Source organism: Xyrauchen texanus, chromosome 14 (assembly GCF_025860055.1).
Source record: "Xyrauchen texanus isolate HMW12.3.18 chromosome 14, RBS_HiC_50CHRs, whole genome shotgun sequence".
NCBI lineage: Eukaryota > Metazoa > Chordata > Actinopteri > Cypriniformes > Catostomidae > Xyrauchen > Xyrauchen texanus.
Window position 1 is genome coordinate 45,070,705 of NC_068289.1, and position 124,164 is coordinate 45,194,868.

The following is a 124,164-nucleotide window of genomic DNA, read 5'->3' on the forward strand; positions in this document are numbered from 1 at the left end:
AACAATCCCACAATCCTCTTCTCCATTTCCATCTTATTTACACAGATGAGATTTGTCTGATACAGGAATCCAATGATAAGACGGGTGCATGTTTGCGGATTCGTTCTCCAGAGAAAACCATTCACTGGCTCTCCGAGTGTGTGCCTTCCTTATCAACCATTTTGTACTTCACAAACAATCATGACATTTCTATCAGTGCGCTGCGTCTTGCAGCTACATTGGAATGAGAGGATTAGAGCGCAATGAAACCAGGCTGTCGAGCGCATGATGCAGGCGCGCAGGTTAATTTTATTAGCACGCCAACCTGGGACAAGAAGCAAGGAGCTATTTAGTCACCCAATACGCATCACTAAAGGGATGCCGAGGAGAAAGACTTAACTTTGCAATGGCATCAACCATTGCTTTCTCTAAACAAGGACGTTTTCTTAAAGCGGACATGTGCTGTTGGATGGCAGGTAATTCTTGGCCCCTGCTGGGCAGTGTAATGATGCTGGCAAGAATGTGATTGTGTCTGCTCTCTCTCCCTTTCGGAGAGCTGCTTTTCTGCATCTGGAGCGAAGAGGAGGGGGGGAGCAGCTGGGAAACCAACGATCTGCCTGCGTTGTTCCATCTGCAGCCTGCGGATTCCATCCAAAGGGTGAAACTTGTGATGCACACAGGTACCCGTTGCTTTCAAGTGGCGGTCGTGAAGGTGTGTGTATGTGTATTCAAAGAGGTTTAAATACCTACCTCCTGCGCGAGATTCAAAATGTGAAGAGGAGACGGTACTGCCTACATCACAGATTGATTGAAAGGCTGAGAATAGAGAGAGAATAAGAGGGTGAATGGATGAGTATGTACACAATTTAAGCAGTGAGGGAGAGAATGAGGTAGTTGGAATATGTTCAGATTCCTTTCAGAACGAGAGTGAGAGAGAAAGAGAGAGAGAGAGATTTGTGTGACGTGTGTGACCGCGTTCTCTCAGTTCGAAGCAGAGAGACAGGTCTGTGTGCTGACACTCACTCTAGCGGGCTGATGCACTCTGGAGGTGAGCGCAGGACCCTCTGGGAGACGTGTACAGCTCGAGCTGCCAGAGATGATTTGAAAACCTGGAGATTTGCACTACACATGCTGAACTGCATACCTGCATATTCCTCTGCGTCTTAGAGCACTCCACACACACGTGCAGACATGCAAACCATGGATTCTCTGGTCAACGATACGGATGGATTGGAGAACTCCTTGAAGAACTCAAAGTGTGAGCAGACGGAGAAGATGTGGATAAGGTTTAAAGGAATGTAAGTGATTCTTGTTTCATACTCTTTCATCAGCACTGAGGTTGACTGGTGGCAAGGGAGGGATACATTTAAATGCGATACAGTTGTGTTCACTGTACGAGTGGTTTAATCTTGACTTGTGGGTCAGCAAGTTTGTGAATGTAATACTAATGAGACTGTCAAGCCTAATAAAGGGATGTGCGTGATGATGAATTTGGTCAATGAATTCAAAACAGTCTTGCAGTGTTTTGGTTTGGCTGTTTGGATTTTGTAATTTTATATTGATTTCTAGTCTAGTAAATCTTGCAATAACAATTCAAACATCCTTGGAGATTTTTGTTTATTGTTGATATTGTACAATGTATAAAATTAGGACTTATTCAGTAAAACACGACTAGTATTACACATACTGTATGAGGTAGCTTGAATATATTTGGCAAATGTAAAGTTACTGTAATGTGTACCTTTCCCACAGCTGAGTCTGGTTCCTCCCAAGGTTTTTCTCACCTAAAAGTTTTTTGTTTGTTTGTTTGTTTGTTTTTTGCCTTTGTCACCTTTGGTTTGCACATTGGTTTGTATTGTGAAGTGATATAGTAAGGCTGGGAATTGCCACAGACCTCCTGATTCGATATTACAACAATATTTAGTCACTGATTAAATATATATAGTGCAGTTATGTAAGTATTGCTATTTTATGTTATATTTACCTGTGTTAACCCCCCTTTTTTAGAATGTTTCTTTTAATTGAAGAACACTTGTGTCCGACATGACAATTCTTTCACTCTGTTATACAGAAATTGCAGGTAAAAGGTAGGGATGTTCAAAACTACGTGCGTAGTCTTAGCGATTCATTGATAATTAAAGGAACCCATGTTTAATTACACTGCAAACATTTTTTTTTTATACAAATTAAACAATATATTTCGCAGTAGGCAGAGCATTGTTATGGACCACAATGGTAAACATATCAAAAAATATCTTTACAGTAAACATATCTAAACATAAAACAAATTATGTTTGCTTGACAAGCAAAATGGCATAATATATTTAGTCTTGTTTTTAAGATAAATCTGACAAAATTATGCTTATGCTTGAAAAAATCTTCTAATGGTTTAAAAGGGAAAGTTTACCCAAAAATGAAAATCCTCTCATCATTTACTCACCCTCATGCAATCTCAGATGTGTATTACTTTTTTCTTCAGCTTATTTAGAAGAATATCTCAGCTCTGTATGTCCATACAATGCAAGTAAATGGTGGCTAGAAATTTGAAGTTTCAAAAAGTAGCCTAAATGACTCAAGTGGTCATTATTAAGTACTTTTTTACTATAAATTCTCCTACTTGGCAGGGAGAATAAATCGTGAATGTGAATTGCCTAAAACAAAAGAAGAAGAATGTGAAAGTGGAGGTTTATAGTAAAAAAGGACTTAAATACGGAACTATTCTCACACACACCTGTCATATTCCTTCTGAATATATGGATGTGGAGCCACTGGAGTCACCATTCACTTGCATTGCATGGACCTACAAAGCTGAGAGATTCTTCTAAAAACCTTAATTTGTGTTCTGTAGAAATAAAACGTCATACACATCTGGGATGGCATGATAGTGAGTAAATTATGAGAGCATTTTAATTTTGGGGGTAAACTATCACTTTAAGAAAATTTAACATGCTTTTCCTTTGAATTAATTTGATTTACCTTGACCCCTTGTAGTTTTTTCTTGTTTTAAGCATAAACTTTGTTAGATCTAAAATTTGTTAGATTTCTCCCAAAAGAATGCTTAATGTCTTAAGCCATTTTGCTTGTCAAGTAAATATATCTTGTTTTAAGAATGTTTAGATACTTTTTCCGGGTAACAAGACAAAATATTAAGTAAGAAAAGTAGAATTTTTTTGCAGTGCCTGCATTATGTCCATATGACCCGATGTCCCGATCAGATGTGTTTCATAGTAATATATGGATAAGCACAGCCCTTTTTAAAGGGTAACTAATGTATATTCATCAAATCAATAGGCTTAATATCTATAATGTCATATCACACAAAACTATTAAAGAAAAGTAAGAAACAAGGAAAGCTTCAATACAGAGCAGAACAAAATTGCTTATGCGCATTACAGATGCAAAATGATACACTTCAATGTAAACAGAGCTCTTAGAGTCACAGGGCAATCTGCATTCAAAGCTTTTAGATTATAAATATTGTGGGGGGTCACAACATGTAGTTCATGGTATCCAACAGTTTGATAAGCCTTTGTACTGCTAAACTATTTATTAAGGCAGTGTCAGACAGAATCTGCAAAACGACTCCTGAAAAACACTCAATACATTTTAACCCATGTATTATGCATAATAATAAACAATGTATTATGCATAATAACAGTAACACTAAATGTTTTCCCACCCCTGCTATAAAAGTTAATTTAGCATAAAACAGGAACCAGCTGCTTATTTTTCAGCAACAAGACACCAGTGTTTAATAATTCATAATTTAGTAAACATATTCAAACTAAAATAATAGGAAAAAAAATGAAATTCAAGGGTTACACTTTTTGATTCTCTATGATGAGCCAAAACATTATGACCACCTGCCTAATATATGTTGGTCCTCTGCGTGCTGCCAAAACAGCACCAAACGCCGAGGTATGGACTCTACAAGACCTCTGAAGGTGTCCTGTGGTATCTGGCACCAAGACATTAGCAGCAGATCCCTCAAGTCCTGCAAGTTGCGAGGTAGAGCCGCAATGGATCGGACTTGTTGGTCCAGTACATCCCACAGATGCTCAATCGGATTGACATCTGGGGAATTTGGAGGCCAGGGAAACACCTTGAAGTCTTCATCATGTTCCTCAAACCATTCCCGAACAATGTGTGCAGTGTGGCAGGGCGCATTATCCTGCTGAAAGAGGCCACTGCCATCAGAGAATACCATTGCAATGAAGGGGTGTACCTGGGCTACAACCATGTTTAGGTAGGTGGCACTTATCAAATTGATGTCCACAGGAATGGACGGATACAGGGTTTCCCAGCAGAACATTGCCCAGAGCACCACACTCCCTCCACCAGTTTGTCGTCTTCCCACAGTGCATCCTGGTGCCATCACTTCCCCAGGTAAACAGTGAACATGTACACAGCCGTCTACGTGATGCAAAAGAAAACGTGACTCATCGGACCAGGTGACCTTCTTCCACTGCTCCAAGGTCCAACTCCCACTCTCGCATGCCCATTGTAAGTGCTTTCGACGGTGGACAGGGTTCATCATGGGCGACTACTCTCGTGCGATTTACTGTGTGTTGTGACACATTCCTCCTATAACCATCATTAAAATTTTCAGTGCCAGTGCCACAGTGGACCTTCTATCCATTCAGACTAGATGGGATAGCCTTTGTTGCACTCACGCAGTGATATGCCTTGGATGCCCAACACCATGTCACCTGTTTGTGGTTTGTCCCTCCTCGGACCACTGTCGATAGGTACTCACCACTGCTGAACGGGAGCACCCCACAATGGCTTTTCCATTTCAGAGGTGCTCTGACCCAGTTTTCTGGCCATAACAATTTGGCCTCTGTCAAAGTCTTTACTCCTGCCTATTTATCCTGCATTCAACACATTGACTACAAGCACTGATTGTTCCATCTAATCTACCCAGACCTTGACATGTGGCCTTGTTAGGAGGTGATCAATGTTATTATAATCACTTGTGAGTGGTCATAATGTTTTGGCTAATCAGTGTATTCATGTTTAATATATATCAGTTTAGTCTGTTAAAGCAAGAAAGTCTTCTTTAACATTAAATTGCCTTCAGTTGTTTTGGGCACTGCTAAAACACAAACACCTTACAGTCTGATATTAAAGCTTAAGTGTGTAATTTCTGCAACACTTGCATTACCAAATGGTTATAATGATTGTTTTCAAACAGATTTCCTGTGAACTCTCCCAGTCTGTCATTGGCTGGCTAAAAAGTAAGTCCCACCCCAAGCTTATGCCATTGGTAGAGCCAGTGTTGCATGTTGGGATAGATACAGTTGGCAAAGAGGCCCTGCCCACTCATGGGGAAAGCGAAGCCCTGTTCCCAAAGTTACTCATATTAATATGAGAAAAAAAGGGAGAAATATCCAATAATTTAGGCTATTTTAACAATGAAAAACATGGCGAAAAGCTGTTTTTTGCACCTCAAACAAAGGCAAAACCCCCAGAACTGATTTTTTATTGCCTGGAAAATGGTTAAAAATAGAAACCAAAAGGAGAGCGTTGTGGCTGCAATCTGTTGAGCCATACAGTACTTTTTTTTAGCAAAAAAAAGGCCACCCCTAGACAGAACTTTATAAATGATTGTCATTTTAATATTTATTTTTAATTTTTAAGGCTTATACATTTTGGGACGGTTAAAATAGTTGGCCTACAGTACAATAAAAATGTAAACATAAAATTTTGAATAATCGTAGAAAGGAAATATATTTTATTAAACATAAGAATAATATGCAGCAATATGAAATATAATTAGGGATGCACAGTTTTGAAAAATTTTAACCGATATTTTGCCACTTATCTTATTTTATCTTAATTTGTCATCAGATCACTGTTTGGAAAAATGTACAAATAGGTACAAAATCTTACCTCTATATACTGTATGTTCTAACATTACATCATTTCCATTGAACATGGATTGGATCTGTTGAACACAGACCAGCATTTTAAAGAGAGCTACAATGAAACATACTGTAAACAGAAGATAAAAAGATGGAAAAATAACTAAATATTATAACAATGTTTATTTGTACTTCTAAAACATTTTGGTTCTTCTGTTTTTGCTGTTCAAAACAACAGAACTTGCATTTAGCATGTACTGTATGTACTGAAAATGAACATTACAAATTCATACTATGCATACAGTATGATGGGCAATTCCATTGAAATGTCAAACACATCTTGGAAAATAAAACCCCCTTTTAAATTCTGTATTATCCACCTTATTTTTCAGCGTAACAAGTGCGGTGCCATTATCAACCTTGAAGGTGTACCTCTTTCGATTTAATCCACCTCCAGCCATTTCAACGATACAACAATACTAATTTATACTGCTTTATATTGCAGCCTGGTAATACATGTGATCCTATTATTATAATTTATTATAGTTTTCATAAACACATTTGTTTGGAGCATATACAGTATATCGCATTTTGCCATCGCTTTATCACACGCAGCTGCTCAGGCAGAATGAATGAGAGATTAGGCGTTGACATGGACAGTCAACAGCAGCTCCTTCTGTCATGACTACCTCAAACTTAACACAAAGAGAGAAAGAGAGCAGAAAGCTGCTGGGAAAATGATGCTTCAACTTCCTTTATACCAAAACTGCATCTTGTTTCATCTTGGCAAAATAATAAACAGATTATACTCTCCATTCTTTTCAGAGAGCAGTTTCTCTTTCTTAGCGGTGTGTAGTAAACAGACACGCAGATCTGACATTCAGCATGGCTGATGAAACTGCATCTGAGGTTAAATGAATGGAGGTTTACATGGAGACTGCATCGTTACGCACTTGGTAAAGCAAGAAGCAGATTTTATTATTGTCACTTCAATGCAACACACAGCAACAAGTGAATGATGCTTACTTCCATGTTGCAAAATAAGGTGGATAGAAGCATAATGGATAATACCATCCAGACCGCTAGAGGGCGCTGCTTGCTCACACAGTGCTGACTGAAGTTCTGAATGCAGACTATATATTAAAACGCAGCCTTTTAAGGTTTAGTTACTGTACAAGTGTTTGCAATATTGTGATTCTAATCTTCAATCAATCAAGCAGCATTAATGGATACATTACAGATGTCTCAGAATAGGGGCGGGGCCAGAAGCGTGGTCCATTGTGGTCCATAACAATGTTTATACAATATGTGTGCTTGCAATTTTGTTCTTGGGAAATCTGAGTTGAAATAAACACAAATGCAAACTGTATTATGTAGACTGTTAAATATATAATCAAATGTATTAGCTAATGATTTGAGCTCATTTGCAACACTGTCCCAATGTGTCTGCTCTGCAAGAGCTCTAGATATTCAAACTGACATCAACACATCAGATAACAGCAGCTCCATCGGATGACTAATTCACTGCAGTGGCAAAGAGAGAATCCAGTATTATTGAGATCTGGCTTTGCTCAGAATAGAGAGAGAGAGAGCCTGCTGCTCACTTCATTCCTGTACTTTACACAAAAAAGTACTTTCTCCAATGCAAATGCAATGACAAAACGAAACTGGACGCTTTTGTGAGATTTCGGCCACACACAAACTTGATACCTATGACCGAAGTGATTGAACCTCACCACAACATGAAGACAGCTCGCGACCTGGGCACGCAGCACAAAGCGAGCGCAAAGCACGTCCACGGTCGCGAGACACAGACACTAAGACAGACAGAACATGGAGTTTGAGTGTCCGGATCCTGACAAAGACCAAAACTGAACCAGACAGGGAAGTCAGGATCCAGTCACCATGCTCCGGACATGAAACACAAGACAGCTTGCGACCGGGCACTCAACACGAGGCGCACCCGTGTTCATGAGAGAGAGACATAAACTATTGGTGCGAGTGCATGCTGCCAAGATGCACTCACGTCAATAACAGACAGAACATGGAGCATGAGTGTCAGGATCCCGACACAGGCTGAAACCGAACCAGACTGGGAAGTCAGGATCCAGACACCATGCTCTGTACATGAAACACAAGACAGACCGAAGAGTACACTGCAGGCAAAAAAACGAAGCCGTGCGCTCACACGAAGACAGACAATGAAACACAAGACAGACATGGGACGATGATGCCACGGTCCTGTCAGATAAAAACCCAGACTGACCGAGTGACAGGACTGTGACAGTAAGTATTTATTAACTGATAATCTGCCGTTTTACTCATGAATTCTATAAGGGAATTAAAGTTGTTGTAATGCTTTAATATGGCAGGAGACTGCTGCAATTTATATAAGATATTTACAAGCCACAAAGAAATAATTGTGCAAAAATTTAGGTCCTGTAATGGTATCATGGATCTATGAAACCAGGTTGGAAAGATCATAAAATAATAGACCAGCGTAAAGAGAAGAATGAACAAAATAGTGGAAAATGTATGTATAAGCTATGATGAGAAATTATGTCTGTCTAAAAGTAATAAGTACTGATTATTTCACAGACATAACTCCACAAACAAAGTACAATATACCATTCTGGATAGTTTATTTGCTACAAAGTGCCTCAAACAAAACTCTGTATATCTTTGAAAGATTTGATACAAGAAACCTGGAAAACTTGGTCAAATCCATTGATTATTTCATCTTCAAAACCATTTGTTGTATAAACTCAGTACCTTGTAAACACAACATGTTTCCAGGCAGACTGAGAAAAAAAAAAAACTGCTGTGTGCCTTTACATAAAGCCAATCACATTAGAGCTTCCCAGATCAGGAAAGTGCATTTCATTTGCGTGTACAATATACATCAATTGATCAGAAAACAGCATGTGAGTGAGACTATCATTACCTCAGCAAGCTAATGTTCTCCCATTTTTTGTCTTACAGGCAGAAGTACAAAAGCACATCTCAAAGGTAAGTCCAAAGTTGATCTCTATTTGTGTCACAGCAATTTATTGGAACACTGCATCAGTGAACATTTCATGCATGACAAGTAATGCAGGCGCAATGAACACAATCTTATCACTCCAGCTGGGTCACTAATGGTGCCATTGCCACCTCCATGATGTGGGGGTTGTGTAATGTGTAAGGATCTGTTATGCTACTGCAAAGGTTGCAGCTGAAATCCTGATTAAGTGGGGTGATGAAGTAGGGCTGGGATGCACTGACGATTAAATCAGAATTGAAAACGAATGAATAAGAATTCTGTTTATAGAAATGGAATACTGGAGTGAAGTATAGAAATAGAGGGCTGCAGTGTAAAGTTGTGCTTGTTACCAAAAAACATAAGCCTTTAAGCCAGTAAAACGTAACCGCAAATGTTGTGCATAACCACAGAAAACAAGGCATGTGCTAATGACAACAACAATGTTTAAAGGGATAGTTCACCTAAAAATGACAATTCTGTCATCATTTACTCACCCTTGACTCCCTGAATCGAAATCGAATCGAATCAAAAGCTGCCTAAAGAATCCCACCTCTGATTCAAGGAACTAGAGTTATTGACATCACAATCCAGCTCTATCACCTATGGGCCAATGCGCATGGTTTGTTCTAAACCCATAACCCTAAGTATTGAACTTTTGCAATCAATTCAGCCTGAACTGTTAAATGTACACTCAAATGTCAAATGTGCACTTTATTAGGAACACTGTGGTACCAATAAAGTGCCTGACGTGGTCTTCTGTTGTTGTAGCCCATCCACCTCTAGGTTCAATGTGTTTACAGGTTCAACGTGTTTTTATCGGAGTTACCATAGCTTTCTTTCAGCTCGAACCAGTCTGGCCATTCTACTTTCTCTCATCAACAATGGCAGTTCTGGCAGTTCTGTGGCATTTCAATCCACAGAACTGCCATTCACTGTATGTTTTTGTTTTTGGCACCATTCTGTGTAAACCTTTAGAGACTGTTGTGCATGAAAATCCCAGGAGATCTACAGTTACAGAACAACTCAAAACTGCCCATCTGGCACCAACAATTATACCACAGTTGAAATCACTGAGATCACATTTTTTCCTCATTCTGATGGTTGATGTGAACATTAACTGAAGCTCCTGACACGTATCTGAATGGATTTTGCACTACTGCAACACGATCAGTTGATTAGATAGTTGCATGAATAAGTAGATGTACAGGGGTTCCTAATAAAGTTCTCAGTAAGTTTAGAGGCTCCATTTAAACTGTATTTTGTATATAATTTCAGTCTTAAACTTTGCAATAACCAGACAGGGCACAATAAAACGACAAGTGAGATTTTTTGACCACAATGAAGACAGGATTATTTTTCAATCTCTTATTCACTGTTTATGCTACTTGTTGCTGGGTATGCTGGGTAAGTGAAATCTCATCATCCCAAAGTCAGATATGATTGGCTGTGATCATACCACTTCAAGCAGCAGTTTCACATTTAGTGTGGATAGAAAATAGTTTATTGCTGGAAACTTGTAGCATCGCACCATGGTTAGGAAATTTTAGTGTGCTATTGATTTATTGTTTTTCATTTCATTTCATTTAATATATTGTTTTTATTGTTAATTTTTGAACAAATTTCAAATTAAATTTGGAAAATCTCTTTGACTTTGCTATTCAACCAAACCAACAGCAGTGATGTTGTCACAAGTTTTGTATGATTTCTGGTTTTCTTTCTTAAATGTATTTGCATACTGAATTGTGATTGGTCTTATCTTATTTACATATATTTAAGCATTTACTATACGCAATTACGTGAAAGCAGATGCTTCTAGCTATGCAATGTGTATTTATTTTGTTGTTGCATTCCAAAATATGTCAGACTGCAATTCCTAACACAACGAAAGTACACGTGTGTGGCAGGGCGGAGGGCAGGGCCGGGTCGGGTCATGAATATACACACCCGGTCCCTTATCAGGCTAATCAAGCCTCCGAAAGGGATAAAGGCCGACTGCGGAGGATTGTGCGGGAGAGAGAGATAGTTTACGGACATGTCCGTCATGTGTGTTTGTGTCTTCTGTTTAAGTTTTATAATAAACTATTATTTATATTGAAAAGCCTGTTCTCACCTCCTCCTTCCCATTGACTTCTTTACACTGGTGCCCAAACCCGGGAAGGAGGAGGGATACGCCGTAGTAGAGTTCTCACCACTACCGTCCACCTCAACGGATGGCGGCCGTCGACCGCGAGGGAAGAAGGGGCTTGCTGCCGACCGCCTGGAGTGGGAGAACCGCTGCCAGGGGCGAGGGAGACCCCTTCTGTTCCCCGAGAACACGGCGGGTCGTTCCATCCGCCAGGGGCTGGAGGTCTGCCTCCGATCCGCCCGGAGAGGCGCAGCTGTCATCCGTTAGTTTACGGACATGTCCGTCATGTGTGTTTGTGTCTTCTGTTTAAGTTTTATATTAAACTATTATTTATATTGAAAAGCCCGTTCTCATCTCCTAATTTCCATTGATTTCATTACAACGTGGTAACCTCAACATTGCCATTAGGGACGGTATAACGGACATTAGTGTGAACTGTCCATTTCTATGGTGAGGTTCTCTTTCAAGCAAACTTCTGTTTTATGGCAGAGCTAAAGTTAAAGTTAATATATTTATACATATATTATATATTATACACATCCAGTTGAATGTAACTTAATCACCCCTTTCATTGAGTACTAAGGTTGCCTCCACAGTAACACAAGAACGTACACTGAACGGATGTTCAACCAGACAGTGCACTGGCACTTTGTTGGCCAAGCAGTAGCATTTGCATACGCCTACTTGCGTGAAGTATGTTTCTGGCCTTATAACGGTCTTTACACTGCACACTGTGTTGATTTTTGTGTGTTGCTGTCTGAAAACAAGTGTCATGACAACGACAAAAGGCTCTGATGTAGCATTTTTTTATTTACTCGAAACCAAAGCCTAAAACCTAAACGTACCTACAACTAAACAACTATTGTTTTGGTGCCTTGCAAGCACTGCTATTTTCTTCAGGAAATACAAATGTAGTTTGTCCATATTGAGTGAATAATAGTTAAATAATAGGCCTAATTAATTTGTAATAATTGACATTCAAGGTACTTAAATAGTACTGATGTTGTGCATAAAACTTTTCAGTGCACTGTCTCTCTATCTTTCTTTCTCTATCTCTCTCACTCACACACACAAAGCACTACAGACTTTGAAGGGCCCTGATGCCTTCACTGGCCACCCTCTCTGTAGAAACCTCTGTCAAGCTCTTATGAGAAGGCCAATCAGAGCAGTCGAGCTCGGGTAAAGTGGCTCTCACACACCCCCACATTACTGCCTCTGATGCTAAACACTCGCCTGCTCTCAGTAACAGGCCCGCATTTATAAAACGCAAGCTAAGAGGTGCTACTCAACAATGGCCTTTCTTCAAAGCACACTATCTATCCACTATCAGTTATGCAGACCCCAGTGTGTGTACTGTAGAGCATATGAGCACAGCGACGACTCTGCATCAGTATTCAGCTCAGAAGTCAATAAGTCATGTCAAAGGTGTTAATTATTTCTTTATTTTCTCCCCAATTTGGAATGCCCAATTTCCAATGCGCTCTAAGTCCTCATGGTGGCATAGTGACTCGCCTCAATAGTCGCTTCCGCGTCTGAGACCGTCAATCCGCGCATCTTATCAAGTGGCTTGTTGACCGCGTTACCGCGGAGACATAGCGCATGTGTGGGCTTCACGCTATTATCCGCTGCATCCATGCACAACTCATCACGTGCCATAGCGACCATGAGGAGGTTAACCTAATGTCACTCTACACTTCTTAGCAACCAGGCTAATTAGGGTGCTTAGGTGACCTGGCTGGAGATACTGAGCATGCCCCTTGATTCCAGGGTTAGTAGTCAGTGTCTTTACTTGCTGAACTACCCAGGCCCCGTCAAAGGTGTTATTAATGAAAAACAGTAGTTACTGTAATTAGATGAATCTAACAAAGCATGTCAAGAACAACTCCAGATCACATTTCACCCAAAAATCAAAAGATAGAAATATGAAAGTATATTTAATTAGCAACTATATTAGGGCAATTAAAATCATTTGCATTGTGACAATATTTTAATTACAATAAAGGCAAGGCAAGTTTATTTGTATATCACATTTAATACACCTTGGTTTATTCAAGTGCTTTACTGCGATGGACCTGCTAGCAGAATTACCCAGCAAATCACAACATTAATGTCCATAGCCACAAAACACAAGATAGTGTCTTTTATTAAGACTCACTCAAGCAAGTATAAGGATTATGCCCAACTTCTCCATTGGTAAATAATGAGAAGTCAAATCTCAAAAGTTGCATTTACTTCAGCCTCAACCTTTTCAGAGGCTGCCTCACAGCAAGTATGACCAGGACTATACACTTCAAATAACTAACAAAGGACTGACTAAACAAGACACACACTGAATTTAAAGGAGGTGGCCAGCACCATAAACATGCAGAAGGGGGGAATGAAAAAACACAAAATTACACAAACTCTAACAATGCATGCCTTTGGAACAAACATTATACATCAACTAAAATGGTCCATGGAAATAATTTTAGCTAATGTAAAAAGCATTCTGTTAGACAAAATCACATTTACTCACATTTCCAACAGTTGGTATGTTCCATCCACCACTTAGATTTCCTATAAAACATTTCAGTTATTTGTTTGCTACTCTTTGCTTCTGGACCAGTTCGCCTTGAAACACCCACAGCAGGTACCAAACATTTTAATCAAAGAAATGATAACAGATCTAAAGTTGTATTTTAGTCATGAGTTGTACTGTTTTAATCATGGTTTTTAGAACATTTTAGTCAAAAGGATTTTAGCTGGTTTTAATCACATTTTCCTTTAAGCCAGCTAACTATGCCTGTGCACTGATTCTGTATAATAGCAAATAAACATTGTAAACCAAACCAGTTTTGCAGTGTCCTTTCATTTATTTATAAGTCCAAAAATAAAGTATAGAAACCGTGTGCGGAATACATCATGGCCGTCACATTTACATGGAAATAATAAAGAAAATGAAATATGAAGTTACCTAAAAACAAGAAAAAAATATGAAATAAAAAGACAGAAGAATTTAAAAAGGGAACTTGTGTGAGAGTTCGGCCACACACACACATTCATTTATTTTGCCTTTTGACAATATTTTAATTACAGTTAGGCACCCCCTATTTCAGTTTACTGTTATGGAGAAAAAAAATCTTATTCTAATGATATTGAATATTGTTTATTATATTTTTATATTACAATCATTTCTTATAAATTATTTAATTGAAGTATTTTCATCATGGTAGTATTTGTTGTACTGCCTTTTTATTCTAACATAATCAAATAATTATTGTTTTACCTTTTTTTAATGTTGACTAATGCAACAAAATATAGTAAAAATGAGAAACCAATCAGAATCACCAATACTTTCATGAAAATGCTTAATTGTCATGAAATTTTATTTAACTTAAAGAAAATGAAACCTATTTTAGGAACATAAAATTATTTTGCCTTTTGAAAATATTTTCATTATAATAAAGCATTCCCTATTTCAATTTACTTTAATGAAAATATTATTATTCTAATGAGATTTAATATTTATTTAAAAAAATCGTTTTACTATATTTTTGTATTTAATGGTTGATTAAATCTTTACATAAAGTAGACAAAATTGTCTTGCAAAATATAATATTTTTTTCTCCTTTGGCGTGATTTGTGGGTGAAATGTGACCTGAACATTTTATTATTTATTTTATTTTTTTAAGATTGTGGGTGGGATTACACTTCCAGATGCTGATAAGTGGTTGTTTAGAAGTGAGCAAGATATATATTCAAACACAGTTAGTCCCATGAGATGAACTTGGTGTTGGCAGCTGGTTACACCTCACAGTGCAGGAAACAATCAATCAAACAAATTATTCCTGAAGTGCTTTAAGCGCTGGGTGTTCAGCATGCTGTCAGTTATGGATAATGTATTGTGTTCTTATTGATTAATTGACTCACTGCTGTAAAGCTACTTGACATGGATCCTTATACAAATCTTTGTTCATGTTCTGTCATGGAGAATGTGAGGTTTGTATCCACTAGAGGCCCCCATTAAACTATTCCAACAAAGTAAACTGAGAAAATTCATGTGTTAAGGAAGCTACAGTCTAGCTACACTTTTGAATAAAAAAGTGTCTAACTGCATTGAAGCTTGTTGAAATGGGGAATGGGAGTGGTGGGGGCATAGTGGGCTAAAGCACTGAACTGGTAAGCAGAAGGTTGTTGGTTCAATCCTCACAGCCACCACCATTGTGTCCTTGAGCTGGGCACTTAACTCCAGGTTGCTCTGGGGGGATTGTCCTTGTAATAAGGGCATTGGAAGTCGCTTTGGATAAAAGCGTCTGCCAAATGCATAAATGTAAAATGTAAATATTGTTTCAGGTACTGCATATAACTATTGGATGACATAATTTATAATGTAATCAGAGCCATCTTTTTTATGGCATACAACATGAGAATTAATAAATAATTTTACACTAATTTGCAAAATTTACACTTTGCCTACGTACAACTAATAAGATTAGAAATTATTTTTTTATACTACCAATTCGAAAACAGTAATGAACAGCAGCATAAAACTAAATATAATGCAAAAATAAGAAACCTTAAATGCCACGTGAGGACTTGGTAAATCATTTTGCAAATCGGTTTATTTACTTGAACTGTCTGAACATACTGATTCACACAATGAATAAAGACTTTCCAATGCCACGTTCAAACTATTACGCACTTTAGGATAGGTTTGAATATTACTTTGGCTCGCTTGACCATAAAAAACGTTTTGTTAAATTACACGGCTACTTGTTGGAAACAAATAATGCCACCCGACTGAAAAATGTAAGTGAGGTCCTGTGCCAGCCCACTCAATTTTTCAATTGTTTTCTTATGTAAACGTGATAGATGGACATATTTGACCATTGCGCCACGTTTTGAGGTTTTTTTCAGCATCTCGCAGAAGAGTGCCACTTTTTTTAGACACTGTCTAGTTTGAAAGAACTTCAGCTGTTAAAAACATGTCTCGAGACTCATGTATTCAGTTCCATTCATTGCTCTGCAAGAAAGCATTTGTTTAAACGGCCCCCGAATGCTGGGTCCCTGCCCCCAATATTGTACGTTCAATCACAGAAACATATATTAGTTAGTTTATTATTGAAAACCAACTTTATCCATGTCATCCCTGATTGCACTTATACTGTACATCAACCAGATTCTTTACTGTAATGTGTGTGTTACATCTGGAGTTTTAGTTTGTTTGTTTATCTGCAATACATCTATAAGAATTTTCCTCTCAGATGTCTTTGAGATGTTTATGATTTAGAATGTTTGTCAATCTGATCTTTTTAAGATGCTTAGCAGATGTTATTTAGAATGTGATGATTTTCAGATGAAAAGATCTAAGGCTACGGCCACACTGATACAATTACGTTTAAAAACGAAATTCTCTTGTACTTTTTCTCTACATTTTGGCCTTCTGTCCACACTGAGACTGCATTTTGACAGCGAAAATTGAGCTTTTTGAAAATGCTCTCCCAAGTTGATACATTTGGAAATGGCGTCTATGCGTTGTAGTGTGGACAGGGGAAACGGATATGTAAATTGATGACATATTTTTGTCATGTGATGCAGACATGTGATCCATTCAACCCAAAACAATCAAGACTGCAGCCCATGTTGTAGTGGTGTTTTTGTGCCTGCTATTCACTTTGATAGCATTGATAAAGATAAATGTTACTTTGTGAAAAGTTTACTCAGAAATGATGTCTGGCAACGGAACACAAGGACAATTGCATTTAAGACCGTACATGAAACAGCGATTTTTTTTGCATGCACAGTAAGAGGATTTAAGGGTTTCCATGCGTTTTAGTGTGGACAAGCAACTTTTGGAAAACGCTTGAAAACGGCAGTGTGGACGGAGTGCATTTCAAAAACGAAAACGCAGTTTTCAAATCTATCCGGATAAATGTGGACGTAGACCAAGTCAGACATCTCGGGAATGTGTGTTCTATCAGGGAAGACATTTTTACACCATCCATGTTTTACCGACTTTTCAAGGGTACATTGCATTTATAATTTACAAATAAAAAGAAATGCACATTTTCTTTTCAAACAGTATTTTTGGTTTTAGCTAAAACACGGCACAGCCACTTCACAGACTTGAAAAGCTTGCTCTGACTGACCTTTAACATTAGAGCAACAGCTGTTCGTAAGGATGCTGGGAGTAGATAAGTGTGTTAAGGACTTTACAGGGGATGTAAAAGGTGGCATTGTGTTGTCCCTCTGTATCAGAACAATAGTAAAGAGTGCATTTCCATGAGCATCATTAAATGGCGAGTGTTGAGTAGCCATCCAACACATTCTCATTCTGTTTGCCATTAGCTGTTTGTGTGTATAGAATTGATCAAATGGATGGTTCCAACGATGGATGGTTTGAGGCAGGGGAAACCTGTTTGAAAACCGGTTATTCATTTTCTGTTTTTTAAATATAATAATCATTCCATTTGGCACAATTTACACCTTATTACTTAACTTTAAAAAGCCAATTGTAGAGCCCAATGAGCCCAAGTAAGCGCAACTTTCAATATGTTTAGAGTGTCGCACTGTATGTATTTTAAACCTAGATGCAGATTTGAGAATGAAACTTTGACATTTTCGCAGTAGACTGTCTAGATGTTTCTGCTGTGTGTTGTGTGGGCTTCTGTCAACAGGTTCGTCGTGCCACCTCTCCAGCAGCTCATTTGCTAAACCATGCTGATGTCTCCTGGCAACTGTGTATTTCCTGTTCACTGGACCTGTATTTATTTCAGGCTGTCCAGAAATTGGCAGATGTTAACGATCAGACAACCAATCCTGTGGCAAAATGGCTTTCAGGTGTTTTGCTGTGTAACGTGCTTTGCTTGTTTGGGAATGTGTCGCTTATTAATCTACTGCTGCCAGAGAGACGCATGGCAAAAAAGTGAGTGCTTGATTCTGCTTCTTGTCAGAAATAAGCCCCATTCATGCATATGGAGATGATGAATGCTATGAGTTATTTTATCCACATCATCTGTTCTATACATCACTCGTCACTCTATGGCTGTGGTTCTCAACTGGTTGGTTGGGTAATTCAAAATGGTAAAAAAAATAGGATAGGATCATGGTCAGCAGGGAACAACATCACTTAATCGAAATAATATTACCAAACTGGTCTCATAGTATTACCGTGCATAATTAGTGGCTGTTCACACAGATCACGTTTTTGTGGTCATGTAAAACAATTTTGACCCATGCATTGCATCTCACTGTTTCTTCAGCATCTCATGCATGATCACTGTGTCAAGTTATTAGAACTTCAACTTTTAAAAAGGCATCACAGACACTTGCATTCTGTTCCATGTGTCTAGATTTCTTGAACCCTTAAATGCATGTGCTTTTCAACAACCAGTATTAAATACACAGTTCTTTAGAGGGTTGACACATATATCTATCACACATGGATCTACAAAATGCCCAGATAGTGTCATTTTTACATGTATTACATGTAGTAGGATTACATATTTAAAACAAAAAATATAAGTATTCCACAACAGTTACATTTTAAATTGTTTTACAGTTACATTCAAGAGATTACTTTGCATTTTATTGTCCTGTGTTTCATTTAATATTTAGTCTATTCAGTTGGAAAAAAGTTATCCGTATCAATTTTGTGATCCGTGGAACTTTTGAACAGTGGTGAAACACTTTCTTATGATGTGTTACATTCATAGGAGTAAACAGCGGGTGCTTTCAATTTGTTATGAGTGAAAAGGTGGATATGACATCATTGAGGAACTTTCCCTTTGAGATCCTAATAAAGAATCCACATACAATCAGAAGAATATGTCATTGTGTATGCTCTGTGGTGTTTTAAAGTAAGTTTGAAACAGGAGAAGTAGTTAACCGTGTGTAAATTGTCATGTGAACATTTAGCTTTATGCTAAGCTAAAATGGTATTTCTAGCTCTGTTACATGCACATATTACAGCCACAATATAAAACAAATCCATGTTTGATAATTTATATATATTTTTGAGACCTTTGATATTAGGGCAAAAATATTCTTCAAAAATCTGATGATATTCCTGTAAAAAATATCTAAAAAATGATTAAAACAAAATAAATGTACTTTGCGTATAATATTTAGGCTTTTTTCAGAAAATGTATTTTAATATAAGTGCATTTTGTCTTACTGTACTGGCAGATGTTTGTTTTTTTTTTACTTATTAGCTTTTTTGTAGTCAAAACAAGTAAAAATAAAATGCTATGCTAATGACGCAACACTGGTACAACTACATTTTTCACACTACAGTCATGTTAACATGTATACTGTATCAATCTTATGGCTATACTATTAAAACATTGTGTATTTTAATGTTCATTGAGTGGCCTCATTCACTTACATTGTAAGGGACTAACAGCAAACCCAATTTTTATACAACCAAGGGACAAGTTGAAATGATCAGCAATTGATATGGTCTTATGAGGGGAGAACAAAGATTCCCATTTCTTTTGTTCAAACTCCACAGTATTTTGCCACAAATTATTTTGTTATTTGGTTGAAGCTAGCCAAGTAATATAGATGCCAACATGGAAAAGTTGCTTAACATTCCCTCATCTTCAACAACCATAAACAAATTCATATAAGGTAAAAACAAAAACAATGACCAGGCTACATTAAATACGGGCTCAATTGAAGTGAGGATACACATTGTTTGTGTCAAACACATATTGCTTTATTGGCTGCTGGGAACATGAAAACGTTAAAATTCAAGAGCAATACAGAAACCAAATTTGTCCATTTTCCAATTCAGCCAATGTCATACTTTTGCATATAATTCGGTCGATTCAATTCATGTTAATATTAATACGTTTCAGTGTTTGATTTTGAGGACATTTATTCTCTTTTGTACAATGAAGCATTTTGGTAGTCATATGTTAGGTTGTTGCTTGAAGAGCTTGAATCTCTTGCGCCATATGTGCGCCCAGAACAAAAGGCCTTCAGGATAGCTATCTGTATCCGTATTTAGAAGCCATCCAGTGATCTAAGCAATTTCCTGAGAGAATTTTAGGGCATTATTTGTCCTTGCTTGTATTATTTGCCCCCTCTGCTCTTCATTATTTTTACCACTATTACTTTGTGTTTAGTATCCTCCTGATGTTGACTGGCTAAATAGGGCCGCCTGACTTTGACGTGATACAATCACTGCCTGGAGAGTGAGCAACTCCCTGACAAACAATTTGCCTGAAAATGAAAGTGTAGCAATGCAATTACCATTTTCTTACATTCAATCAGTGAATGCTTGGGGACTCTAATGATTTCAGCCCACAATCAAGTGTGATTGTAGCAAAACTTGGAAAATGTTGTCACCAAAAACATCACCTTATGTTGAGAGCATCAATAAAAAAGTAAAAAATGCCCAGTTTCAATTGCAATTATTTTATGACTGCTTTTAGTTCATGGCTGTGGGAAGCTATGAGAAGCTGTATTATATTATGCCCCTTTCAATTCAAGTTCAAAGTCTGGTCATATCAAAGTGGTGCTTGAAGGATGTTTTCTAAAGAATAATTCAAATTCAAGAATTAACAGCAAATATTTCCTTAATTTGAGATGCTAACAAGATCATTTTCCTCCCAATCAATGTTCAGTCAAAAGCCATTCAGCCCATTAGCACAGAAAACGCAGTCTGAACAGCCTTCAAAATGTCCTTGCATTGTACGTAGTGACATTTTCGATTGCAGTGATGAATTAATTTTATGTGTGCACAGCTGTTTTATTAGGACATTCCATTCATACTTTAAATGTCACATCAATTCTCATAAAATCATCATCTAAGGAATTTTATCAAAAGGGCTGTTACCACTAGCAACACACTCTTTAGCCTTATAATGGCAAGAGCAATGTAAAAGGGACTTGAGTGATGTTTTCCTGAGCCCCCCGTGGGGAATGACTCATGCTTCCCGAGGGCTTTCAGCCGAGGCTCAGTCTTAAAAGAATACACTGCACACAAGCTAATTATCAGCATGTTAGCCTCCGCATGCTAATTAATTTTACGCCCTGCTGTCTCCGACTCTGCACTTTGTGTTCTACTGCCCTACTATAACATTTCTGGCATTTATTTGCACTAGCGCAACACTAAATTGGCTTGATTTTGGTTACGCACAAATAACATTGCAGTGCCATGGCTTTTTAAATTACTGGCCAACATTTTTGATTTTGCAGTTATGCGTTTTATCTTGGTCTGTAACAGTTTTGCACATTGGGAATATTTGGATGAATCTCAAGTACATAAATCTACTCTCATATGTTTAATATGTCTTTAGGATCAATATATTGAAGCAATAAGCCACAAGTGGCCATGCGTAAAAAATATTTTACCATGGCATGATGTGAAACGTCATGGTTACTGTTGTAGCCTCCGTTCCCTAATGGAGGGAACGAGACATCGTGTCGAATGTAGTGACACAAGGGGTCTTTCTTGAGAGCCTTGCGTACCTCTGAACTTGAGAAAAGGCCAATGAGAAATTGGCAGACAGAAATAGCATGTCCTGCCCCCGGACATATGGGTATAAAGGGAAGTGGGCGTGCATCTGTCAGTCAGGTTTTTGCACTGACGAGCCGAGAATAAGGTACAGCTGTTTACAATGGTAGGTCTAGTGTCATGGCAAGGGGGACACAACATCTCGTTCTCTCCATTAGGGAACGGAGGTTACAACAGTAACCATGACGTTCCCCTTCTGTCACTTACTCGACGTTGCTTTTGCTTTTTTATTAGACTGTCAAGAACAGAAAGGATATTAAAGACATTAGTCAATGAAAGTAGAGTGCAATTTGATCTTTGATGGACACACATTACACTGAAGAAATTTTCTGTTTTAATCTCAAGCACTTTCCAACAAAGTAAGCTGATTTCCCAGGTATTCCAGTACTTACATTTCTAAAAGCTAAATTCAAGCACTTTAAGCACAAGGACTGTGTGCAAACCCTGTAAACAGTGTATAAGTGCCGTAGGGGTAAAAATCAAGCGATAGAAAGATTATGATGTTTGACTAGTCATTTCATTTCTGATCACACGGACAGAAAACAATATTGCAAATTTCAAAATATCGAGTTTTGCCATGATAGGGTTCATAATTTATTTGGTTTGTGATATATCAGAATTTTATGTATCTTTCCATCCCTACTGAAAGTGGTTATACCGGAAGTGGTGAACATTCAAGATTGAAAATGGCCACGGGCAAAACATTTTGAGATATAAGGCGCATACTTTGGAAAATGATGACATTATGAATCGGAAAATAGAGTTTTCTACTGGAATTCTGCAGTATTAGTGTGAAATTGGCCTAACTTTACTCTGTTTGTGGTTGCTACAGACTTCCATCCAGCACATGTTACATAGAAAAACAATTCAGCTCAGACAATCTCAAAAACACATTCAGTATGAACAGCCCCTTAATATAGAATGTGCAGTGTGTGCAGAATGTGCGGCATTTTACGGTTTAAATCGCGGCTCATCCAGTCATAATTTAGATTCGTAAATATCTGAATTATAAATATAACAAAAGCACTTGCAGAAATGCATCTATCTATTTATTTTTCTATCTATTGAATTCATAAGGAATGCATTAAAACAAATTATTGAAACACTTTAGACAAATAAACATTTTAATTACTCCAGGAAAACTGTAGCTTTTAAGACACCAGTGAACCTAGAGAATTAATTCACAATGTAGCAGTTTTGTGTGGGAGGTTGCAAGTTTGTGAGATTTTGACACTGTATGAGAGCATGAGATTTCTCTCTTCACTACTCCATAAATGTGTTTATTATTATTATTATTATTATTATTATTATTATTTTAAATTGAGATTACTGATGCATGTCTAGACTGTTTTAAAATACAATAGCAAGACATTTGATAAATAGTGCAACTATATTGTGGCATAAATGTTGTTAATCATGAGTTGATGGAGTTATTTCATAACAAGAATGTGAAAAAAGACAGCAGCAGTTTGTTACCATAGACACCAACAAATTATTTGTGGGGCAATGCGCGTTCTACCTGATGTTAATCTAGAAAATGTTTATACAAAATGCTGAAAGCATTTTAAAAGACTAACTTAAAAATATAGATTTAGAGTCATATGGAATAAATGAAAATACAAATGTTGGTAATGAAGTAATGACAAGATTCTGTACTTTTCTTTTCTTTTTTGACACACCTCTACATGTGGTGATCTACTAAACATACTACAGATACTATTTACTATTTGTGAAAAGGTAAGTAAATTAATAGGTTTGTATTCTGAATCCATGAAACATACTGAAGTTGTTAGTATTTTAAATTTTTTAATTTGTTTTATATTTCAATTCAGTTTTCTAGATTAGTGTCATCAAATCTTTTTAAGATAATTAGAGTTTTGTTTAGGGTGCTTAGTAGCCAGTTGAATAAATATTCATGAACAGAGTTGTGCAATTATTTGAATCACATTTTTCACACTGATCTGTAATTCTAGAATCATTTATTTCTAATAAATAACTGGCACATGAACACAAAAGGAAATGTGATTGGTCGTGTTACGTGTCTGTCAGACAGACCCTTCCTGTCAATGGCGGTTCTTTGCCAGAATAAACAGCAATGTAGACCAGACTTTATGCCAATTATCAAAAGTCTGGCAATGTGAGATTATTCTTATCATGATACTTCCAAGTATTTCATGCTGGATGGTGGTGATCTTGACCTTCATCTGTTATCATGAGGAGGTCATCAGAGAATAGGTGTGATTTGACTGAAGCTCTTGTTCTAAACTGGACAAACAATCATTTTCGTAGATATCTTGCATGAAGAAAACATGCAAACCTCAATGTGATTAAACCTCCCTGATTAAACCTCATATCATTATCAAATGCCATCTCTGGTGTGGTACCCAAGGGGAATAGATTAACCTTTCCTTTTGTGCTTTTAACAGCCTCTAAGGAAATAAAAAAATCCTTCAAGGCTGTGTTAGACTCATCTCTCTTTGATCCCTTCATAGGCTAGTTCTATGCAGACTTTTCTCCAGAAGGTTTGTTAATATGTGTATTAGTGTGCCAAAAAAGTACTTGGACTCTTAAGCCACACTTAAAAATACACAAATGTCTTAGCATTAGATGGAAATAATCAAACCACTTCTCTAATGCATTGGTGTTCAGGCAATTTTAAGTGTCCAAAAGTGTCCATATACTTTTTGGTGCCACTGTATATTGCACCATAGCAAGAGCATTTTCAGTACACAAGTGATGCGTAGATGACATTTAAAATTTGCTAGGGAAGTATTTCCACATTTCGGGGATTCCATGTTCATATTTCCATTCTGACAATAACAAAAAGTCTTGTTGTAGATTAGGTTTTCTGAACAGAAATCTCAATCATTTGTGGCTGCATGTTACCCTGTACTGTTTCAAAATATAACATGAAACATACAGTACTTGATTGAATGCATAAAGAACTGTATTAAGATGTTTCTTAAAGCTGGTGCTTTTGGTCCTGATCAATTAACTTATTCAAAAATATAATCACCTCAATGTGCCTATTAAATAATTTAAATTGTTTCACATTTTTTACATATATAGACTTTTGCACAGTACTGTATATATAAACTTTATTAAGTAGTTAAGTATATATATTTAAAAATAAATAGTGAAAAAATAATGCAAACTACTTTTGCGTTAAGCAAAAGTCTATATATGTACATGAAAAAAGATTTTTTTCATATATATATATATATATATATACATACATATATATATATATATATATATATATATATATATATATATATATATACACTGTATATATATATATATATATATATATATATATATATATATATACACTGTATATATGTACATGAAAAAATATTTTTTTCATATATATATATATATATATATATATATACTATATATATATATATATATATATATATATATATATATATATATATATATATATATATATACTGTATATATGTATGTGAACATTTTTGGGCAAAGACAAATTAGTTTTTTTTTCTTCTTATAAAATAATTTTTCATGTAAAATCTTCATAAAGATGGGAGCCTATGTCGAAATGTTATTAGTAATGCATGCTGACAAAATAGTGCTTGTTTATGTATGAATATTTGACTGGATGCAGGTAGATATTTTGGCCTATAGTATTCCTCCTTAGCTCATCAATGTCTTAGTGGTCATATTTTTGGCTTCATTGTGTGTCCACTGCCTTATTAGGACACTTTGGGCTTTCTTTCCACTCATGTCCCTTTTTATGTGACATGCCCGGTTTTTATTGTCCTTTTGATTTACTTTTTCTGGTTCGGTTGAATGAGTCTTCATTGAATTTGTCATATATTAATAATGTCTGATTATTTATCCTGATGATTATTTCTCCAAAATGTAAAAGAATGTTTTAGACATATGCAGTGACCCCCGATGCACACTTGAGGGTTTTGCAGTGCTTTACTTACGTCAGTCTTTCCATAGGGAATTTTGTTTCATGTGTTTCAACTTTTTTCAGAACTGAAGGGAATAGTTCACCCAAAAAGGACATTTCTGTCATAATTTACTCACCCTCATGTTGTTCCAACCCCATTTGACCTTGCTTTGTTATGTGGAACACAGAAGGAGATGTTTTAATGAACATAGCCCTCTGTCTTTTTAATATAATGGCAGCAGATAGTGGCTTACTTTAAAAAGGACTCAAAATTATAAACATAGTCTGTGCGACTTGTCCGTCATATCACATGTTTTTTGAATGGCATACGATAGATTTTGACGTGAAACAAAATTTAAATTCTCTCATCATTTACTCACCCTCATTTCATCCGAGATGTGTGAGACTTACTTTCTTCTGCAGAACACAAACAAAGATTTTTAAAAGAATATTTCAGCTCTGTAGGTCCATACAATGCAAGAAGTTCCAAAAGGACCTAAAAGGCAGCATAAAAGAAATCCATAAGACTCCAGTGGTTAAATGTATACCTTCAGAAGTGATATGTTAAATGTGGGCGAGAAACAGATAAATATTTAAGTCATTTTTTACTATAAATCTCCATTTTCACTTTCACATTCTTCTTTTGTTTTTGATGATTTGGATTATTTGTCTATATTACCACCAGGCAGGGTGGACAATTTATTGTAAAAAAGGACTAACATATTGATCTGTTTGTCACTTTTCAATGTGTCTTGCTTTTATGCTGCCTTTATGTGCATTTTGAAGCTTCAAAATGTTGATATCCATTCACTTGCCTTGTATGGTCCTACAGAGCCAATAGTATCCAGCTGCAGACCCGCAGCACCACCAGTTTCAGAACCCCAGCGACCAGAACCTGAAGTGAGGGGCGGAGCTTACGTTCCAAACCGAGTAGCGCCACCTAAAGTTTTGGAGAGTACTTTGCTTTTATTACAAAAGAAACGTCATACTTTATACGTATGTTATAATGATTCTTTAAGGTACAGTACAATAAGCACTTTAAAACATTGATCTTGTGTAATATAATTGTATATAGTTATCCGTTTCATTGTATTATGAGAGTTACTTCCTGATCATGATGGTGAAAAAAAATGCTTGAAACTTATGGGCATTTTATATAAAATATACTTTATTTCACAAGAACATGTGCAGCATGCATTTTTCTTTATGTAAAATAAAACATGTCAAAAAACTAAAAAGAGAGAAAATTCAGCATCATTTTAAAAGAAACAATAAAAATATATACAACAAATGACCAATTCACCCCTAGGCCCATTTTATCATGACAATCCTGTATAAATTAAACTTAAAATGTATCAAATGAGGAATTCACTCTCAGGCCCATTTTGTCCTTACATTCTTGCTAAAATAACTCCATGTCATCCCTGAACACAAAATGAAATAGAAAGAGCTCTCTGGAAGCTTCTGACTGTTCCAGGAGATTGTTATGGGCCTTTTCCTTGTGGTCTTCATTCATTCGAAATGTCTCTACAAGAGATGAAAGCACCACACAATAATCTCAACGTAAAAAAAACCTCAACTATAAGGTAACATTAACTCACAAACAATGCATATAACAGAGGAACGTGGAACAAACACTTTAACACCTTCACAAGATGTCTTCAAAACGTCACCGCAAGGCTCATTTACAACACGCAAAAATGTATCGAACCATCCGTAGAATTTTTTTTAATACAGTAAAGTATGACAACATATTCAAGCTTCATTAAGATGATAAAGTTATGCACAAATTAAATATTTAGCAGATAAACGCTGAACTTAATATATGCGATAATTTTTCACAACATGATGTCAAAAACGTTGCACAACTCACCATGCTCTCCGCCATGCTTGTCTCATTGTCAATAACTCCGCCCCTCACTTCAGGTTCTGGCGCTGGGGTTCTGAAACTGGGGTTCTGAAACTGGTGGTGCTGCGGGTCTGCAGCTGGATATGTCTCTACAGAGCTGAAATATTCTTCTTAAAATCTTTGTTTGTGTTCAGAACAAGAAAGAAACACACATCTGGAATGGCATGAGAGTCAGTAAATGATGAAAGAATTTTCATTTTCGGATGAACTATCCCATTAATTAATGTTTCAGCAAAAATCTTGATGTCCATTGCGCGTTCATGAGTGCTATATATTTTGCGCAAGGTCTCACATGAACTAAACAAGCTCCTCCAGCCCACAACAAACTATTTTATCTCAAAAGATCAAGGAAAATTTGATTACTCTCAGAAACTCACACCATTCTCCAAAACAACAACTCGCTCGGCATCGCATAACTTTGTCCACACATCACTCCAAAGGAAAGCTAGATTGTCATATAATTACTGTTTCCTGTCATGGGTCCAGTCCTACTTTCTTTAACCTGCCCTTGACTGGTAACGTTAATTTGCCGGCTTGACAGCTTTTTTGAAAGAGAGAGAGAGACCATACGGGACATGCCTTAGAGAGGAGGCATGCATGAGGAAGCCTTTCCTTTTTAGAGTGTTTGCATGAGGGGCAGAGCTGAGAGATAAGAAGCTGCTCTTATATACACTGTATACACTGAGCAGAGTTCAATGCCAGTGCAGGCTGGAGCTCCAGTGGCTGCCTGGCACTCTCCAAGTTTAGCGTTTGGTATTCATGCCTGAGTGTTTCTGTGATGTGGCCTACATGGCCCTTTCCACTGGGCCGTCACTGAGAGAGTAAGAGGAGAGAGAGAGAGAGTCTAGATTGGGCAGAGCACAAACGGCAATGTGAGAAGCAGCTGGGGACAGTTTGACTGAAGCTTGAGCTTATGCTCTCTGGCATGATCTCTGAACTCGTGCTTTTAAATGGATGTGAATGTTACCATCAGAAGGAAGCTTCTCCATGGACCAATCTTCAGGTAGGAGATCGGCACCTTTTGTGACTTCCTTATCGACTTATATATGTGAATATTTTGTTTGTAAGGGAACACTGAAGTTTAGAAGTTTGTCTGATGTACGTTAAAGTAGGGGTGTTTGCTGGAAGTCTCCTACTTTTTTAGAAAGCAAGCAAGCAAGCAAGAAAGAGCATAGTAATCTTCTCTAGAGGTAGAGATCTTTTCATATATATTTACCAATAATACATAGTAAATAACACTCATTTTGGAGCTTAAAATTTAAACTTGTACTACTGGAGAAAGTTTGCAATCTTGTTGCTGTAGCAGTCTTGCATGTGTAGCAGAAAATCGCAAATAAGATGTCTTTAAAATCTCAGTTGTTTCTCATAGAAAGCAATAAAATAAAATAGAGAGTAAATTGAGTAGTGTTTTGCATCTTAAAGGTTTCACCTGAGAAAATTACCCAAATCTCACATGTGGCTCCTCTAGAGTTTCAGATAACATCAATTGATCAATTTTACAATACATAGTGATATAACACTCTTTTATTGTTTAGAAGTTTGTCTACCTCTGGAGAAAGTTGGCGGTTGCTTTTTGTAAGTGTTTCTGAATGTGTGCCTGCAAGATAGATTACAAAATATGAAAACATGGTTTTCTCATGGTTATAAACAACTATTTTAACTATATACAGTAACATGTGACAAATGCCATGTAGGGACTTTTTTGAAGACACCTGTGCAAATGTTTAAGATGAAAGAATTGTTGAATCAGAGTTTTGAACCAATGTACTGAATGGAAAATATGAACTGATCCACAGAAATTAATCAAACCTGCCAACACTGACATCTCTGATAAAAGGTTAAATCAGAGACTCAATTAAAACATCACCGCAAAGGATGAACACGGTCTTTAGGAAATGTAATAATCTAATTAAAAGTGCATTAAAATGACTACAATATTACAATTTTATTTAAAGATTATTTTGCCAGCAAATTGGGTAGTTCATTAAACTGGAAAGTTTAATTTCTGGTAAAAATGAAATTCTGTCATAGTATACTCATCCTCATGTTGTTCCAAACCCCAAAGGAGAAATAAAGATATTAGGCACAAAGTTTAGTCTCAGTCACCATTCATTATAACTGAGAAAAATAATGTATGAAAGTGAATGGTGCCTGAGACTAACATTCTGCCTAACAACTGTTTGTCTGTGCCTTAGAAGAACTGTTGAACAACATGTTGGTGAGTAAATGATGAAATAATTGACATTTTTGGGTGAACTATACCTTTAATGTCTCAGTTGTTTCTCCTAGACAGCAATAAGATCAAACGAAGAGCAATTGGGTATTAGTCTCACATGTGTCTCCTCTATAGTTTTAGAAGGGGTCTCGACAATGTCTCAAACTATACCGAGAGACCAAAGTGGCAGAGATCAGAGATCTCAATATAAACTGAAACATTTCTCATACAATTTCAATACAAATTTATTTGAGCTATGCCATTCGCAGTCATGCTAAATCTCTACTCTTACTGTTTGTCAAAACAGTTGTCCATACAACTTAGGACCTCTGCTTAATATTTTTTCTGGGGTGTATCTTAAGTGTGACTTTGATTCCCAGGGGCACTTTCATCCTTATCTGCTTATACTCTGTTATCAGCCTCAATGAGTTTCAAAGGAATGGGAGCAAAATACCCTTCACTAACTGCCCCTGTCTAATGTGGTTACGCTGTGATTAGAGGCAGAACATTAGGCTGTGCTTCATTGCTTTGCTTCATTATTTCAAGCAGGTTGCTAATCGCTTTGCTGCATGTAAACAGAAGCAGATGTGCAACAGGTACTTCTACATGCTTTTGTCAAACGGGCTTGTCACGTCAACTCGTCAGTCTCAAAGCAGGGGTTTAAATTTCTCCACTCATGAGGATTAGAAGACACTGACTCTGTTTCAAAACCTAGTGAGCTGCCTTGCTGTCTACTGCCTACATAGTAAGATTCTTTGTAACACCGGGTGCTTCTGTTGATGCTATCTGGAGCGATGCAGTGGCTTGATGCTGCTACATCGACAAAAACATTCTTAACCATTTACTTGTGTTGTTGGCTTGCATACTTGCATAGTTTTCCATTTAAATTCAACCCAAAGCATTATAAAATGACATAGCAGGGCTCCAGACTGTGACTAAAATGGTCGTAAATGCAACCAAAAATAATTGACTGCGACAATAATTTAAAATTGAGTTGCCATTGGCGACAGTCGGGTTGTGTGTGTTCATATGCTGTTTCATTAGATATTATCTTGTGAGTTATTGAATACATCTTTAGAGCGCACACCAACAGTGTGTCTCGAGCCGCTTTTCACCTGGTCTGTTATAGCATCAGTCCTGATACAAACCTCATCCATGTGGAGATGCAAGAGGAGTGATGTGGGAAGAATGAATGGACGGATATGGTCGAGCCATCTTAGAGATCGCTACAACTTTAACCAGCCTAAGTTGGTCTGCTGGTCTTGGCTGGTTTAATATGGTCTAACTTGTCGCCCAGCCTGGTCAAGCTGGTTTTAACTGTTCTCCAAATCTGGACAAGCTAGTGAATAGCTGCTTTAGCTGGTCTCCAAGCCTGGCACAGCTGGTGTCTAGCTGGTCTCTCAGCCTGACCAAGCTGGTTTAGCTGGTTGAGCTTGTCTCCCAGCCCAGCCAAGCTTGTGTTACTGGTCTAGCTGTTCTCCCAGCCTGGTCTAGCTGGTCTCCCAGCCTGGCCAAGCTGGTGTATAGATAGTTGAGCTGGTCTTCAAGCCTGGCTAAGCTGGTTTTACTGGTCTAGCTGTTCTTCCAGCCTGGTTTAGCTGGTCTAGCTAGTCTCCCAGCCTGTCCAATCTGGTTTTAGCTGCTCTAGCTTATCTTCCAGCCTAGCCAAGCTGCTGTATAGCTGGTCTCCCAGCCTGGCCAAGCTGTTTTTTAACTGGTTTTGCTGGTCTCCCAGCCTGGCCAAGCTGGTGTTTAGCTGCTTAGCTGGTCTCCCAGCCTCAGTATCTCACAAGTGCCCAAAATCCCTCTTATGCCAGCACAACAGACCAGCCAAACCATGTTGTCCAGGTTAAGAGACCAGATAAACATTCATGGTTTTTTTTAAGCAGGGACCAGAGGCTAAATTAGTGAGGTAGAGTAGACAGAACATATCAGATTGCATTTTTTGCTGAAACTATTGTAACGTCAAGGGAAAACAATGGCGTATTGCACATTTTTCATAGCTGAGATCTTGGAATTACAATCTGTTAGGTGTTCATGACAAAGCACACAGGATTGCATTTGAATTAAAGCAAATACATTTACTTTTACACAAGTTTAATTTCTTAGATAGTGGAAAAGGATGGCATTGATGTGGCAGATCTTAAAAGGGATTTATCAACTAAGAGCAAATATATTACCCTCTATATTAGGAAATCCCACTGTGGCTTTGAATACAGTTGGTTGATTACAGTTATAAATCCTGCATAGCCTACATGAAACACATTTGTTCAGACAATTTGTAACAAAAAACAGCTGTCCATCTGTTTGAATGGTGTGCTTGCACGTTATATGACAGTACAGTACAGTGTATAAACAATTTTTTTAGCAATATTTTCTGAAATGAAAACAGTTTAGTTTGAAGCCAAGACATGGCGTTCACTAATTTATTGTCAAGATCCGATTTTAACTTTTTTAATAAATAACGCAAACGTTGAAGCCACTGAGAATCAGCCAGGTAGCCTCTGTAACTTTTGCTTGTCAACACTGTCGTAGCCTGAGGTGATATATATGTTGAGGTCCTTTGGCATGACAGCATGCACTCGAGCTGGCATGAACTCTACATGTATTGCAAGTTATCCAGCATGATCTGAGAATGATCTAAAGAGCATCTTGTGTGCTTTAATGGAAGCAAGAAAGTCTGACCTTTTGTACAAAGGAGATAACATGGTCAGTGTCAAAAATGTGCTTATATTATATACCCACTGTATACATGGAAGAAATTAGATTGTGCTATTTTCTCCTATGAGACTTTATCATAGGGTAGCATGGTTCAGTTTTTGTAATGAGCATACCTTTTAATGTAATATAATTTTGCTTATGTGTTCATTGAATGAGAGTTGCATTCCAGAATCAGTCCCTTATCATTTGCAGTTCTGTTTTGAGGACATACAGTACAGATCTGTTTGCCATAGAATAGGTCAACACAGCTTTCCAGGGAAAACTTTGGACTGTAGTTAAGAAATGTTCCTCATCAAAGCCAATAACTATTAAGAATTTAATGAAAAAACAAGAATACAGTCCTAACCTAGCCTTATTTACCCTAGAGAGAATATTATGTATTCCTCATCGGGGAGAGTCAGTTTTCAAACCGTTGACCTCATGAACACATCCCCTGACATTTCTGGCTCCTTTCCCAACATGAAATGAGTAGAGGCTTTTTTTAAAGTATAGAACAGCTCATTCTACAGCAATAAACCACTTGAGACTTCACATTACAGTGATTTTACCATGGTTAAGGCTGTTTTAGGCACTCCACTTTAAATTGGTCATAAGAACACCTAACCTCACCCCAACCCTTACCCCAGGGGCAATTATCAAGAGCAATTTTTGAAGGGGACACCAAGGGGTTTTTTGTTGTTGCCCCGTTTGCATTTGTATTATTTTATTTCTTAAACAATTATTTTAAGAATATATCATTATATTATTTACAATACACATATTTTAATGATATTTTAGGGGGGGACAATCCTCAGATAGGGGGGGTCCTGACACCCCCCCCCCCTCCGCCTATGCCTTATCCTAAACCCTACCTAGAGGTAGACCGATATATCGGTTTTACAGATTAATCGGTGCTGATAGTTGCTTTTTGGAACAATCGGTAATCTGCAAAAATCTATGTTGATAGTTGTCGTTAGTTTTTTATTATTTTGTAATTTATAAATAAGAGTCCCCAGTGTGCTTCGGACATGTTTACATTTAAAAGTCCTACATAATGCACCGAATCTTAATTTTTTTCTGGTTTTATTGGGATTTTGGTTAAACAAAAATCTGCATCTGGGATTTTATTAATTGTGGACTCTGTGTTGGCCCACCATTGTAAAGAATTTATAATGTTTTTTTTTTTTACATTCTATGAATCGATTTTAAAACTATCGGTCGATGAATGTTTTAAGAAGCTCTTGAGAATACTGCAAGTCACTGGTGGCACTGTGGTTGCCCTTCGTCTTCGTCACTAGTAATCATGTTTTTAGTGCTATTTCCTCGACGTCAGGTAAAAACATCTTTATTCCCCAAGGGCTGGGATTGACATTGTTAGTGGAGGATAAGCAGAGAAAGATTTCTAACAGAGATAGAATCTTAGGCAGTATATCAGAGCACTTCATGCTGCCAAAACAGGACTAGACCAATGTAAGTCTTGCATTTAGGGGCTTCTGCTGAACTGCCACAAATGGGAACCCAAGAAGTTTGTTTACAACACCGTGTAACCCAACCTGTTCTGCGGGCATTAAGATGTGGGTTTGGGGTTTGGAGAGGGCATGCTTGTGGAGAAAAGGATGTTTGTTTAATCAGAGCTCTCCTTGGCTCGAAGTATTGTTCAGATTATTGCAGACTGCTTATGTCAACCTGAGTTTATAATATCTCCAGAGGAGCCAAAGAAGTCCTGTAGTCAAATGCATGCAGGCAAAATATGAGGCGTGTATTTCCTAAAGGATTATATTGTTTTTCTGGATATTTCATATGATTTGGGGATGTAAATTATGTTCAGTGTCCCAAAATTTTAAGAAATAGTTCACCCAAAGTCACTATTGACTAAATGTCTTCACCTCCTCTAAAGGAATATTCCGGGTTCAATACAAGTTAAGCTAAAATCTGTTGGAAGTGAATGGGACCAATCTGTAAATGTTAAAATGCACACTGTTTCAAAAGTAGTTTATTCTTATGCCGTTTATGAAATTACGGTGATAAAGGAACGTGGTTTATTGCATTTACACGACCACATGCGTTGTTGGTTATGCATAAACATGCTTAATAATTGACACTGAAATTTTAATTTTTGAGTGAACTATTCCTTTAAATGCCAGCCCTACAAACAGGTATATTGGAAAACACACGGAGATGTTTTCAAGAGGGTACCGAATATGAGATTGTGAGTGTCCAGGCTGGAAAACTGCCAAGAGGCCTGCAAACACTCATGGTCAGGCCTAAGCAGGGCCACAGACATGGTGTAAATGTAATCTGTAAGAGGTGCGTGATACATTTAGCCAACACGGTTCATAAACAATACAGCAAGCAATAAACACAAAGAGCTTTTGCCTACATGTGGAAGCTTTTTGCACAAGTGAGAAATGCAGGTAGAAGAATGAAAAAAAACTATGAAGTGAGTAATTTGTTATCTTTTGAATAACATAATACCATACTATTCTATCTATATACAGCGGAAATAGTAAGAGTAGTATGGTGGTATTCTAAATGTAGCGAATATAAAAATATAAAACGTTTTTGTGAATAGGAGTAGTGCCATTTAATTCATTTTCATTCATTTTCATTGGAGGGGTGCAGTGGTTATTTAAATTCACACCTGGACAGTATATTCACAAAAGATACTCCACTTAAAAGCGCTTACAGCACCACTCAGTTATTGATTTCATTTATATCCTATTTATTAACTTCAGAATCCATGCACTTATCCAAGATTGACCCTTTTAAGAGCGTCGTCTACATATCTAGTTAGATCCCTTGAGTTTTTAATGCTTAATTTACCAGTATCTCATACTGAGTGCTTTTCACGGTTAATGGTGAAAATACCAGCACATGATCAGGGGTCAGTTTGTTTCTTTCCAAAGCTATGCCTTTGATCGCAATCAGTCTATTTAAATACATTTGGTAAGCAGCGTTGGTTTAAAGAGGGACAATTTGTGACAATATTTTTCCTGTTGCCGAGGGATTTTTCTTTTTTGTAAAGTTAGCAGCTGGGATATCTGTGACATCAGCGAGCATGTTCATTTATTTGTCAAAATAAATGGGGCGGGAAACTGCTTGTGCACTGATGCAATTTTTCATACTTAAAAGGAGCTGCTTTGCTTCTTTGGATCCATCACATGCTCTTCCACATGTCTCTAATTATTGTCAGGTCAGTGAGTGGTCCTCTTGGTGCCATCTTTGTGGAGTGAGGAATTTAGAGCTGTCTGAGAGTTTGGCAGCATGTCTTTCTATCTTTACAGCAAAGGGCCCTTGCTGGGTCCCTAGAGGTTTGGTCTGGAGGCCAGTGACGACAGCGGCCCTCAGTTTAGGATGTATACATATAGAATGGCACCACGAACTCATGGGAAAATGCTTGAAGCTGACCTTCATCTCTGTACTTGTGTGACTGGGGCACGATGGTCTGCTGGCTACCTGTGCCAGCGTCTCACTGGACCGCTGATAGTGACGAAGAGAAACGTTTCATCTCTTTTACTCCTTGGCATTCTCATGCGCTCTCTGAGCACAAGCTGGCATTGCAGTCCCTTTCAGGAATGCTTCTAGAAAAACTCGAAGCAAACATTCAGGCTGTGTAGCCTGACAGATATCACTGCAAATTCGGAGACAATAGGTGGAAAGTTCTTCAGCTGAAATTGGTCTGTGCTTGGTCTAACCACTGCCCTCAGTGGCCAAAGTTGGAAATGCATATTTTATAAATATCTTATTAATATTTTTGCAAAGCAAATGTTATGATATACTTCGCACTTTCAGCATTTTATAAGCACTTAATATGCTTCTTATGTGGAACGTGGATGTGTCCGGGTGTGATTGAAGACAAAGAAAAAATCTCATTATTTACTCACCCTCATGCCATCGCAGATGTGTATGACTTTTCTTCAGCAGAACACAAACAAAGGTTTTAGAAGAATATTTCAGCTTTGTTGGTCCATACAATGCAAGTGAATGGTGATCAGACACTTGTAGCTCTAAAAATCACATAAAGGAAACATTAAAGTTATCCATATGACTCCAGTGGTTTAAATCTATATCTTCATAAGCGATATTGTAGGTGTGGGTGAGAAACAGATCAAAATGTAAGTCTTTTTTTACTCTAGATCTCCACTTTCACTTTTACTTCTGCTTGTTTTCTGAAAGAGAAAGTGGAGATTTAGGGTAAAAAAGGACTTAAACTTAAAGCCCAGTTTGTAGCAGTGTACAGCTGCAGTCTGTTCAAAGAACACATCTTATGTAAACGCCTCCTAAGAAATGTGTTCGTTTGGGGTCAGGTGAACCCAAAACCAGCCTAATTAAACAGGGCTTCTTTAAGACCAATTAGTCGTTCAGGCAACCGATTTAGAGAATATATAGTTTTGCACTTCCCTAGTTGCCAGGTCCACTCATATTATAAACGACTTTGGGTTTGTTTTTTTATAGTCATCTATAGACAAATCAGTCACAGGTTGTTTTTTGGGAGGCTTATTTCCAGAATACAGTTGCATTTTTGGTCTTGTGGTGCCACTGTTTTGTGCTATGAGGCCAATAAAAAACACTAATTGCAACTGTCAGATCACCCCAATTATTGTTGGAGCTGCACTTTGCAATTAATCAAGCAAGTCATTAATAATCGCCGAAGTTTGTTTCTTTTTTCCCCTAACAGGTTTTGCATTTCCCCAATGATGGATTATGCTATTAACCTTTTCCAGGTTAGAGAATTTTTTAGAGAGAATTATTAATTGATTAAAATGGCTAGTTACTGTATGTGAAACATTTTGATTATTTTTGTAAAACGATGTAATTATCAGAAAGACATTATACATTCATTATTTGCAGCAAGTTGCAATTTAGCCTAAATCTGGGTTTTATGTCATTTACAGTATTTTTTTTTTATGTTTTCTATTTCACTAACAATCCCTTAGTTTATTTTTCACTTATTTTGGGCTTGTTATGTGAGTCCAGGTTGCTTGTTTTTCTTGCAAGATCTGGCAACCCTGCTTTCAGGGATTGTTGTTGTTTTTTGTTTTTTTCACTAATCTGCAGGGTGGATATACACTGTTGGCTATGAAAAGCCTTGGCGGCTCTAGATTCGGAAAATAGGGACTCACCTACTGGGCCTAATCTTCAGAGCAGGGGTGGAGATGGTTTCAAACAGGTCCCAGAGGAACAGTCATACTGGGCAGCATGTTATGCTGTGGGCTCAAGAGTCCGGATGCAGCTAAAAGCAGACAGCCTAGCTCGGTTTATTGCGTATGTTTTTGCTTCTGGGAGGCCTGCTAAAGAAGTTAAGCTGTTCGTATTCTCTCCATTTCCTGACAGGCTTTTTTTAAAAGCTTATTTTCATTTCCATATGCTCACAGCAGTCTAAAGACCCTCACCAGAACACTGTGAGGGGCCATGACAAAGTCTCCAAAAATACAGTTGTGGCTTTGTGATGAAGTGGCTGTGCTCTCAATGGTATCTGGCAACCCTTCAAACTTGCTTCATCGCTTGCGTTTTTCAGCCTTTTCACTTATATTTTATACTATACACTCAACGAACACTTTATTAGGAACACTTGGTTAATAGTTCCCAATATGGGCTACAACGTAAGACCACATTCGCCTCAAAGTTCATTGTGTTGTGCATTCTGAGATGCTATTCCTCTCACTACCATTGTACTGAGTGGTTATCTGAGTTACCGTAGCCTTTCTATCAACTCGAACCAGTCTGGCCATTCTCTGTTGCCCTCTCTCATCAACAAGGCGTTTCAGTCCGTAGAACCGCCGCTCACTGGATGTTTTTGGTTTTTGGCACCATTCTGAGTAAATGTTATAGACTGTTGTGCATGAAAATCCCAGGAGATCAGCAGAAATGCACAAACCAGCCCGTCTGGCACAAACAACCATGCTATGGCCAAAATCACTTAGATCATATTTTTTGTCATTCTGATGGTTGATGTGAACATTAACTGAAGCTCCTGACCCGTATATGCATGGTTTTATGCATTGCACTGCTGGCACACGATTGACTGATTAGATAATCACATGAATATGTAGGTGTACAGGTGTTCCTAATAAAGTGCTTAGTAAGTGTAGTGAATATTAGTCTTGTTTATAAAATGGATAGTTAGATCTAAATTCTGATTGGATGAGCTTAGTTTGAAGCCATTAAACGCACACCTCTGATTGTACATTCTATATTATAATTCTCTCTCCATCCATCAATCGTATTGTTGTTAATGCTGTTTCTAAAAGCAGTAAGCCACTTGATGCCGTGCATTTGAGTAATTTTACCATGGCTAAGTGGGGTTTTGGGCACTTGCTTTGTGCACTACCATACTTGGCTACGTTGACTATTTATATAGTACAGTTTATATACTCAGTATACAGATTTTCTAAACAGCAGAGTGCACTACATTGGGTAAAGTATCCCACAATTGAATTCTCTTGACTTGACTCACATTTTCAAGGTGACAAATAAACAGGAAGTCATATTAGCTGTGATTTCACCTAATTTTTGCCATGATTTGCTTGGGCACACACAAGTGAATTAAAATGCAGTTACCATTTTTATTTCCAAGATGATAAGCGGATGACACTCTCAAAATGGGGTCATTTTGGATAAAATGTTAGGCAGTGCACAGTATACTGCACTGTACTCTGTAAGTAGTAAGTGAGTATTCCATTCCATACAGCCATGAACCATGTACTTTGGTATCTTGGTTTGAACCAAGTACCTTGAATCTGCTAAATGAATAAATGTAATACAAGACTGAAAGTAAATGGTAAATGGTCTGCACTTATATAGCACCTTTTTAACCTTAGTGGTATTCAAAGCGATTTACACTGCGTCTCATTTACCCATTCACACACACATTCACACTCCAATGACGGCAGAGCTGCCATGCAAGGCACTAGCCTGCCATTGGGAGCAACTTGGGATTCAGTGTCTTGCCTAAGGACACTTCGGCACGTGAATTTGTGTGGGCCGGGAATCAAACCGCCAACCCTGCGATTAGTGGCCGACTCTCTCTACCACCTGAGCCACAGCCACCCCCAAAGGAGAAATAAGAGTGCACTGGCATGATGCTAATACATCATCTTGAAGAGCAGCTCATGTCAGAGATTTTGCACTCTTACTGTCACCCATTTTAAACGCACTCTCACAGGCCTCATGTGAATGCTGATAAGAACAACAGCTGTTGTGGTGGGAGCAGGGGAGGGGGATGTACTAGGAGCTCTGCATCCTTTTACATACAGTACATGTGATAATAAATGTCATATACAATGGTGTCATATTGAACATCTGATATTTTTCATTTAAACCTGGAAATAAGCAAAAAGTTTTTAGATTTTGAGAAAGCTCAAAGCTAGAAAAATGATAATGTTAAATGAAGGAATATTTAAGATTCAGGCCTATTTCTAGGCCACAAATCAAAAGAAAGCAAACGTGAAGCAACTTATTTGTTCAAAAAGGGCCCGTATTCACAACAATTTTTATCTTACCACTTTGAGTTCTGCAATGAGTTCATAGATTGGAGTTTTTGCTTAAAACCTATTCACAAATCTATTAAGAGCAAGTTTTAGTAAGGAAATCTTAAGATAAGAGTAAGGCGGATTTGACGCTCCTTTAAATCGCCATCAGTGATTGGTAGACAGGGAACCACTTTTTGTCAGCTAAGACAGACAACTATATATATGTACACTCACCTAAAGGATTATTAGGAACACCATACTAATACTGTGTTTGACCCCCTTTCGCCTTCAGAACTGCCTTAATTCTACGTGGCATTGATTCAACAAGGTGCTGAAAGCATTCTTTAGAAATGTTGGCCCATATTGATAGGATAGCATCTTGCAGTTGATGGAGATTTGTGGATGCACATCCAGGGCACGAAGCTCCCGTTCCACCACATCCCAAAGATGCTGTATTGGGTTGAGATCTGGTGACTGTGGGGGGCCATTTTAGTACAGTGAACTCATTGTCATGTTCTAGAAACCAATTTGAAATGATTCGAGCTTTGTGACATGGTGCATTATCCTGCTGGAAGTAGCCATCAGAGGATGGGTACATGGTGGCCATAAAGGGATGGACATGGTCAGAAACAATGCTCAGGTAGGCCGTGGCATTTAAACGATGCCCAATTGGCACTAAGGGGCCTAAAGTGTTCCAAGAAAACATCCCCCACACCATTACACCACCACCACCAGCCTGCACAGTGGTAACAAGGCATGATGGATCCATGTTCTCATTCTGTTTACGCCAAATTCTGACTCTACCATCTGAATGTCTCAACAGAAATCGAGACTCATCAGACCAGGCAACATTTTTCCAGTCTTCAACTGTCCAATTTTGGTGAGCTCTTGCAAATTGTAGCCTCTTTTTCCTATTTGTAGTGGAGATGAGTGGTACCCGGTGGGGTCTTCTGCTGTTGTAGCCCATCCGCCTCAAGGTTGTGCGTGTTGTGGCTTCACAAATGCTTTGCTGCATACCTCGGTTGTAACGAGTGGTTATTTCAGGCAAAGTTGCTCTTCTATCAGCTTGAATCAGTCGGCCCATTCTCCTCTGACCTCTAGCATCAACAAGGCATTTTCACCCACAGGACTGCCGCATACTGGATGTTTTTCCCTTTTCACACCATTCTTTGTAAACCCTAGAAATGGTTGTGCGTGAAAATCCCAGTAACTGAGCAGATTGTGAAATACTCAGACCGCCCGCTCTGGCACCAACAACCATGCCATGCTCAAAATTGCTTAAATCACCTTTCTTTCCCATTCTGACATTCAGTTTGGAGTTCAGGAGATTGTATTGACCAGGACCACACCCCTAAATGCATTGAAGCAACTGCCATGTGATTGGTTGATTAGATAATTGCATTAATGAGAAATTGAACAGGTGTTCCTAATAATCCTTTAGGTGAGTGTATATATATATATATATATACACACACTGTACACCAATCAGCCACATTAAAACCACCTGCTTAATATCCTGTATGTCCCCCTCATGCCACCAAAACAGCTCAGACCCGTCGAGACTCCACAAGACCTCTGAAGGTGTCCTGTGGTATCTGGCACTTACGTGTTGGCAGCAGATCCTTTAAATCCTGTAAGTTGCAAGGTGGGGCCTCCATGGATTGGAATTGTTGGTCCAGCACATCCCATAGATGCTCAATTGGATTGAGATATGGCGAATTTGGAGACCAAGTCAACACCTTGAGCTCTTTGTCATGTTCCTCAAACCATTCCTGAACAATTTTTTGCAGTGTGGCAGGGTGCATTATCCTGCTGATAATGGATAGAGGCCACTGCCATCAGGGAATACCGTTGCCATGAAGGGATGTACATGGTCTGCAATAATCTTTAGGTAGGTGGTATGTGTGAATGCCAGGACCCAAGGTTTCCTCTGCCAGCCTGTCTTCTTTCCATAGTGCATCCTGCTGCCCTCTCTTCCTCAGGTAAACGATGCGCACACACCCAACTCTCCACATGAACAGGATTCATCAGACCAGGCCACCTTCTTCCATTGCTCCATGGTCCAGTTCTGATGCTCACGTGCACGTTTTAGGTGCTTTAGGCGGTGAACAGGGGTCAGCGTGTGCACTCTGACCAGTCTGCGTATATGCAGACCCATACGCAGCAAGCAGCGATGCACTGTGTGTTCGGACACCTTTCTATCTTGGCCAGCATTACGTTTTTCAGCAGTTTGTGCTACAGTAGCTCTTCCGTGGGATCAGACGGGCTAGCCTTCGCTTCCCACAAGCATCAGTGAGCCTTGGGGTTGTCCTTTCTTGGACCACTTTTGGTAGGTACTAACCACTGCATACCGGGAACACCCCACAAGACCTGCCATTTTGGAGATGCTCTGATCCAGTCATCTAGCATCACAATTTGGCCCTTGTCAAAGTCGCTCAGATCCTTACGCTTGCCCATTTGTACTGCTTCCAACACATGAAATTCAAGATGTTCATATGCTGCCTAATATATCCCACCCCTTGACAGGTGCCATTGTAACAAAATAATAAATGTAGTTTGAAGCCGATTTAATGTTGTGGCCGATCAGTGTATATACATTAGATATTTTTTAGCATTAAAATGCTAAATTAATTACTATTAGATCAAAATTTTACAAGTCTTAAAATTAGGAGTTACATGCCCCTAATTGCTCCTAAATTTCCATGTTAGGAGCTACATTTAACCTTAAGATTTTTTGTGAATACGGGCCCAGATTTCCTTGTTTCCATTGAAGCACACAAGATGCTCTTTGGAACATTCTCAAATCATGCTGGATAACACCGATCATTAGATTTTACTCCTGGAGTTCATGCCAGCACACATGCATGCTGTCATTAAAGCAAAAGGAGCACATACTAAATACTTAGACATTCTGAAATTCATGTCAATTGTCACTCAAATTGTCAAGCTGATACTATACATAATTTGTATTGAAAAAACTTTATTAAATTAGAAACATGCTGAATTGAAGCTCTTTTCACAAGTGATCTCATACATTTGGACCAAAGGGAGTTATTTTACTGTACCAGTCAATTGTGTAGACACACCCAATTATTCTTTATTATAACTGTTTCTACATTTTCTAAAAATATTAAAGTCTTTAAAACTATGAAATAACATAAATTGAAATATAGTAATTATGTTTAGACCACGTAAGATGGGCACTTCTTGGCTGCTTTCCTAATGGTCCAACAACCCCATTTCTTTAGTTTTGCAAAGAAATTAATTAGCAGGCAATTTATCTTGACAGCATAACTAATTTTAAGCTTTTAAACACAAAACGTAATATCTAAAGGTTTTTAAGATCATGAGAAACAAATTTAGTCTAGTGGGTACTGATATTGTACTGGGAGTATTAGAGTCCCTATTTTCGTTATCTTTTTTTAATGCTATTGCCAAAAAAAAAACAATGAAAGAATAAAAGAGGCACATGAACAGTGGTCTCAAATGAAGCCTGGATAAAATATTAAAGACCTTGATCGTATTAAACTGTAAATCCCCTCTTGTCACAGTGCTGTATGGGTCCTGCCCACCCTGCTATCATGCTTTGGAAAGTGCTTTGGAAAGTCCTCCCCTCTGGAGCTTGGGGAGCTTGTGTGATAATTATACACACTGTGACATTTGGGGTGGGTGTGTGTTTGTGAGAGAGAAAGACGTTTGTACAGAGAGTGAGATGTGTGTGCTGTGACCCACCCTCATGTCCATCACACTTTATTACCTACTGTAGGTGCTCGACTGTGGGCAAGCAAAGTTTGGAGTCATAACTTAGCGAGATAAGGTGTGCCATCAGTATCACCCGCAGTGTTTCCAAAGCCCTTATCAATCTTCTGCCCTTTTCCAGATGGAGTCCGTCTCTCTCACATGCTCTCATACACTCCAGGTAAAAATAGGCACTGATAGGTTGACACATGTCACCCTTATACTGTTTTTCCTCGGCTACTTAACAAGAGATATTCTGAATTCAAATATTTAGCGAACTTTAAATGCACTTGTTTATATTTTTTAATTCACATTTAAGTTGAAAATTTAGATAGACTTTTTACATTTATACTTTTACACTTATTACATAAAAATTGGACTACTGTATGTTAGTGTAAAAACTGACAAGAAATATTGATGACTCATAATTCACGCAGGAGCATACACACATTTTCGTACACTAAAATCCTTTCTAAAATGAGAATATCCCTCCCCTAATACTACATGCCACTGGCTAGCAGTGCGCAACAGTACCAACCCATTTTTTTCATCAGTCTTACATTTACATTACATTTAGTAATTTAGTAGACACTTTTATCCAAAGCAACTTACAAATGAGAAACATAGCAAGAAATTTGTCATACAAAAGTCAACATTATTTGCATGATCACACTGCCAAGTTCTCAGAGTAGTTGAAGTATTGTAGAACCTAGTACAGAAAAAAGAGAGTTTTTATTATTATTATTATCAGTAAGTTCAATTAGTGTGGATTGCTTAAGTGGTAACAGAACCTATGTGTTTTCAGTTGGTCTCGGGCTTCAGGAATCTTTTTCAAATTCATTTTTTACATAGGGATTTCATAAAGTACTTAATAAAAAATGTCTAAGTCATGAACCAAACCAACCAGCTCCGAGGTAAATCGTGGCACTACAAACTTTTGGTTTGAACCAAAATAATATATACAAATCAGACAAAAAGACAAAGGTACATCAATTACATCATTCACAACACGTCATAGAAGTGGGCGGTCGCTGCTGGGCTCTTTTGCCTGGGGTTATTAGCCGTAATTCACTGATAGGTGGATCTTTCCCTTCATGGCTAATGTTGTTCTTTATCAGGAATTCTGCAATTTAACCCTCTGGGGTCTGAGGGTGTTTTGGGCCCTGGAGAAGTTTTGACATGCCTTGACATTTGTGCTTTTTTTGTGCCCTTTTCTAAAGTCTGATAAGACTGTATTCAGCACAAACTGGGCTCCAATAATATGTGAGCAACATGTGTGTACATGTTTGTATTTTTGAGAAAATAACTTTTATGCGTGGTTTTTGAAAAAAAATTTTTTTTAAGTCATTGAAATAAAGCTATGTAACACATACTCAACATTTGTCCACAAGCCTTTTAAGAACTGGATCTTGTAGCCTAGAGTTTTTGCTACAAAATTATGTGAAATTATCCTGATCACTCATTCATACAAATCAATTTAGTAATTAAACTTTTGTAAGACACTTTTAGTGTTAGAAAGGTCATATGCGAGAAGGCGCGAATTATCATGAGTACTGATGTAATTCACACCTGAGGAGACAAAAGACCCCTCCCCTGGGCCTATCAATGAGGAATGTGACAGAAAGAGAATGAATGTGAGACTTGATCAAAATCAAGTTTTAAGTTAAAAGAAGTAATCTGACTATACATTTTCTTTACATAACGTCTTTCCTTAATTTTAGACCTACACTACCATTTAAAAGAAGTTTCTTCTGCTCACCAAGACTGCATTTATTTGATACAAAATACAGTAAAAACAGTGATATTTATTAAAAAAAAATACAATTTAAAAGAACCAGTTTCTATTTGAATATATTGTCAAATGCAATTTGTGATCAAAGCTGAATTTTCAGCATCATTACTGCAGTCTTCAGTGTCACATGATCCTTCAGAAATCATAATAGTATGCTGATTTTCTAATATGGGCATATTTACACCCGAACAGATATTTGCAAGCACAAGCTTCATTGATGATAATGAGGCAGCATAAACACTAGATAAAATATAATTTAAACATTCATATTATTTTTATACCATAGTACATATCATATTTATATCGTACAGCATACAATTTAAATAACTGCTTTAGACAAAACAGCATTTAAATGTAACTAAAACTTGCTTATTAGGACATATTTCAAATTTCAATACTCTGAATCCTGGCTGGCATGTCTGGAAACAGTCCCACTAGTAATATATGTACATGTTTATATAAAATAGCATGTCAACTAATTAAAACTAAATGACTTACTTGTCCAAAATTGTATCCTCAGCTGGATCAAGTCTCTCTTCAAAATACAAACAAAGTCCCGCTCTTCTTCTGAGGAAAATTGTAACTCTTCGTCACTATCCAGGAGTTTTCTCATTTGTGTATCGTGCTGTTTTTCAAACGTGCAGAAAGTGAATTAACTTTGTTTTTAAGGCATAGTCGGGGGCGTTCACCATTTGATTTGATTGTCTCAGCACATTAGCGTATGAATAGCGCGCTCTGCTGGTGGGTGTGATCACATTAGAGATAATTCGCTGAGCCAGGAGAAACTGTACATCGCTTTGTTTCATACAGATTACATTGCAGGATAATATTTGTTTTAAATTTGAATTGATAATTTAAAAGTAGACATTTTAAGCTTTCTTTAGACATCTGTGTCATGTTTGTGAAACCCTTTTTATTTTCTTTATTTTACAAAAGCACAAGGTTTTGTTGCTATTGTGAGTGTACGCAAATAAAAGTAGACCCTTTATTGTCTCTAATGATGTCTTACACTTATCTGTATGCCCCAAAATGACGGAGAATTTTATGTTGTTTCTGCTGTAATGACGAAACAATCCAGCAGGATGTGCCGGCGCGTCCGTCGACCCCAGAGGGTTAAGCATGATTTCTTTAAATTAAGTTGAAATAACACAGACGGATGGCTTCAACGGAACCATATACCATCGATTAATCTCTGAGCTCACGATAGGTGTTACGATTGCAGGTGAAGGCAGACACGGGACAAGGATCTACTTGCAGCGGAAAGCTTTATTGAATAACAAAACAAACACGAACAAAGAAAACATCCACGATGGGAAAAGGTAAAACAAAACACGGAGGGCATACAAAGGGTTAAACGGGAAGTAAATAAAGATAGAGAGCACGGATAACAGGCGTCCACATACATCAAAGACCGACAGGGGAATGGAGAAATAAACAGGGTTATATACACAGAGGTGATGGAACTAAACGATACGCAGGTGAAAACAATGAGTGAGTGCTGGCAGGTGGTGAGGGCAAGGAGAGTTGGGAAGTGTAGTTTTCTAGACAATGACTGGTGAAAACACGGACCGGACCACAAGGAACGTGACATGGAATGTGACGTGCTGAGTGAAACAGAAAACACGGAGCAGACAACACAGGAACGTGACAATAGGTCTGTCTGTATAGGTTTATAAAGGACTTCCGATCCCGACCATTGCACTCAGCCTGTCTCTTGAAAATGACCAACATTTTTGCATAACGAAATTATGTGGCTTATTACACGTTTGGCTGTAGTTTATCAGTGAAATGTCCAGCGGGGGGCACCAAAAGCGAGTTAAATAGTGAATATTAAATGGAGGTTTTAATGAGTAAAACATACCTCCCTAACCTAAAACTTCAACCTAAACGTAACCAGTTGTGATCTTTATTCAAATAAGAGGTAGACACAAAACAGACATTCCTTCCCTTAATCAAACCGATAGTGTCCAAAAACAAAATGAGAAATGAAAAGCACATTTTCTGAAGCAAACTGTCTTGGGTCGCTTTTACGGCACTCTCGTCTCATATGTCAGCTTGACTGGTCTTGAATCACACCTTCTGAGTCCAAAGCATAACAATCTATAAGGTGAGCTACCACAGAAGCTAATCACATTGAATAAAGTGTGTAAAAGTAGGTTAGGCTATAATACATACAAGCATTAAAATGTATTGTTTTCAAATAATCCGTTACAGTAAAAATGTTTCAATATCATAACAATGTGTGAGTAATAGTGCAAAAAACAAGTGTTTATGAAGTCATAATCAGCCGTTGTAGTCATGATTTGTGTGAAAGTGAATAAAGTGCACAGTTGTTGTAGCACCTAAAACCTAGTTATAATATCACCAGTTAACTGCAGCAAAACATAGAAAGCAGTATGTAAAAATCAGTTTACAAAAATTTAGTTATAGTAACATTCATTCTATGAGACTAGGTTGGTTGCACTCTATAGCAAGTAGCAAATTATGGTTCATGCCTGTCCCGTAAAAAAAGCCTATTTGACCACATTATAAATATTAGACACCACACTTTCACGGCTATGACAGAGGATGTTTACGAGGGTAATTCATTCTTTCCATTCACAAACTTGAGAGACACATTGAGATGAATGCAAGGCTATCTCTGTTTGAGGAGCAGTTTACTGCTCTCATGTGAACATTTGCCTCATTTTCCGATCAAAGGAGATTCTAATTCAACCCAGACTAGAATCACAGTCTGAAACCATTCCAGATCATATCTTGGTTTGCAATTGGGAATAGCTAGAGCATGAGGTCAGGTCCGAATCTCAGACTTTGTATATTAGTCTTTAGGTCAATACTGACAGCAACCAGGGCTGGACTGAGAAGAGAACTCGCCCTGACAGCAACATAATGTTGTCCTCTTTATTCAAAGCTTTGTACTAGTCAGTGCTGATTATTTCTTAGTGTCTTCACTTCAGATAACTTAGCCAATAGTTTCATCTGTAATTTCTGTTTTTGTTCTTGCTGTTGTTTGTCTTCCATACACATTAGTTTCTTTGGCAGAGAGCCACAGACAGTTTGAGTTTGGGCGTAAGTGTTATCTAAAAGCCACGTCAATAGCACGTTACTGCAGAGGTGTATATTCAAGTTGCTATGTTAGGCTGCATTTACACTGCAGGTCTTGATGCCCAAATCCGATTTTCTGACTATATCCGATTTTTTGACGACACGCTTACATCATCTTTTAAAAGTGACCCGTATCCGATTTTTGCATTTACACATACACTGCTGAAACAGCACGAAATGCAATGGATTTAAGACGCGAATAAAATTATCCAGTGTTTTGCTTTCCACAGTATTTTGAAAAGTCATCAAAAAAGTCAGCAAAACATTGGTCTCGTACGGCGGAGAAAAAAGAGGAGAGCCCTTGTTGCAGCCTGGGCGAATTTAGCGATGATCGCTGCAACATCGGTTCAAAGGGAGGTTTGGATGCGGCAAAGGACTCAAGACTGGTGGGATCGCGTTATTGGAACCTGGGGTCAAGAACTGTGGGTCAGCAACTTTCGTATGCGACGAGAAACTTTTGAAATGTTGTGTGTGCGGTTGACACCAGTGCTCTCATACGAGGACACAACATTTCGCCAGGCAATCTCAGTGCAGAAGCGCGTTGGAGTGGGACTATGGTGGCTCGCGACAGGAGCTGGTTATCGAACACTGGCATAAGTGACGCATCAGTATGCCTAATAGTCCGGGAGTTTTGCCATGCCGTGTGAAATGAGATGATGCGCGAGTACATCAAGCTGCCAGAAGGTGAAGAGCTCCAAACCGTGCCTCCCCATATCTCGTGAAATGTCTTCATAAATTGATTTATTTCGATAACAGCCCTGCGTTTTTGCCTGCACTGTCTCTTCGCCCCAAACACTCAAAAGACATGAAACCTCCGCATTGCTCCACTGTGCGTTTGCTTCGTCCTCCATCGCGCCTATAATAAGTCACGTGATCTCAGTTGGTGGCGTCCACCTGAGTTGACGTCACTTTAATGACGTACGACTCGCATTTACTGGGGAATATCCGATTTGTCTGCTTACATGACACACGCAAATGCACGTATCCGATTCATATCCGATTTATTACCACATATGAGTGAGGCCTGAATGCGATCTGAGAAAATCGGAATCCATGCAGTTTTTTCCTGCTTACACGTTCACCGGTCATATACGATCTGTGCCACATGAGAGGAAAAAATCTGATTTGGGTCACTTGAACCATGCAGTGTAAATGGGGCCTTACAGACCCCTGCATTAAACAAAACTGTACATATACTAAATACACTCTTATGTTAATGAATATATTGGCAAATATATTGATTGTTGTAGTTTCACCAGGCTGATGAATTTGCCAGTATTTGACCATTTTTAAACCACTTGAAAACGCATTTATTTCACTACAGAGCTTTTCGAAAGTGCTTTCTCATGGATGTTTGGAATTATTATTATTATGATTTTTTTCATTAAAACATTTTCTCCTATCCCAGCTTGTTTACGGTTTTCATGAGCAACTACTGGGTGGCGCCATGATGATTCTAATTGCCTGTTTTCTGTTTCTGGTCTCGAGAAGCAATGCAAAACTAACCGAAACCGGCGATCCAGATGGAGAAGAACAACCGTTTAAGGGTTATTTGGAGTAAAAATAAATTTCATGCTCAACTTGTACAGTTGTTTGCTGTCATAATATCTCATAGTTAATGATATCTACTTAACTAACCACAGACAATTGCTTCATGTCATCTACATACACAGATGAGGCTCTGTATAAAGAAAAAAGGTCTTTTGAAAAATTCTACAAATGTAACTACCCGGTAAGAATATATGATGCGGTGAAAATACTGGAGACTGTGCTCTCAAAAATGTATTTTCTTGTTTGAATTTGGTTTTGTTAAAGTGTCTCGACTATCTGTTTGGTTGGTCCCAAAACTCATGCCATTTGTTGAGCCTGTTTTGCTGTGTTGGGCTGATCAGGCTACTCAACAAACAGAGCCATCTTGAAGTAGCCACAGTTTTTACATTTTCAGGGAAAACAACCTGACCTAACCTGTAAGTAACCCAACCGGCTTACTTATAGTAGCCTCTGCATATTAACCTGGTATTGGAGAAAGTATTTTAACTTTAAAAATGTGTTTCAAATGTAAAATTTAAGAAATTACACACATAAACAGAGCTCTTTTTTGAGGTATCAAAGACCCATTTGCATCAATACCCCTGAGTGGGGTATTGCTACAGCATTACTTTCACTCACTACCATGGAGAATATCTGATGAAAAGACCCAGACCAAAGGCAGCCGCTCATTGTTGATCAGGCTGTTTGCATCTCAGTCGCTCAGGTCTATGCTTGGCTCCGAGCGCAGTCTGATCCTCCGCTTAGACGAGTGCAGCTGACAGCTCCTCCTTAAGAAACGGCTTCAGATTTGAGCTAAACCTAACCCTAAACCTAACCCTCACAGAAAACTTTCTGCATTTTTAAATTTTCAAAAAACATAATTTAGTATGATTTATAAGCTGTTTTCCTCATGGGGACTGACAAATTGTCCCCACAACGTCAAAGATTTCGGGTTTTACTATCCTTATGGGGACATTTGGTCCCCACAAAGTGATAAATACATGCTCACACACACACACACACACACACACACACACACACACACACACACACACACAAATTAGACCTTATTAATATGTTACATGTTTCTCCTAGACAGAAATGAGATAAAAATGGAGATCAAATGGAGACAGTTTTCTTAGACATTTCAATATGAATTCTTTCAAGACTAAATTATCTGAGCTATGCAATCCACACTCGTTTTATAACTTGTTATATCTTACTGTATGTTCATAGTAATGTCTCATTTGTGTATATATTAATTTTTCCTGAGGAAAATGTAAATATGAACTCTTAAGTCTTATGAGCTATAAAAAACCCTAAATTTGATCTGGCTTACAATGGCTCAATTATAGTTTTATATTGTTATTTATTTATTTATTTGTTTGTTTATTTCTTTATTTTCACTTTTAATTCTTTCAGATGTGTATCTTTGAATTGCAATGAGATGGGTGATTTAAAAAAAAAACGAAATGGAAGGCAGTGATTGGAATACATGGAGGGTAATCATTACTGTCAAATGTTAACTTTGTTTTTTTGACCTACATATTTACTGGATTACCTTACAATAATTCTGCCAACATGATTGCTTTTATTATTTTGAAAAATTGCTTATTTTGAATGCACCAAAGGTTTACTGAACATATTATTTTGGCTGATGAGATATGATGATAAAATAGCTGATGTAGGCCTACTGTAATGTTTGGTTGTCTTTGTTTTTGTGTGGGTGGGAACTGGCACAGTCTGTTTCAATTTTCATGTTTCATTTCATTCTTAAAACAGATTGGTTTGAAAATAATTATGAAAATAATGTTTTGATTCTCTTGAAATTTTCTCCAAAAAAAATGAAAGTTTTGTCATCATTTATACACCCTCATGTCTGACCCTATATTATTTTCCTTTATTTATTTCCTATATTATTGAAACATAAAGCATGATGTTAGACAGAATGTCTGAGCTGCTCTGTTCCATACAATGAAAATTAATGGTAAATTAACTGATTCACTAACCTTCCCATTGTTGGAGCTAACATTCATGCTTGTTTAATAAATAATAAAAAAAAGTTTGCTTTTAGACATGCTGTAATTTTGAGAAACACAGCCACAAATGGCATTTTAGAATATGGCTGAAAAATTCTAACCTTTCCCTTACACAAATGTATCATGTGGCTTTAGAAGACTTGGAATATAGCAACAGAGTTCAATGGATACCATTTGTGACCACTTATTAAATCCTTTTTGGATCATGGCTGTATAAATCACCATCAACTTTGCTTGTATGGAAAAGAGCAGCTCAAACATTCTAAAGATCTCCTTTTGTGTTTCATTGAAGAAAGAAAATAATTGGAAATTACATCTTGAGATGACTTCTGCTCTGAGCGGTTCTCCACGTCCTCGGATTCAGAAATTGTTTGTTTATGTGGCAACAATTATAACATCAAAATGAATCCATGTGTGGCTTTTGTGTTGATTACAGCAAAATATTTAATCACTACATTATTTCACTAATTCACCTCTATAGTGCTCTCTCAAAGTGGTTAAGAACAATGAAAGTGCTCCAGGTAACTAGAGGTCAACCGATAGTGGATTTTGCCAATACTTATAACTAAGGTGTTGGGAAAGGCCGTTAACCAGTTAATAGTTTTTCAAATCGGTTTATAGAATGCCAAAAAAACAAAAGACAAAGAGTCCAAAATTAATCAAATCCCAGATGCAGTTTATTGTTCAACCAAAATCCCAATAATTACCAGAAAAAAGATATGGTGTATAATGCAGGACTTTTAAGTATTAAAAAGCCCGAAACACATTGGGAACTTATTTTGAAATAATGAAATGATTAAAAAACTATCGGCAACTATCGCCATATAATTTTTTCAATAACGATAGTTCCAAAAAGCAACTATCGGCACCAATGAATCGCTAAACCGATACTGTATATCGATCAGCCTCTACAAGTAACAGTGACAATAACAAAATGGCATATCAAACAGGAATATATGTAAACTACCTTTAACTGTTGAGACCTGTGCCATTTTGGTTCTTTTTACATGAAGCCATGACGGTCAATTCAGAGCTTCAGAGATTTCAGAAATTCCGAGTTTACGGTTTTTACGAGTCGAAATCTCGTAATACTGTAATTCCAACATGAAGTGAATTCACCTCTGTGCTTTCATATTAGAAGTGGAAGTTTCCCAAGTTTAAGGCTCTGACTGTTGTCTCCCTGCAGATTGAGATGTCTCGTGAAGCAACTGGATAAGGGGGAGGTGAACATCGTCGATCTAAGGAAAAACATTGAATATGCAGCTTCGGTTCTGGAGGCAGTGTACATCGATGAAACTCGGTGAGTGAACACTCTGCTTTCCACAGTCTCACATCATGATTGATTTTCTCTGCATTTACATGAATTTGTTGCTTATATTTCTTCCCTTTAAAGGGACACATCTGCTTTTCTTCAAGAGTCTCTAACTCATATTACAGGGAGTCCACTTTACAAGTTGTGTTCACTAAAAAAATGAAACTTTTGTCATCTTTTACTCACCCTTGAAAGTGAAAAGTGACTGAGGCGAACATTCTACCTAACATCTGCTTTTGAGTTCCACATAAAAAGTAATAGCGGCATGAGATAGAGTAAATGATAACAGAATGAACACTTGAGGGGGCCTTATACAACTATCTAGATGGTTAATGAACTGTGTTCTATAGTGGGACCATGGGAATGTGGCAACATGTTCAAATAGTGTGCATTATCTCCCCCTGTAGGATTGTATATTGTCTCCAGGGGCTGGACGATATGTCTTAAAATTATATCAATATTTTTCCGCCTATTGATGGTATTCAATATATATTTAGATAATTATGTATTTGCTCTAAAATGGCTCAAAAGTGGTGTTTATTTGATCAGAGAAACCATCATTTCATCCAAACAGCCACTGTAGCAAGTAGATTAGACATTAACTAAAAATCTAAGAATATTTTTTGTTTATTAAATAAAAACAAGGTTTTTGAAATTCTATAATTCTCATTGATATGCACTTTATATTTATATTTCATACACAATGATAAATAGTAGCTTAATAAAAAGCATTATTTACCTTCAAATGTTTTTACTAATACATTTTTGTGAATGGACAAGGTGTGCAAAAGCTACTTCACTGGAGACATACAGTATATCGCTGCAGAACAAAAATGGGCTTTTCCCAATCAGTGGGCGTTTTCAAATCATTGAGATTACTTCTTTCATTGGTTAGTTTAGAAACGCCCATCCCGGTTTGAAAAGGCCCACAGATTTGAAAACACCCATTACTTTTATGCAGAGACAATACTTCCTTCACAAACGTATTTTTGAAATCCCAGTTGAACATCGCATAATCCTAAATTATTACTGTGTGACACGTCAGGTTGATTATTATAACCTAATGCTGAGTTATCATTATTATTCTGATTATTAGATTTGTGATATACAAAAGTAACATATTTCTGTCCTGTTTACTTCACACAAGGACTTTTATTTTGACACCGAAAGTGCTGTCGTATTTACTTCAACTTCACAAGGAGCTTTTATTGTGACACAGAAAAGCCCATGTTTATTTAACAGTTTTCAAATGTTTCACATTTCCTGAAATGCTGTAATCTCTTCCTTTTCTGTTATTCTGTGCCGTGTAGATTTGTATAATATCTTGTATCGGTTATTAATGTTTGGGACTGTGCTTATGCTTGAACCTGCATTACCTTGATTTCACAATGCATGCTGATCTGAGAGTGCCTCAGTCCTGAAAATATATAATACCCATCAGGATGTGCTACCAACGCTATATTTGCATAGTTTTAGGTTTGGGGTTTGGGGTAGGGTTAGGGCTTAGTACAGCCTCACACCATATCACAGCCTTTTGTGGATTAATAATCACATATGACCGACTTGTCATTCTGATGTTATTTTGTTTAATTGTGCAGCCCTGAAGGATCGTGAAATTATTCTACTGATGCGCTCTCTATGAAACTTAATGGCCAAATGAAAGCACATTAAAATCATTGCGATATTCACGAAATTATGTCGAATATCATTAATATTCGAAATATCGTCCATCCCTACTCCACCCTGTCGTTGCGATGTTCTCAGTTATCTCCAACAAGCAGGTTGTTTCTTATTCATCCAAAGGGAGACCGTATTCATGTTCAGCAGCTCTCTCTCCCCGTAGAAGTCAGCCACACCGTTACTCAGCAGAGTTCTGTATAGCCCTGCGTCCCATGAGCTCTCAGTCCTAATTAACTGAGACCCAGAGCTCTGTCAGTCTGTGGTGCCTCAGCGTTGTCCCACTAGAGCACTCCAGCTTCTCGTTTGATGGGCCTGTGTTTAGACAGCCTCGGCTTCGGCTAATTATGTTTGTCTAATGACAGGCACAGGACGTATTGTCATGGCAGCAGCTTTGAGCAAATTTAGCTTGTTACTGGAAGTCAGCGAATATTTGTTATAATAACGTGTCACATTTCCTGCGCTGGTCGGGCTGAATGCGTAAGACCGAGCAATAATGGTTGCTATTCTTTCTGCGGCTTTCATTTCTCATGAAAAGCTTTATTTATTTTCTCTTATGCCAGTTACTTAAGGTACTTCAGCGTTGAATACCGCAGTTCTCTCCAATAGAGCGAGGGTAGGATGACTCACAGCACTGTGAGAAAATGAGCAAATGAGCAAGTGGCTGTGGAGACGTTTTCGCTTTTTCTGTGTCTGCACTCACTCATAATGTCACTTTTACTGCAGAGCTTCATGCAGGTGTGGAACTAGAGATTTATTGGCAAATCTTACAAAAACATGTCCAGGTCACATTTCACCACACAATCAAAATAGTAAACAATATTTTGCATAAAGAAAATGAAATTGACATTAATATATGTATAAACAGTATATACTATACAGTATATAGTTAGTAACTTCAGCAATACAAACTATGGCATTTTTGTTATGAAATGACAGTAACTATACATTTAGAAACTATAAAAACAAAATAGAAACTTTTTGAAACTGACATTGTTGTAATATAAATTAATTCTCTGCACTCACACTGCTACTTTCCATATTTCTCATACGAAACAAAAAACGAATGCTTTGTACGTAATCGACAAGTGTTGCAAACTATGTAGTTGCACCGATGTGACCTCTATACAAAATCAAGGCAATATGTTGCATGCTATCCTTTATTCATATCAGATCTACAATGCATGTAACAATAGTATTATTTTTCTGTTTATATATGCAGCCATACATAAGAAAAACCTCCTTGATCCTAAATTCATCAGTGACTTGTGCTCAAGTTTAGTGCATGTATGTGCTGTATAAATTTATAACGTTGAGAAAAAACGTTCTTTTATATGAAAACAATTATGAATCGTTCTTAAATAATCGTATCGAATTGGATCAAAGAGAATCGTAACAAAATTATGGCCAAACATATAACCCCCATGTTTTTAATCTTTAAACCAAATTAGCATCACTTATTGGACATTTGTTCACTATTGCAACACCCTCTGACGCACACATCTGAATGCAGGCTGCAGACTCCTATGGGTTTTTAAATTGTCACTAGAGCACAGATATATCAGTTTTTTGTGGCACCTTCAGAGTGAGGCCAGAACTGATTTACCCTCAGGCCTGGTTAGATGTCAAAAAGGACTCAAGGAGCCTCAAAAAGCTTTATGTGTGATCTTAGGTGTAGATCTGGTGGCAAAAATCAATCACTGGGTAGCTGACAACTGATGTATGCTGACAAGGCTATAGGTTTTTAAATGGCTGATGCTGAAATCAGGAGAGCAGTGTTTATTAGTGTATATTAACAAGGCTATTAGTAGATTTTGAAACCAACACAATGGGCATGGTAGGCATGGTTATTGGCCAACGCTAATAATATCAAAATAGCCAATCAGCGATTAATTAATGGACCTGACCAATACATTATTCTGTTTCTATTTTACAGTACCGGTAACTGAGGACTATTGCTGGAGTCAGGCAATGACTGATGAGTGAAGTGCAAATGCCATAGTAAGACTCTCATATGACAAATAAGATTGAAAATGTTTTTTATCTTCTCTAGGCGACTGCTGGACACGGAAGACGAGCTCAGTGATATCCAGGCAGACTCTGTGCCCATGGAGGTGCGGGATTGGCTGGCCTCGACCTTCACCAGGAAGATGGGTGTGGTGTGCAGACGGCCCGAGGAGAAGCCACGGTTCCGCAGCATCGTTCACGCCGTTCAAGCCGGGATCTTTGTGGAGCGGTACCAAGCTGATTTATTCTGTTTAGTTGTTATCCAAGAGTTTGTATGTTCACCATAATCATAAATGATTTAGAATTAGCTGTATTTTGACAGAGTCTCATGATATTTAGAAAATGCAATTTTCTAAATTGCAATTATGATATTGATTAATTATGATTTACAATATTTTAGTCATTGACATACATAAAAGCTTAAGATATTGTTCATTTTTGTAACAGGTTCTACATAGAAAATTGCTCTCTGTTATAAAAACTAGTGAGCTGCATATGTAGGGCCCTATTTTTAACCCAAATTCCATTTAATGTTTTTGCTCAAATTCTGTTTTTCATTTTACTTTATTTGAATGCAATGTTTTGAAGTTTAATTAATTTAATCATAAAAAAAACAGTCTAATTAAAATTATAATTTTAATCAAATGAAAAACAAAACTATTATTTGTCAGCATAGCATTACATTATATTTATCACGTTAAGTGCTTCTATACAGATCCTTACAGCTCAATCCAAAACACAAGACTAGAGGTATTTATTTTGGTCAAATATAGTGCTGCACATCAGAGCAACTTAGTATAAATGAAGGCATTGATAAAAACGTTTATTCAGTACAACAGGATTCTTGCTTGTGAGATGTTGCTTAAATAAAATGTCATTATTTTATTATTATTATTATTTATTACTTCATTAAATAATTATTTTTACTATACAGTAGTAGTATATTTCTGTCGCAATTTCTTCAATTTCAAGCGTGTAGTCAAATTGAGCTTTTATTTTGGCGGAAAGCCGATTGAAGCAATTTGAGTTTGTATGTTTTTGATGACAGCTACACACCTCCAATAGTTTGTTATATGGCTAAATTATGCCTATTAAATCATAAAAGGTTGCAATATATTCATATAAATATATAGTCTGCATGTGCTGCGCTCTTCAAGCTTGCACCCTCTGTTATTACAAACACAGAGCTCATGTTATGCTTATGCTTGTGATGAGATGTTATAAGTGTATGAGCTGCCGGTACATCTCAGCCTTTTGTGGTTTAATCATCGTACTAGGAAATAGCAAAATATTTATTTGATTAATTGAGCATTAATACGTTTTATCCCAAATATGTCAAAATCCTTTACATTCCGTGTTTAGTACCTTTTTCTGTTTTTAATTATTGGATTACGTGATTCTGTCCATGTTTTCCGCATTGCGGAAATCATAGGGCACTACATATGTAGACAGCATTGCAAGGCATCATAGGCGCTCTTGACATTAAACAAAGCCCAGCACAATTATCTGCCTCCAAAGATACCTAGTTTTGGCAGAATTCTAAGGCAACATTGGATCCTTAACATTCAGTGAGGCACATTGCAAGGTCATAATACAGAGCCTTTGTTTTTTCAACAAGTGAGTTTAAATCAAACCGACAATCCCATTTCACAGACCTGCACATTTTTTTCCTGCTAACTGAGAAAAATGTCCTGCATAATTACCGGCACAGAACAGACACATATTTAAGGACTTTTTCCTGCATAATCTCTTCCAGTGACTTTAAATGAAATGTCTCAATTCATCCCATGTGCAAACCAGTCTATTTCTCTGTGGCATGTATGCTCACTTCTGAGTAATGCACAGTAACAGCCTTCCTCTGACTTGGGCAGAGTTCCTCATTTCCATGGCAACTCATTGAGAATGTCATAAACACCTGTTGAGCTTAAGGCTCTTTTGAATGCACACTATGCAGTCTTAACGATCAAATGTGATGTGTGCAATTTATTCAATGTTAAAGACCCATGAAATCCATGCCTGTTAGCCTGTCCACTCCATAGCTGTTAGCTTCGGGCCATCCATATGTTGCAAATATACACATTTTTAATTTACAGAAAATATCATTGTTTTCCCTGAAGAAAACCGACCAAAATGTTAAAGGCATAGTTCACCCAATTAGAATTATTTTTGTCATTTATACCGTCCTGTTGTTCCAAATCTATATGACTTTCTTATAAGCATCACAGAAGGAGATGTTTTAATGAATATTGAGGCCCATCTTTTTAATACATTGTGGGTAGTGGATATTGCCTCACTTCAAAATGATTAGATAACATAAAAGTAGTTGTTTTTAGTGCTAAATAACACAAGTCTTGCAGAATATGCATGGCAATGTGAACACGCTGGAAATTACATGTATTTCTGGTTGTTTCTGAGTAAAATCTGCCGAATGCTTACAGAAGATATGGAATATGATACACGAGCCACATGGACTACTTTAATGACACTTTATTGTCTTTTTTAAGCTTAAAAGTGAGCCACTATCCACTGCTATTTTATTAAAAGGATGGCCTGTGATAAAAAAAATCACCTTTTGTGACATTATGAATAATAATAATGCCTGTTATTTATATATAAATAATACATTTGTTTTGGTAATAAAGGCTAATGATGTGTGTGTGTGTGTCTGTGTGTGTGTGTGCAGAATGTACAGAAGAACGTCTAATATGGCAGGGTTGACATACCCACCATCTGTAATTGCAGCATTAAAGGTACAGATTATCTTTACATAATAGTTATAACAATGCCATGCTTGTGGGTGTGATTCTGAGGGTACACGTTTACTGATAAAATGTATACCTTGAATGCAGGTCACTTTGGATGAAAGCATCTGCCAAATGCATAAAAATGTAATTCTCCAAAAGGTTTCCATTTGTTTCCTCATATGAAGTGGCATAGGTAAATAACAGAGTCTTCTCTGTTTCAGGATGTTGATAAATGGTCATTTGATGTCTTCACGCTTCAAGAGGCGAGTAATGAACATGCACTGAAGTTCCTGGTGTACGAACTGCTCACCAGATATGACCTGATCAGTCGCTTCAGGGTACGAGAGTGCCAAAAGTGTAATATTAAACGCATTGCTCACATCTGGTCTGACTCATAAATCCATTGGGAAACTCCCATTAACTGAGAGCTGGTAAAAACCTCAGTTCCCCCATGTTCTCATTAATATCTTAATATTTCTTCCTTTTTGAGTCACAACATTGTTTTTTTTTACAGCAATACATTGGTATTAGAATTGACTTTGCATGGGCTTTTTTTAAAGCAACATGTGAATTTTACACAATGTTTGTGTTGCTATCTACATATACTGTTCATGCAGGATGATAATTCTGGTTTTGATGTAACAGTCAGAAGTTACTTACAGTGGCCCCTAAAATATTTAGACATTTAAGACACATAAAAAGGAAATATTGAGCTTTAAAGTGAATAATTAAATTAGTTGTGCTAAATTTTTAATGATAATTCCATCTCGTGAAATTCCAGCAGTACAAAACCTTTGCTGTGATATCATTGTCATCCAATTCAATTTAATTCCTCACAAAAGACATTTTCTTTCAAACACAGCACAAGTTTTCCGGACCTTTCTGACTGGAAATAGCGGCCCTGATTATTGGCCCCAAAAAGTATTTAGACTCTATAGGTGTATATGACTTTCTTCTTTCACAATTGGAGTTATATAAAAAAATATCCTGGCTCTTCCAAGCTTTATAATGGGAATGAATGGTACCTTAGATTTTGAAGCCCAAAAAAGCATATCCATCCATCAAAAAATAAATCCATACGGCTCCAGGGCGTTAATAGAGGCCTTCTGAAGCAAAGCGATGTGTTTTTGTAAGAAAAATATCCATATTTATAACTTTATAAACTATAATCACTGGCTTCCGGTAACGGGCATCCACGCGTTCATGAGAGAGTCGAGTTCCGCATATGACATAGGCGTATTGTAAGCTCCGGTGAGAGGTGATGAGCGCGAAAGCGCAGAGGATAGAGGAAGCCAGTGAACACGCGGACGGCCGTTACCGGAAGCCAGTGATTATAGTCAAAATATAAGGTACCATTCACTCCCATTATAAAGTTGGGAATAGCCAGGATATTTTTTTATATAACTCCGACTGTGTTTCGCTGAAAGAAGAAAGTCATATACACCTAGGATGGCTTGAGGGTGAGTTAATTATGGGATCATTTTCATTTTTGGGTGAACTAACCCTTTAAATCACACTTATTCTCCTGAGACTTAAGCATGACTACTGTGTGCATTTTCCATTTCCCTTTTTGATTTGTTACTAGTAGCACCTAATAAACAAGCAAAAAAATTAATCTTGAGCAAATGGTTTTCCAAAAAATGTATGTCAACATATGTGGAAAGCGGGACTAAGTTGAGAATTTGTAAATAATACCAAGCTATAGAAAGTCAGATTTTGTTAATCAAATTGTTTATTATGTTTCCAGAAGTGTTGGTTATTCATGTTTTTGAAACTTTATAGACATTACATCAGAAATTAGCATAATTAACTCTGATTCAAAATAATGGCCAGCATCATCCAATCACTGCCAACCATGTTAAAATAAAATAATTTATTTTAGATTTAGATTGAGATATTTGAGATGTTTTGCCAAACATGTTGAGTGGTCCAAAAATCATCTGCAGTTTGAAACTGAACTTTTGATCGGATTTTAGGAGTGAATGCAATGTGCTCCCTTTCTCCCTCGCTTTCTGTTTAGTGCCACTTAACCTCCAGTGTGCTATCTGTCTTCACTAGTCTCAGAACAGTTCAAAATGCACCTTATCTTCATCCTAACACCATATAAAGCCTCTTAAAGCAAACATTTTCAGCTTTTGGATGAACCCATTCAGTCTCAATGTGAAAATGCACAGTGAATATAGGAATGTAATTACTAATGTTAATGAATAGATCAGTATTGTACAGTGATAACAAAATAAAATATAACAAAATTTACATTAAAATGAAACCAAATGATCCACAGATGTGTTAGAGTTTAAAGTTATTCAAAATAACTAACATGTTTTTTCAGCTTTTAAAGGAATAATGTCCCAAAATCCACATATGTGGACATCATGTTTATCAGCGCGCTGATATACGAATAATGAATACATTTTTAAAAGTGTCATATCAAACGAAACTAGAGATGCTACGCTTTACACCTAAACAGGTTTCAATGAGAAAACTTAGCCGTTTCATTCTTACCAGTGGCACTTTTGTTGTCTGTGCGCCCAAAGAGGTGCTGCAAGGAAATCAGATGTTTAAACCTTAAATGACTGTCTAGAGTCTTATGAACAGTATTCAGTAGTTTTAAATAAATTTGAATTATGCCTTGTGTATAACGAAGCCAAAATGCAACGTCTGTGGACGCAAGGTCGCACTAGGTTAAAAATGTCTGAATCTCATTGCATTACATAACACAATATGAAAAAGGGGTCATTTATTTTATTTAAGCACACTTATTGCAAAACTTTTAATACAGTATATATATATATATATATATATATATATATATATATATTAAGATTGACAAAATATGTTGTGGCATTTTTCAGTTGTCAATCTTGAATTAATTTGTGTAGCTTCATTTGTTTGCAAATGCCACTTGGTTTGATATTTTGTATCTAATGCAGTGACATTCAAAAATGTTCATCTTCAAAAGATTATTCAATTAGTTGGCCTTGGTAGAACTTTGAAGTAACTGTCTGAAGTTATGTAATCCCTAAAGCATACATGATTTTATACTATAACAGGGCATGTAGATGTGGTACACATCTGATACGAACAGTCTGAAATTCTCTATCTGGCCTTTTCCTTTCTTTTCCACCAGTCTATTAACTCATCAGTTCTTTCCCTTTTTACCAGTACCGTGATGCCAGACTCTAAAATTACACAAAAAGCCAAACCTCGCTGCCCTGATTAGAATATAAGTACATGCAACGCATGTTTCCAGTGTTTGGGTTTAGGTGGTCAGTATTGAGTCTCTGCTCTCCGTATGATTGCACATGATTATTATGCGCCTTCAGATGGATCCCACACAGGAAGCAAGCCATGTTCGTCTGTAACACGCTTTATTAATCAGACAGGGCAGGACATTATAGGCCTCAGGCTGCAGCTTGGAGGTCCATTCTGTGTCTTCATTAAGGTATAGAATCAAGAACAGTGTTTGTTTTGAACCATTCCATTTTATGTTTTATTTTTGAGATACTGTTCAGTACCATTTATATCTGGATTCTTTCTCTGATGCAAATGAAAAACTGTGCTAAAACTATTTTCTAGATGAAACACTGTGCTAAAACTGTCACTATTTCCTCAGGCCACTTCCACACTAATATGTTGTGACTTGAAAACGCACTGATTCACTATGTTTACCCCTCTCATCCTCCACCAAAACTGGAGTGAATTATGACATATGACATCTTAATGAAATTATTGGTTTTATTTAGTATTTGTGTTTAGTATACACCGATCAGCCACAGCATTAAAACCACATGCCTATATTGTGTAGGTCCCCATTGTGCCACCAAAACAGTGCCAACCCACATCTCAGAATAGCATTCTTTGATGATATTCCTCTCACCACAATTGTACAGAGCGGTTATATGAGTTACTGTAGACTTTGTCAGTTCAAACCAGTCTGGCCTTTCTCTGTTGACCTCTCTCATCAACAAGGCGTTTCCATCCACAGAACCGCCGCTCACTGGATCTTTTTTGTTTTTGGCATCATTCAGAGTGAATTCTAGAGATTGTTGTGGAAAGAAATGCCTTGATGATGAGAGAGGTCAACAGAAAGGCCAGACTTGTTCGAACTGACAAAGTCGACAGTAACTCAATAACCTCTCTGTACAATTGTGGTGAGAAGAATTGCATCTCAGAATGCTCTGCTGAGATGTGGTTTGGCGCTGTTTTGACGGCACAACTGGGAACCTGCACAATATTCAGCAGGTGGTTTTAATGTTGTGACTGATCAGTGTATATACAGTTGGATGTAACCAAATATTCAAGATCGGGGATTCAAGTGCCCTTAATGATTAAGGGATCAGCTTAATTAACTGAAGGGATTTGTTGCAACTGGCTTCCCTTTTTAGATACCAGTATCCTCCTTGGTGTCCTTTGTGGAAGCTCTGGAAATGGGCTACAGCAAGTACAGGAACCCTTACCACAATCTGATCCACGCTGCCGATGTCACACAGACCGCACACTATCTGATGCTACACACTGGGGTTATGGTGAGTGAGCTCTCAGTGACTTGTGCGTGACTGTCTGGCATTGACAAACAAATATGACAGCTGTTTATAATCAATATGAGCTGAACATCTGAGGTTTATGTGTGTGGTTGATGAAATGTGCTGTAATGATGTTGCTTCATTCTTATGATAATTATTTGGGTAACGGCTTAGTGCTCTGCTCTCTCACAGCACTGGCTCACCGAACTGGAAATATTGGCAATGGTGTTTGCTGCTGCTATCCATGACTTTGAACACACAGGAACCACCAATAACTTCCACATACAGACCAGGTGTGTGATGACCTTCAGTAAGAAGCAGCACTGAAGGAATTACAGAGAGAGTATTGTTGACTTAACAGACAGTGTTTTTGTAAGAAGTTACTTCCTTTGGAATCTAGTTTACAAATGGCTTCCAAGGCACCATAATGTCACATCAAAAGATCAAAATGAAGTTACCTTTTAACGTGCCCTAACCAGTCATAACCACGATATAACTCTAAATTACATATTATATTATGTTATCATTTTGTTTACCCAAATCTAACAATCCAACTATCATTATTTACTCACACTAATGTTGTTCCAAACCCGGATGACTTCGTTTCCGGCTGTGAAACACAAAAGGGGATACGTAAAAGAATATTGTAATCGCTGATTTCCATACAATGGCAGATAATAGCAACTCACTATAACACTTAAAAAGCACCTAAAAGTGTTATAAATGTAGAACATGTGACTTGTGCATTGTCTCGTGTTCCAAGTCTTCTGAAGGCAAATGATTAGAGATTGACAGATGTTTGGTTTTACTTGCTTTTAACTGATATTTACCATTTTCAGCTTAATCGTTATGGTTTTTTTAATCAGTTTCAAATAAATGCCGCCATCTGGTGGGTGTGTAAAGAATAGTGGCATATATGTATATATAAACATTTGGTATTACTTATTATTATTATTATTTTCAAAATATGAATAGGCTAATGGTATTATGATTTCTTTTAGTTACAATTGTGCAAATAAATAAAAAAAAATTTAGTTTATCAGACAATCAAACATAAAAATTCTCGGTATTGGTATCGGTTGTAACTTGTTAAAAAATCAAACTCAATATCGGTCGATTTCTACATACGATCACTTTAATGAACTGACTGAAAGTTATTATTCACTCTCAAATCATGAATAAACTATTTGTGTCTTGTAATATAGTAAACATACAATACTGTACATAACACAAATATTGGGTAAAATCGTTTTTTGTGATATTTACCTTTTTGTCAATACATTTTGGTAATTAATTAATTATGATTTATTTTCTCTTTGCCCATTTTATACTGAGCTTGTTTCAAGGCTTTATGGAATTGCCTTCTCTGTAAAGGATATATGTGATGCTGCCTTAGAATGTGGCCAAAAGAAGGTATCTTAGAAGCCAAACATTCCCGCCTACCTTTCTGAAAAAGCCTTCACGTCAGTGTGTGTAGGCAGCTCGCTATGATTTGGAACAGAGCCAATGAGTGAGAGCCAGAAAGTGTGTATATGGATATACAAGAGATATTAAGACTTAACTGAAACACAGCTCAAGACTACATTGATTTCTTTCTAATGCTGTTTATCTTCCGTCTGGTGGGCTGAAAGCAGGATTTATTGTGTATTTAATTAATTGTCAGTGGCGGAATCTACATCAGAATCTCCACTGATGTTCTGTGTTAGTTCCTGTATGACAGGATATCTTATTCACATTAATAAATGCCAGTGGATCCTTCAGAGAATTACTCATTTTGCAGGCCTCATTTTGCATGATAACACTTTGCAGACATTATCCAGAGAAGCACATTTCAACATTTGCATTTACAATGAACAAACAGTGAGAAAGGAGTTCTGCGTTCTAGTTGGTGAGTTAGAGTGTATGTTTATTTTAGAGATATCATCAGTGATTTCTAGGAGGTGACAAAATTGTAACATATCGTGCTTCCCATTGACTTTTATTTCCACTGAGACCAATCAGTCAGCGAACAGAATTTCAAATCAATATAATACAGGCATCAAATTATCAAATTTCCTCTAATCCAAAATTTTATTTTAAGATAGGGATTGTCTTGGCCTGGGTAGCTCAGCGAGTAAAGACACTGATTACCACCCCTAGTGTCCTGAGTGTGAATCCAGGGCATGCTGAGTGACTCCAGCCAGGTCTCCTAAGCAACCAAATTGGGCCGGTTGCTAGGGAGGGTAGAGTCATATGGGGTAACCTCCTCGTGGTCGCTATAATGTGGTTCTCGCTCTCGGTGGGGCGCGTGGTGAGTTGTGCGTGGATGCTGCGGAGAATAGTGTGAAGCCTCCACATGCGCTATGTCTCCGCGGTAACGTGCTCAACAAGCCACGTCTCAAACACGGAGGCAACTGAGATATGTCCTCTGCCACCCGGATTGAGGCGAGTCACTTCGCCACCACGAGGACTTAGAGCGCATTGGGAACTGGGCATTCTAAATTGGGGAGAAAAGGAGAGAGAGAGAGAATAAAGAAAGGGAATGTCTGTGAACAAATCTGGCAAAACATTCCAAATTGATTTATAGATACAAATGACTAATGTATGTCAATAACCTGTAATACGCTTCCCTGGTCTCATTCCAAACCCAATGTTTTCTACCATGGTTAAAAAATATTTTCCTATTAAAATCATGGTTTGGTTTGGGTAAGGAATTACACTTTGGAAAAATCATAATAACATAATTTGTTTGTTAGTTTTTTCTATATAGGAGTAAAAGTTGTTAATGTTTGTATGAGCCAACTCATAATATTTCTTTTGATTTGTCCATCTCATACTAATTATTAAGACTTGACATGAGACCAGTTTGGTTCTCCTTAAGTTTATTCCAGAAAAGAAAGAGTGTTATTTGTCTCACTGAATAAAATATACAGTCATTGGGGTATAGGCGCTAGCACAAAAGAAAGTGACTTTAAGTGCAAGTTCAATGGTAAGTGCAATTAGTGTGGATTGGTTAAGTGCTCATGCAACAGATGTGTTTTCAGCTGGTTCTTGAATGTCGAGATGGTATCAGCAAATTGTGTTGATGCTGGAAGCTCATTACACCACAGAGGAAAGGAGAAAGAAAAATGATCGTGAAATAGACTTTGAGCCTCTTTGTGATGGGACCACCATGTGCCGCTCATTCATAGAATGCAGAGAGCGACTTGGAGCATAGACCTGTAGAAGTGAACTGAAGTTAGTGGTTGCGGATCCTTTTGCTGTCCTGAATGCCAGAGTCAAAGCCTTGAATTTGATGCAAGCAGCTACAGGTAGCCAGTAAAGTGAAATCAAGAGTGGGGTGACATGAGCCCTTTTTGGCTGATTGAAGACCAGATGCGTTACTGCATTCTGGACCATCTGCAGTGGCTTAATTGTGTTAGCTGGTAGGCCAGACATCAAAGCATTACAGTAGTCCAGTCTTGAAATGACCAGAGCTTGGACCAGGAGCTGTGCATCATATTCTGACAGAAAAAGACAATCACCCAAATAGTTCACCCAAAATAGAAAATTAGCTCATCATTTACTCACCCTCATGCTATCTTGTCTTATGCAGAACACAAACGCAGATTTTTTCAGAGGGATATCTCAGCTCTTTTGGTCCATGCAATGCAAGTGAATGGTGACCAAAACAATAAAAGGCAGATTAAAAATAATCCATGTGACTATCTTTTGAAGCCATCCAGTCGATTTTGGCTGAGAACAGACCAACATATATCTCCTTTTTTATTGTGCATCTTTCCATTGCAGTCTCTAAGCACAATCATGATTTCAAGCTTGATTGCACTTCCTAGTGCTTTAATCCATGTCTTCTGAAGTGATCCAATATTTTCTGGATGAGCAAACACCAAAATATAACTCCCTTCACTGTAAATATTGACATTAGCAGTCTCCTTGGCTATCATGATTTAATGCTTGATTGCACTTCTAGTGTTGAGCACTAGATGGTGCTAGGAAGAGCAATCAAGCATTAAATCATGATAGCCAAGGAGACTGCTAATGTCAATATTTACAGTGAAGGGAGTTATATTTTGGTGTTTGCTCATCCAGAAAATATTGGATCACTTCAGAAGACATGGATTAAACCACAGGTGTCTTGTGGATTATTTTATGCTGCATCTATGTGCTTTTTGGAGCTTCAAAGTTTTGGTCACCATTCACTTGCATTGTATGGACCAACAGAGCTTTCTAAAAATCTTTGTTTGTGTTCTGCAGAAGGAAGAAAGTCATACACATCAGGCATGGCATGAGGGTAAATTATGACAGAATTTAAATTTTTTAGGCAAACTTTTCTGGTTCTTTGAAGATTAAAAAAGTTATTTATTACATTGTTCCAAAACTGTATGACTTTTTTCTTTTGTGAAGCATAAATTGAGAAAAACTGAAGTATGTTCATGCTACTCAATTTGAGAGGGGAAGATTTTCAGTCAATTATGGCTTAAATTTTAGTCTGTTCCTTACACAAAACTAGTAGTGTTGAATGTAGTGTACAAGTCGAATGGAAAGAGAATCATATGCTTTTGGAATGGCATGAGGTTGAGTAAATGATAACTGAATTTTCATTTTTGTTTAAACAGTCCCTTTTAAAAAGGCTGTAAGTCTAATTTGAACCTCTATTTTGAAGATTGTAGGTTCCTGTATTATTCCTTCTATTGTGTATGCTTACTGAAGAAGGTTTGACTCCTCTTTCTATGGTTCTGCGCAGATCAGAAGTGGCCATCCTGTACAATGATCGCTCTGTCCTGGAAAACCACCATGTGAGTGCAGCCTACAGACTAATGCAGGAAGACGAGATGAACATCCTGGTGAATCTCTCCAAAGACGACTGGAGGTACGCTGGGGTTTGCGACTCTAAGTGTGTGCCCAACTGTCCCTGGACGTGGAGTTCCTGTGAGGAATGGGAAAGTTCTCACTCTGTGTGTGGGTGTGTGTGTGTATGTGTTCTGATATCCCATGTTCCCCACAGGGAGCTGCGTACACTGGTGATCGAAATGGTCATGAGCACAGATATGTCCTGTCATTTCCAGCAGATCAAGACTATGAGAAACACACTCCAACAGCCAGAGGGGTGAGTGTTTTAGTGGCTCCCTTCAATTTCACACAACTTTGGACATGTTCCACACACATTTGACAACCAAAACGGTTTTTATCATTTAAATCTTGACCTTCTATTTGTTATTTTATTTTTATTTTTTGCCTGGAAAGTGTGCTTGTGCTATTTTTCTTTAAAATAAATGCCACTTGGTTTAGTATATTGTTATGTAATGCCATGAGATTCAAAATTTTTTAAGTGTGGCTAAAGTGCCCTTTTTGGACGGCTCCTCGTTCGCACATTATAGTTAACAGCGTGTCCTGTGTTTGCGAATGTGTATAGTATGTGTGCAAATGTGGTTGTTTATGGAGTCATAATTGAGTTACATCGCTTCTACTGTATCTTACATCTAGTATTGATAGTATAAGGGTTTGTTTATGACTGATGAATCTATTTGTGTGTTTTATCAGAATAGACAAGGCTAAAGCATTGTCTCTGATGCTTCACGCAGCTGATATCAGTCATCCTGCTAAGGGCTGGAAGCTGCACTACCGCTGGACACAAGCACTTATGGAGGAGTTCTTCAGACAGGTACTGTACACACACATACATAATAATCATTATTTTAAAATACACAAGCTAATCTCCCAGAGAAACACACATTTACTGCACACAAGAATCAGAAAGTTGATTTACTGCTTTCAGGGGTATCATTTTTTTCATTTGTCATTTTGTTTGTTTGTTTGTTTGTTTTGAGCACTAGTGGCAGTTTTAGATGCAACTTGGTTGAACTGATCAAAATTAGACATGTAAATGCGTTGGCTTAAAATGAATAGGCATGTCTGCCTCACTGATCAAGCACAATGGAGGAAAGAGGACAGTTTATTCAGACTCTTGAGCTTTTAAAGGTGTGAGTGAGTAATTGTCTCCGGTTCTTTTATTCTTTCTGCAGGGTGACAAGGAGGCAGAATTAGGACTGCCGTTCTCTCCACTGTGTGACCGGAAAGCCACTATGATTGCCCAGTCTCAGATAGGTAGAGCTCTCACACAAATACTCTCATTCTATCTCTGCAGTATATATTATCCATACTGTGCACAGTATGCAGATTTAAATTTGTTTCACAAGTTTTCAATCCCGATTTCAGTTGGATTCATATGGGTATACTGTGTTTCAGTTATAATGTCCATTTTGCTTCCATTTGAAAGTAATTCTGTCCCAGCTATTGCTGTTAACTATACAGGGGACCTTCTAACTAGGTACATTAAAAATTATATTTATTTGTTCTTCATAATTTTGGTCACATTTAAGCTTTTAAAAAATGTACAAATCCATATATTCCATCAATAAATTTGATATTATATTGTATATATGATATTTTGTTACATGTCTATTGTTTCATGCATAATTTATACTATTTACTAGTATTAACATTGATTTGTTGAACACGTGCTAAAAATCAGTACTGTCTCTTTAAGAAAACCGAAAGTTCTGTAAATAAGCGCAGTGTTTTACCTCATCTGTGCTATTCGTAAATAGAATTAAATGTTTATGTTTTGGTGTTTTTGATCAACAATTGACTGTAAAGAACAGAAAGGTTATTAAAAGGGATATTACTTAATGATAGTTGGATTGCGTGGATCTTGTCTTTGGACACACATAACACGGGTCAAACCAAAGTCAAACCAAACTTTTACCCTCAACATGAAGTGAAAGCATGCTGAAATTCTTTGCAAATATAATTCTTAATCTAGTAGAATAAGATAGATAGTGAATCTAAACATTTACCAGCCAGTGGCTAATCACTGATATTTTTAGTTATATAGTGTGAAATTTGGTCTCATATGCATATTCTGTCAGTAAAAGATTGATCTGTATGTATATCAAGAGCCTTCAAATGAAGATTGTAATGCATCAGAAAATCTATATATTTACCCAGCCCTAATCAGGACGTAGTAAGCTAGTATTCCATTTCAAACATAGCCATTGACTTATCGACTCAAATGGAATACAAGCTAAATACGCAGTGCATACTACACAGTATACTGACTTTTTTATATTAAGTGAAACATTAGGCATTATTCCATGCTGAACATTTCAAACGGTAGTTGTCACATGATCTTATCACGTTATTATTAGTAGGTTCCAGTTATGGAATTTGGAAATCAAAACTTCAAACAATACTGACTAAAAATATATTTTAGCAGTACAATCAAATAATGAGTCAAAAAAGAGATCACGGCTGATTCTTCTGGTTCATTTGTCTATTTGTGCACCGTATACATTCTACTGCAGATGTGTTTAAGAATAGATGGCTAATATACTAATCCAAAAATATCCTTACAGAAATGAGTTTAGTCTAGCCATGCTTTAGCTACAAATAGTCCACTGTAACAATAATATGCTCTCTTTTGATGTTTAATGAAACTCATAAATGTACAGTTTAATTTATTGACACCATAAGTGACTTTATTGGATCTACAGTAAATCCCGTTATTGCTAATGACTTTCTAACAAGTTAAATAATTGACTGAGGTTTCTAAACAAACCAAACCCTTTTTTCCATCAAGGGTTCATTGATTTTATCGTGGAGCCCACGTTCTCTGTTCTGGTCGACAGCACAGAGAAAATCATTAGTCCTCTCATAGAGGAAGCTGTAAAATCTGAGGGGGTCCGCAGGTCAAGGTGAGATGAAGTTCATGTGTTCATCATGGTAAAGGTGTTTTTATGCAGGGATTAAAATCTGTGCATAATCTGCTTGTGTAATGCAGTTTAACAGGTCGGGGCTCGGCCGCAGTGGTGGAGTCAGTGCAGAGACACAGCGGTCGTGGTTCAAATGACGAGCAGGGAGGATCTACAGATTACTCACTGGGCAGTATCGACCTGAAACGAGTGCAACACCTGCTTTCTGAAATCATTCAGAACAACAAGGAGCGCTGGAAAGAGCTGTCTGTTCAAGGTGTGTACAAGTGTATGTGCTTTACAAGTTACACGTTGTTTGAAACTTTGAAAAGCCCATCTTGAGATCCCGGTGTTCTTTTGTGCTCGGTTAAGCTGTCATTGAGATCAAGAGCTTGTCGTCTGTGGAAGGCTGTGCTGCCTGTTGCTTTTGTTGGTTTGGTGTGGCGTGTTGTCTGTACAGATGGAGCGCTGACTACCCCCTATTGCATCAAGGTGGTACATCAAGCTTGAATTGCTCTGATGGTAGAAACATTCTGTATTACAAATTAACATGTTAAATCGACAGCTCTATAATAGATATATGGTTACTGTTTACAAACAAACACACTGATCCAGCACTTTCATGTTCTTTTGGCACTGCAGAAAATAACTTTTTCTGTGGCCGTTTAATTGAAATAAATCTGAAAATGACCAAAAAGTGCTTTTTGTGGGGTTTCAAACACCTAATTTCTTAAATATTATTGGAGATTTGGGCTCCTTTAAATTTCCATCAGAATCAGTGGATTAGGAAAAACTGACACAAAGTCACACAAAGACACACCATCATTGTTATTGCATTTGCTCTAATAAGCTCAAACTTTACACAGAGGAATTTCACAAACTCTGATTTTAATTTCCAAATTAATTCCAAGCTGATTTTAATTTCCAAAAGTGCAATTGCTTTGACAGATAGTAGGTCAAATATTATCTAACAGTGATCTTATGCTACCATGTATCTAACGGGACAAACATGACCAGTCTTATTACATTACAAATATCAAAATACTGTAATACTTCTAAAATGATGTCTGCATTTATTTAGAATGCATTAGGTAACTTGTTCAGTTGAAACTGGCTGTTATTAAGGTTGAATACTCAATATGATACTATTAAAGTCAAATATTATTATTTACTGTATGTGGGCCAGTAAGTAAGCAGTAAAGACGCATATTGCATGTCTGATGGCAGTTTTCATTTTTATACAGTATGCCTCATTTTTCAGGCTTTAGAAGTGTGTTAAAGGGACAGTTCCCCCAAAATTTAAATTCTCTGATCATTTGCTCACCCCATGCCATTCCAGATGTGCGTGACTTTTTTCTTCTGCTGAACACAAACAAAGATTTATAGAAGAATATCTCAGCTCTGTTGGTCCTTACAGTGTGAATGGTGACCAGGCATTTGAAGCTCCAAAAATCACATAAAGGCCACATAAAATGTATCCTTTTACTGTTGGTTAATCCATTACTTCAGAAGCGATATGTTAGGTGAGGGTGAGAATCAGATAAATATTTTTCCACTTTCACTTTCAAAATGTTAAAGAATGTGAAAGTGGAGCTTTATAATAAAAGATAACTTAAATATTGATCTGTTTTTCACCCACACTTATATAACTTCTGGAGACATGAATTTAACCACTGAAGTCATAGTAATTAATTTTATGTGGCCTTTATGTGATTTTTAGAGCTTCTAGTCACCATTCACTTGCATTGTAAGGACCAACGGAGCTGAGATATTCTTCATACATACACACACATATATACAGTATAAATATATATATATATATATATATATATATATATATATATATATATATATATATATATATATATATATATATATATACACGTATATACACAGTATAAAACTTTATGAGGTGCATCCTAGGATGTTTTTAAACAGTATTGCGGGAGTTTCCTTACATGCTTGGCACATGTTGGCTTCTTTTCCACCACTGTCTTGTCCAACTAATCCATTAAATGTATATGTTTACATTTGACTACAGAGCTAATATTTTTAGTTAACGGGATAGTTCACACAAATATTAAAATAGTCGTCATTAAGTCACCTTCATGTTGTTTCAAACTCGTATAACTTTCTTTCTTCCATGTAACACAAAAGGAGATGTTAGGCGGTATGTTTGCCCCAGTCACCATTTCACTTTTATTGCATCTTACAATGAAACTGAGGCAGTCAGTCGCTAACATTCTGCCAAACATCTCATTTTGTCGGAAATTACCACGGAAGAAAGAAAGTCAAATAGGTTTGGAACAACATGAGGGTGAGTAAATAATTATAGAATTTCCATTTTTAAATTAACTATCCCTTTAATGATAATAACTTTGGATCTCACTTCCAGAGTTGGCCAATAAGGAACACGAGAGAATATCAGAACAGGAAGTGGACCCCTTGAGGAGTGCACAAGTCACACTGTCACACAGCAGTCCAGCTAGAGGGAGTCTGGAGTCTGAATCAAAGTCGCTGAATGAACTGAACAATACAGACTCGACTCACTCTTCCCAGGACTCTCTGGACCAGTGTTACCAGTCCCCCACTGAGGGACACGGCAACGGTTCAGCTGACGAGCACAGCTCAGACACTCTGCCTTGGAATGGTAAAACTGCCTGACGTCACCACGTCAGTGTGAAAGTTGAATGTTTTTAGTGCAGCTTTTGCTGTGTTTTTAATCACAAACTCAAGGATGATGTACATAGCATTGTCCTCATTGTATTGTAATGCTGTTATACTCTTGGGCTTGGAGGGCTTACTGTGCAAACGGATGTACAAAATGTCCACGAAGCGACTTGTGCATCGTCATAGAGATGGTAGTGTGCAGTGTTGTCATGGCAACTGTGTTATTGCAGGAGATGGACCTTTACCATCCCTTGGAGTGGATTTAGAGAGTCCCTGAAATACAAAGCTACATTTTTGCTTCCCGGGCTTTTTTTCTGTTGTTTTCATTTGTTTATCTTACATTTTTTGTAAATTTATTTTATTTTTTTTGTAGACTGTGTCGTTATTTATTAAAGATTACGCAGCTACACTTTGTACCACAATTAGTTCTGGGATTTCTACTTAATACTACGGTTATGTTTATGGGCTTTTTATGGAACATTAGGTGGATTGGTGGCACATCAGGAATATTTTATGGCATTCCGGCACGTTCTCTATGTACTTATGAATGTTATTCAGTCCAATTTCCAGAACAATTCAGAAAGAGCATTTTTTTATTGTAGCATGACTCGTATAATATGTGCAGCTGTAAAATTTAAGTATAACATGCCATCAATGAGCCAATTCTTACCTAATGGTAAAGATACGCACTGGCTGTTGTTTCATTTAAACAGACAACATGGCAACCCTTCAGTCTCCAATGAAGAGAATTGTGTCCCTTTAATTCCATACAGTATTATATCACATAGCCAGTGTCTAAACAAATGTTGCATACATTGGATATGTTTTGAATTGAATACTAGCTTACTGATTTACTGTTTGTGGTCTATTTTTTTAGACTAGTAAGTGAAACAATGTATTACGCAAAGATAACCTTTTCAAACAGTAACATGACCTGTGACAACATGACAGCGAGTGGTGTCCATTTGTCTTGAAAACAAATACATTATTTTGCATTTTAAATCAAACTTTGCATAAAAATGTCAACATTTGGCAGTCCAATGCTAAAAATATACAGTATTGGGATACAGTATTCCACGCAGTGTGCTCTTTTGTATACTGCATATTTTTTGCTAAATGTATATCATCCAGGTATTCCATGCAAAACATTTGCATACTGTGCACTATATACAACAATTACTACTGTATACTGCAGAAATAGTAAGAGTAGTATGCTTTTCGAACATAGCCATTGTCTGTTTTTACACTGTTCATCTGAACAGTTTCATGAGGTTTTAAACATGCTACCAAATCACTGTATCATGTTTTATAATGTTTATGTAAAAATACTGATACATTTTTGCATTATATATATATATAACATAAACTGACAAAAACAAACTGTATTTTTGTCGTTGCATCTTTTTTAACTGATTGAAGTGTGCTGAAGTAATACTTTGTGTCTTTACTTTCACGCGCGTGTTGGTGCGGCTATCCTTATGAGGACTCTCCACAGACGTAATGATTTTTATACTGTACGAACTATAGATTCTGTCCCCTAACCCTCTCAAAACACTTTCTACATTTTTACATTTCCATTAAAACATTGTTTAGTATGTTTTTAAGCGATTTGAATTATGGGGACACTAGAAATGTCCTCATAAACCACATTTATAGCATAATACCCTTGTAATTACCAGTTTGTTACCTAAAAAAAAATTCCTCGTAAACACACACACACACACACACACACACACCATGACTGAACATTAGGTTGAAAACACATTTGTGCTCAAGGTGATTTAATTGTAGCAAGTATGTTTATGTAAAGTTTATTAAACAGAAAACATCAAATATAAAGGATTTCTGACTCGAACACACACGGCTCTGCACCTCTGCTAGTGAGCTGTACACTCATTTATCAAAAACAGAAGGATTATAGAAATACCTAGAACATCTGCTGAAATCATGAAGAGAAATGTTGACAATATTGTTTGAATTTTTAATGCCTTTTAGATAGCTTATTTTTATGAAAATTGTTTTATAAGGTTGCTAAACCACTTTTTGGGTGAAAACAACAATATATATATGTTATACAACAATGTATATATATATATATATATATATATATATATATATATATATATATATATATATATATATATATATATTGTTGTTTTTGCATAAAATAAAGAAGTGACATTGTAACATTATTTTATATAAAGCAACTCCCTTAAATTATCATTACTGTAATACAGTAATGAAAATAATCCTCTCAGAACACATATATTTTATTAAAATCAGCATAAATAACTTTTGCAGTACAACAAGAATTAGGTTTTTATATATTTATATACAGCTCTGGGAGGGGAAAAATAAGAGACCACTGCAAAATTTATCTTGATTTACTATTTATAGGTATGTGTTTGAGTAAAATGAAAATTTTTGCTTTATTCTATAAAGTACTTAAAACATTTCTCCAAATACAAATATTGTCATTTAGAGCATTTATTTGCAGAAAATGACAACTGGTCAAAATAACAAAAAAGATGCAGTGTTTTCAGACCTCAAATAAAGCAAAGACAGGGCCATGACAGGGTCTTGATGTGGTGGTCCTCCATCCACACCTTGATTGAGCATTGTCCTGCAGGAAAAAACAATCTTCAAAGTTGGGGAACATGGCCGGAGCAGAATGACGCAACTTTTTTCCAGGATAACCTTGTACATGGCTTGATTCATGTGTCCTTCACAAAGTCGAATCTGCCCAATTCCAGCCTTGCTGAAGCACCCCCGGATCATCTCCGATCTTCCACCAAATTTCACAGTGGGTATGAGACACTGTGGCCTCCATGTAACCATTAGACGACCAAGTGTAGAATCAGTGATGATTATGGGATAATTCAGCAAGGCTGGAATCTGGCAGATTTGTCTTTGTGAAGGTTATCCTGGAAGAAAACTGGGTTTCTTCTGTTTTCTTTTTTCCAGAGCTGTAGTATGTATATTTTATTTTTATTTTGGGGTGAAAAATATCCTATTTTAAAGTTTTTGTCATATCCATCCAAAAATGTTTTACATTAACAACTAGTAAATGCCCCACTGAGAGCGAGAACCACATTATAGCAACCACAAGGAGGTTAACCCTACGTGACTCTACCCACCTTAGCAACTGGCCCAATTGGTTGCTTAGGAAGCCTGACTGGAATCACTCAGCACGCCCTGGATTTGAGATTTTTGCATTTTTAAAAAGCTTAATTGTGACCAAAATACTGAAAAACAAATCAAATATAATTTGTAAAATTAATATTTTCATAATGTACCTAGTTAAAATGTCCCCTGTATAATTAACAGCAGTATCTGGGAGAGAATTACTTTCATATGGAAGCAAAATTGACACTATAACTTAAATATACCCTTATCAGGGCCTGGGTAGCTCAGTGAGTATTGCCTCTGACTATTACCCCTGGAGTCATGTGTTCGAATCCAGCCAGGCATCCTAAGTAACCAATTTGGCCCGGATGCTAGGGAGAGTAGAGTCACATGCGGTAACCTCCTCGTAGTTGATGTAATGTGGTTCTCGCTCTCGGTGTGGCACGTGGTGAATTGTGTGTGGATGCCACGGAGAATAGTGTGGGTCTCCGCGGTGATAGTTGCCACACGCAGAGGCAACTGAGATTGAGATGTGTATTGTGAATTGGGCATTCCAAATTGGGGAGAAAATTATACATTGTAATTATAATTAATAAATATATATATATATACCCATATCAATTGATATTGAATCAAAATCTGAATCTAATCGAATCAAGAAATCTGTATCAATACCAAGCCCTACATGCAAATAAATTTCATTTTGTAATCGACTCCAAAAATTGGATGGCAGATAAGAGAAATATTGTTAATGATTGGGGTGGAAAAAACAGTCCCCTATAATTTTTCTTTGAAATTTGTTGGTGACCTCATTAAAATAGCGGCATAAAGAGCTCTTAGCTGTTCAAACTTATTTACACAAACCACAAACTTTCTCCTGCTGATAACTTGGTATTATGAGACATTGATACATGCTGATGATTCTAATATTTTGTGTAGATAACAGAAGATCTAAAATAATCCATGGTCATGTGAGTATGTATAAAGCTTTAAGTCTATGTATGATCAGGGACGGATTATGACTTGCAAATGCCCTGGGGACAATTATTTCCAAGGGCCCCCCTCCACCCAAAATTTGTTGTGGGGGGGGGGGTTGGTTCATTGTTCATGCCCAAAAGGGTTATCAAGCGGAGGGAATCACCAAACTAGATCACGCAGTCTTAAAGACCAGGGCACCCCCTAGCACTGTCACCATTGGCCCGGTCTGTAATCCGTCCCTGTGTATGATGCCCACATTTCAGAAATTCAGAGAGTCGGTGAGCTATACAACTGTCATGTTCAAAATCACATCTGCATACAAAACAGCCATACCTACAAAAATATTCCTTTTGTCAGAGAAAGTTTCAACAAAACGTCAAGCTCTTTCCACATGAGGTGATCAAAAATAAAGTGGAAGGATGTGATTTGCAATCCTCTCCATGTATTGCTAAAATATTGGCGGAGCATCAGTTTTGTGATGTAACATTTTCATATAATAACTAATTATGAATTTCATAGAAAACTTTAAAGAGCCAACAGGCCATAATAAAATATAACATCATGAAGGTTAATATTATGAAGAGAAAAAAAACAACACAAGAGAATATAAACAGTTGGGTCCAAATGGCTGATGTCTTGTGGCCAATGTCAGAAGTGTATTTTGATACGTGACCTAAAATTTGTGCAGAATCTTAAATATTTCTTCTTTGTTTTACGTCCTTTTCTTTGTTTAACATTTTTATATCCCAAAAAATTACATTTCTTTCAATATTTAAGAAAAAAAAGAAGCTCCCTGATTTCCAATGGGGTCTCTGACTTTTAGGCCCCATTGTTTTGGAGTGAAATGACTGTAAATTCTGTCAAAATCTGTACACAGAAGAATACATTTCTCCTGCAAACAATTTCAACACTAAAAGAAACATTTACTTAAAAAAAATAAAAATGGAAACAAGGTATAACGAAAATAGCTTCCAAACAATAATATGAATTATTTCACTTCATCGTGTAACTCTGTTACTCTTTCTGATGGTCTTTATGTTCTCCGCTGTTCTCCACATCCTCCTGGAAAGGCGAAGAAGAATCTGTTTGGTTATTCAGCACCTTCACCCCTGTAAAAATCAATAAAAAAAAAAAGATCTAAGAAAGAGTGAATAACCTAGAAATTCCGAGACGAGTGATTGGTTGACTAGACAAGAATGTTGACAAGATTTTTTTTATTTTCTTTCTTGCTCATAACCTAAAGTCCTAAAATAATAAATAAAAAATATATATATCAGTCTATTTTTAAAATGTAAGCACTCCAATTGTATTACTGCAGAAGCCCATCATCACCACATGGGGGGAAAGGTGTCAAAATTATGAGATACTAAGTCAGAATTTATTAGTTGACATGTCTTCATTATGAGACATTGTCATTTGTGACATAACAGGTCAACATTATGAGGTAGTAAGTCATAATGATAAAATATCAAAATTCTTAAAAACAATACCACAAAACCAAGATTTCAGGTGAATCCACCTATAAAAAGGAGATTGACTGAGGTTTAAAGTTGTTGAATGAAAGATGCCACTTCAGCCACATTGTTTTGTTTTTTCTTCCTGTTTAAAACCCTTTCAAGAGTGTGTTTGCTCAGTATAATTCTATGCAATTCTGCTAATAAGGCAAGTATTTCATAATTAATAAAACCATGTTTGAAACCGTCTTCAAGTAGTTCACAAATCATTAGTAAGTATTATTCACTGCAATGAGAAAACATCAGATCAATGTGAGTTTGTTACTGAATAACTTATGAATTAGTATCTCATATTTTTGACTTTATCTCATAAGTTTGACATTATCTTATTATGAGTGTCTCATCATTTTGACTGTTTATCTCATAATTATTATGTTTTATGTCATAAATATGACTTACTATCTCATAATTATATCTTACTATCTCATCATTTGGACTTTTTTATTCCAAATTGACTTTATCTCATAATTATGACTTTTTATCTCATAAATATGACTTACTATCTCATAATTATAACTTACTATCTCATAATTTTGACTTTTTTATTCCAAATTGACTTTATCTCATAATTATGACTTTTTATCTCATAAATATGACTTACTATCTCATAATTATAACTTACTATCTCATAATTTTGACTTTTTTATTCCAAATGGGCTTTATCTCATAATTATGACTTTTTATCTCATAAATATGACTTACTATCTCATAATTATAACTTACTATCTCATCCTTTGGACTTTTTTTTATTCCAAATGGACTTTATCTCATAATTATGATTTTATCTCATAATTATGACTTACTATCTCATAATTAGAACTTACTATCTCATCATTTGTACTTTTTTATTTCAAATTGACTTTATCTCATAATTGTGTGTTTTTATCTCATAATTATTACATTTAAATTTATGCATTTGGCAGACACTTTTATCGCGACTTACAGAGCACTTATTACAGGGACAATCCCCCCGGAGCAACCCGGAGTTAATTGCCTTGCTCAAGGACCCAATGGTGGTGGCTGTGGGGATCGAACCAGCGACCTTCTGATTAACATGTGCTTTATGTGCTTTAGACCACTATGCCACCACCATAATTATGACTTAGTATCTCATCATTTGGACTTGTTTTATTCAAAATGTATTATCTAATTTCATAGTTTGGACTTTTTTATTCCAAATTGACTTTATCTCATAATTCTGACTTTTTATCTCATAATTATTACTTACTATCTCATAATTTTAACTTCTTTTCCAAATTGACTTTTTCTCATTATTATGACTTTTTATCTCATAATTTTGATTTTTTTTTCCCAAATTGACTTTATCTCATAATTATGACTTTTTATCTCATCGTTTCGACTTTTTTTATTCCAAACTGTCTTTATCTCATAATTATGACTTTTTATCTAATAATTATGACTTAGTATCTCATAATTTGGACTTTTTTTTATTCTAAATTGACGTATTATCTCATAATTATGACTTACTATCTCATATTTTTGACTTTTTTTATTCCAAATTGACTTTATCTCATAATTATGATCAACTATGTCATAATTTGGACGTTTTTTAAAATCCCAAATTGACTTACTATCTCATAATTATGACTTTTTATCTCATAACTGACTTATCTCAAAATTTAGATTTTTTTCAAAATCTGCAAACTGATAACCTCAAAGTTATCAGTTTTCTTGTCATAAATATGGCTCAGTACCTCATAATTTTGATTATGTCATAAATGTGACTTAGTACCTCATACTGTAATTATGGCTAACCAAAGCACAATTTTGCAGAAATGGGATCCCATTTTTTTTAATCAAATTTAATGTAGTGATCTGAGTGATTAAATAATGAACAAAATAATATGAAATCAAAGTAAATGTATACATATATGTAAAGAAAATTAATAAAAAGTATGAAAACTAATTTTGCTTTGGCATTAATGAATTGAACTAACATATACTCAGTGAAGTAATGTAAATAAATGTAATTGAATATATATATATATATATATATATATATATATATAAAAATTTTTATTTTTTTTATATAGTGTAAACCTATAACCCTAAATCTGAATGGCATAATAGCACTGCTATTCCACGATCAACAACAACAACAAAAAGATCTTTCTACTTGTCATCTCATGTTTTTCTGTGGCATTAAAATGTGTTGATAATAATGGCCCCTACCAGGAATGAAAGGTGGCTGGTGCTGGTAGGGTGTGTCTTTGCGTCGTGGCAACAGATCCCCAGGTTCCTCTGACAGTGTGTCCAGGTGTTTTTGAGAGAGTTTGTGAGGATGATGGCTCTCTCTCTCCTCCTGCTGGCTATCGCTGTGCTCTTTACCTGCAGGATGAACAAACCATGAGTCCCAGCATGCACCAGTCACTGTCTCAGCCACTAAAGGACCAAACTTACCCATAAGACTTACCCATTTGACTATTTAAAGAAGAGGCTCAAAGACATTCAAAGGTTGATATTGATCCTACTGTACATCTTCATGGGGAAGAATAACCTCTAATTGTTCATAAAGGTGAAATATGTAATTTCTGCACCACTAGTGGCACCAAACTGAAAAAAAATTACTGTCTTCCAACACATTTGGTGAAACAGCTAGTCTCACCCCAAATGTACGCCATGCTTGGCAAAGTCAAAAAGAAAAAAATAATAAATCTGGAACTGAGTGTCTATGTAGCAAAGCTAGTAAACTTAACTAGTACACACTTCACCTTCAAGCCATATTACATGTAAAGCATGTCTATACATATAATACATTCAAACAATTATTCATCAGAGAGTAAGATAAAATATTTTAGAGTTTGGAAGTGCAGGACCAAAAGGACAGTAACGTTAGATAAATATCACTCACTCAAAGTTATTTACATCATTCCTTCTTTTTTATTTTACACTCCAAAAATTGTTTATTACGTTTTCTCTACTCAAAACCATAAAGAAATTGTTACAAGTGATCTCAAAAGTGCCAAAAATATGCTGCACGCATATCTGATGCCACATATATACATCGTAAGTTTTTCAAAAGCCTTTTTTTTTAAATAGAAAAACAAACAGGACAGCTGGTCATTATAAGTACATAATTGAAAGTGAAGAACAAGCATTTCATTTCACATAAATAAAATTAAATAATTGTTGCTGTGGAAGTGAACACAGAAAGAGTTGAGAAAGTACAATGCATGAATTTAGATGATCAGCCTCTTCTTATTTAAGAGTCCAAAGATTGAAGAGGGCAGTAAAGTTTGGAAAGGGTCTACAGTGTGCCAGGTACGTTATTTCGGCTATCGAGAGACAGAAGAAGGACTGCTCAAGATTTTCTGCTCACTTCCTGAAGTGTCTGGTGTGTTTCCTGCATATGAATATACAAAGCAATGGCAATAATAATATTGAAAATAATAAGAGAGAAAAAATAATTATAATTTTAAAAGAAAGTGGAGGAAAGACAGAGACAAAAAGTCTTGTCAGTAAAGTACATTAGATCTACAATCTGAGCAATCAGATTTTCTACATCTCTTAGTGGTGACCTTTTATAGTACATATAGCATTCAAGATATATTTTATATAGAATCAAAGCACTCAAAATGGTGTAAATCAATCAATAAATTAGCTAAAAGTATTTACATCAGTAAATTATTAATCATAAGTTAAATGCAACAATTTTAATTTTAAAAATAATAAAATTAGTAAATAAATCCACAGTTAAATGCAGCAATGTATTATTAAGTAATTACATCAATAAATAATTAAATTAAAAGTTAAATGCACCAATTCTATTTTTAAAAATAATGAAATGAGTAAATAAATCCACAGTCAAAAGCAACAATGCATTTTGGAACAGTTAAATCAATAAATAATCAGTAGTGAAATGCAAATATTTATTTTGAAATAATTAAACCAATTAAGTAATTAATAATTAAATCAAGCAACAATTAACAACTTATTTGGCAATATTCCATAAAAACAAATTATTGTTAAAAACATTTCATGATATCCACTTTGGCATAACTAGTACTGCATTTAAATCTTTTTATTTCCATAATAAAACTTAGCATTTCTAAATGTCAATTTCATAATAATAAGCTTTTTCATAACAATATGAGATTTTGCATGCATTATTAGTTTTGTGACAGTGAATATCATGAAATGTAGTTTCTAACAATAACCAGTGCGTTTTCATATTATTCTGCTAAATAAATTTGGACATTTAATAATTTACTTAATTAATTACTGATTTAATCATTTTGATTTACCCAAAGAGCTTTCCATTATAACAGATTTTTTTAAAAAAATTTTATGCAATTCTAATTTTGTAAAAGTGAATATTATTAAATGTTCTTAACAATAATAATTTAATGGATTGTTACAAAATAATAGCATTTAATGTATGGTCTAGTTATTATTTTTTTATATATATATATTTTTTACACCAGATGGGAGTTGAAGGATCTACTTTGTCAAATATAAGGGATTGTACTGTCCACAGCAATGTTCAAAGGAAAAATATTCTCACTTTGCTTGCCAGTTTTGTTCGGGACTTACCCCCGTCCCCACAGCCTGGCTGCCCCTCAGAACTGACATAAGACTCATTGCCATTTGGCTCTGAGCTGTTGTGATTGGCCCACTGAGCTTGGTTGGAAAAATGCTGTGCTGTGATTGGACTGGGCGTGTCTGGGCTGTCAGAGAGCCCCACATCCTGCTCCTCCTGCCTCTGAAAGTGCTGCTCCACCACCAGCTGCAGCTCTGCACTCAACACAATACACACAGCACAGCGCCACACAGTGGACACAGGCTATCAGCACAGGCGTGCAGTGTGTGTGTGACACTGTGAGATTGCTCAACCCCATTCAAACACATGAAATGAATCTGACAGCACACAACGATCAATCATGAAATGGACAATGAATGATTGATGAAATGCATGTGTGCTGTATATTGTAAATCTGAAGCCAAAGAAATATATTAGATTACATTCTCAAATATTTACGATCAACTTTTGGTGTAGGCTATAAATGTATTTTATAACATGCTTCTTTTGCTTGTTGAGCTTGGGCTGGATGATATAGCTAAAACATACATAGTATATATTGGTATTTTTCACCCTTTAGACAAAATTGTAGAGCAAAATTCATATTTATATACCGGTATTTATTTTCACTGAAATGTCCTAAATTTACAGGTTTTGTTCAAATCGCTTTTTATATTGTGACACACAAGGCCACCCTGGATGCATAGCAGCAGGCAAAGAGTTTTCAATACATAGCTCTGTAATGGTGACACTCAACAAAAAAAGACAAAAACAACAAAAACATCACAGACAAAGTCCACAAAAAAAAAAAAAATAAGCCTACAACACTAACCTCATTTTTTATTCATGCTGCAATGCATGCTGGGACATTTGAATATTTATTGAAAAAGGGGTAAAAATGTAAAGAAATCAAAATATAAAATACTTATTTCAAACAGTAATAATAATTAGCAACATTACAAATGTTTATGTAATGTACAAATTTAATGCACAATTGGTCAAATTGGTAAAAAAATATAATAATAATTTGACCGGTAGTGTCTTTGTCCTCCTGAGACCCCGTGTACACATGCGAGGACATTACGACATTATTAATTAATTTAATATAACATAACTGATCTCAGTTCAGGAGACCCTGGGCAGTCAGTAAAGGGTTAAACATTCAACACACTGAGTCATGTGACAAAACTCAAATTTCAGTTTTTGTCTTTGGGAGAAATGGCAATATAAATACATCTAGTAAGAACCCTCAGTTTGAGTCAAAAAGTAGAGTCTCTAGTTTCATCCAATATGCCATTTTAAAAATGTCATCGATTTATCACGAACGGTTAAACTCAATGACCACGCACGTGGACTAAAGGCTCATTTTCCCTAAAATATCCTATATTCACTGTGCATTTTTTAGAATTAAATGGATGCATCCAAAAGCTGAAACAATTTACTTTCAGAGGCTGTATACTAAGTTAGGATGAAAATAAGGTGCATTTTGAACTGTTCTGAGATCAGTGCAGACAGACAGCACTTTGGAGGTTAAGTCATTCTCTAATTAGGGAGCTAGGAAGCATCCAATAGCTTTCCTATGCAGCCAAGTGCATTCACTCCTAACATCCGAAAAGTTCAGTTTCAGGCTGCAGATGATGTTTGAACCACTCAACATGTTTGGCAGACACGGGACAATGGTAATCAGTGAAAATGTTTATTTTAACATGGTTGGCATTGATTGGATGATGCTAGCAATTACTTTGAATCAGAATAATTTATGCTAATTTCTGATGTAATGTCTGTAACATCTCAAAAACATGAATAACCAACACTTCTGGAAACATAATAAACAATTTGATAAAAAAAATGACTTTCTATAGCTTGGTATTATTTACAATTTGACAACTTAGTCCTGCTGTACACATGTGGACATAATATTTTTGGAAAACTATTTGGTAAATATATATATATATATATATATTTTTTTTGGATGTTTCTTAGGGGCTACTATTTACAAACCATAAGGGGAATGGAATGGACACTTAATGGCTAAATAAATAATTTTAATAATCAAGATGTTGATAATGACGCTTCATTTTGTATTGCCACTCGCCAGCAAGCCACTGTTACTATGTCATGAATATTCGGTATATCACCCAGTCCTATTTCTTAGTGACTTATCAGAGTAGAGAGCTAATGCACTGTAAGCTGATATATCTCTCATTATATGTCTCATGCCCTGAGAGCATCTTAAGAGCTTTCAGAAGGTTTGAGCTCTGCAGACTTCCAATGGTAAAAGTCTGATATGAGAACGCCTAATGTATCCTCTGTTGTAATGGCATACTTATCAGTTTTAATAACGCTTTAACAATACTGAATTTAGTTAAAGAAAGATTTTATCATAAATAAATAACTTGAAAATAAAAAAAGATTTACATTTTTAAATCAACGTAAAACAAAGATATAAGAATGTCCACTGAATAACATCCATTAAGTCACAGAAATTGTAAAAGAATAAAAATACTGGGAATTCCAGAGAAATAAGAAATACCTCTGTCTCAATTAGAGACAATACTCTGCAGTTTTGCACTGAAAAAAGTTGAAATGACGTGGTACAACCCATTTGGCATCTGGAATCTGATGTATTTATGCAATATGGTGTATTTTATGTTAAAATGTATCTATACACTATCCCCAATTTACACACACCTGTACATATGATTATTTTAGTTTTTTCCATTTATACTATAACAGTGCTTGATTTTATCCATCAGGAATTGATTGTATAGTGAAAATTGGGGGTTACATCCGAGAATGGAATCAGGTGTTTGGAGGAAAGGGGAGAAAATTATTACATTTTGATTGAAGATTACAAAGGCGGGGCTTGAGTCGCTTAGAGAGAGTAAAGATGCTGACTACCACCCCTGGAGGTGCTGAGTGATTCCAGCCAGGACTCCTAAGCAACTAAATTGTCCCGGTTGCTAGGGAGGGTAGAGTCACATGGGGTAATCACCTCGCGGTCGCTATAATGTGGTTCTCGCACTCGGAGGGGCACGTGGTGTTTTGTGCGTGGATGCCGTGGAGAATAGCGTGAGCCTCCACACACGCTATGTCTCAGCAGTATCGCGCTCAACAAGCCACGTGATATAATGTGCGGATTGACGGTCTCAGACGTAGAGGCGAGTCACTACGCCACCACGAGGACCTAGAGCGCATTGGGAATTGGGCATTCCAAGTTGGGGTTAAAAAATAAATAAATAAAAAGATTACAAAGACATAGATGAATCATGTATTATTGCATTAAATGAATATCCTGAGTCGGATTTGTACTTTTGTTTTTTTAAGAAAAAGAGGGATGAGTTGAAATAATTTTTTTGTGGTAATCAACATTATGCCACAAAGGCTGTTGACTGAGCTTCACTTGAACCCGAGATATTCCTTTAAGAAAGTAAATGGGGACTATTTTAATTTCATGTTGACATTTCACTGAGTATCTTCTCAAAACTTTTCTTCATTCTTGGCAAAGTTAAAGAAAAAGGAAAACTTTTGCATAGGACCACTGCACCATGACTGGCCACTGCCAGCTAGCTTAGCATACCAGCAAATCAGATTGTTTTAGCTGTTTCTGCCTCGCACTGACCAAAAGGATGCTGAGTGTTCACTCAAAACTGCTCTGCCAGGCTATCCATTTGAAGCCATCTTTCTAGATTGATGTATATCCCCTCCTCCCCCACTTCAATCAATAGCTCAAGCTAATGTGAATTTAGCACGTCCATGCCAGGAAATGGCCTTGCCCATGAGTCAGCGAGGCAGACTCCACCACTCTCCATCCCGCCTTCATTGTTTTAAAACTTTTACTGCAAACACTGCGTGTGCACTGATAAAGAAAACGTTGTACGATGAGACATTTGTCTGACATAACTGGTACTGAAGTGGGAACCCCACAGGCACCCCGAATTGCACACCAACATTTTGGATGTGACAAATGCATTTAAATATGGGAGTGAATCCTAAATGATCATTCCGTGTGTGTGTTTTGAATGGTTGATATAGTGATAACCTTAGCAACATACTGGCGTCTTGCTGCTGTAAACAAGAAATAAGGATGCTAAAAGATTAACCTGTTTGGAAAAATTAGCAACTGGAGACATATTTTTTTAGTAAACTGCTTTAGAAAGAGGCATCATGTTTTGTTTATGCTCTTTAAGCGTCTACTTTTAAATAGCATGCTCTCTCTAGAAACCATATAATGCACGAGTTACTCTAAGGCCAGGCACGTGCACACAAAGACACCAATGGGGGCTTGAGCACCTGCCCTTTTCTTCCTCGAGAGAAAGTGCCCTATTTTCTGTTTTATTTATTTTATTTGTTAATAAAAAAAATCTCTAAATATCATGTAGGGAGATGAGACTTTGTCAAGTTCCAATGCCCTCCCTCCCTCTCTCTCACACAGACAGGCAGACAGGCAGGCAGCAGCGCCTCCAGCTCCTATACCAGTTGTGTTTTTCTTGGCTTGTGTGGAGGTGAGTGGTGATGAACAAAAGACTAAGCTACCAGTGCCTCGACTTTACAGCTAATTAGCCAAAAGCCAAATAAGTTAACTTGTGTCTTGCTAGCATGCATGACTCTACAAGCTACTAGCTATTAGCTACTAACTAATGTAATAATTTAGCTAAAGTTTAGCTAAGGCAATTGATCATGGCCATACAGAATAATGTACTGTACTTAATGGAGACACTACAGGTGAATACAGTAAAATTAGTGTCATCAGAATCCCCAGATTGATATGCAAATTAGGCGTTACCTAATTAAAATGCGCTAATTTGCATACATTGAAGTGTTATGTATACCAATAACACCAAAAGAATTACAAATATCTATTGCCTTGTGCAAAATAAACAAATTATTAGTAAAACTATGTCCCTCTCCTTGGTGCAGTCATTTATTCTAAATATATACTTGAAACTAGTAGCATAGAAAACATGCACATTGTGGCATAGATTCCTTTGCTGTTGCCTGCTCTTGTGATCAAACTAGTGAATACTAAAGAAGACCATGTTCTCTGTGAACTGGTTATTTTGTAGAAATCTGCTGAGTATGAAACAATTGTGTGAGTGTGAGGGAATTTAAATAAATTGGTAAAGACGTCAGAGTTGTGTTAATATATTTAACGTTTTTATTTTTTTAAATAAATAATTAGGAGAAGTGCCCTTTTTATCTACTTGAGCAACCAAAATGTCTGCATGTCCCTGTCTAAGGCTATATCCACACTAATCTGTTGAAGTTTGAAAACTCAGTTTTCAGTTTTCTACTGTCATAATCTTTCAAAGGATGCAGTCATGGAAAGCATTTTCACAAGTCTCAGTTTTCAATGCCTTTCCAGTGTGGATGAGAGCCGTAGTTGTAGCAAAACGTATGTTTCAAATGAAAAGGTATTAGTGTGGACGTGGCTTAAAGAACATCTTTGGTAGAGAGAGGGAGACTGGTATAAACATTTGTAAATTAGTTAAGATAATGTAAAGATGATGTTTTTTTGCACTGAAATAGAGTGATGTCACTGCATTAAAAACTAGTGCAGTTTGTTTCTGTAAACAATATGTGGATTGAATGTAAATGGGATGGTCAACCCCTACATTTTTGGGAGAGAATTCATTGGTAGAATGCGGTTGTTACTTCAGTAAATAACTTTGATCTTTGTGTGTAAAGAATGTGATGAAGCATTCAAAAGAGGAAAGACAACCTTATTTATCTGCAGTGTAAATGGCCAATGAGAGTGATATCAATGCATTCAAATATATAATTTTCTTACACAGTATATTTGCCTGGTTTTCCATACAATCTAAACGTCCTTAACATGATATGCCATTTTGCTTCTCAAGTAAATGTTTGCAGAGAAATAGAATAAAGTTGACGTTATAACTTTTTGCCAATGGGGTAAGAAAAAATCGACTTAATTCAAAGAGAAAACAAGATTATTTTGGGGAGTTTTATCTTGTTTTGAGTAAAAGCCTGCTAAATTTGGTTAGATTTATCTGAAAATAAATCTTATGTAATTTTGTTTCTCAAGCAAAGTAATCTTGTTGTAAGGATGTTCAGATATTTTGGTAACACTTTCTATGAATCCCACATTTATTTAGCATTATAATGCATTAGTAATGTCTCATAATACACCTTATAACAAGTTATAACTTCTCATAAATAAGTGTAACCACAATTATACTACATTATAATACTTACCTATTCATAGTTATACCTTACAGTATAGTGCATTATAACATAAACAACATCCAATTGTATCTTCAGAAGTTATAATGTACTATATATGTGTAATATATATATATATATATATATGGATGTTTATAAGACATTGCTTTTGCCAGAGTATATGTGTGTAATAACACACAATAACACACATTCAATGTACATTTTGAGATATTACAAAAACACTTTTAAAGCTACAAGGTTCAAATATACCAGAAACTCTAAATATGTCATGTTTTTGTAATCACACATATCTTCTTGAATGTAAACACACCCAATAATAATAAAAAAAAATCAAACTGATTCTATGCTGGACTCTGTACAATAAACTTTAATGTTTGTGCATCTTATTTGGAGACTTATTTTATAAATAACTTTCATTATATAAGTTTGACTTATCTGTTTATAAGAACATATTTCTTTTTTTAACTTAAAGTAGGCAAAGGCCACTTATAATATGATCATGTCATAAAGCCTTTTAACTGTTTGCACTACGCAGCACTTATACGATTAACTTCATTAGCTTCTGCTGCGTTAAAATTGGATGTTGCTTATGTTAAAATGCATTATACTCTTAAGTATAACTATGAATAGGTGAAGTCTTATAATGTATTATAACTGTAGTTATAATTATTTTTAAGAAGTTATAACTTATTATAAGGTGAATTATGAGACATTATGATGCAGTACAATGCATGTATAATGCCTTTACAATGCATTATAAATATGGGCTTTATAGAAAGTGTTACTGATATTTTTACAGGAAAGCAAAACAAAAATGCTGAGTAAGAAAGTATCATATTTGCATTGCAACACAACAAAGATTTAATGTAAATGTGGCTGTCACTACCTGAATTTGAAAAAAGAGTGAATATTGTTGAAGAATGCGGTTGTCACTCCTTTAAATAACCAAACTGTGTGTGTACAGTAAATAATTAGATACTAAAAATAGGAGTGACAACAGTATTTTGCTGCAGTGTGTACACAGCTAGTGTGGATCTGCATTAAGTACACATGCCTCATAATCTACTCTCAAAGAGTTTAACTCAAAATATAATTTTAGATATGACACACCAAAGCTTCTTGCTAGGCTTGCATTCTCAGGGAGAATTTCTGAAGGCCTCTCTCTATCAAATTATGGGATTTACACTTCTTAATAAGAGTCACGTTGTTTAAAAGAATCCTCATTTTATCTTTGATTCACTGTTGACAACTTACTAAAAACACTGCATAAACTCAACATAATGAACTAAATCATTTCAGCTAAAAACCCGGAAGGAGAAAACACAGTTCAGATGATGAGAAAATGAATAAGTCAAAGAACAAATGAATACAAGCAAGATCTGAAATGAAGAAGTCAAATCAAGAAATATGTTTTTACTGGATAGAACTGCATTGATCCAGTGTCAGTGCAAAAGACTTCAGCTTTTGAATTAAATTACTGCTCATAACAGATGACGCCGGCACAGGCAGGATAGCATCTTTTTATATATACATCATGTATGTAGATTATAGAGAAGGAACTGCATTAATTTTAGTGATTTAAGCAGGGGCAGTGTGTTCATTCTATTGAGGGGGCTCAATGTGTGGGTAAACGGGGTGCAAATCAGTGTCATTAAAATGCATAAAGTGTGAATGCTAATGGAGAAGATGGCATGACAGAGTAAGTATGTGTACTGTGGATCATACACACAGATAGCATAGATGGGTCATTCCTACTATGCAGTACATGTTGCATGTCTTAAAAAAATTATAAAATATTAAATACACAATTTAATAAACTAATTTCATTTTAACAAAATTTCTTTATAAGTGTCAAATATTTGTTAATAATTGAATTCACTATAAATTGAAAATATGAAATGACAGAAATCAAAATGATATTTCATTTTATTATTATTAAACAAAATTAAATTAAAGTTGCCACCCTTCTCTAAGCAATGGCAAACTTTAGCTCTTTATCTGTCCTGTTAGATTCCATCCTCTTGTGCATTCTGTTAATTTTCTTTCCATTGTGTAAATAAAGTTTAAGTGCCTGAGCTTGATCAGTGCACATTTCTAAAAGTCTGGTATTCCCTTACATAGAAACACTTCCTTAAATTCAAACAAAAGTATATATATATATTTATTTATTTTTAAATTATCAAAAAGGTACTGCATAACAGAAACAACCACATATGGTTACATAAGAGCCTGACACATCACATGATTTAATATGTAGATTGTGTAGATGGATGGGTTGGGGGATTGGGGTCCATACCTCTCATTGTAGGTGGTGTGTAGACGCTCTGTTTCCTCTGGGCGGGAGACAGCTGGGCCTGCCGCGGAAAGTGGAAAAGCACAGTGTGAGAGAGGGTATCTGATTTCAAGCAGACTCTATTTTAGGAGCTTTGCTCCAGCAGGTAATCAATGACAACTGCATCAGAGCTCCATCCATCTCGTTCCAAAGCCCTCAGCTAAACATCTTAACATGGAGAGCTCTGCAGAGCACAACCTCCAGGCTTAGCTTACATTCTGACGTCTCCACTAAGATGGCTGAATAGGAATATCTTGTGATGTCTGATATGGCGTTGGTGCAGACAGGAGCAAAGGAGATCAAATCTAACGCTTGTTAGAAGTGTCATTGTTTGCGTCTTGTGTCTGTTATAGGATGCATTTTGAGTATACTCACCTCCGTTTGACTGCCTGTAGTCTGCTTGTCATCGCCTGAAAGGGAAAAAAGAACAGAGCAACTTTAATATCAGTGTAAGACCCTGTGAAAAGTTTTGTGGTATTCAGCTAGTGGTTTTACTTTAAGGTCATCTACAGTAAATGCTCACGTAATCCTAAAAATTGGCCAAGTTAAAAGGATAGTTCATCCAGAAATGAATATTCTCTCATCATTTACTCACCCTCATGCCAGAGCAAACTCGTATGACTGTCTTTGTTCTGCGGAACACAAACAAAGATCATTTTAAAAAGTTGTGTTTTTGTCCATACAAAGTAAGTCAATTGGGTCCAAAACATTCGAGCTCTAAAAAGGACAAAGGCAGAAAGATTTACATTGTATAAACAAAAACACCTCATATCCTTCAAAAAATCTTCGTTTGTGTTCTACAGATGAAAAGAAAGTCAGATGAGTTTGAGACGGCATGACGGTGAGTAAATAATGAGATAATTTTCATTTTTGGGTGAACTACCCCTTTATCTTTTAGCACATATATATGTTAAATACACTAAAGAAGATAGGCCTGTCGCAATAATTAAATAATCGTCTGGGGGGGCCTGAGTAGCTCAGCGAGTATTGACTCTGACTACCATCGCTGCAGTCACAAGATCGAATCCAGGGTGTGCTGAGTAACTCCAGCCAGGTCTCCTAAGCAACTAAATTGGCCCGGTTGCTAGGGAGGGTAGAGTCACATGGGGTAACCTCCTCGTGGTCACGATTGGTGGCTCTCGCTCTCAATGAGGCCGTGGAGGGTAGCATGAGCCTCCCGTGCTGTGAGTCTCTGCGGTGTCATGCACAACGAGCCACTTGATAAGATGCGCGGATTGGCGGTCTCAGAGTAATCGCGCCAACACGAGGATCTACTAAGTAGTTGGAATTGGACATTCCAAATTGGGAGAAAAGAGGATAATAAATATATAAAATAACCCTTTGGATTATTTTGCACATCAAATTTCATTCACATTTTACTGTCCAAATAAAGTAAATTAAAGTGAATATATAAATGCTATGAATGGAACTTTTGCGTGTCTCATTCAACTGAACTCCGACCGTTTCACTGACTCGCACCACGGATGTTCACGCCAAACTCCTGCAAAAATAGAATCGAGGACTTTGATAGTGAACGCAAAGAGCCTGCTTACTCCATTTCTGTTGGGATGACAGAAAAAATAAACATATTTTCAAATACATACAGAAGTTCTTCATTCATTAGAAATGTATAATCGGAAAGCCTTGTAATAATGTGCGAAAGTGAAGAATTTAGGACAGAAATATTTTACTATTGCAATATATTATAATGTAGACTAAAAATGACCAAAAAGAGAGATTTATTTTTAAGTGTTTGGAAATATTTTGATATTTTAAATTGTATTTGTCATGTCATTCATATGTTTTTAAGCCTTAAAGAAAATCTTTTAAACCTATTGTATTCCAAGTTCCTAGTTCTATATGAATAAATGACATCATAAGGTTTATGAAGCACACACACACTTTAAAAAGTATTACAATTTGTATGACAATTCATCATCATAATTGTGAAAGCCCTAATATAGACAATTAATTGCCATAATTGCAATTATGTGTTTGACAATTAATCAGCAGCCAAATATAATAATTGTGACAGCCCTAAAATGAAATGTTATAAATAACTAAATCACCTTTCATTGTATGGAAAAAAAGATGGCGACTAAGGCTAACATTCTGCCAAACATCTCATTTTGTGTCTCACTGGAAAAAAAATTTGCCATAAGGATTTGGAACTGCACATGGGTGAGTAAATTATGATAGTTTTAATTTTTGGGTGCAATGAAAACAGTTATGAATTGTATGGTGCTTAAATGCAACTGTCAGTCAAACTGATGTTGCATATGTTTAAGGTGGAACAAGCTCTTTAAAAGCCTGTGATTTCTCTTAAAGCCCCAGAGCATCTCTATTCCCTCACCTAATTGCCACTTAAGTCCCTAATCAGAGTCCAAGAAAATGCTGGAATTTGATTTCAGGCCTGACGTTAAGTAGAAACAGGCACAGAGTGAGCCACAGTAGCCAGAAGAGATCTGCATTTATGATTCCAGTGGTTCCACTATGTTACAAATATGGACAGCACAAAACGTCCCTGCCAAAAATCACAGGTTCTGTACCACAAAAAGTGCACCAAATTTCTACTCTAACCACAATAACATGCCAGGTCACTCTACTTCAATTTCATCTTCTGTTCGTGAGTTACGGAGTGCGCAGTTTTATGACAAGGAGCTCTTGTGTGACGTAAGTTCAAAAAGCTACAAAAAACGTTCTTTATGAGGGACCCATTCCAAGTGTTTTGGATCAGTGAAGAAATACCAGACAAACAAAGAGCTGCTTGTTTAGTGAATGCAACTCTGTGCGTCTCCACCTCCTCAGCACGCCCCTGCAATCAGCATCCAAAACCAGCAGGAAAAATAAGCAACCATTCTTCATGAAAACCACAAACTACAACAACCACTTAGTAATCAGTCATTATGCATTAAGCAGGGACCTATAGGGACAAAAATAAAAACCCTTAGAAATGTTTGAATGACTGTGTTGAAGAGCAAAGTCTTATTGCGAGGGAACGCAAACTATTGCGAGGGAATGCAAAACTTAAACTATTGCAAGGGAACGGAAAACTTACGGCGAGTGAATACAAACTATTGCAAGAGAACGCAAAACTTGTTGCGCGGGAATGCAAACTATTGCGAGGGATTGCAAATCTTATTGCGAGGGAACGCAAACTCATTGCGAGGGAATGCCAATATTATTGCGAGGGAGTGAAACTCATTGCGAGGGAATGCAAATATTATTGCGAGGGAACGTGAAACTCATTACGAGGGAATGAAAATCTTATTATGAGGGAATACAAATCTTATTGTGAAGGAACTCAAAACTATTACGAAGGAATGCAAATCTTATTGTGAGGGAAGGCAAACTATTGCAAGGGAATGTAAAACTCATTGTGAGGGAATTAAAATATTATTGCAAGGGAATGCAAATCTTATTGCGAGGGAATGCAAACTATTGCAAAGGAATGCAAATCTTATTGCAAGGGAATGCAAACTATTGCAAAGGAATGCAAATCTTATTGCGAGGGAATGCAAATCTTATTGCAAGGGAATGCAAAACTCATTGCAAGGGAATGGAAATATTATTGCAAGGGAATGCAAATCTTATTGCGAGGGAATGCAAATCTTATTCCGAAGGAATGCAAACTATTGCGAGGGAACGCAAATCTTATTCCGAAGGAATGCAAACTATTGCGCGGGAACGCAAATCTTATTGCGAGGGAAATGTAAATCTTATTGCGAAGGAACGCAAACTATTGCGAGGGAATTCAAATCTTATTGCGAGGGAATGCAAATCTTATTGCGAGGGAACGCAAACTATTGCGAGGGAACGCAAATCTTATTATGAGGGAATGCAAATCTCATTGCGAGGGAATGCAAATCTTATTGCGAAGGAACGCAAATTATTGCGAGGGAATGCAAATCTTATTGCGAGGGAACGCAAACTGTTGGGAGGGTATGCAAATCTTATTGCGAGGGAATGCAAATCTTATTGCGAGGGAACGCAAAACTCATTGCGAGGGAGCTCAAACTATTACGAGGGAATGCAAATCTTATTGCGAGGGAATGCAAAACTCATTGCGAGGGAATGCAAATCTTATTGCTAGGGAATGCATATCTTATTGCGAAGGAACGCAAACTATTCCGAGGGAATGTGAATCTTATTGGGAGGGAATGCAAACTATTGCAAGGGAATGCAAATCTTATTGCGAGGGAATGCAAATCTTAATTCAAGGGAATGTAAATATTATTGCGAAGGAATGCAAATCTTATTGCGAGGGAATGCATACTATTGCGAGGGAACACAAATCTTATTGTGAGGGAATGCAAACTATTGCGAGGGAATGCAAATCTTATTGCAAGGGAATGCAAATCTTATTGTGAGGGAACGCAAACTATTGCGAGGGAATGCAAATCTTATTGCGAGGGAACACAAATCTTATTGTGAGGGAACACAAACTATTGCTAGGGAATGCAAATCTTATTGCGAGGGAAAGCAAATCTTATTGCGAGGGAATGCAAACTATTGCAAGGCAATGCAAATCTTATTGTGAGGGAATGCAAATTTTATTGCGAGGGAACGCAAAACTCATTGCGAGGGAACACAAACTATTATGAGGGAATGCAAAAATGATTGCGAAGGAATGCAAAAATGATTGCGAGGGAATGCAAATCTTATTGCGAGGGAACGCAAACAATTACTAGGTTACGCAAAACTCATTGCGAGGGAATGCAAAATATTGTGAGGGAACACAAACTATTACGAGGGAATGCCAAAGTTATTGCGAGGGAACGCAAACTGTTGGGAGTACATGCTAATATATTTCCAAAATAAATTCCTGCCATGTCCTGTGAGTTTAGCATTCTCTCACAATGAGTTTAGGTTCTTTGCAATACTATTGTGAGGTTTCAGAAAATGGGCTCTGTAGTTTTTCAATTGTTTTTCTTTTCATTTTAATCACAAGGACACGCTTGGTATGAACTGCCCCTAAAAAATGCTCCTGTATGAGATGATGAAACAACAGTGCGTCATGGCTCATGGCCCCTAAGAGAGACCTAGAAACAGAGAGGAAAGAGTCAACATTTTTAGACAAGGGAACCTGAAGATTTTTCGTGAGCTTATGAAAAGGCCCCTTTTCTAAAGCAGAACTGCCAGATGGCAATGCTGGCTTCAACAAGATGGTTTGGTTGAGCTTCATCATTAAGACCAGCTATCTCTGCCAACTCACAGATAAGAGATTGTTTTTAGTTAACAGAAGTCCAGAACACACAGATCGTTGTCAAGGCAGAATCAGTCTCATCTTTAGAGGGCATGCCCATGGACAGGGTTGGGAGGGTTTCTTTTGAAATGTATTCCACTACAGATTACAGAATACATGAGTCATTTTTTAGTGATGACACAAACAAATCTTAAAAAAAAAATAGTTTTGTTTTGATTAATTGAAATGAAGCATTTGAACCGAAGAATTTGATCAAAATGACCAACTAACTTCAAATTGAAGATGCTATTAAAACTTAAAGGAATATTCATGGTTTATTGGCATTATGTTGATAGCTACAAAATTAATTTTTAAAAAAGCAAAAATTTAGGTTACAGTGAGGCACATAATATGGAAGTGAATGGGGCCAATTTTTGGAGGGTTTAAATGCAGAAATGTGATGCTTATAATTTTATAAAAGCACTTACATTAATTAACTCTTCTGTTAAAACTCATGTGTTATTTGAGCTGTAAAGTTGTTAAAGTAATTTTACAGTTGTTTTAGGGTTTGTTGACTACATTGTCATGAAAGTTGTGAAACTGGCTACATAGAACAAGTTTACACAGAAAAGTTTAGTTAGTAATTTTATCAAACTAAAATCATGCTAACACACAAATTGTTTACGTTTTGTGGCTTTACTTTTTAATTTATTTGAATGTTTACGGATTGTCCCCATTCACTTCCATTGTAAGTGCCTCAGTGTAATGAAGATTTTTGTCTTTTTTTTTTTTTCCAAAGAAAAGGTGGGACAAGATGAAATGAATTTGTGTGGTAATCAACTTTATTCCACAAGTGCTGTTGATTGATCTTTACTTGAACTGAACTCAGAATATTCCTTTAATGCAGGACGTTTGACAAGGAAACGTAATGGCCAAGAATAGCGCATTCAAATTGTTGAGATATTCACAATGTTGCTTAATTTTACTGGCAGCACAATCATCTCAAATATATGTTTAATATTTAATATGTCAGTCAGGCCAAGGTAAGTGAATCTCAGCAACATACTGTACATCCTATCAGTTTCCCAAAAAACCCTAAATTCTACTCCCAGATAAGCCATATCTGCAGATATTGAGGTAAACTGACAGTTCACCCAGCCAATCGCTCCGGATGAGACAACGCTTCAAAGAAGATAGGGCTATGGTACAACAGTCTGCACAGCCTGGCCGGTCCCATATGCTGACGCCATAGGTGGGTTGTTTGTGCTGATAGCAGCCAGTTGACCATTGCCACATTATCAGTGTGTTGTGCTGTTCCTAGCCAAGGCTAGATTACAGGAGCTCCAACCCAAAATGACCTCGGTGGACCTATCATGTTGTCCTTTATACCAGAAGAGCACATTTCCTCCCGCGATATCATATAATGATTGTACATGAAAACTGGAGAGGGCTTATTTTCACAACAATAACTCTTACGCAAACATGTTTTTTGTTTCCATTCAATGTAGCACTAACTAGACCTTGAACAACACTACCAAATGATGCTCAAATAAACCAACTCTTGTTTCCTTATGAAAGAGCAGTCATGAGTTCTAGTCCTAATGCATTAGGGATGCTAATGACATGGAACAAACAATTAACCAAAGCAAACAAGCACAGTTACAGATCTGTAAAATAAAAGGGTATTGAGAACTTTACGCTAAAGGTCATGCTTAATTAGAGACAGGCTGCTCTATAAAGATTTTGATCTTAATTTACATGCAATTGAGTTACACAGAAGGTCTGAAGTTCAGCATGTCCTTGTTTGCATTTAGTCTCAATAAAGAGGCATGCTACATAAATATATGCCAGGCGTGCTCTTACCTGATGCACTGGGCTCACTGTAGATGACCAGTGTTGCTGGAGTCGGTCTGCGCTTGCGAATCTGTGGTCAAGCAGCAAAAGAAAGAAGAATGGCAATAATTACGACATTTCCCTTATAAAAAAGCAAAGAGCCAACAGGCAATGCCTTACACTGACTTTGCCACATGTAAGTGGTGTTCATAGGCACTATGTAAAATCTATGATGTTAAAATCTCTGTAACAGGCCACTGTGTTATACGGGACACAAAAGAAAAAACAATGTCTTCTAAATGCAATAGCAGTTCTTATTCACGTCAAAGTTTCAAAAAGCACCCAAAGTAGTCCATACAGAGTCATTTTATAAGTTCTGATGAGAAAAAAATAAAATGTAAGTCATTTTTCAGTGAAAATCTTGATGACTTATTGTGCACTGTGAATGAAGATTTTTACGTCGCCTGCCTTCAGAAGACTTGCATTATGTTGAAAGAAAGTTATACAGGTTTGAGATGGCATGAGGGTAATTTAGGACAGAATTTTCATTTTTGGGTGAACTAGAATCTGCGATCACGGAAGTGCATTTATATGCATTTTACGACAACTTCAAATTCTATGGTACGAGCACGTTACATGGCCAAAAAACCAACCTAGTCTCATAGAATGAACGTTACTAAAACTACATTTTTACAAATGGATTTTTATCGTTTTCTACACTGTGCTGCAGTTAACTGGTGAAATTAACGCTAGAGGTGCAACAACAACAACTTTGCATTTTATTCAGTCATGGATGCTATGGCTGTTTATGACTTTATAATACTTATTTTTTGCTCTATTACTCACACAATGCTTTGTTATTATTTGAAAATATTTTTACCCTAACGCATTACTTGAAAACTATATATTTGAATGCTTGTATTACAAACCCAACTACATTTCCACATGTAGTCCAACATGATTAGTGTCCATGCTAGTTCACCTGATTAAGTGTTGGACTTTGGATTCAGAGACTGTACCTCAAGTCCAGGCAAGGACACTCGAAATAAAAGTGCAAGTTAAGTCAAAGTTTCATAGAAGCGGCACGGAATGACGTGGTTGCATCAGTAAATGTTTTTCATGTTGAATTTGCTTTTAAAACACTATTAGTTAGGTTTAGGTGTTGGTTTAGGATAAGTATGTCAGTTTTGTCCACATCTCATTTATCTTTTAGAACACAACTGGTTATGTTTAGGTTAAAGTTTTAGGTTAGGGAGGTACGTTTTACTTTTAAAAACATCCACATAACATTTACCTTAAAAACCATGTCATATTACGACACCATTACATTCGCTATTGGCGCCCCCCGCTGGACATTTCCCTGGGAAACTGCAGCAAAACATGTAATATTATATGCATTACATGCATATAATTTTGGTTTGCAAAAATGTTTCCATAGTCACGTAAATTTCACGAGATCAGGCTGGACAAAACAATGGTAGTAGTACCAGTCTGATCTCATTTAAATTATGTGACTGTGGCAACATTTTGCAAAATTGTATTATGTGGTTCCTTACAAATATCGCAGCATTTGAAGGTGAGAGGTGAAATACAATGTGTGGCACTAAAAGCAAGTTAAATCTTCACCCAAACAGTTGAGGCTTTTAAAGTAATGCTCTGTCGAGTTTTAATTCAACCTACCCAACCTAAACTTTAAACCTAACCAATAATGTCAATAAAAGTAAAGTGTGACACATGATTTTGGGGTGCTTCTATGACACTTTCATAACACTTGTGGACTCGTATCCAGGTCCTTTGCATCTCAAATGCAACGCTCTATCAGATCACCTAGCGTGCAATTTCATCATGCTTGAATAAACTTGTAGTTGGTAACGTAATCCAAATGTTAAAATGTAATGCCTTACAAGCTGGCACTATAGTAAAAGTATTTTGATGTTATAAAATAGCATTGTGCAAGGAACAAGGTGTAAAGTACGCTTATGAACTGATAATCTGCAGTTTTACTCAGGAATTGTGTTGAAGGGAATAAAAGTAATTAATGTTTTAGTGCCTTGCATATTCATTTCACCAGGAGGGTGCTGCGATTCATACAATTAACCACGCAAAACTCATTTTGCAAACATAGAAATATAGTAATGTTATTCAATGAGACCAGGTTAACCATGTTACTTTTCGTTCATGTTACCTCACAATAACAGATGGTACATGGGTGTAAAATGTTCATGCTGACTGATTTATCCCACACAATCTGCGTGTGCCTTGACATGATCGTTTGTTGGGTGATTCACTTGGGTCACTACAACCAATTCCCTGAAGAAGGCTGCGGGGTTTAGATCTTGCAACATGCTGTCTCAACGCTTGTGGAACACATGAGCTCATACTCAACAGTGTCACTTTCATGCGGTCCGGGTTAATTTATTAAATAATAAATCAATAAGGTCAATTCTGTCAAAACAGCAGAAGAAAGTAAGTCATACTGGTTTGGAAAAACATTAACGTTGGTAAAAGCTGACAGAATTTTCATTTTTGGGTGAACTATCCCTTTAAAGAGGCTCCAAGAAGCAAAAGAGTGGACACTGTTGGAGCACTTACTCAGTACAAGAGAGACTGCCACTGATTGGACAAACAAGCATCATCATAAAATCAGTCCAGTACTTTCCTGTTATGACATTGTCAGCAAGAGCACCCAACATCAAATACTTTTACTGCTTGGCATTCAGCCTCACTGCTGGAGCCATCAGTGAACAGCTTTTACAATATGGCTGGAACACAACAAGTGTATATTCTTCTGCATGACCACGATTTTACAAAGGACAATGAAAAATTTTGTGACACAGAGTTATTTTAAGCATTCTCGATGTAGAAAGCCAATTTCTACAGTACATACAACAAAGCATGAAATACATTTGAGAAGTTGACACGTCCTACAGTGTGTTGATTCAGCCAAAATGTGTCCACCATAATGTCGATTAGCACAAAAAAATACATTTAACTTGTCCGTCAGTTAGGGATGGCCAATACCACTTAATTTGTTTTCAATCTGATAACAAATACTATCAAGGTCAAATTTTGACGATATCAATACCGATACAGATGTTTTTTTTTTTTTATTATTATTGATAAAATGGGTCGTGTTAAAAATTATTTTTTATTATTATTTTTTTTATATACTTTTTAATTATTATTAATTTTCTTTTACATTTATAGGCCTAAAAATGAAAATGATTAGACTTCTGTTTAAACTTACGAAAATGAACCATGGTTTTACTAACCCCTGATCTTTATATATTTTAAATCAGTGACAGTAAAACCATAGTAACCACAAAACTAACCATTAGGGATGCCATAAAATATTGATATATCGATTATTGATCAGCAAGTTATTTATCGATATATTTTTGAGGCATAGATATATTCAAATTAGCCAACATTAAAATTTAAAAAACAATTTGCGTGCTTTCCAATTCACTCAGTTGACATCTGTTTAACAGTCTTGCGTAATAGCGTTGGGAGACTAATTTTCATAAGGGCATTATTTATTAACAACAAATACAGATCATCATCAATGTTTTAACATCTTCTAATTTAAATAAACTTAAGTTAAACCTAATTTTTGCTAGTATAAACTTTTCTTTTTCCTATTTAAAGCATATCAAATTCATACATTTTTATGGTAACTACTGTAAATCCAATATCACTAGTTTGAATCAATATTTTTATGTGAGAACATCAATATTGGAAGAATCAATACTTCAGGATCGATCCAACTCACATTCAGTTTAAACAAAAGGAAAAAAGTAGAAAGCACGGTTACAGTGAAAGTGCTCAGAGCCAGACAACAAACATTAACCAGTGGACATGTATTGCAATGTGACATGCTATAATCCATCTAAAACCATTTTAAACAGCATTTTGCTAATTGCTTTATAATTATTATGCATGCAGCTTTTATGACCTAACATTACTTGGAATATTTGCACTTAAAATCTAGTTTATTCACAACACAGTACCATGTAAAATGAACTAGTGAAGGCAAGGGCGTAGATTTGGCGGGGGAGATTCTACCTCCCCCTGGAATCTATGCCCCTGAGTGAAGGAAAAAGCTGACTACACATGTCAAAAAACTTGAAATGGTGACCAGTTACATGGTTTAAGATAAACTGTACACTTTCCCTTATACATTCATATAAATTTCAACATGACATCTTGATGTTAGAAACAAAAATAGTCACGTTATGTGCAAACTACCCACATACAAAGACAGAAAATTTGATATATACACTATAATCCATGCAGAGGACTTCATCTGTGACATCATATCATAAAACTGATTTTGCCTGCAATGTGCACTGAACTAATACTTAGTGGAGTCTCAAGGGAGCTGAAGACCTCCGCAGGCCAGTCTCCATTAGGCACAATGTAATAAAAGATGCTCTCTCTACTTACGTGCTCAGCCGCTTGGGGATCCAACTGGCTCTGAAAGAGTGGAACGGCAAACTGAATTTTCTTGGGGCTATTGGGCTCCATGTTGAATGCGAGCTGATGTAGAGTGATGAAGAGAGAAAGAGAGACAAACTGGACCCTGCTTATCAGCCCCTGTGAATTACTCTCCCTCCTGGACGGCCCGCCTTCCCCTACTCCACAGAGTGGGAGAGAGAGAGAGAGAGAGAGAGAGAGAGAGATAGATATGAGACATGCATCATACATACAATTTCTATACAATCGGTGTAAAAAGTATGACAAAATTAATAGGTTTTTTTTAAACTTCCTTTTGTTTTCTAGATATTGTTCAATGATGTGTATAAGTGTGTAGAAGTGTATGTATATGATAAATGTAAAGCTTTCTTTACCACGCCAGCAGGCTACAAGAAGCTTGATTAGTGTATCAGAGAACCAATAATGTACATTTATTACTGTAATGTGTGATATGTTACTCAGATAAGACTTTATCATTATTTTGTTTAAACCATATTTTTCATACAAATGAATCCCCATTGAATTGTGTTTATTTTTTTGTGTTCCTGTGTTTTATTATCTCCTTTTTATATATTTCTTAATGTACTTCTCAATAAGTTCAGCAATATACATACTCAAAACACTTTGGCAATGTTATGAATAAGGTAACACATTTGTAAAAATTACTTAACAATATGAGTTGACATTAATTAACAATTAATTAACAATTCTTGTACAGCATTTATTAATCTTGGTTAATATTAATTTCTACATTTAAATTAAATTAAAAGTTGCATATGTTAATGTTAGTTAATGCATTATGAACTAACATTAACAATGAAAAATTTTATTTTTATAAATTAATATTTGCCAAGATAAATAGCCTACTATACAAATATATTGTTCATTGTTAGTTCATGATACCTAATGCATTAACTAATGTTAATAAATATAACCTTGTTGTAAAGGGTAACTGTAAATACTGACAATCATGCCAACAAAGCTTTGTAGACAAAGTGAGAGAGAGATATAGGGAGAGGGAGAGAGAGATAGGAGAGAGAGAGAGAGAGAGAGAGAGAGAGAGAGAGATGCAAACAAAGAACAAATCATTTGTTTGTCTTTCCCAGATCTATGTTGTCCCACTCACTTTTCTGTGGTCCCGTGTTCCATATACCTCACAGAAGCAGAAATGTCCTTCCTTGGGTGGCTGTTCCTCTTTTACTGTGGGACTTCTCAGTACAAGTTCTCCGGCTGCTCATGGACACACTCAGATAGCAAGTGATCTGCCTCCTCTCTCACTATCATTACCAACACTCAGAGCAATGCAATATAAGCTCCCGCCGGGACCTTGCTGATGCTTCCTAGATTATTTATGATCCTGATTCAGGATGCTGTCGGCAGTTTTTGTGCATCACATGGCCAGATTTCTCTTCATGGGCTCTTCAATAGAATGTTCTTTTTAATATATAACATGCTCGATCTCAGTGGCACTTCATTTATGGATTTTAAATAATTCAGGGATTCTTGGGTGGTGGGAATAAATCATTGTCCCGATAAAGCAGCCGTTTTATTTTTAGTTAGAGCGGAAGTATTACAAAATTGAGGGATTTAAGACAAAGTGTGGGATGCTTTGGTCACAGCTGTTTGATAATCTTGTGCTATGTAAAACTTTTTCAACACAATTAATTTCCTTTCCTTTTCTGGGCATTTATGGTTACAGGATAAGGATTTTATAAAGATTGCATTGTATAGAGATTACTGGATAATGATTATATAGAGAAAGTGCTCACTGTTAGAGTACTCAAAAAGAGTTTCTAGAAAAAAAAACATATATATATATATATATATATATATATATATATATATATATATATATATATATATATATATATATTAGTGGCGCTTTCTAAAGCCATATTCTTGTAGTCATCTCAAATTATACCAAAAAATCAAATCAACTTAAGATTCTAAATTTAAAACTATTCTTACTATTATTAATTAAGTTACCATTACTGTCTAAATCCTAATGTTGTCATTAATAAAAACATTTAAGTGGTCCCAATTAAACTAGAAATGTCATATTTATGAATCATATCACAATTGTATATGTTCTTTAAACTATGGCCTCAAGTTCTACTACCTCAAAATTATCACGTACAAATTTGCTGCTGTTTGGAATACACTTGCGCTTGAATACATATGTAGAAATTAATAATTGCTATTTAAAAGTGCATATCGTTATCATTCTTATGACTATTGTTGTTGTTTTGTTGAAGCTGATTGATAGTTGTGATTTGTGTGAAGATAAAAGCTGAACATAACTAGAAAAATATGTTCACTGTTGAAATATTCATGACTTTTTATGATGCTTGTATTCATTTCCATCATTTTTCTGGATCTGGAAATCACAATTTTAATGTTTTCTATAATCATTGGAACCCTGTAAAACACATACAGACATAATTAATGTGATCTAGTAATTAATAATACTAAAGCAATTGTTGCTTGAATAAAAAAAGGTACTAATGCAATATTAGGTGGCCTACAATGGTTCAAAGTGTGACTGTGCATTGAACCTATCCACCCAGGACAGACGCCACCTGTGCTATTTGTTCAGGCCACTGGACATCTGCCAATGAGATAACTGCTATTGATCCACCTGTCTGCTTTGAAATAGGTCATTAGTCTGTGGCCTGTCTAAAACAAAACCTGAAGGGGTAAGATTCAGACATTTCTGCAAAAGTATATCTAATGATCAAAATAATGATGATTACATTTTTTTTTAATTATCTCAATTTCCTAGTTTATAGAAAACCCAAATACATACTACAAATTTTGGAAGTGGCAATGGCATTTAAATACAGGAGTGAATCCCATGGTCACGTTACCCTAGTTCCTGACATCCAAGAATTGCATATTACATGTTCTACTTGCACCGAGCTTAATGACACACTTTTGCTTTGAAATAAACAGGTTCTCTAGTTTCTGGTCATGTGTTTTCAAAACTCCACTTCAAATAAGTGTCCGGAAGGAGATTTTAAAATCCGGACATTTACAGAGACAGGAGAAGAAATATTCTGAACATTACCATGTGCAGCTTTTTTAAAATACAGTGGAATTAGAGTTTTTTTAAAGCTTTATTCCAACCTGAGCTGATCTGAGAAAGCAATGACAAGTAAACACTTCAAGCACATTTAGATTGTACCGCACATCACAGAAGGATGACGGCTAGAACTGGAAAGATTACTTCGGAATTGTAATCTGGTACTGATTACAAATTAAATGACTAAAATTGCATTACTTAATCCAGTTACTTTTGGATTACTTCTGAACTAACTTATGTTTAATTGATGTCACATGCACTTGAGTAGGATAATTTGGTACTGTTTTGACAATGTTGCATTTTTTGCATTTAAGAAAACGTAATCAAAATATGAGAATTTATATGATTTTTTTCATCCGTCATGCTCAAAATCCTTGATACACTCCAAATGCTCTTTTGCAAACTCAGCTAACCTATTGTGTCTCATCTTATTACTTATTGGCAATATTCCAATTTTTCAAATCAGACATCCCCAATTTGTAATGAGTTGTTGACCAAAACCGATTGCTTGGACAGATTCATGAACAAATCGTTCAGACACCGGTCATGTGAACCGGTTCTACAGATTTATTGAAAAATACAGAATAAAAGTAATCCACAAGAGACTTCAGTGGTTAGATCCATGTCTTCTGAAGCGACATGTAAGAAATGAATCAATATTTAATATATATAATAAAATAATATTTTTTTCATATAAATTTTCCTCCCTGCCCACTTAGTGGCGATATTCACAAAGAATGCTAATCGCCAAAAACAAAAGAAGGTGGAAGTGAAAGTAAAAGTGGAGATTTATAGTAAAAAAAAGGACTTACATTTTTATCTGTTTCTCACCCACACATTTATATCGCTTCTGAAGACATAGATTAAACCACTGGAACCTTATGGATTACTTTAATACCGCCTTTATGTGTTTTTAAAGCTTAAATATTTTGGTACCCATTCACTTGCATTGTAAGGACCTACAGAGCTGAAATATTCTTTTAAATATCTTCCTTTGTGTTCTGCAGAAGAAAAATGTCATACACATCTGGGATGGCATGACAGTGAATAAATGATGAAAAAAATCTTCATTTTTTTGTTGAACTATCCCTTTAACATTTTTTAACTTTGGTAAAACTTTATTATAATGATTATTATTATTTATTATAATTTTCATTTGATAACATTAATAATGAACAATCTATTTTTTCAGCATTTATTCATCTTTGTTAATGTTAGTGAATAAAAATACAAATGTTCATTGTTAGTTCACTAATGTTTACAAGTACATATTTTACATTCAAAATATATATATATATTAAAAGTAACACTAACCAGGATGAATAAATGCTGTAAATGTATTGTTCAATGTAAGTTCATGTTAACTGATGTTAACAAATGGAACCTTATTGTAAAGCATTACCAAAATTTCAATTTGAAAAAATTCCTTCGGTCGTTAGGCTACTTTCAGGAGTTATCATCAGAGGTAGTTCTGGAAAAAAGAGTGTGTAAGAATCCTAAGGAGATAAACTCTGCTAAAACAAATAGTAGCCTACCACAGTACATTACCTGACCTATGGCATAAACGCCCTGCCATAACAGTTGCCTATTTACAGATTGTGGCATCCCCTTATGGCCCCCATCATGGCAGAGGGACTAATGAGTTTAATGAACATCTCCAAGGTGGAGGAGCTACAAAACAGGCACTGTTTATTACACACATCCATGTACATCTGACGACCTATTGAGTAAACTTTAACAGATATGTTAACAAGTATCAACAGCAGAGGTTTGTGTCATGCAAGTTGCCAAAATCATTGTAAAAAGAGCTTTGATGTAAAATAGTGATGTCATCAGACAGACCAAGAGTCCATTTGTGTGTCCAGGAACACACACGGATGGCTGCACACAACCAAGGCTTTGTGTTGTGGGGCGGTGTCTTCCTGAGGTAGAGGTACAAAAGTGTGATTGAAGGTGTTAGGGCTTTCAGCGGCGAGTGAAATAAAGGTAAATGGTCTCCTGAGTAGACAAACATAACACAACACAACTGTTGCGCATCATGCATAACAACAGGCCTTTAGCCGTGAATACATAGTATACGGTGGTCAGGCTGGTCTGTTGGCTGGTTTTTGGGGGAATTGTGCAGGCTAGGCTACTTTAAAGAATTGAACAAAAATTCACATCCAGCACCTTTTACACAAGCGTTTTAAAATGTATCAATTTTGCTATTTTTATGCCTCATGCCACATGAATGCCGATTTGCTCCAACAAAATCATAGACTTTCAAGAACGATCTACTTCATACTTTCAAAACGTCAAAACAATGACGTTATGAAAATGGATAAGTGTGGACGTGGCCTTGGCTGCACGAATCTGTCAGCTCTACAATGAAGGACTTTCAGATAATTGCTTTTGATCTAATATAGGCCTACATCATTTCAGCTTGAACACTTTCATAATAACACCTCTTTCGGTCATCATCGTGCTTGTCCTTTGCGATTAACGGTTTTAATGCGAGCGACGATATTAATAGCAGGGATCTTTCCTCCCTCCTACTGCTGTGTTTAGTCAAGTGTGATGATGAAAATACCTGTGGGTCAGAAAATATTTATTTAGATACAAACTCAATCTGGCCTGCTGTTTCCATGGAAACATGGCTTTGAGATAGAAGGCACATGTTTGTGTGAGGGTTTGATACAGTGGGCATCCTTGGATTCAGTGGGTGTCCATTTACATAAAAACAGCTAGTTAAAGCTTGGGGATATTGATTCTATCTGCTTTAATAACTTGACGATTGTGTGGGATTTCCATTTGAATTCACTAGTAGCTGTTACAGGCTTAGTTCGGTCCAATAATGCAGCTTATAAAATGGATAGTGCTGTTGCTTTATGCTGAATAAACAGCGTTCCAACCATGCTAAAATCCATAATTTAGGAACAGTTATTAACTTTTTAACCTTATCATTACTGCGCAGCACACATTGCGGACCATTGCTTTTGTTGCATCGTTCTCCCTGCTGAAAATACAAGCTGGTTTTGGGCCTTAGCTGGTTTAACCTCGAGACCCCCACGTCCACATGCGTGGACATTATGCCTTGGTTTTGCTATAGGCTATGCATAATTCCATTTAATTTAAACTGACTGATCTCAGTTCAGGGGGCTCTGGGCTGTCATTACAGTGCTAAAATTATGACGCACCAAAGTCATGTGACAAAACAACATGGCGCCAATCTCAGTGGAGTTTGTCTTTGGGGAAAAACTGCAATAAAACTATATCTAGTAAGAAAACAAACTTTTTTGACATTAAAACCTGTTTGAGTCAAAAGAGCGGTGTCTAGGTTCATACAATATGCCATTTAAATTATTTTATCAATTTATCGCGAATCAGCACGTTGTCAAACACAATGACCATGTACGTGGACTAGTCTGATTTTCTTTAACATATTACATAGTCACTGTGTATTATCACATTGAGATTCAATGTGAACGAGGTGTTCTTAGGTTCAAGGTGAAAGAAAAAAAAAATGGCAAACACCATGCAAAATAAATGTAAAATAAAACGTCTCATTTCAATATTTAGTTTAATCTCCTTCGGTTGACAATGGTTTTATGAGGGTTGTTTCCTGACAAGTTTCAGATCCTATTTATACAATATTTGTGGAACGTGCGACATGTTCAAGCCTTTTGTGATCTGTTACACCAGTATCAGGTTAACACGTTTAATGTTTAAGTCTTGTGACTATACTTTTGAAACTGTGTGACCTTTAAATGTTTATTCCCAGAATAATAACTTATCCCATAGTCCTTTATTTTTATTTTTTAACACAAGGTCAAAAATATCTTCTGTATTAGTCTACTCAATGGCTTGTGAAACATACCAGCTCAGATTAAGTTGTATTGAACCTAGAACATTCATATATTTTGTACAGCACACATAATGTAAGCCATAAATCGAACAATCCTCCACATCTCCAACAACCCAAACAAAATCATGACACGGCAAAGCATATATGTAAAATAAATAAATCTTTATTAATGATTTGCATTAAAGATGATCCCTCATGCATCCCAGGTGAAAAGGGAACATATCCCCTTAGTCATATCAATCAATTAGTATGACAATTGATTACAGTTTAGATTAAAACAAAAGTACATCATTAAAACATTTCCTATGTTCTTTCATTCACATGGAGGAAAAGACAAAAACTTTCAATTCTTTGCTCTTTAAATCCTCATCTCAAAACATTAGATTTGACAGCTGCTGTCTGTAAGAATGTAAGAAACAGTTCACCCATAAAATTATCTGGTCATTTACTCACCCTCATGCCATCCCAGATATGTATGACTATATTTCTTCTGCAGAACACAAATTAAGATTTTTAGTGGAATATTTCAGCTTTGTAAATTCATACAATGCTGAATGGTGACTAAAACTTTGAAGCTCCAAAAAACACATACAGGCAGCATATAAGTAATCCATAAAACTCCAGTGGTTTAATCCATGTCTTCTGAAGCGATCCAATCAGTTTTGACCAAAATATGAATCCTTTTTCACTTTACAGTTTGCCATTGCAGTCTATAGGCACGATCAGAATTTTAAGCTTGATTACACTTCCCAGTGCGTGACACATGCCCAGAGCACTAGAAACTGTAATCAAGCTTGAAATCATGATCACCAAGGAGACCAAAACAAACTGGATCACTTCAGAAGACATGGATTACTTTTATGCTGCCTTTGTGTTTTTTGGAGCTTTAAAGTTTTGGTCACCATTTACTTGCATTGTATGGATCTACAGAGATTCTTCTAAAAATCTTTGTTTGTGTTATGCAGAAGAAAATGTCATTCAAATCTGGGATGGCACGAGGGTGTCAAAGTTAAGAGAAATTTTTTTTTTGGATGACCTTCCTCTTTAAGAATGTGCTAGCGTATAAAGAGAATTTAGTGCTCATCTTCTCACAGATAAATCCATTTATGAATGTACTTTTAAAGCTTAGAGATAGTTCAGTTAACTATCGTGTTGTTCCAAACCTGTATGACTTTATTTCTGTGGAACACAAAGGAGATGTTAGGTATAATTTTAGTCACAGTCAACATTCACTTTCATTGAATGGAAAGATGATGCAGTGAAAGTGAATGGTGACTGAGGCAAACATTCTGCTCAAAATCTCCTTTTGTGTTCAGTCATGTCAGAATTTTAATTTTGTTGAACTATCCTTTTAAGTGTCTTATCTATTTATACAGTATGTCACAAACTATCAACATGAACTAGAAAATGAAGACAGCTGTGTACATTATGAAAGTAGGACAGTAGTTGTGATTGGTCAGTTCAAGTTTGGAAAAAAGTTAAATGTATTGCACAGTTAGTTCCTCACAGAGGTTGCATTAGACAACATGATTACAGTAGACACTTTGTCCAAGACAGACAAACAAACATTTAAACACACACTCACATACATAGAAACCGTTACACACCCACAATTATTTTAAAGACTGCCATCAACACTTCGACAAGACCTGCATCACATACTAAAATACCACCGAAAAGATTCATTACATTTCTGTAATATATACCAGACGGATACCACAATAAGCTATGTGTTCTTTGTAGGTTCGGACAGTTGAATATATCAACCACTGAGAATGTAGAAACTGGACCGTAATGCAGAAGCAGACAGTAGAATCCAGAAGGGCTTCACAGACAGAACCAGAAAGAGGGGCTGGGCCATTCGCAGTGCAAGGCTTTAACCAGTGTTTAGTATGACTGTTTCACAGGATTCGCTTCTTCACCTGCTTAAGGAAACAAAATAGCTATATTGATTGAGGACCATTACAAAAATTAGTGAGCTGCCTAGCTATGTTCTGCCTATAGAACACAGGCAACTGAATTTTCAGGTGGTGTTCACACAGGACACATTTTTGCTTTCAAAAACAGCTGGGTGGAGTCACACTGTATAGAATGAGATAGGTTACTAGTAAACTTATTAAAAAACCTTTTTGATATAGACAATGCCGGTCACTTTTTATGGAGAACACACATGCACATTAGATGGACCAGCCTAAAAAAATAGTGATTATTTCAGAATGATAGGAGCTAAAGAAGCACAATTTATGATATGATTGTTGTCAGATTTTATTGCTGATTTGAAATATGTTATTTACTTGTAATCTCTGTGATTTTGGTCTTTCCAGATTCAAATAAATAGGAGCTGTACTAGCATCCTGCTTGTATCTAATAGAGAGAGAATATAGCTGCCCGGAGGCTTTATGAACATGGCTGCCAAGAAACTTTGATCGATTGCAATGCCTACAGAATTGTTTTTAACGTTTTTTAACTCGACAGTGTCTTCAAAACGTGGCAAAATGCAAAAAATACAAAATAATAAAAATCTATCCATCTATCACATATTTATATAGACTAACAATTAAAAAATTGGATTGTGGATAGATTGTGAGAATATGTCCTGTGTGAATCTTCCAAACTAAAACATTATCAGAGACTGATTTGTAACTCTTTACATAAGCAGCAACACACACACACACACACACACACACACACACACACACACACACACACAAGTCGTAGGCACATAAGGTCATCACATTTGTCTTATGATGGTTATTTATATATTCAGCTTTAATCTGTCTATAGGATATACAAAGTTTAGACTCCCAAACATTCCTTTTGCAAACAGAATAGAAGAACAGAGAACCCTGCAATAGATGGCATCAATATACTGTGTATATATATATATATATATATATATATATATATACATATATATGTGTATATAGTGCAAAAAGTTTGGAATAATGTACAGATTTTGCTGTTCAGAAGGAAATTGGAACTTTAATTGACCAATGTGGCATTCAACTGATCACAAAGTATAGTCAGGACATTACTGATGTAAAAAAACAGCACCATCACCATTTGCAAAAAGTCATTTTTGATCAAATCTAGACAGGCCCCATTTCCAGCTGCCATCATTCCAACACCTTATCCTTGAGTAATCATGCTAAATTGCTAATTTGGTACAAGAAAATCACTTTCCATTATATCAAACACTGCTGAAAGCTATTTGGTTCATTAAATGAAGCTTAACATTGTCTGTGTTTGTTTGAGTTGCCACAGTATGCAATAGACTGGCATGTCTTAAGGGCAATATTTGGTCAAAACTGGCAAAAAAGAAACGGCTTCCTCTACAAACTCATTCAATCATTGTTTTGAGAAATGAAGGCTATACAATGCTTGAAATTGCCAAAAAAACTGAAGCTTTCATACAAAGGTGTACACCACAGTCTTCAAAGGACAACTGGTTCTAACAAGGACAGAAAGAGATGTGGAAGGCCAGATGTACAACTAAACAAGATGATAAGTACATCAGAGTCTCTAGTTTGAGAAATAGATGCCTTGCATGTTCTCAGCTGACAGCTTCATTGAATTCTACCCGCTCAACACCAGTTTCATGTTCAACAGTAAAGAAAAGACTCAAGGGTGCAGACATTATGGGAAGAATTGCAAAGAAAAAAACACTTTTGAAACAGAAAAACAAAAAGAAAAGGTTAGAGTGGGCAAAGACACACAGACATTGGACTACAGATAATTGGAAAAGAGTGTTATGGATCTTAACCCCATTGAGCTTTTGTGGGATCAGCTAGACTGTAAAAGTGTGTGAGAAGTGCCCAACAAGACTATCACTTGCCAAGATCTATGGCAAGTGTTACAGGAAGTTTGGGGTGAAATGTCACCTAAGTATCTGGACAAACTGACAGCTAGAATGCAAGGATCTGCAAACCTGCCATTACTGCATGTTGAGGATTTTTTTAATGAGAACTCTTTGAAGTAGTTTCAGAAGTTCTGAATTTTATTTTCTCTTTCAAATTGTAATAGTCATTTTTCACATTATTAATGTCCTGAGTATACACTGTGATCAGTTGAATGCCACTTTGGTGAATAAAAGTACCAATTTCTTTCCATAAAAGCAAAATCTGTACATTATTCCAAACTTTTGGCCGCCAGTGTATGTATGTATGTATGCATGCATGCATGTATGATGAGCCCATTGATGAGCAAAAACATTATGACCTCTCACTGGTGAAGCGAATAACATTGATCATCTCCTAACAAGGCCACATGACAAGGTCTGGGTAGATTAGATTGCATGTGAACAATCAGTTCCCAATCAAGTCAATGTGTTGAATGCATGAGGAAATGGGCAGAAGTAAAGACCTGAGTGACTTTGACAAGGACAAAATTGTTATAGCCAGATGACAGGGAATCTCTTAAACAGCAAGGCTTGTGGGGTGCTCCCGGTCAGCAGTGGCGAGTACCTACCGACAGTGGTCTGAGGAGGGACAAACTGTCGACAGGGTGTTGGGCGCCCAAGGCTCATCAATGCGCTAGGGCAACAAAGGCTATCTTGTCTGGTCTGAACCGACATAAGTTCTTACTGTGGCACAAGTCACAGAAAATTTTAATGATGTTATGGGAGGAATGTGTCACAACATACAGTGCATCGCCCTCTGCTGCATATAGGGCTGCATAGCCGGCGACCGGTCAGAGTGCCCATGATGATCCCTTTGCACCGTCGAAAGTGCCTACAATGGCACACGAGCATTGGAACTGGACCTTGGAGCAGGGACCTGAGTCCCGTTTTCTTTTACATCACTTGGATGGCCGTGTATGTGTGCGCCGCAAACCTGGGGAAGTAATGGCACCAGGATGCACTTTGGGAAGATTACAAGGAGGGATTTATGTGCTCTGAGCAATGTTCTGCAGGGAAACCCTGGGTCATGCCATTCATGTGGACATCAATTTGACACGTGCCACCTACCAAAACATTGTTGCAGACCAGGTACACCCCTTCATGGCAATGGTATTCCCTGATGGCAGTGGCCTCTTTCAGCAGGATAATGCACACTGCCACACTGGACACATTGTTCAGAAATGGTTTGAGGAACATGATGAAGTTCAAGGTGTTGCCCTGGCCTCAAAATTCCCCAGATGTCAATCCGATTGAGCATCTGTGGAATAAGCTGGACCAAAAAGTCTTATTCATGGTGGCTCCACCTCACAACTTGCATGACTTGAAGGATCTAGATCTAATGTCTTGGTGCCAGATACCACAGGAAACCTTCAGGGTTAACAGCATATTAGGCAGGTGGTCATAATGTTTTGGCTCATCAGTGTATATTGTATATGGAGAAGTGCTTATTTTAGATAATGTGACTGGTCACCTTTTCAAGAGGTCATGAAAAACAGCATACATGATTATAAAAGAAAAATGTGTTTTAAAACTGTGACTGCTTGGTATGTCATTTCAACTCTAGTACGAAATGGATACAAGCATATCCTATAAAAACAATTTCTTTTTAGGAGAGGGCAATATGTTTCTTCATGCTACTTTCAAGATAAAAAAGGTGACAAGCAATTAACAGATCTGTATTAAGCATACTATGATCCATCAAAACAAACCTCAAGCATCTGTCTTGCTGCTCACACAGGGGGCTTTCTTGCTGGCAGAGGAGATCTCGGAGTCGACACTGCAGCCAAGAGCTCATTCAAAATCTCTTGTCTGATTTCATGCGTGATGCTTTCTTTAATCTGTGAGACGATACGTAAAAAACTATGTTAGACTGCATTAAGGGCAGAAAAACAAATGGCAGATTGTGAGAATACATCTGGGTAAAAGTGTCATATAACAACTAGGGATGTCAAAAGTACAAAGAAATTCAACTGGTATTGACCAGTGAAACTTAAGCATCATGACGACCCTATTAGCACCTGAAAGCATCAGAGGTGCTTTACCATCACGCCAGACTCATAAATCAGATCAGTCTGAGCAAATTTCACAAGTAAATTTAACAATCATTATACCCCACAAAAATCATTACGCTTCAAAGAACATGCTTGAATTGTGCCAGTCACAGTAAAATATGCTTTTTCACTTTCTTTTGAGATGGGAAAAGAAAACATTAGCTGCTTTTGGATCCACATATGTAACAAAACAATTGGGAGTTTTTTTTTGTTTGAAGAATAAATATAATAAAATATTCTGTAGGAGTGGGTGGTATGAACAAAATGTAATATTGTGGTAAGACCAGTTTAATTTTTACAGTTGTGGTCATTTGTACTGAAAATAGATTTTTCATGACTTGTTTAACCCTTCTGTTATATTTAAAAACAATGACACGTGATGATCGGGCCAAAAATGAACCATATTAAGTTTTTTTAAATTTACAGCACACTTATCTATAAATTATGAACTTGAAAATAAACAACACTGAATAAAGGCTTCTATAATAAAAATTTTACAGGAAAGAGTGCCATCTATTGGTGAGTTGTGGTACTATATATGTACAATAGCTATACTCATATTACTTACAAACCTAATTAGTCTGAAAGAAAAACAATCATGTAACAAGCATGCAACCAGCAAATTACAACCATAGAAATATAGCAAAAAACAAAACCAAACAGCATTATCAAATCAACATTGTGCAGTTGAACAACTACATAGTATAACTACATGTGTGTGTGCGCACCACACAGTTGTGGCAGTATGTGCAGGTCTGTGTATAATATCTGCAAATATTAACCCTATAAAGCTGCGTGTATCGTATTTCATAATCTATTTTCTAAAAGCTCTACATCAACATGATAAACATTTTGCTGAAACCCTGTTGTATGCAATATATTAGATGTCTACTAAACTCCCAGTGAAAGTTTCTGTACCTCTAGAAGCAAAAGACCTTGAAAAATGGTCACCTAAAATGATCACCTTCATATTTTTGTTCATATGGCATCATTACTGATTTTGATGAAGAAAAAGTAACAATAATGTTTATTATCTCTTAAAGAGAGAGAAAGAGAAATCTTGTGACACTCTTGACTCAAGAGAAGCTTCACAGCTGCATTGAATACCAGCAGTATTTACCACCGGGCCAAATTTGACCTGAACACAATAGCAAATACTTTATCATTCCATTATATACACAAATATTACAAAAACATAAAATATTCATATAGTCAATGTTGAGGAGGATAACCCAAAAGCATTTTGACTAAATTTAAGATTAAGTCTAGTTTTGCACGGTTTTTATCATTTAAACAGGTCAAATATAACCCGCATTATGGAGTTTTTATTCTGATTGTAGGCAACAATATAAGCTCATAAACTCTGGTGGTATATCAGCTATCACTCGCACCCGTGCACACAAATAATTCTCCCCATTCGCACGCAGTAATTCTCAATCGCAAATGCGAGTCAAATGCTTGCACTGTAGAGCCTTGTTTACTTTTAATATTTGCATAATGTACCCAGATAAAGGGTTCCCTGTATAACTTACAGTACTAGCTGAAAATAATGTATTTTATTTGCAAAGGAAATGGGTATTATAACTAATTTATAACCAAATGAATCAGAGTCTAGTCATATCAAATCAGGAGATCTCCATTGATTCCCAGCCCTAGTAGTATGTGATACAAAATAAGCAGAATTCCAAAAGGAGAAAACAACCATCTCTCACCTCCTGAATAAAATGTTTCAGGTCACCATTGCCTCCATTTATACTCCTCCACTCTGTGGCCCTGCAGTCTTCCAGGGTTCTGCTTATCCGACCATCAAATGACTCATCCTCATCTCTACTCAAATCGAAGGAGGTGTGTGGTGACAGGCTGTGCTCCGTCATTTCTGGTGATACAGACTGAGGAACCTTAACTCCAGGCCGTGGAGGGACAGTGGGCATGAGATTGAGGGTGGCCCGGAAAATGCCACCTCTCTGTGTGGAAGGAGAGCAGGACTCAAGTGTTCGGTTCAATGTTTCTGGACTGGACGCCCGCGATGAGTGCCCTGAACTGGGTGTGACAGCTTCATATCCCAGCTCAGACTGAAGATACAACTGCTCCCTTAGGAGGTCGGTTACCTGTATACATACACAGAGAAAAACATGTAAAGGGTGAGAGGAAAGTGAGGATTAGGGGTAAAGTTAACAGTGAAAATACAGATGTAATTTCAGGTACTTAAAATGTAAGTACCATGCAACAACACATATGTACATTAAGTAGTACATTGTATCAAATGAAGTAATACATAAGTACTTTAAGAACAATGACCCCCAACGTATGTGGACAGGCACCCATACCCTCACAGACTACAAACCAGCAAACAGCACCCCCCCAACCAGTAAAGCCACCCTCACAGATGAACTGAACACCTTTTATGCTCACTTTGGTTGTGGAAACACAGAACCACCCATAAAAGCTGAGCTCCCACCTGATGGTCTGCTGCTCATATTTTCCACCAGTGACATGTGCTCCACCCTGAGCAGAGTGAATACACATAAAGCTGCTGGCCCTGATGGCATACCTGGCCGAGTGCTCTGGGCCTGCGCAGAAAAGCTGGTTGACGTCTTCACCAACATTTTCAACATCTCCTTGTCCCCACCTGCTTCAAAACAGCCACCACTGTACCAGTACTAAAACATGCTGCTGCAGTGGCCCTCAACGACTTCCACCCCGTTGCTCTTACTCCCATCATCGCTAAGTGTTTTGAGAGGCTGGTCCTCTCCCACCTGAAAACATGCGTGCCCCCAACACTGGACCCATATCAGTTCGCCTACAATCCCCAAGCGCTTCACTCCACACAGACTCACTTGGACAAAAACAACACATATGTCAGGATGCTATTCACTGATTTCCGTTCTGCCTTCAATACTGTGATTCATCAAAGCTGATCTCCAAGCTCACTGATCTTGGCATCTGCCCCTCCCTCTGCAACTGGACCTTGGACTTTCTCACTAACAGACCACAGGCTGTTAGGATCAGCAACTACATCTCCATAATCAAGTTTGCAGATGACACCACGGTGGTAGGCCTGATCAGTGGCGATGATGAGACAGCCTACAGAGAAGAAGTACAGCACCTGGCAGTGTGGCGTGCCAACAACAATCTTACACTCAACACCCAGAAGACCAAGGAGCTGATTGTGGACCACTGGAGGAATAGGAAGTGCCACACATACACTCCCATCTCCATTGATGGGAATGAAGTGGAGCATGTGACTAGCTTCAAGCTCCTGGGTGTCCATACCTCTGATGATCTTTCCTGGACCTACAACACCTCCACTCTGATCAAAAAGGCCCAACAGCACCTTTACATCCTTAGGAAGCTAAGGAAAGCTCACCTGTTCCCCCATATCCTGCTGAACTTTTACCACTGCACTATTGAAAGTATCCTAACAAACTGCATCACAGTGTGTTATGGCAACTGCACTGTCTCCAAAAGGCCCTCCAGCGGGTGGTGAAAACTGACCAATACATCACTGGTGTTCAGCTAACCTCCAAAAGACATTCACCACAAACGCTGCCTAAGGAGGGTGAGAAGCATTATCAAAGACACCTCTCACCCCAACCATGGTCTGTTTACTCCTCTCTCATCTGGTAGGCGCTATAGGAGTCTTCGCTGTCGCACCAGCAGACTCCGGAACGGTTTCATTCCTTCAGCTGTCAGCCTACTGAACTCTAAACTCAGGTCCTGAACACTACATCCCACTCAGATCACTTGAAATATGTATTGTATATACTCGTGTGTGTATATATATATATATATATATATATATAGCTATTTGCACTTCTGGTTAGATGCTAACTCCATTCCATTGTCTCTCTACCTGTACAATGACAATAAGTTGAATCTAATCTAATATATTTGACACCTAACATAAAGTGGGTCCGAGAGGAGAATTGGGCATTGTTTGGGTCCCCAAAATTCTGATAGGGTTGTGATAAACAGAATAAATGTGAAAAAATAAAATGCAAATAACCATATAATCAAGCACAGTTAGGATGGTAAAACAAATAAGAGTATCAACTTTAAAAAGGGAGGATATTCCAATATCTCTATGTGTCAGAGGCTGAGAGTCCAAGCAAACTATGGTATTTTGGCTTTTTAAAATGTAATATTATTAACTTATTTTTTTATTAATAAATGAATGCATAATTATTATTAATGCCTATTTGTAAAAATTATATTACAGGGTGCCCCACACGTTTTGACGACTTAATTTTCATGACACATCAATTACTTTTTCATGATATTTCCAGTCATTTGCATTACTGTACAAGGATTTTAAAAAACGTGATAAGCATTTATGTACAATACCGGATGACCAATGTAAAACCTGGGTCCTGAAACAAAACCAGCATGCATATGATATCTGATTAGAGTACCCTGTAACGTAAAAGTGCTTATAATCCACTCACCGGCTCCATGGCCTGCAGAGCTGAAGAATTAGACAGACTGTCCATGCTGTGACCTCTGTGCATGCCCTGCAAGATGCACATGTGTGTTACTAAAGATCCCAAAAATGCACTTACATAAATGACAGATCCAAGCTTCCACATTTCAGTCCGTTGAAAACTTGTAATAAAAATGAGATGTGAAGGCTGTTCCAAAAGGTAGTCAGTATTATTATGCTGCCTTCTAGGTTGCATTATTTAGGCTACAATACTTCCTTAGGTGACAGCTGCCTATGTAGGCTGTAGACAGCAAGGCAGCACACTAGGTTTTGGTATGTAGCCATACTTATGGTATAATATTTAAAGCATCTCATGTTATTATTACATAATGTATGCTGGGTGCTCTAAAAATAATGGATTTGACAGCAAGGCAGTTGCATTCACTGACCATGTGGTAGCGGTAGATGCTGCTGTGCTGGGAGCTGCTGCGCATCTGTTCATTGAGAGAGAGCAGCCGATCCTCCAGCTGCAGTTCGAGTTCTTGGAGCTCCTGTCTGACTGCAGTGCGCAGCGTTTGAAGTTGATTTGCCTCCTGTCTGCAAAGACATCAGACAGACAGGTAAACTTGCCATTTAATCGCACATTAGAAGTACATACTGAAAACATAATTCTTGGTAAGGTTGCTCCATTTTTTAAGAAATAAAATAGAAATGAGTATGTTAGTGGCTTTGAAGCAGATAACCAAAACTTAGCTTAAACTGGAGACCCACAAATGTTTAAGTCAGAAAGTCTTTTAAGGATAACATGTAAACAAAACATGGTGCCTCTGTTGATGGATGTTTAATAATAATTTCTAGATGTTAATATGAATCTGGTCACTAAAACGACTTTCGTCAAAAATAGCTATGACCAAACAGGTTGTACGATTTATAAATGCATTTAAATGCGATTGTCACTCCTAGAACTTTACACTGTGTACATGGCCACAAGCAAAAGACAACAAGAAAAACACATTTGTCCAACAGCTCTGTGCCTTGCTATATGGTTTGTTTATTCTCCTCACCTCTCATCCGGACTAAGATGCTGGTAGACCATAGACTGCTGTCTCATGAGAGCGAGCTCCAGATCCATCATCTGAGTCCGGAACACGTTCAGACTCCTGCGCCGCATCTGCAGCTCCTGCAGTGGACGGCGAGATGGTTGGGATAAATATAATAGGATATTACCTAAACTAATGCACAAACTACAATACCAGTCAAAAGTTTGGGCACACATACTAAATCTTTATTATTCTTATTTTTCACACTTTAGAATAATGGTAATATCGTCAAACTATAAATCAACACAAATGGAAGTATATTAATTATTTGGTGATGGAAATTTTTTTTAAACAAATAAAAACGAACTTATATTTATTTTGATTATTAAAAGTAGCTACCCTTTGCCTATATATGTGTTATGATATATTTTACATATACACAAATTTCACTTTTAGAATTATTCCAGATGTGCCTGTCTGTTTGTGCATGTGTGTCTTTGCCCCTTTAATTTTCTGACTGCAAATATTTGCTCAATAATTTCCTGTCTTAACCTCATGCGACCCTGCGTGGACGTTGTATTTTGACTGTGTTATGTGTTGCGTATAATTTAAATGAATAAAATCCTGACTGAATACAGTTCACAAGACTCTAGACTGTCATTTAAAGGTTTAACTTCTGCTGCACCGAGTCATGTGACACAACAACATGACATTGATTTCCTTGAAGCGCTCATACAGATGCAGCGCCAACAAAAGTGCCTATGGTAAAGAAATCTCTATGTTTTTTCATTGAAACCTATTTGGTTGTAAAGAGGAGATTCTCTAGTTTCGTTTGATATGCTGCATTAATAAATCAGTTCATTTTTCGCACGTCAGCGCCCTGAAAACATATGTCCACATATGTGGAAACTCATACCGCATTTCCTCAAAAGTAGAAAAACTAAAACATGATCGTTATTTTGAATAACTTTCAACTCTAACACATCTGTGGGTCATTTTGCTTCACTTTAATATACATCGATATATTTTATTTTGTAATCACTGTACAATTCT

At 36.7% G+C, this 124,164-nt stretch overlaps 3 protein-coding genes across 6 annotated transcripts in view; 1 reads left to right on the forward strand and 2 right to left on the reverse strand.

Annotated features, from left to right (window-relative positions):
* Positions 1–297: 297 nt before the first annotated feature.
* LOC127654810 (dual specificity calcium/calmodulin-dependent 3',5'-cyclic nucleotide phosphodiesterase 1A-like) lies at positions 298–74,756 on the forward strand. Of its 2 annotated transcripts, XM_052142260.1 has the most exons (15): positions 298–1,277; positions 8,826–8,852; positions 53,106–53,219; positions 56,962–57,144; positions 59,599–59,665; positions 59,881–59,997; positions 64,048–64,188; positions 64,378–64,478; positions 68,909–69,034; positions 69,170–69,271; positions 69,706–69,826; positions 70,188–70,269; positions 71,804–71,918; positions 72,005–72,192; positions 74,311–74,756. In XM_052142260.1, the coding sequence occupies exons 1-15, from the start codon at positions 1,171–1,173 to the stop codon at positions 74,577–74,579; spliced, it is 1,860 nt and encodes a 619-aa protein (XP_051998220.1). In that variant the 5' UTR covers positions 298–1,170; the 3' UTR covers positions 74,580–74,756. The 2 variants fall into 2 exon arrangements, with proteins under 2 accessions (XP_051998220.1, XP_051998221.1); XM_052142261.1 differs by lacking the exons at positions 298–1,277; positions 8,826–8,852 and adding an exon at positions 28,029–28,331.
* Positions 74,757–76,741: 1,985 nt separating this feature from the next.
* LOC127654812 (protein phosphatase 1 regulatory subunit 1C-like) lies at positions 76,742–106,058 on the reverse strand. Of its 2 annotated transcripts, none has more exons than XM_052142263.1 (7): positions 105,903–106,057; positions 104,747–104,934; positions 100,331–100,391; positions 93,658–93,692; positions 93,247–93,304; positions 82,397–82,552; positions 76,742–79,798 (listed from the first exon to the last, which is right to left on the reverse strand). In XM_052142263.1, the coding sequence occupies exons 2-7, from the start codon at positions 104,825–104,827 to the stop codon at positions 79,704–79,706; spliced, it is 486 nt and encodes a 161-aa protein (XP_051998223.1). In that variant the 5' UTR covers positions 104,828–104,934; positions 105,903–106,057; the 3' UTR covers positions 76,742–79,703. The 2 variants fall into 2 exon arrangements, with proteins under 2 accessions (XP_051998223.1, XP_051998222.1); XM_052142262.1 differs by lacking the exons at positions 76,742–79,798; positions 82,397–82,552 and adding exons at positions 82,561–83,567; positions 84,758–84,958 and having other exon boundaries at positions 105,903–106,058.
* Positions 106,059–111,873: 5,815 nt separating this feature from the next.
* Positions 111,874–124,164, reverse strand: part of LOC127654940 (protein ITPRID2-like) — a 72,324-nt gene continuing 60,033 nt past the window's right edge. Inside the window, exons 14-19 of one of the 2 annotated variants that reach the window (XM_052142511.1) lie at positions 123,136–123,251; positions 122,521–122,668; positions 122,097–122,162; positions 119,364–119,759; positions 117,310–117,438; positions 111,874–113,624 (exon numbers count right to left, since the gene is read on the reverse strand). In XM_052142511.1, coding sequence (XP_051998471.1) covers positions 117,331–117,438; positions 119,364–119,759; positions 122,097–122,162; positions 122,521–122,668; positions 123,136–123,251 — 834 coding nt within the window. In that variant the 3' untranslated portion in view covers positions 111,874–113,624; positions 117,310–117,330. Of the gene's footprint in view, positions 113,628–117,309; positions 117,439–119,363; positions 119,760–122,096; positions 122,163–122,520; positions 122,669–123,135; positions 123,252–124,164 lie in introns of both variants that reach the window. The other variant, XM_052142512.1, reaches the window with a different exon arrangement.

Bases quoted from the DNA above. Each gene is read 5' to 3' on its own strand.
- LOC127654810 (XM_052142260.1), top strand. From the start codon at position 1,171: ATGCAAACCATGGATTCTCTGGTCAACGATACGGATGGATTGGAGAAC. The intron at 64,189-64,377 runs GTGAGTGAGCTC...GCTCTCTCACAG, and splicing joins TGCTACACACTGGGGTTATG to CACTGGCTCACCGAACTGGA. The intron at 64,479-68,908 runs GTGTGTGATGAC...GGTTCTGCGCAG, and splicing joins AACTTCCACATACAGACCAG to ATCAGAAGTGGCCATCCTGT.
- LOC127654812 (XM_052142262.1), bottom strand. From the start codon at position 104,827: ATGGAGCCCAATAGCCCCAAGAAAATTCAGTTTGCCGTTCCACTCTTT. The intron at 93,693-100,330 runs GTAAGAGCACGC...TTTCCCTTTCAG, and splicing joins CAGTGAGCCCAGTGCATCAG to GCGATGACAAGCAGACTACA. The intron at 84,959-93,246 runs GTATGGACCCCA...TGTTGAGTGCAG, and splicing joins CACACCACCTACAATGAGAG to AGCTGCAGCTGGTGGTGGAG.